The 134,474-nt window shown below is 50.0% G+C and overlaps 4 protein-coding genes across 4 annotated transcripts; 3 read left to right on the forward strand and 1 right to left on the reverse strand.

The window, feature by feature from the left end:
• The first annotated feature begins 3,559 nt into the window (after positions 1-3,559).
• Positions 3,560-17,510, forward strand: POU6F1 (POU class 6 homeobox 1). Its single transcript, XM_065419567.1, has 10 exons — positions 3,560-3,604; positions 4,735-4,930; positions 7,798-7,919; positions 8,610-8,835; positions 10,641-10,888; positions 12,259-12,387; positions 12,972-13,190; positions 13,904-14,042; positions 15,658-15,832; positions 17,165-17,510. The coding sequence occupies exons 1-10, from the start codon at positions 3,560-3,562 to the stop codon at positions 17,508-17,510; spliced, it is 1,845 nt and encodes a 614-aa protein (XP_065275639.1).
• Positions 17,511-25,173: 7,663 nt separating this feature from the next.
• TFCP2 (transcription factor CP2) lies at positions 25,174-64,345 on the forward strand. Its single transcript, XM_065419309.1, has 15 exons — positions 25,174-25,295; positions 45,945-46,096; positions 47,086-47,162; positions 47,974-48,079; positions 48,965-49,071; positions 49,991-50,143; positions 54,231-54,341; positions 55,021-55,109; positions 56,053-56,131; positions 57,299-57,392; positions 57,610-57,700; positions 60,951-61,054; positions 62,167-62,309; positions 63,969-64,020; positions 64,233-64,345. Exons 1-15 carry the CDS (start codon positions 25,174-25,176, stop codon positions 64,268-64,270), a joined length of 1,518 nt encoding a protein of 505 aa, XP_065275381.1. The 3' UTR covers positions 64,271-64,345.
• A 25,061-nt stretch (positions 64,346-89,406) lies between these two features.
• On the forward strand, positions 89,407-96,921 carry CSRNP2 (cysteine and serine rich nuclear protein 2). The gene is made up of 4 exons (XM_065419759.1): positions 89,407-89,557; positions 91,141-91,400; positions 94,477-94,773; positions 96,049-96,921. Exons 1-4 carry the CDS (start codon positions 89,407-89,409, stop codon positions 96,919-96,921), a joined length of 1,581 nt encoding a protein of 526 aa, XP_065275831.1.
• Positions 96,922-100,820: 3,899 nt separating this feature from the next.
• LETMD1 (LETM1 domain containing 1) lies at positions 100,821-113,985 on the reverse strand. The gene is made up of 9 exons (XM_065419359.1): positions 113,846-113,985; positions 112,120-112,271; positions 109,801-109,916; positions 109,245-109,327; positions 107,804-107,990; positions 106,810-106,911; positions 106,228-106,380; positions 104,847-104,943; positions 100,821-102,440 (listed from the first exon to the last, which is right to left on the reverse strand). The coding sequence occupies exons 1-9, from the start codon at positions 113,983-113,985 to the stop codon at positions 102,370-102,372; spliced, it is 1,101 nt and encodes a 366-aa protein (XP_065275431.1). The 3' UTR covers positions 100,821-102,369.
• Between the last annotated feature and the right edge of the window lie 20,489 nt (positions 113,986-134,474).

Consider the following 134,474-nt stretch of genomic DNA (forward strand, 5'->3'; position numbering starts at 1 on the left):
GCAGTAATTTCACACACACTTTAAAGGGATACTACCCAGTTACTACACACTGATTATTGTATCGGTGTCATTTTGGCCTCATTGATGTTAATGGGGCCAGGATTTCATCCTATGTTATTAAAACGTCAGTGCATATCATAATAACATGCACACCCAACATCTGCTCCATGGTCCCAGTGCTAATCTTTAAAGCCACCTGCCGATCAGCTGTTCAGTGGGCTCTACCGATCAGCTCCTCCTTTTCCCCCCAGCACTTCCCGCCCGCCGCCGATCAGCGGTTCAGTGGTGGGCGGGAAGTGCTTGGGAGGAGTGAGGGTAGGAAGAGGCGGAGTGAAGGCAGGGCCCGCTCAGGGAAGGGGTGAGGCCTCGAGGGGAAGAGGTGCGGGAAGAGGCGAGCGAGGGTGACGCTTTGGGGGAATGGGTGGAGTGGGAGCGGGGCCTCAGGGTGGAGCACCCCCAGGAAAAGCTGAAAGTCAGTGTCCGTGCTGTCTTGGACCGTCGTAAAGGGACCTTGATTTTCAGAGAGCACTGAAGGCCCCACTTTTGAAAACAGGCCCTTTTTAGGTCTCTCATGTTGGGCACCCAGGGAAAAAAAACACTAGTCAATTTTGAAAATCTCAGCCAATGAGAATTCTTTGCTTTAGTCATAATTCATAATGGGTAAAGGTTTAGAAAACATGACCTATGAGGAAAGATTGAAAAAATTGGGTCTCTTTAGTCTTGTTTAGAAGAGAAGACTGAGAGGGGATATGATAAGTTTTCGAGTACATAACAGGTTGTTACAAGGAGGAGGGAGAAAAATTGTTCTCTTTAACCTCTGAGGATAGGACAAGAAGCAATGGGCTTAAATTACAGCAAGGGTGGTTTAGGTTGGACATTAGGAAAAACTTCCTAACTGTCAGGGTGGTTAAGCACTGGAATAAATTGCCTAGGGAGGTTGTGGGATCTTTGTCATTGGAGATTTTTAAGAACAGGTGAGACAAACACCTGTCAGGGCTGGTCTAGAAAAGATAATATTTAGTCCTGCCTTGAGTGGCTGAAGTTATATTTCCACATTGTTAAACTCTCCCATGTAGGCAAGACCCTAGCAACAAGACGTTCACAAGTAGGGTTGTCAACTGTCTAATCACACAAACCCAAACACCCTTGCCCCGCCCATTCTCTGAGGCCCCGCCCCTGCTCACTCCATCGCCCCCCCTCTGTTGCTTGCTCTCCCCTACCCTCACTCACTTTCACCAGGCTGGGGCAGTGGGTTGGGGTGCAGGAGGGGGTGTGGGCTCTGGGAGGGAGTTTGGGTGCGGGAGGGAGCTTAGGGCTGGGGCAGGGGTTGGGGTGCGGGAGGAGTTGAGGGGTGCATACTCCAGGTGGTGCCTACCTCGGGTGGCTCCCGGAAGCGACTGGCATGTCCGGCGCCTAGGTTCAGGGGTGGCCAGGTGGCTCCGCACGCTGCCCCTGCCTGCAGGCGCTGCCCCTGCCTGCAGCCACCGCCCCTGCAGCTCCCATTGGCCACAGTTCCCGCGGGATGCGGGGGGCAGCGTGCGGAGACCCCCTGGCCATCCCTGCACCTAGGAGCCGGACATGCCGTCTGCTGTTGGGAGCCGCACAAAGCCAGGGCAGGCAGGGAGCCTGCCTTAGCCCTGTTGTGCCGCCAACCGGACTTTTGGTGTATTAAAATCTGCTGGATTGCTTTTAATAGTCACCAGGAGATTGAGGCAGATTCTGGTAGACTCCCGGCCAGTCCGGGAGGGTTGGCATCCCTATTCACAAAGAGTCTTGAGGCAGAAGTCATTTGGGGTCTCTCTGCTGCTTTTCTCCATTGCTGGTAACTCCTAACCCAACTCCTCCGCAGCTGCGTCAACAAGGACACTTTCACGCCTGCATCAAGTAGTTCTGAATGTCAAGCAGCCTGGCCGGCTAAATGCATCCCAGAGCCCTTCCTAATAAAAAATTCATCAGCCTCTTCTAAAGGCAATTACACGTCTGTAAGGCAGCGAGGGGACGGTACGTGAACAAATAAGCTCATGAAGGCCGTTACGAGAGGATCGGTTTCCTCTTTAACAGGTGCACTGAGATCCTTCCAAAACAAATCTTGCCCGCCATGAAATTTAAACCAGCGTCAAGAAAGGATCCTCATAGGAAAGAGCAAATCGACTCTGTTGCCCCTCACATTCCCCTGCCGAGACGCAGGATGGCCGAGGGCAAGTCTTCAAAGATCTGAGCGCCTTGAGGGTCCTGTGCCAGGCGAAGAGGCAGTGTCCTCTTAGGAATTAGCTGCTCTTTAAGGCTGGAATTTTCAGCGGGTTTATGGGAGTTAGGCGCGTAATCCCCATGGACAGCAGGAGAGGAAAATGCCAGCCTAAAGAAATGTGTTAGCATGAGTCTGTTTTTCCAAGGAGAGGGAGAATGGTTTGATCCCGAGGGGCGGGTTTCGCTTTTCTGCTGGTAGATTCTCATCTGGGATGTTTTCTCCTCCCAATCAGTAGACATTCTTGCACTGATCCATTGCTTCGTTTGGGGTGGAGTGGGGATGGGTATTTTTAGTGAAATCTCCAGGTGGCTCCGCACGCTGCCCCTGCCTTCTCTCATTGGCTATTCAGCACTTCCGCTTTACTAAGTGAATCACACAAGTCCCCTCATACACACACACACACACACTCCCCTTGTGAGATATGATCAATATTAGCTCACCCGCCTCCCACACCCAGCATAGAGAAGGGGACACTGACATACCAACCCTTTCCCCAAGGAAGTTAGTGGTAGAACCAGGAGTAGAACCCGGGAGTCCTGGCTCCAAACTATCGGCGCCGACTGCGTGGGTGCTCCGGGACTCAAGCACCCATGGAAAAAAAATAGAAGGTGCTCAGAACCCACCAACCACAGCTGTTGGGTGGGGCCACCGATCAGCTGTTGGGTGGGGCCACCGATCAGCTGTTGGGTGGGGCCACCGATCAGCTGTTGGGTGGGGCCACCGATCAGCTGTTGGGTGGGGCCACCGATCAGCTGTTGGGTGGCTGGTAAGGAAGCGCTCAGGGGAGGGCAGGAGACCTCAAGAGAGGGGGCGGAGCCGGGGTGGAAAGAGGCGTGGCAGGGCCTCAGGGAAAGGGGCGGAGTGGGGGCGGGGCCTTAGGGTGGAGCCCGGGAAAAATGCAGGTCAGCGCCTGTGCTCCCAACCTTCCATTGCCCTGCACTTGTTGCAGTCAGTGACCTGTTGCGAAGCGGAAATGGTTTGGAAGAGGAGCATTTTAACACCCGCTTTGCACTGGTGTGAACAGCTCTACAAGGTGTAAGTGGTATGGAGAAGCCAGGGTGCCTGTGCCTCGCTCCGTCAGCTACCCCACAGTGCGAAGGGAGCCTGGTCTCGGGACTGTTCCCGTGTGGCTTCGGGGTGTGACATGCAAGGGGGCATGTTGCTTCAACTCTTGCAAGTTGTTCCAAGATTTGACCCCGTGGCGGGTGTGACACCGGTTTAGTAGCAGATGCTCTTGTGACCATTGTCTTCTTGCTTGCAGCATGTGGAGAGTGAGTCCACCCCACCCCCCGCAGCACGCAGTGACCAATCATGGACGTGCAACCCCAGGAAGCTTCCCTGACGGTTAACGAGCAAGTATGTTGGTTTCTTTCCACGGATTGGTGGCAGCAGAGCCTGGCGTCGGGCTTGGGAATAGCTTGCCCTTCAGCTCAGGGCCAGAGCCTCAGCGGGTGTACATCAACACTGGCTTCAGTGGTGTGTCACTGATTTACACCCGTTGGGGCTTCGGCCCATTGATTTCAATAGAGCTGTGCTGATTCACACCAATTGAGGGGCTGCCCCGGTGACGTCAGTGGAGCCGGGCCAGCTCCCACCAGCTGGAGAGGTGGCCCAATGACTGATGGAGCTACAGTTGATTTACACCAGTTGAGGATCTGGCCTGGCTGTTTTTGACTAACTGCAATGGTGATGAAACAGTTACAGCTGCGCCTAGTGTGATTAGACAGACACACAGACAGACAGATGTGTATGGGGATGGCTGGATAGATAGATAGATAGATAGATAGAGGGGGTCCATGGGATGGATGGATGGATGGATAGATAGATAGCTAGAGGGGGTGGATGAGGATGGATGGATAGATAGATAGATAGATAGAGGGGGTGGATGAGGATAGATAGATAGATAGAGGGGGTGGATAGGGATAGATAGATAGATAGATATGGGGATGGCTGGATAAACAGACAGATGTGTATGGGGATGGCTGGATAGATAGATTAGATAGAGGGGGCCCATGGGATGGATGGATGGATAGATAGATAGATAGATACGGGTTGGCTGGATAAACAGACAGATGTGTATGCGGATGGCTGGATAGATAGATAGATAGATAGATTACATAGAGGGGGTCCATGGGATGCATAGATAGATAGATAGATAGAGGGGGTGCATGGGATGGATAGATAGAGGGGGTGTATGGGGATGGCTGGATAGATAGATAAATAGATAGATGGATGGATGTGTATGGGTATGGATGGATAGATGGATGTGTATGAGCATGGATGGATAGACAGCTATGTATGGGGATGGATGATGGATGGATGTGTATAGGGATGGATGGATAGATAGATAGATGGATCCAGTCTAGCTCTGCCTTTTGCTGTGGATGGAGAGTGTGAAGCCGAGAGAATCATGCCTTCTTCTTGTTTGTCTCTTTCAGGGTTTGTGCCCGTTGAGATCTTACTTACGCTTTGCTGTCTGCTTCCAGGTCATTGTGATGTCGAGTCACGAGACGATCCGAGTGCTGGAGGTGGGAGTGGACGCCCCACTTCCAGCAGAGGATGATGGGAAAGCTTTGGAAGCAACAGCTGGAGAAGTCGCAAGCAGCTGCCCTGTGGAAACAAGTGAACCAGGAAGAGAAGACGTGCAGCCAAACCTGGAGACCACTTGTGGAGGGACAACTGGTACGAGGCCCTCTACACTGTGCTGTTTCACTGTTCCACCCCACACCCGTTGGTTAGTGCAAATGATTAGGAAAATGCCCAAGACCTAGAAAACCTCCTGAGTCGGCCAAAAATTCCCGTGAAAAATATACTCCCAATTTCAATTGACTTTCTAATCCTAACCCTCCCAGCAGACTCTGGCACGGTCCTTCCATTGAGTTTTCTGCCTGTCAACAAAACGGATGAAACCGATGGCTGTCGGATGTGGCCATGTGCTTCACTAGCCACTGGACTGTGAGCCAGGAGACCTGGGTTCTATCCCAGGACCCTGGACAAGTCATGCCCCGTGCCTCGGTTTCCCCTCCCTTGGTTTAGATTGTAAGCTTTTTAGTAGGTACTATGTTCAGTTCCTAGCAGAACAGGGCTCTGAGCTCAGATGGGCAGGGCCTGTAGGTGCTTCTCTGATCCCAGTAATAGTCAGTGTGGTGAATCTGATACGCGCAAGGGTGGCGGGTGAACCGTTGGTTATGGGAGGCTAGCCCCCGGCCACCCCACCTGAGGACCTGCCTCCTTTCCCCGCTGGAGCCCCTCCTTCTCGCAGCCGTCAGCACCCTGCCCCAAGCAGCAGGCGGTGCGGCGCCTGGGGGCCCCCCCAGCGGTGGGCAGCTCCAGCCCCCGCCAAGTCCCAGCCGCACTAGCTCTGAAGAGGAGCAGCCTGCCTGGGCTGGGGGCAAAGGGGAAGGGCAAGCAGGAGGGGGCTTTGGGGAGGAATATGGGCGGGGCCACGCTGGGCTGTTTGGGGAGGCGCAGCCTATGCGCCGGTCCGCCCAGGGATACGTGGGGTTAATACACACTGGTTGTGAAGAAGAAAACACTTCTGCGTACGATGCGTGCACCTACCCAGGTTGCTGCCTGGCTCTTTGTGGAGACGGGGCTGCATGGAGATCCAAATCCAGTCCGCCCCTTTGACAGTAACAGCAAGGAACGCTCCTCGACGTAATCCATAAGAAGGGTTAGAGGGAGTCTCTTTTTCTCCATGTGCCATGTTCTTTACCACCCGGGCCTTAGAGAGGAGGATGGGCTGCGGCTTGATTTGCGTCCACACTGCAAAATGACAGGAATTGGACCTGAGTCACAGTGGGACCCAAGCAGGGTCTGTGGAGCCGTTGGTGTCCTGAGGGCTTGCCTGCCCCAACTCACACACATTTGTGTGTGCACATAAGGGGAGCTTGGTCTCAGACTTAGCTTAGTATGCAGTGTAGACATACCCTAGTCTCCTTTGCAGCCATGATGCCAAAGCAAACGGCTGAAGCAGTGTAGGGCTGTGGGATTTTTCTTCCCTGCCTGCCCTAGGCTGTTCTGGAGTGTTGATACGTGCTGATAAACAGCTGCTGCGTCCCACCCCAGAGGTGGCTGCCTTTCAATGGTGGGTGAAGTGTTCTTGGGTTTCAGTTTGGTAAGTTATGTTTTTGGGGGGACAGCTGCCAAGATAGTGTTGTTATCCTACGATCGTCAGCTCCTTTGGGCAGAAAATGACTTCGGTCTTAGAGTCCAAGGTGGAGGAGAAGGAAGATGCATGTAATGTAGCTGTGATGTAGCCTCTCTTACCCAGAGGTAGCAATGGGAGGGTGGTGCTCATTAACAATCTGTGCCAAAAATTTTGGTGCCTTTTCTGAACGCTACTGCCATCCAAGATTACAGAATTGCAATGCCTATGTCTGGCCACAAGGTGTCAGCTTGACTCCATGCATGGCTGAGGTGGCCAGACCAGGGGCATTACCAACTGTGAGGCAGGCAGGCCTAGTGGATAGAGCATCGGCGTGGGACACCGAACACCTGAGTTCTAGTCCCAACTTTGCCACTAAGCTCTGTGGGCAAGTGGCTTCTCTGCTTTGTGCCTCAGTGTCCCCCTCTACAAAATGGGGGGTAAGAATCCTGACCTCCTATTTAAAATGAAAACACGAGACTCAGGGGTCACCTGATATGAAATTAACAGGCAGCGGGTTTACGACGAACAGAAAGAAGCACTTCTTCACACCACTCGTAGTCAGCCTGTGAACCTCATTGCTGGGGGATGTGGTGAGTTCCAAAAGTATAAGTGGGTTATAGGACAGGTGCATCGATGGCTATCAGTCAAGGCCTTGTTGAGGGATAGCTCAGTGGTTTGAGCATTGGCTTGCTAAACCCAGGGTTGTGAGTTCAATCCTTGAGGGGGCCATTTAGGGATCTGGGGCAAAAAATTGGTCCTGCTAGTGAAGGCAGGGGACTGGACTTGATGACCTTTCAAGGTCCCTTCCAGTTCTATGATATAGGTATATCTCCATATATTATTATTTTATTTTTAAGGCGGTTGGGGACCCAACTCCATGTTCTAGGTGTCCCTAAACCTCTTGACTGCCAGAAGCTGGGACTGGATGACAGGATGGATCACTCGATACATCACCCTCTTCTGTTCAGTTCCTCTGAAGCACCTGGTAGTGGCCACTGTTGGAAGACAAGATACTGGGCTAGATGGACCCAGTATGGCTGTTCTGATGTTCTGCTTCTTTTGGGGTAGGGGAGAGGCTGCCACATTAGAGCCACGCTCTGTTGCCTGAGCCAAAAAAAAAAATGACAGAAAGCCTCATTATGTACGTAGACGACAATGCGGCCTAGCAGTTAGGGAACGGGACTGCGACTTGAGTCCTGGGTTCAATTCCAGGCCCTGCCACTAATTTGCTAAGTGACCTTGAGCAAGTCATCCCCCCCCCTCCCTGTTCCTCAGTTTCCCCATAAGGGGAAATAATGCAGCTCTGGAGATCTGTAGTTGAAAAGCGCTATATAATTGTGATTATCATTACACTTAAGTAACAGGGTCTCTTGACGTTGTGTTATTTCCTCCTCTCAAGGCGAAGTGAAGTCATTGCCTGGAATGGCTCCCACCAGCGTCTCGTCCGTCACCACCTTCAACCCAGCAACGAGCCAGCTATCCCAAACCCTAGCTCCCTTGGCCGTGCAAGCTGCGCCACAGGTAACTACCCGGCAGTCCCGCAGCTGGGCGTGGGAAGGGAGCAAACGCGGACGGCGAGCAGGAGGAAGAGCGCGGGGTATTTCTCCTGTGTCCGGCATGTGGGAGGGGAGGCTCAAGCGGTGAGGTGGACGCACCTGTGAGGGTGCCACGGACACATGGGATTCACACACGCTCTTCCAACGCTCCCCGTCGTGTATCGGTTGTTAATGGTCCCTGAAACAGCGCTGTGTGTTTTGCACAGAGACTTGCCCAGTGGGAGAGCACCCGGTGGTGGGGTGGGGTTTGAATGAAACAACCCACCTAGGCATGGAGCATAGGTTCTGTGTCCTGATCCATCCCTGGCCACTCCTCCGTATAGCGCCCGCCACAGAGGGCCCCGTGGCGTTGAGCTGCTGCTGGAAATGATTCTGTAGGGTTGCACTAAGGAAAAAAAAAAAAAAAAAAAAGGCCCCCTCTGGTGGTGATTTGACAACCAGCCTCCGGGGGGGCTCCACTCAGCTGGAACCCAGCTGCTAAGACGGGAGCGATCCCACGCCCACGCGTGGCTCAGGCAGGCTCCCCCTGGCTGGGGCAAAGCGTGCCTTGGAAAGACCGTGTGCGCTCGCTAATGCGGCTGGCGCGCTGGTGCTGTCTGCAGTGGCGCTGATTTTTTTTTTCCTTTTCTTTTTTAAATCTTGTTTACTTTTGCAGGTCTTGACTCAGGAAAACTTAGCAACAGTTGTGACAGGAGTAATGGTTCCAGCAGGGGCAGTTACTCAACCTCTTCTTATCCCCATCAGTATTGCAGGTCAAGTGGCTGGTCAGCAGGGGCTGGCCGTGTGGACATTTCCTACAGCAACGGTCGCTGCCCTTCCCGGACTGACGGCTGCTTCTCCTACAGGGGGAATTTTCAAACCACCTATAGCCAACTTGCAAGGTACTGGCCGCTCCTCTGCCTTAGAACATCCCTGAACGGGTCAAATGTCCCGTTGCTTGTGCTGAGTCAAAGTCCACCTGGCCTGGGAACGGGGTAAAGCTGCAAGCACCGGGCCTGAATCTGCTGTTCTTTGGCAGGCAAAAGCTCCCATTGGCTCCAGCTGGCTTTGCATGCATAAGGACTGCAGGCTCATGCAGGGCAAGGAAGGTTACATTGATTTCTCTGTGTCTGGGAAGAAGCAAGGGCCAGTGCTCTGAGCGCAAGGCCAGGATCTGCATTTAAATTCTGAGTCCGCGGCTGGGTTGGTAGGGGAGCCATGCTCGCTCTCTGGGTGAAATCCACCCCGCACAGGGGGCCGGCATGAGGTCTAGGCACCACTTAAGTCCATATGGCTTGTCTACCACGTAAGCTGGAAGGCTTCAGCAGCGCTGAGGCCTCATGCTGCCACAGGGGTGAACAGTGCCCTCTCGGTTCATCTGGTGCAGGAGACTAACGCTGACCTGTCTCCTGGTGGAGCCGTGTTTAGCTAATGCGTCTAATTGCTTTGAAGCCCCAAAGGGCTGGCTCCCTCGCACTGCCTAGTTCTGCGGTTGCCGCTGTGTGTGTTCGCGGCCCGATGGCCAGTTTGGTTCCCTTTACAGAGTTAAGGGTGGATCCAGATGGGACCTTTCAGATTCTGGGGTCGTTTGACAGACCAGGGTTTTTGAACTTTGCCAACTCCCTTCCAAAAAGGGGTGGGGTGGAGGGTGCACCTGCCTCTCAACAAGAAGCTGCTCCTAAATGATGGTCTGGCGGATAAGGCAGCCGACGGGGACTCTGCGGAACTGGGTTCACATCCTGGTTCTCTCGTGGATTTACTCTGCGACCTGGGACTAGGCACGTACCCAACCCTGTGCCTTGGTCCCCCCACCTATAAAATGGGGATAATCGCCCTGTCTTCCCCCACAGTGTGTTACAGATTGTGAGATGCTCCCATACTAGGCTGATGAGGACCATCTGGATGTCTAGACAGGCAGCACAGAGGGAGGGGAGGGCGGCGTGGATCGTGCCTGAGCCATGGGATGGTTTCGTAGGCCTTCTAGTCGTTCGAGATTGTCCCCCCCTTGGGTTGTGACGGCTGCGGATGGCACTCAGGTGCCCTGCACTCCTGCATATCCGTGTAACCCCTGCCTGTGATCACACACAGGCCTTGATACAGGAACTGACGTGTGATAGACCTAGAGCATTGGGCTGGGATTCAGGACTCCGTGGTTCTTTTCCTAACTCCGCCGCTGGCTTTCTGGATGACCTTGGGCGTGTCATGTCACCGCCCCGTCACCCCCCCCCCCCCCCCCCGGCCTCCTTTGTAAAACCCTTCGAGACCGACTGATGCAAAGCGCTAGGGATGTTTCCCAGCGTCTCTCTGCAGCCGCGGGGGCTAGAAACATACGTCCAGTTTCTTAGACGAAAGCTGAGATTCTTCCGTAGTCCCCTGACCCCAAGAGCTGGTGCTCCATGGGGTGAATACCCTAAATCACGAGACGGGTGATAAAGCCAACAGAGTTGGCAACTGGTCTTCTGCCAGACAGCCCATGGGCCCGCCCTGTCCTGGATCCCACGCACCCTTCTCCTTTGTACTAGTGCCAGGCATCCAAAGGACAGAACAGAGGCCAGTGCTGGTGCATGGATAAGAAGGGCTCGGGTGGGGGCTCAGTTTAAAGGCTCTGGATGAGGCTAGGTATTACGATGATAGTTTGTTGCAGGGACGGGCAAAGAGAGTGGCGTGTTATGGCGATTCAGCGTCCATGTCTCTGCTCTGCTTTCAGCAGCTGCGGTCCTGAACACGGCAATGCCAGCCCCAATGCAGCCTGCCCAGCCGCTGCAGGCTCCGCCGACGGTCCAGCCGCGGCCCTCCGTCCAAACGCAGGCCGTGTTCCAGCCGCAGCCCTCGCTCCAGAGCCCGCCGGCCATCCTGCCCCAGCCCGCCGCCCCGCCGCCACCCGTGGCAAAGCCGTTGGAGACGCAGACGCAAATCACAGTCCAGCCTGCGGGATTTGCCTTTAACCCTGGCATAGTAAGGAGCTGGTGTGACGCTCCAAAGAATCTCTGGGAGCTGAGCTGTCTGTCCTGACGTCGGGCAGTCGGTATTGACAGAGCAGCTCACACAGGGGCCTGATTCTGGCCCCTTGTGTCATCATTTATAGCTGCCCAGAACAGGAGGCAGTGTTGCCTAGTGGATATAACACTGGACTGGGAGGGAGGAGAGCTGCGTTCCATTCCTGGCTCTGCCACTGACCAGCTGGAGGACCTTGGGCAAGTCGTTTTGCTGCTCCGTGCCTCAGTTTCCCCATCTGTAAAAATGGGGCTGATGGGAGCGGGGTGGGAGAAAGGACACGGGGACTGGTGGGAGCAGCCGGCGGGTTGGGCTGGCTGCCGTCACTGACACAGCAGAAGCAGGCTGGGTGGCGAGCCGAGATATGCGGAGTCTATCCTTGAAAGATGGTACCTAGAAGAGGAAGGATGGCCTAGTGGTTATGGTGCTAACCTGGAACTTTGCAGGCCTGGGTTCACTTCCTTGCTGCCTCCCAGGCTTCCTGCCTGCAACTGGGCCGCAAATGAAGCTGTGACTGTTAGCGTGTGGAGGCATCCCTGCGCTAGCTTTGATCTAGCTAGCACAGTAATAGTGAAGCTGTGGTGGCATAGCCTAACTGCCCAAGTACAAGCCCGCCGGGAACCCTGGGTACAAATTCAGGTCGCGAGCCGGCCCCAGGCTCTGTCCCGCTGCTCCGGTCCCCCGGGCTAGCTAGCTTAATGCTAGCAGGGCTATGCCTACCTGTGCTACAATGATGTCTTCATTTGTGGTCTCTCTGCACCTCAGCGCCCCATCTGTAAAGTGAAGATAGTAGCACTGCCCTGCCCTGCCTCCCCGGGGTTTGTGAAGAGGAGCACAACAAAGATTGTGAAGTGTCGAGATACTACCGTAATAAGAACATAAGAACGGCCGTACTGGGTCAGACCAAAGGTCCATCCAGCCCAGTATCCTGTCTACCGACAGTGGCCAATGCCAGGTGCCCCAGAGGGAGTGAACCTAACAGGTAGTGATCAAGTGATCTCTCTCCTGCCATCCATCTCCACCCTCTGACAAACAGAGGCTAGGGACACCATTCCTTACCCATCCTGGCTAATAGCCATTAATGGACTTAACCTCCATGAATTTATCCAGTTCTCTTTTAAACCCTGTTCTAGTCCTAGCCTTCACAACCTCCTCAGGCAAGGAGTTCCACAGGTTGACTGTGCACTGTGTGAAGAACTGGGGGCCAGATAGGTACCTAAGGCAGCTAGAGGATTCCTGCCCATAAGAGGGAGCCGGAGGGGGCGTTTCCCCACTGAACGAGACATGGCTGAGTGCATGTGTTTAACCTCCGACTCCTGTTTTCTCTACAGATCAGCGCAGCTTCTCTGGGGGGCCAAACCCAGCTCCTCAGCTCCCTGGCCGCCGCCCCGGTGATCGCGAACACCATTCCCAGCGTCCAAGGGATAACGAGCCAGATCCTGACCAACGCCCAGGGACAGGTACAGGGGACGGGCTCCCATAGACAACAGGAGGATAACCCTCCCTTGCCACTCATAAAGCCTTCCTATGGGAGAGCTGTCACTCAGGATAAAGATAGTCATAGAGTTCAAGGCCAGAAGGGACCGCCAGATCAGCTGGTCTGACCCTCTTGTGTATCACAGGCCATCGGCACCACTCAGCCAGAATTAGATCCACGTGTTGCAGCCCACAGGTGACCCAACTGTGCCCCCAGTGCCCAGGGCCCATGCAGAGGCAGGGAATTGATTAAGTGAGGTATGCCCAGATGATCCTAGTCAGTGACCCGGGCCCCGTGCTGCAGAGGAAGGTGAAATCAAGGTCACCTGGGGGAAATTTCTTCCCGATCCCACATATGGCCATCAGTTAGACCCTGAGCATGTGAGCATGAACCAGCTAGCCGAGCACTTGAGAGAGAATTCTCAGCACCACCCCAGAGCACCGGCTCACCCCATCCAGTGTCCCGTATCCAGCCCCAGGAGGGGGGAACTCCATCCTGCCGGACGGGAGGCGGGGAAGGGTATTGGTGTGCCACGCACCCCAGCTCCCGTTCTTGTCTCCTCTGCAGGTCATTGGGACGCTGCCCTGGGTGGTGAACCCGGCTGGGATCACGACGGCCAATGCCACCCCAGCTGTTTTGCCGGCCCAGAACCTGCAGGTGCAGGCGGTGACCCCGCAGCTGCTGCTGAACGCCCAAGGGCAGGTCATCGCTACGTTAGCCAGCAGCGCCCTCCAGACAGCGGCCATCCGGAAACCCAGCGCCCCAGAGTCCCCAGCAAAGAATGAGGTGAGCGGCGGGTGACGGCTGTCTAACAGGCACCTTCTCAGGGAGCCAAGCAGCTGGTGTCTGTGGCCGCGCACCAGCGTAATGCCATGCGCAGCAGCTCCCCAAGGCCTGGGGAGGTTGGTGACTTGGGCACTGGCCCTTTACGGATCCACTTACTGAGCTTTAAACAACCTGTGGGAGCCTCTGCCAGGACCTAGCACCCTGCTGAATTCTCCGGTGCCCCGTTAGGCTGTTCAGAGACTGAGCCTGACCTCTCCCTTTGGAAGGAGTCAAAGTGGCAGTTCCCTCCAGAGGTCCCCCCAAGGTGGCAGCTCCCGGATCCAATGCCAGAGGTCACCGTCTAGGACACCTTTTAGCCAGGTCAGGCAGCCCTGGCACGTTGGAATTGAACAGATACCTGCTTTGCCTGCAGGTCACTTGTGCTGATTGCCTGTCTACGGGCCAGATTCTGTCCTGCAGCCAAGCTCCATTCAGCCCAGGGGAAGACCAGAGATCCAGTCTGTGCCAGCCGTGACCCTGGCATGAGTTGGAGTAGCACGGGGGCGGCTTTAACATACGCCACCGATGCCTGGGCCTATGCCAACAGGGAATTGCCGTAGCAGAGCAGAAGCCGGGTGGGTGGCCAGGGCTTTACCGCAGCTGAGAGCTTGCCACAACCCTCTCCATCCATCTGGACTACATGCACTGAGCCTTGTTGTTTGCTGTGTTACCAGGTTCAGCCAATCCAGCCTGCCCCTGCTCTGCCCCAGCCAGCCGTGGTCATCGCAAACCCAGCCCCTGCCGCTAAGCCCTCTTCCGCGCCCGTTCCCATCACTTGCTCGGAGACCCCGACAGTGAGCCAGCTGGTTTCCAGTAAGCACCTCTCGAGTCCTGTCCATTTCATGCGGGGGTGGGGGGACAGGCAGCTTGCACTCCCTTTGTAGGAATTGGAGAGTGTGTGATGTGACCCCTGAGGCTTAGCCCTTCTCAGTGATTGTAGGAGAGGAAGCAGGGTCTAGTGGTGAGAGTACAGGACACAGAGCCAGTATGGTGCACAATGGGTTATTGTAGGGTCGCTGGTGAGCTCCGAGCTGCGCGCGCTGGGTTGTTATTGTAGGGTCGCTGGTGAGCTCCGAGCTGCGCGCGCTGGGTTGTTATTGTAGGGTCGCTGGGGAGCTCCGAGCTGCGCACGCTGGGTTGTTATTGTAGGGTCACTGGTGAGCTGTGCACGCTGGGTTGTTATTGTAGGGTCGCTGGTGAGCTCCGAGCTGCGCGCGCTGGGTTGTTATTGTAGGGTCGCTGGTGAGCTCCGAGCTGCCACGCTGGGTTGTTATTGTAGGGTTGCTGGTGAGCTCCGAGCTGCACACGCTAGGTTGTTATTGTAGGGGCGCTGGTGAGCTCCGACCTGCGCACGCTGGGTTGTTATTGTAGGGTCGCTGGTGAGCTCCGAGCTGCCACGCTGGGTTGTTATTGTAGGGTTGCTGGTGAGCTCCAAGCTGCACACGCTAGGTTGTTATTGTAGGGGCGCTGGTGAGCTCCGACCTGCGCACGCTGGGTTGTTATTGTAGGGTCACTGGTGAGCTCCGAGCTGCGCGCGCTGGGTTGTTATTGTAGGGTCGCTGGTGAGCTCCGAGCTGCGCGCGCTGGGTTGTTATTGTAGGGTCGCTGGTGAGCTCCGAGCTGCGCGCGCTAGGTTGTTATTGTAGGGGCGCTGGTGAGCTCCGAGCTGCGCGCGCTGGGTTGTTATTGTAGGGTCACTGGTGAGCTCCGAGCTGCGCGCGCTGGGTTGTTATTGTAGGGTCGCTGGTGAGCTCCGAGCTGCGCACGCTGGGTTGTTATTGTAGGGGCGCTGGCGAGCTGCGCGCGCTGGGTTGTTATTGTAGGGGCGCTGGCACGTGCTGGGTGAAGCTTCCAATTTGTTTATAAAACAAAGGAAAATGGAAGCATTTCTGTGGAAGCATTTTTGGTGGGGAGGAAAAGCCTTTAAACAGCGAAACAGATGTTGCGAAGCAGTGCAATGTTAGCATTGTTATGTCTATAGCGATGCCAGTGCCCTGTGTCAAGCAGATCCCAGCCCCGACGAGCTGCTGCCCGAGACACAAAGCACTCTAGAACAAGCCAAGTCCCATGTTGGACTTGCTTCCCCTAGCATGGCAGTGTGTCCTGTGGATGTGGTGCTGGTCTGGGCCTTGGGAGACCTGGGTTCTCTTTCAGCCTCTGCCACTGGGCAAGTCGCTTCCCCTCTTTCTGCCTCAGTTTCCCCTTCCACTGCTTGTCTATTTAGACTGTAAGCACCCTGGGGCAGAGACTGTCTGTCAACCCAGTGGGGCCCTAACCATAGGGTGAGGCTACCAGAATGCTGCCAGTCATGGACAGTGTCTGCTCCCACTTCGAGATCTCCCTGGAGGTGTGAGGAGATGGACTGTGGCTGGATGTGATGATACAGAGCACACTGCACTTCATAACGGTACTCCCCTCCCTACCCCAGAGCCTCAAACTCCAAATACGGGCATTGAGGAGGATGGAATCAACCTGGAGGAGATTCGGGAGTTTGCCAAGAACTTTAAGATCCGACGTCTGTCTCTGGGCCTGACGCAGACACAGGTGGGTCAAGCTTTGACGGCTACGGAAGGACCAGCTTACAGCCAGTCTGCCATCTGCAGGTAAGCGGCTTGGTTCAGTGCCGGCCCTGTGACGGGGCTCGGGGGTTCAGGGCAGACAGTGGCTAGGGCGCCGCTCGGCTGCGTAACGTTTCCGTGACTCCCTCCCCTGAAAAAGCAAAGAGGAAACTGACTCAGCCAAAAGGAGAGAAAGCGTTTCTGAACCCACTGGCTTCACTGGGAGAATCCCCCGAGCCAGGGCAGCAGCACCCGGCCCTGCCCACCCCAGAAACGGTGTTCATAACGCTCTCCTTTCAGCCAAGCACTAATGCCCCCAACAGAGAGGGGCACTAGGCACAGAGAGGTGGAGTGATTTGTATAGGTCGTCCAAAGCCAGACTTAGAACCCAGGAGTCCTGACTCCCAGTCCCATCCACCTGCTCTAACCACTATACCCCGCTCCTCTCCCAGAGCTGGGAACAGAACCCCGAGAGTCCTGTCTCTCCATCTGCAGTAATCTGTAGACCCCAGGCCCCGCCCAAAGCCATGAATAGAACCCAGCAGCCAGATTCCCACTCCTTTACCAGTCCTGGGAAATTAACTCCGGAGTCACGACTCCCACTCCCCCTCTAATCTTTAAATCACGCCAGGGATGCTGGAACGGGGGAGGGGGGTGCCATGGCCCCCCGTTTTTTCCAGCCATAAGAGCAAGTGACGGGGGGAGAGGGGGCAGAGAGGAGCGAGTGGGGGGCAGAGTCTTGGGAGAAGAGGCGGTGTGGGCGCGGGGCCTCGGGAAGGGGTGGCACAAGGGCAGGGGTTTGGGGAGAAGGGGCGGGGTGAGGCCTCGGGGGAAGGGCGGTGGGAGGGCAGGGTCTCAGGGGAATGGGTGGTGTGAAGGCGGGGGCTCAGGGAGAAGGGGCGGGGCATCAGGGGAAGGGGCGGGGCATCAGGGAAGGGGCGGGGTGGGGTGGGGCCTCGGGGAAGGGGCAGCTAGGGGGTATCAGTGACCCCACCTCTTCTACAAACTGGTAATAGAACCGGAGTCCCCATCCCCACTGCTGTGACCACTCTCCACCCAGAACTGGGAAAAGAACCCAGGAGTCCAGTCTCCCAGCGCCCGGCTTTGGCCCCATTTTGTGGGCAGACCCAAGTTCCTGAGGATCCCCCAGAACCATGCGTCCATGCCTGCGTCCCATTTCAGAGTTCTCTTTTCTTACTTGCCTCCATTGTCGTGTTTGTTACTGTACCATCGGCGCGTGGGTGGCCACGTAACCGGCTTGATCTTATGCCCCTTCCCCCCCCAGAGCTTGGTCGCTGCTGCTTCTGTCTGTGCCGGACCCCTGGTGCAGGGCGGGACCCTCACGCCTTCTCTCCCTCCCCGCTGCCCTGCCTGCAGGTTCGAGAAGCTGGACATCACCCCCAAGAGCGCCCAGAAGCTGAAGCCCGTGCTGGAGAAGTGGCTGAGCGAGGCCGAGCTGCGGAACCAGGAAGGGCAGCAGAACCTGATGGAGTTCGTGGGCGGCGAGCCCTCCAAGAAACGCAAGCGCCGCACCTCCTTCACGCCCCAGGCCATCGAGGCCCTCAACGCCTACTTCGAGAAGAACGCCCTGCCCACCGGCCAGGAGATCACCGAGATCGCCAAGGAGCTCAACTACGACCGCGAGGTCGTCCGGGTCTGGTTCTGCAACCGCCGACAGACGCTCAAAAACACTAGCAAACTCAACGTCTTTCAGATCCCCTAGGGGGGCAGGTGGGAGGAGAGAACCCTGCCCAGCCCAGCCCGGCCACCCCCAGGATCCTGCCGTGAGCACTTTGTGACTAACTGTTCCCTAGGCCTTGCCCCTGCCCACCGCCCCACCAGCCCAGCTTCACTGACTGCAGCCAGGCATTATTTTTCCCCGTCGTTTGCATATATCCGCACCCTTCGTCTTCACAGGATCTGACCGTGTACACGTCGGACGTCGCTCCTTCCTTCTCGTGCTCCTGAGTGTAACATGTAGTGAGTGCCAGAGCTGCCGATGTGAGTGCCCCCAGCCCCCCCTCCGCCCCCGGGGGCAGGGCACAGGGAGTGCTGTGATCCGTGCATTTCTGTGTCAGACAAATATGTCCGCCACACGAGTGACTTTCTTCTTTTCTAGAATTTCCTGTTTCTCCAAGGTAGCGTCGGGGCCTGCCAGGAGGCCGGTAGGGTCCGGGAACAGGCAGATGTGAAGCCTACTTCATTTCAATCCTTGTTTATTTCGTAACCCTGCCTGTCCCTTGTGAGACACAAGTTCTCGGTATCTAACGACATCTAGGAGGACTAGCTCAATTTGTATCCCCTCCCCTATGAGTACAAAGCACTATCCATCAAAAGACTTTAAACGGAAGTTTCTGCGTATGATTTGCTGCTAGGGCTTGGGATCACTGCGTCGTTTAAAGCGCCAGTAGGTAGCTCCCTTACTAACCTCGTTTGCCAGAGGAAAACCGGCCAACTGCGTCCTGGCATCTCCCCTGCCACCCTTGGGAAATGGAAGGTTAAATTGCACTAAATGGGATTGTTTCTATAGGAAGAAATGGGCAGAACCGGCCGGGCCAGGCAGCTTCTTCACCAAAGTGAGGCCTCTGAAGGCGGACAGGGTGTGAGCCCTTTCATTTGCTCCATCCTCTTTCTTTTTTTGCGTTGGCTCCTGTTGAAGTCGAGCGTTACCCTTTCCCCTGCTAGGGCTCGAGCCTGGGGGTCTAAAGGCATGGGCCTCTGTTAGCTGGGAGGCATAAACCACTCTGAGTGGTCTCACCAGGAGAGGGGGACCAAAGAGCCGTGCTGTGGAGCCGGGGCTATACAAGGTATATTTTACCTTCCTCCTGCAGGGTTCTACGCTTGCCTTTTGAGCGTGGTTTTTCTGAAGGGGGTGATCTGGAAAATGAACGGACCGGACTCTTGCTCACTGCTGGAAGGGGGATGGGGAAGTGGCAGCAGCCCTCCGGGCTGTAAGAGGGGAGACCATCAGCTGATTGCCTTGTCGAATTGCCAAGTGAAGGGGGGCCGACTCCAAGCCAGCAGCGCCAGCCCTCCTCCCCGTGGGAAAGCAGCCAGGCAAAGGACTCAGACTCTGTACAATGGAGACGAACCAGGCCCTAGGGCTGTGTGTGGAAGGAACAGCCTTCAGCTTTGAACTACAAAGTCCCTCCTTGTGCGGCTCAACAATCAGGGGACGCTCTCCAGGGGACGTCTATTCCTTCTTTACCGGCAGCCTTTTAGAGCGCGTCGGACGTCGCCTGACCGTGTCGTCCCCCGCCACCGCCTGTGTGGCATCACTGCAAAACGCGCCAGAGCCCAGCTCTCCGGCGGGATACAGGGAGGTGGAATGAGAGCTCTCCCAGGTGCCCTCTTTCTAAGCTGGGTTCAGTGCAAAAGGGGAGGAAGCTGTGTGTATTAAGGTCCTGCGGGGAGGGTGGGGCCAGCCTGTTCCTGTCTGTATATGCACTGTGTGTCTTTAACATAAGAAGGGAATGGGAGGTGTGTTTTGCTGTCTTGTGAAAGCCAAAATATATATAGATATAAATGATTTCACAATAATCCTTAACTGTAAACCCAGGAAAAGGTCCTATTCGGTGCTGCCTCTTCTGCTTATCTTAAAGAGACGGTGCTGGTTGCCTCGGGCCTAAGCATTTAAAACACAAACAAAAACAAGGCCTAAATTTCAGTCCCAAAGTAGATCATCAGAAAGTAGCTTCTGTGGCTAAGTGGAGTGGGAGGTTCTGCTTGCCTGCATAGTAATCAAGAGGTGGCATCAGACCCCGGCACAATTTCATCTGCAGCCAGGGCCCACCTACAGGCTAGGAAAGCGTCAGATAGCCCAGTAGGATGAGAATCGGGTATAGGGGTCAGTGTCCCATAAAGCCCTCTTTATCCTAGGAGATATATGAGGGTTATGGGTCTGACATCCTGATCTCCAGGACACATCCCAGAGGCTAGTCGTTACTCCTAGGGGAATCTCAAGGGAGTCTGTGTCCTAGTTCATTGCCCACCTTCCGAATTGAGCTTTCTGCTCCAGGAGGGTGGCACTGGCGTTTCAGCGTAACTCGCTGCCAGGCAAAATGTTTACACGTCACGTTGATTTGGGGACAGCCGACCTGGGCGGGATGGGGGCCAGTGGAGGGTTTTGCTGAACTGAAAAGCTGCTTTGGTTTTACCGCATTTTTATCGGGCAAAGATCTGCCCGCAGGCTGAATGTCACTAGCCCAGGACCACGAGACTCAGCAGGGAGAGGAGGAACAGGGGAAAGACCAAGCCGATTAATTGGACAGTGGCTGCTGCCTCCACAAGCAGACCTCAGTCCCAGCATCAGCAGGGCGATTCTGCTGTGCAATAGAATTTCTTGGCACCTTCCCCTTCCAATCAGGCTTTTGCTAGGATGTTTGGTTGGTCCCCTGCCCTGAGTTGATGCTGCTGTTCCCAAGATGCTACAAGCAAAGCTAGCTGTTCCGTTGGCTGCCCGGTGTGGTGGTGAGACCAGTGCCACACAGGCGTTGCTGATTCCCCAAACCTCTGCTCTGAACGGCAGAACGAGGTGCTCGAGGGGCGCGTCTGGATCTGTCCAAAGAAGGTTTCTTAGAGGGAGGGTTGTGGTTTTTTGTTTTTTAGGAAGTACCTTTCCGGATCTGCTGTCCCGCCACCTCCGTTTGGAATAGCTAGGGCAGGGTTGGCAGGCAAATTCCTCCCTAATAAAGGGGATCCATCTCCCTCTCTCCCTGCCCAAGAAATGAGTGTTTCAGTGATTTCCAGACATGGCCAGAGTGGGTGGGCAGGACTGAGAGCAAAAGCAGTTTCATACCATCCTTGGAGCAGGAGGTGGTTTATACGCCGCCGCCCCGGGTCAATCAGAACCTGAAACGCTATCGCCAGTCCTGTGTCTCCAGCCTCCAATCTCCAGGGCTCCCCCCACTTAGCCAGTCCTCGTTGGGCAGGCCATTCCCCCTCGCCTCGGTTAACGCCACTGCTCGGTTTCAAGAGAAGCTGTTGGATTTCACAGAGTGCCATGTGAGGTGGTATAAGTTGAACAAGGAGGGAGGGAAGGGCTCCGTGGGGGTGGGGAGCCGGTCTGGCTGTCTTGCTCTGTTAGACTGATGCACTTGATGTAGTTGTGTGAAATAAACAGTATTTTTTCTTTTTCTTTTTTCACTTTCTTTTGTAAAAAATGTGTCGTGTGGCTCCCGGCCGGTTTATTTATTTGCAGTCTCAGGGGAGGAGAAGGGGCATGAGACGGGGGTCCAGGTGAGGGCTGCATGGAGCAACTTCCAGCCATGCTGAACTGCATCTGCTGGGGTGAGGTCATTGGTTCCTACCTGCTCGGCCCAGGGTGTGATGCTCAGCTCACTGCAACTCCTACTGCCTGGGCTAGCAGAAGGCAATTCCCAGTTCAGCCAGCTAGTTGGTCACGAAACCCATGAGCCAGTCTCCATTCTCTCCTCTAACTCTTCAAGGAGTTAGACACACCCTATCCCTGTCTTCAGAGCACAATCTGCCAGCGAAGAGCTTTCTAGACCCCTTCTGCCGAAGCACGGAACTGGGGGTGGGTGGGTCACGGTCTTGTTCTTTTGTGTCTTGATCATAAGAATTGCCAGTGGGCACAGACAGTGAGTGGTTTGTGCTGTACCTATCTCCTCATTCTAGCTTAGCCAGTAGGCTCTGACCTCTCAACATATACACGTACCAGTGCAAGAGAACCCCAGAGATGACAGATGTTTGGGATAAAAATGACAGCAGGAAAAACAGCTGCTTTTGCTGACATGTATTAGGAAGACGCAAAAGCCATAGTACCACAAACTTAAAGAATCCAAGGGAGAGGTTGATTCTGGATTCAGAGCCTGCCATCTAAAGGCAAAATGCCCCTGGATTGCCTACCTGGAGGAGTGCTGGATTATTACTGTTTCTAAAAACAAACAAACAAAAAACACATATATTCATGTAGATTGTGCTGGTGCTGACAGACAGCACGATGCCTACGCACCAATTAAATTCACTGAACAAACAGGCCAGCATTCCTAAATTCCACCTGAGGGGAATTAATTCTCTGATCTTTCTGCCAGGGAAGGTGCAGCTGTGGTCCAGAGATGTACATGCAACATTGGCAGAAACCAGGCAGCAGGATTTTGGAACCTGCTTTTTTTATTTCAGAGTCCACTGATGATTTCCAAGCCCTTCTGACTGCAGGGCCTGGTGGTGGCCACCAGGTGGCATCGATTCCCTAATCATACAGCAGCAAGTTGCATAATGGATATAAAATTAGGGCCCCATAAACACCAGTTAGGAGGGGGTGGGGAAGTTTTTGCACTTGCTCAATGTTCCATAGGCTGGGGGGCCATGGCCCAGCTACTTTTAAGCAGTGGTCCTGTACTAAATCAATATGGTGGAGTGTTGCCTCCAGGAAATATCTGAATTGGTGCCACTGATTGAAAAGTTCAAGATGTTCTACCATTAGGAACACAAAATGACTTCCCCGAAGCAGTTGGGAATAGGGCTCGGGCAGTGTGTAAGTGAAATAATATGTGCTAATCCTCTGCTGGCAGCTGGATGAGAGAGGCGCAAGCCCATTTTTCTGGGAAGAATACGGCCCAAAATAATGGGGAACCAATTCTGCAGGGAGAGAAACTTTTATTGTAAAGGATTGAAAACTAGAGAGACAGGTTGAGAGTGGAGGGAAACTATGATCTGCTAATGTGAGCACATGACTGAATGTAAACGCTTTGGGCCAAGGAGTGTCTTTTTGCTCTGTGTTTGTACTGCGCCTTGCACAGTGGGGTCATAGTCCATGGCTTGGGCTCATAGGTAAGAATAGGTAGGAATTTCCAACGCATATTAATTGTATTTTCTCTAGGAAAATAATATAGATGGCGTTAATCATATGCCCCTCCAGTCGGGGCTGAAAACTGATTACTAATGTAAACAAGCCTGACCCCATTTCCAGCAGACATTGGGCTGAGTTTTCATTGCAGCAGGGCTCTAGTCCACTTCCCATAACAGCAATGCGGGCCGCCATTGGAAATCCACCCTATGAAAACAAGCCCCCCACCCCAGCTTGAATCTGTCAGTGCTGAGGGTTCCTGGGAAAGAAACTGCCACCCAAATTGTAGGGCAGCAGCCAGCCTCCCATAGTGGTGGGAAGGCCGGGCTCCCTGTCTGCATGCCGAGGACTGTGTGGACTGCGGACCTGCGGGATCGGTCGACGCTACGCACATCTCATGCGGTGCCTCATGGTCTCAGACGCCATCCGATGGTCCAGGGACATCTACATCGAGCACATCACCGGCCACCGACAGTACCAGGAGGCGTGAGCCAGAGTGACATCGTTCTCCCACTACGAGAAAGGGACCAAGTGACCTTCTCCGTTGGATCATATGAACTGGAACCATAAACTCCCTGAACATTAAATCTCACCAAATGAGGGTCAATCCATCCTCATCATCATATCCACTCATAATCCACACCCAAACATAGCCACTTTATGAACTTCATACCCTCATATCTCAATGTCTGTACTTTGACCCATCAACCTTTTACCCCCCAATCGGGGATATTGCAGATTATGTATTCCTCATGCCACTTTATCTTAAACCAAACTTTGCACCCTCGATAATCTGTATGTTATTCCCTGATAACCAGAAACTTCAATGCTCAAACTCTGTTCACTATTTTTTTTTAACATCATCTTAATAAAATTTTTAAATCTGGATGAAGTGTGGGAGCACTTTAGCCAAAGCCCCACTTTTCTCATTTGAGTTCTAGATCCACCCGGAAAAGCGCTTCCAGCAGCCAGATCAGCTGGAGAGGACCAGCTAGGGTAGTTATGCACAAAGCCGGAGTTCTCCTCTGTTAGCTTCAAAGACTCAACTTGCTCCAGGGTTATGTTAAGACTTAATTGATTCATCCGCAAAGTTGGTGGGTCCGACTGGAAGGATTTTGTCATATGTTTGTACCAAGTTATTTTAATAAACTTTCTACTGGTTTAGCTTTTCCAGCCCCTTTGATGTGAAAACTCTGCAGCTGTTCAGTACATATTAATTGTAATGCATGAAATAAGCACGTGCAATATTTGCCTTTGCTCCTCACTCCTCTATTATTCTTGGAGTCCCCCAGCTCCACCAATGCCCTTTAAATCCCACCCTTGCATTCTCCCGTCCTGCCAATGCCCCTCAATCCCAACCCACAGCCCCCTGCTGTCCCCACCCTGGGTTTATCGCCCAGGACAATTCTGCCACTGCCCTGCAATCCCAATCCACACACCCCAATATCTCCACCCCTTCCCCCAGGTCTGCCACTGCCTTCAGAGTCCCCCTGCCATTATCCAGTCCCCTAGGTTCCAGGCTGAGTCCACCCCCAACTCATTGCACTAATTAGCCAGGGACAGGAATCGAACCCGTAGCACTCAGAGAAATTGGCCTAAGCCATGTCCCAGAAATGTAGAGGGAGAAGAATCCGGGCCGTACCACGCTGAGCGGCTCCTGCGCTTTAACCCCACTAGTCCCGCCCCGTCCGAAGCGCTCAGCCTATCGCAACGGTGCTGCCGAGGCGACGAGCCCGCCGGTGAGCGGTGATTGACTGGCGCTCGTTTCGCGTCTGGAGGGGTCTGGGCGCTGCTATTGGCCGCGAGTGAGTGAGGGGGCGGGGCTTGTGCCTGGCTGGGCTGGAGCAGGGGGCTGCGGCGCCGCCGCCGCCTCCATATTGCGGGGCCGGGCGAAGAGGTGGCGGGGTCGTGAGTCGCGCTCGGGGCCGGGCAGCCTGAGGGCGGCAGCTGCTGGGAAGGGGGGATTCCCTGGCGGGGGGGGGACTCTGGGTGAGGGGGTAACTGGGGGGTGCTGGCCCCTGGGAGGGGGGGGACTCTGGGTGAGGGGGGGGCTCTGGGGGGTGCTGGCCCCAGGGAGGGGGGACGGACTCTGGGGGGTGCTGGCCCCGGAGACGGGGGGACTCTGGGGGGTGCTGGCCCCGGAGAGGGGGGGACTCTGGGGAGTGCTGTCCCCTGGGAGGGGGTGACTCTGGGTGTTGGGGTTCCTAGAGGTTAGTATCCCCTGGAAGGGGGTGACTCTGGTTCTCAGGGTCCCTGGGGTGTGGGGGAGTAGTGGCCCCTGGAAAGAGAGTGTCTCTGGGTGTTGAGGTCCCAGGGAGATAGTGTCCCTTGGAAGGGGGTGACTACGTGTTGAGCCCATTGGGAGTTGGAAATTGTGGGTCCCTGGTGGGGCAGTATCCCCTGGAGGGAGCTCCCTCGGTATTGGGGTCCCATAGGGGGAGATTGTGGGTGTTGGGTGTGTCTGGGGTGTATCTCCTGGAGGGAGTGACTCAGTAGTGAGTACCCTGCTTCCCACTGATCTCTGGGGTGGGGGTTGTACATTTACCGCGGGGCCTGAGCCCCGAGCCACTGGGTGAGGATGGCGTGGGCTCTGAAGCTGCCGCTGGCGGATGAGGTGATCGAATCGGGGCTGGTGCAAGATTTCGATGCCAGCCTCTCGGGCATTGGCCAGGAACTGGGCGCTGGCGCCTACAGCATGAGGTAGGTGAGATCCTCCTGAACATCTTGTCCTACACCGTGAATTGAGAAGGGTGATGAGAGTGGAATATGGAAGTTGTGATTGGACCACCGCGGGCTGGGAGACTGCAGAGTCCAAGAGTACTTGGATATTGCATTGAGCTCAGCAGAACAGACAGCACAGTGTATCACAGGCGTTGCATTTAATGGCAGATAACTTTCTGGTGGGCTGATTGAAGCCATCACTAGGTTGGAGCAGATCAAGGGGCCATATAGTGCAGTATCCGGTCTTCAGTAGTGATCTGTACCAAGTAACGGGGGGACACCTTCCCCCCTGTTTGCTCTGCATGCTGCATTTGTGAATGTGAAAGACGAAGTGAAACCAGTGGCAGGGAGATTTGGACAGCAGTATAAAACCCGAAGATAAGGTAGAATTTAGAAATAAGACGAAAGTGTGTCACTCCCTGCATGAAGTTGGCCTGAGGAGTTAGCGGTTGCTGGGAGCCAGAGTTAAAATTCAGCCGCAGAACTCAACAGTCAAGATGGATAATTTTATGAGTTTTGTAAATCCTAAAATGGGAGTAATGGGGACTCTGTGCTTGAGGGCATCATCTAAACTCAGGGTCAGGAAGGATTTGCAACACCTGCCCTTCCTCCCCTCACGTTCAGCGTTGCACAGCTGGTTAGCTTTGGGGCAGTTGATTTAGTTGGGGATTGGTCCTGCTTTGAACAGGGGGTTGGACTAGATGACCTCCTGAGGTCCCTTCCAACCCTGATATTCTATGATTCAGTTCACCTGCCTCTAAAAATATCAGGTATTGGCCATGGTGGGAGGCAAGTTCCCGGGTGGCATGGACTGTTCCTATAAAGGGGATATAGCGAATCCATTCCTCTGGAATCTGGCCTCCTGCTGTCAGGTTATGGATAAATCATCCAGACTTAGGCTATGTCTATACATATAGTGCTGCTGTACTGTACCAATACGTCTGGGGAACACGCTATAGACCGACTGGAGAGAGCTCTTCCGTCGGTATAAACAAACCACCTCAGCCAGCGGCATAAACTGTGTTGGTGGAAGAAGCTCTCCCACCAACATAGCACTGTGCACACGAATGCTTATGTCAATGTAATTTATGTCGCTCCGGGGGATGGAATATTCACACCCCTGAGCAACATATGTTTTGCTGTAATGTAGATATAGTCTAAATCCTGTGCCTCCCACCTGTTGCTGATTAGGAGAGCCTGTTCCATGCTTCTTTGTTCTATACTCCCTCAACTAATCAGGCCAAGAGTGTCTCTTCCTTAATCTTGCCCTGAATAATCACCCCCAAGGGCTGGAAGAAGCACCTTCAGCTTTCTGTGATGTGAGCGCAGGCGTTAGTATCTTAATACTTTAATTCAAGAAGGATGTTGATGAAGTGGAGACAGTTCAGAGAAGAGCCACGAAAACGATTAAAGGATTAGAAAACCTGCCTTAGGGTTGGTCTACGCAGGAAAATTACATCCGCATGGCTACGTCTCTTGAGGTGTGAAAAATCCACACCCCTGAGGGATGTTCTAAACCCTCAGTGTAGACAGGGCTAAGTTGAAAGAAAAATTCTTCTGTTGACCTAGCTGCCACCTCTTGGAACCTTTCCCATTGGTGTAGGTAGTGGCTACACTGAAGCGTACAGCTGTGCCGCGGCAGCTTTTCAAGTGTAGATGAGCCCTTATAGTGACAGACTTAAAGAGCTCATTCTGTTTCGCTTAACAAGGAGAAGGTTAAAGCGTGACTTGATTACAGCCTATAAATGGGGAACAAATATTTAATAATGGGCTCTTCAGTCTAGCAAAGAAGAGTCTAATACAGTCCAGTGGCTGGAAGCTGAAGTTGGCCAAGTTCAGACTGGAAATAAGGTGTAAAATTTTGACAGTGAAGCTAATTAATCACTGGAACCATTTGCCAAGGGTTGTGGTGGAATTCTCCATCACTGAGCATTTTTAAAGCAAGATTGGATGTTTTTCTAAAACATCTGGTCCAGGAATTATTTAGGGGACATTCTGTGCCCTGGGTTATGCAGGAGGTCTGACTAATCGCAGTGTTCCTTTCTGGCCTTGGAATCTACGCATCTGCGAAATTCTGGCTCTCTTCCTTTCTGTGACCTTGGGGGAAGTCGCTTTCCCTACGTTGCAGTGGGGGCTGGGACGGAGTTTAAGGATCATTTGTTTAATATTAAAGTGCCTAATTAATACTTGTATTAAGATAGTGATCAACAGCCCTGCTCAGGATCAAGACCTCATTGTGTTAGACACTGTACTGACATGTCCTTGCTTAGAAAAGTTTGTGTTAACCCACTGCTGATTGTCTCATTGGTCCCTCTCTGTACCTGATCTGCAGGGGATAAGAGACTGTCACAGCCCCAGCTAAGCTATAGCAGCTCATGCTTTCAGCTCTGGACGTCCTCCGTTCAATCCCTGGTGTGGTGGTCATCACCCTTGCAATCAAAGATGACGTATGACATGCAGTGTCAGGGGAGAGGGATAAATCAGATAGAATTTTATAGACACATGTAGGTTGGCAGCCCAGTGTTTCCCCTCCCCTGCCCAATAATTCAAGTATATAAAGTATCACCTATTTCCCTCTGTCTCTATAACCATTATTAACTGGCTGACTTGGGCCTGGTCCACACTAACCCCCCACTTCGGACTAAGGTACGCAAATTCAGCTACGTTAATAACGTAGCTGAATTCGAAGTACCTTAGTCCGAACTTACCGTGGGTCCAGATGCGGCAGGCAGGCTCCCCCGTCGATGCCGCGTACTCCTCTCGCTGAGCTGGAGTACCGGCGTCGACGGCGAGCACTTCCGGGATCGATTTATCGCGGCTAGACAAGACGCGATAAATTGATCCCAGAAGATCGATCGCTTACATCCGGACCAGCGGGTAAATATAGACGTACCCTTGATGTGGCCTTGAGAGGTGATCTGAAGATGAGGAGGGTGGTGGCTTCACTTGTTGGGAAGGCATAATACTTAATAAAGTGCTTTGAGATCTACAGATGAAAAGTGCTGTATCAGAGCTAGTATCATGTCATGGCTAAGGGGTGGTATGGAAGAAGGTGCAAAAGAGGCTGGCATTTTGTTTTAGCCAAGTGGAGGAGGTGGGCAGGGAGACAGTACAGTAAGGCAGTGGTAGGGAGGCGCAGAACCGTGAAGGGCCTTGATGATGAGCTTGGTGATGGAACAGGGGGAGCCATTGGAGAGGTTTAGTTAAGGGAGTGATGTCAGTGTGATGGGCAAAGAGGCGTTCTAAAAATCTTAGGGTTGGTCTGCATGAGAAAGTTGCACTGGTTTAATTTAAGGTGTGATTTTTATTTGTATTTTAAATTGGTGCAGAAGTGTGTGTGGACACTCCTGTTTCGATTGAAACCAGGCTTATTTCGGTCAATCCTAATCAATTGAAGCTGAATCAGAACAAAGCTGGTTTGAAATAGAATGGAGGGGAGGGGTCCAAGATGTCTCTTGATTACAGACATGAGTGACTGGGAGGATGATGGAGTTGCCAGCAGTGATGGGGAGACAGCTTGGCAGGAAAGTTCAGGAGTTTGTCCACCTTAAACTTAACATCTAGGATGGGATGTTGGAGAGACAGGCCAAGGGGTGGAGTAGGGTGGCGGGAGATGGGTCAAGACTGGAGAGCTAGACTCGAGTCACCTGTGGAAAGATGGTGATCAAAACTGTCGGTGGAAGCAATCGCCCAGGGGGCAGGCATAATGGGAGATGAGTGGGCCAAGGATGAAGTCCTGTGGAAACACTGCCCATAAAGTGACAAAGATGAGGGGGACCATTTGACTGTGACTCTGAAGGCCTAATCAGAGAGATGGGAGGAGAAGACAAGACAAGATTTAAAGGACGTGTGTGATCAGTGGTGTCATAAGCAGCCTGGAACCGAAGGAGGCTGAGAGTGGAGCAGGAGCAGGAAACTTCATGAGAGCAATTCTGGAGAGGTGAAGATGGAGGAAGCCAGACTGGCAGGACACCCAGGATAGGGTTTGAGAGGAGGAATGTGAGGTGGAGTGAGATGGGGCAATAATTGGCAGTGTTTCAAGGACATATTTGTATTTTGGGGAGAACTGGCCAGAAGAGAGCAAAAGGTTGCGAGGAAGGGAGGTGGGGGAAGCAAACTTTTTTTTTTTTCCTCCAGGAAGAGCTTCTCCCAGGATAGGTTGACATGAAACTTCACCACCAGTAAGTTGTTGCAATCATAATGCCAGCATTTGGGTAGAGGTGCACTGTGAAAAGTTCAAGCAGGGGACGCATAAGGTGGAGTTTGAAATGTGCTAAAAGTTAAATGACATTTCCTGGAGGAGGACGTGTGCAAATGTCAAGGTGTTAACACTTTCAATGCAACAGGCTCATGGTAATCTCAAGCTATGTCTACACTGCAGTTTATGTCGGCATAATTTATATTGCTCAGGGGTGTGAATAAGCCACACACACACACACACACCCCAAGCGACATAAATTACACTAACATAAGCACTGGTGTTGCCAGCACCATGTTGGCGGGAGAAACTCCCGTAACTGCTGCCGCTCACGGAGGTGGTTTTATTATGCTGACAGGAGAGCTCTTGCCCGTCAGCATAGAGCATCTTCACCAGACATGCAGCTGCAGCACTTTGTGTGTTGACATACCCGTAATCCGGTGGTTCTCAACCCGTGGCCAGTGGGCTGCTTGCGGCCCAGTCAGCACACAGCTGCAGCCCATGTGACATCCTCAGGTCCATACTGGTAGTATGTATATTGTGTGGATGTAGCCCACATACACACACACCTGTATATACAGCCCACAATGGTAAATAGGTGGAGAACCACTGCCTTAGTCCATTGTCAATAGGAAGTGAAGAGCTCCTTGCTTCCTGTTACTTCATCTCCTTTAGGGGACAGACGGTGTTAAATAGCAGCTGGAGTTGTTCAGGCCTGGTCTTTTATTTAACCAGTTGATGGGGATAACTAGAGCCTTCTCCCGGTTGCCTCTAAGTGTATGACTGAGACTACTATCAAGGCTGTGCAACACCAACTTATTCTTGTAGCGTGTCTTACGTGCAAACGGTACCCGCTCTGACTCGCACATCTGGGACAGTGTCCTGTTTATCATGTATAACTCTTAAAACCAACTCCTTTAACTATCTTACTGATAACACCTTCAAATAGTAAAATTAGATTGTAAGTTCTTTGGCACAGGGACTGTCTTTGTTCTGTTTGTACAGCGCCTTGTGTAATGGGGTTCTTATCCATGGCTGCAGCTCCTAGGTACTACCACAATGCCCCCCCCAAAAAACTTACAAAGAAGTAACATTAGTTGGTATGTGTGGCTTTTTATTTTATTTATTTATTTACATTAATTTGTATTCCCATAGTGCCTACAGACCCCAATCCAGGCTCAGGACCCCGTTGAGATATCGGCTAGATAGATACATAACTGAAAGATGCTTCCTGACCCAAAGAGCTTACAAGCAAAGTCATGATGCAACATCAAGGGGATTACAACAGACAGACATGGAACGCAAAGCAAACAGATGATTTGTGATTGACGTAATAAGCAGCAGTTACAGCACACCCGCTTTCCTAGCTATTATCAAGTGTTTCAGAGCTACATGGCCTGTCCTTTTTCTGAGAGGAAATGCAAGCAGTGAAAATAGACAGGTTAGTTTTGCCGTAGCTCTTTGCCATAAGTTTGGGCTTCAGAGTTCCTAACACTTCTCTTATTTTTGCAAAAATGCTAGGTCTGAGCTACCTACTATTGTTTAGTATTCAGAGTGACTGAGAGGGAGAGAAATGGAGAGGTGTTAGCAAACAGCAAGGAGATGTTTCCAGCTAAAACTTGAAGTGAGGCCGAGAGATGCAGGAAACCTGTTCTAAGTGGCAGGAATGTTCTGGCACCAACAGTGGGCAAGGAAGGCCGAGCCTAGATAGCTGGTGGAGGTGCACGAGATGAGGGGGGCAAGAGGCCTGACTTCATTGCCCTGCATCGTGTCACCATTTGCACCAGTGCAAAGTGCTGCTGATCTGACCTGGTAATGTCTTACACGTCAGTGGTGGAAATGATGGTACAAGGTGTGGGGCAGTGGAGAATTGGGCCTGAGGTCTGTGAAGTCAGCTAAGTGCACAGAGGATTTTAAGAATGACACAGGCTTTAAGCTGGCTCCTGGAATGAACAGCCAGCCAGGAGAGGGGTTTGAGAATTGGGAGTGACTGGCTTATACATCCTGCATGTCAGAGGTATGTCAGCATATCTTGCCCATATTGAATCCCCCTTCAGATAGTGGACTTCATAGGATGATTCCCACCCTAATAATAAATGGAGATATACCTATCTCCTAGAACTGGAAGAGACCCTGAAAGGTCATCGAGTCCAGTCCCCCGCCTTCACTAGCAGGACCAAGTACTGATTTTGCCCCAGATCCCTAAGTGGCCCCCTCAAGGATTGAACTGACAACCCTGGGTTTAGCAGGCCAATGCTCAAACCACTGAGCTATCCCTCCTCCCATCTATGAAGGAACATAAATGGCTATTGTGAATTGTAGACAAATTAGAGATGTCCACAAGAACATAGAATTCCAGGGTTACAGGATCAGGTCTGACAATGTCCAGATGAGACACAGCATGGTCCAGTGGATAGACTGCTGGCCTGGGAGCTGGGTTCTGGTTTTGCCTCCACTACTAACTTGCAGTGCGACCTTGGAAAAGTCACTTCCCTTCTCTGGGCCCCTTTTTCTCCTCCCGCCTCCTGTCTGTTTTATCTATTTAAATTGTAAAAATCTTGAGGCAGAGATTCTCCCCCACTATGGGTTTGTGCTGTTCCCAGGGTAATGGGGCTCTTTGCCTTGGTTGTGGTCTCTAGGTGCCACCTCCTACTATTAATACTTCTTCCTTTATAATCCCCAGTCATCCTCCTCTTTCTGTTCAGTTCAGATACGTGCCTTTGGTTTATGTGCTTTGTCATCGTGCTGCTCGGTATATGGAGTCACATCCAACTTTGGATGTAGTTTCCCAACAGACAGTTCTGAACCTAATTTGTCAGCCATAGTGAAGCGAGGCTGGACATGAGGCTCCGGAACCAAATTCCGTGACTAGATTTCAGCTCTTGTAGTCTGGCAGTTAAGGCAGGCCCCCTCCCTTGCAATAGCAGGTGTTTTTGTTTTGTTTTTTTTCTTCAAACCAGAAACACAGAGAAATGAATATATTCAAGTGAAACCCTGTCGGCTGCTTTTCAGAGCTTGCATTCCATAAAGGCGGCGTCGGTTAGCTTGCAAAGAAATAGGGGGTGGGGTGGGATTTTAAATCTTTAATTTGTAAAATGACCTTGGTGAAATGGCTTGTCTTCTCCTGGCTCTGTAAACCCAGCTGTGCACTTGATAAAAGCAGGGTGATAGTGCTGATTACCGGGAGTCTGAGAGGAGTTTTCCCCAGGAACTAGCTACCCAGAACACCTGGCTCTTCCATATCCTCCTAGCAATACACACCAACCAGAGGCAGAGCTCTGCTCCTGAAATATTACCTGCAACTCCAGGGTAAAGAGCATCTGAGCTAAACACCCCCAGTAATGTCGTCTGACACCAAGTTAAGTTTTCATACCACTTAACAGTAATTCACTTAAGCAAACTCAACTCCTTTCTCCTCTGTCGAAAGCATTCCATGCCTTAGGTCTGAACTCTGTTGGCCTCCTGAAACCTAACTCTCTTTCCCTGACATTTGTTGACCTAAGCTGATCATAAATAGTGCCTGTCCTACTGTAGGTAAATGCCTTCCTGACATCTGACATTTTCTCCTGTGTCATGGCCGTTCTACACACCAGTCATGGGGAGGAAAGACATCTATAGCCACTTTGTTTCCTCCTGTGTGTTTGTTTTTCCCCTCCACCACTCCTTGTGGTTTTCAGTTGCTCTTTAATCTCACTATGGAAGAGGCACAGTGCTACCTTGGGAATGTGCATTGGTAGGTGGGCATGGAGATGATCCTCACCCTTGGAGATGGACGTTCACGGCTTTACCTTGTGTACGTTCTGCAGTATAGGATCAGAGGATGCATTTCTAGGTATACTTAATTCTGCCTTGAAGCAAAGGGATGGGAGGACTAGATGACCGCCTGAGGTCGTCCCTTTCAGCTGAACATTTCTATGATTTTGCTAGAGGATGCAATGGTTGGTGTTACTGGTAGCTTTATATAACATAGCAGTTCTAAGAGATCAGAGACAGCTTTGAAATATTTCATTAGTAACTGACCATACATTTCCCTTGGAAGAATTCGTGGAACTCTGTGTTGTTTGTTTGACTGTCAACTGTACAAGAGTGTCTCAGTTGTGAATCACTAGTTGTCTAGGGGAATTCTGGGAAGCCGTTAATGGGAAGTATAAATGTGCTAATGGGGAATATAACTGAATGTTAGAGCTTCTCAGTTTTAACAAAACTTACAACTCATCATCTTCCTGAACTGAGCAGATGAATGGTGACATGAAAGGTCATAGCATGAGAAGATGGGACTTAGCAGTGTGCTGTGTCTTGAAGAAGGTTGGAGATAACACATGAGGTCACAACCTCTTGCTATCTCTTGGTAAGTCATTAAGAATTTCCACTGGAGATGCTAGTTGTGAGTCCAAGCATTTTTGAGGAACCGTTGAGCTCTTTAAACTCTGGCTGTCTTAATGATACCATTCCTATAAATATTTAAACTTTTTATTACACCATACAACATGTAAAGCTGACCCTATTACCCGGGTCGCATAGCACAGAAACATAATGGCCTTTAAATGATTAGAACTCCCAGCCTAGGAGCTCTTAACATAATCCATGACTGCTGTGACTGAGAGGTGGAGGAAACTGCTTTCTTTGGATGCTGTTTGTGATCTTTCTAGTGCGGATAACTCCATGCAGTTAACCATATCAGTATGATCACTGGACCAGAATGCCTATCTGTATGTTCAGTTAGTAATCAAAGGCTCAGAATGAGCTGTGCTTCTGTAACCTATACAGAGCTCTTATCTTTGGTAGTAGTATATTGCTTGTTTTACACTTGGTTAACAAGTGTATAACTGTAGGAATTCTGTGCTTGATTAGACTAATTCTACAAATATGGCAGTACAATGGTCCAGAACCGACTCTGTGTATCACCTATTGGAATGTGTAATATTTCTAACAGAAATCCAGATTCCAGGTTAAGTAGGGTCCCAAATAGCTGGGGTCCTAACAGCTTTGTCAGCTGTTAAATCGGATCCGTAGCTATTATAGACTGGCTAAATATTTGGTGCTGTGAAAAGCAGTCTGTGATGTAACAGCAAACTGCTTTACTGACTCTTCACCTGATGTTAATTCCAAGTTGTTATATAGAACTCCAGATGTGTTTGCCACCTGTTCTAATGCAGTGATGACTGGCTATTTCATTATGGAGTGGTAAGGCTGGTGTTCTCAAGATAGGACGGTTGCATCCAGGGGAATTCTAGCTCAGGGAATCTTTCTGCAGGAAAAATAGCCATCACTGTGTGCTAATGGGATGCCTAGTCTATAGCAAAGTTTCGTTCTTCATCTGTCCGCTCTGCAGAGAAACATCAAGCCAAGTCGTTTCACGGGATTATGTAACATGCCCAATTGCATAAATTCACTCGCACGTTCCTTGATGCAGCAATGTTGTGTTTCCAGCACCCAGGCAACTGTGTAGGTCATCTCCCTTGTATGTCTAGCTGGTTGTTTGGGGACAGATGACTGCTGCAGCAATATATCTGACAGTTGATGAGGTGGCATAAGTTTCTCATATACACTAGGTGTGGGAGATCCCCTAAAATCCAAGAATTTTCTGTAATGTCTTGTGCATGTTCCTGGCTCTATTTTTCCCTGGTGCCGCTCCCCCATCCCCTCAGCTTGCTCGGGATACCAAGCACGTTCCATTGTACTTCTACTTTGTTTCAATGTGAGGGTTAGTATGTATGGTCTACTGGTGTTTTCGGTTCTCCCCGATGCACTTACTAGGAGTGTGAGTCCATGAACCAATAGGCACTTGCTCAAGTTAGTTCCACCGCTCATTGGCATCGTTAAATATTATTTGCTTCACTAAAATTGTCATCTTTTGGGGTTAAATGAGCTGCAAGCTTCTGGGGTCTCATGCTGTAGGGCTGACTCTTGGCACCAAGGGATGGGTTTGTAGCTGTTGGGCTGTAGTAGAAATACATAATCTATATATGGGGCCCTACCAAATTCATGGCCATGAAAAACGTGTAACGGAAATCTGGTCTTTTGTGTGCTTATACCCTGTACTACGCACATTTCACGGGGGAGACCAGCATTTCTCAAATTGGGGGCCCTGACCCAAAAGAGAGTTGCAGGGAGGTCGCAAGGTTATTTTAAGGGGGTTGCGGTATTGCCACCCTTTCTTCTGCGCTGCCTTGAGAGCTGGGCAGCCGGAGAGTGGCGGCTGTTGGTCGGGTCCCCAGCTCAGAAGGCAGCGCCTGCCATCAGAAGTGCAGAGTGAGGGTGGCAGTCCCACAGCCCCCCCTACAATAACCTTGCGACGTACCCCGCCCCAACTCCTTTTTGGGTCAGGACCTCTACAATTACAACACCATGAAATTTCAGATTTAAATAGCTAAAATAATGAAATTAACGATTTTAAAAATCCTACGACCGTGAAATTGATCAAAATGGACTGTGAATTTGGTAGGGCCCTAACTATATACATTGCTACATGGCCCCTGTCACTCCAGTATGTGAACATCTAGTGGAAGGCAGGGATGGTGATGCATGTGGAACGGATGATAGAAATCAGGGCATTTAAAAGAAATAAAGATAAGATGCCAGTGCTTATAGGGGTGGCTGGGCTGCAGCCAGCAACTGCCCAACTTGCCTTCTACCTGGGTTTTTCTCTTTAAAAGCAGCCACTTCCTGTTATGATAACGATGGAATCAGATGGAGACTGGTTACTTTTGCAGCGTTTTGCGGGGAGGGGAGCCCATGAATATTTCATCTCCTGAAATGAAAGGGTTAAAACTTTGCTCGGGGGGCCAAATGGTAAATGTTTGACTAGTCCAGTTCTCCCTCAGCAAACTTTTAATGTTCAGCAAAAAAACATGTTGACCTTTAAGGGTCTGACTTAACCTTCCTTCCCTGCCTTTCTTCCCCACACCCCCTACGTTCCCCTAAAGTAGTTGAAAAGTAAAGTAGTTGAAAAGGGTGTTCAGCAAAACTTAATGTGCTTTTAAACTGTTTTAAAATGAACTCCCCGTGTGGTGGAAAATTTCTCAGCCTCTCCAAACCAAGGTCGGCAGTGATGTTAAAATCTCCGCTTTGGGGCTGAGACACCGATCTGTGTGTGTCAGGCATGATGGAAATGTATGCCACAATGTTCCTTCACTCCTTCTCCAGGCTCCATTTTTGTCAACAGGGCACAGGGTGAAACTCAAGTCTCCTATCTTACAATCTGCCAGATGACCACACCTGAGATAGGATGGTTCAAAACAATCAGAGCTTATCTCCTGAAGGCAATACCGTGGTCCCCAAAGTCTCCTGATCCACTAATAATAAGTAACACTGACTGTTAAGTTGGATTGGTGACATTATTTTAAAAAAAGTAACTTAATTCTCAGGCCCAGATCCTCGGAGGGATTTAGGTGCCTAACTCCAATTGAAATCAGTAGGAGTTAGGTGCCTAAAATACCCTTGAGGATCTGGGCTTCAGACTCTTTGAAAAGTACAATGTTCCAGAGGGGTAGCCGTGTTAGTCTGTATCAGCAAAAACAACGAGGAGTCCTTGTGGCACCTTAGAGACTAACAAATTTATTTGGACATAAGCTTTCATGGGCTAAACCCCACTTCATCAGATGCATGGAGTGAAAAATTCAATAGGCAGCACATGAAAAGATGGGAGTCGCCTTACCAAGTGGGGGGGTCATTGCTAACGAGGCCAATTCAATCATGGTGGATGTGGCCCATTCCCAACAGTTGACAAGAAGGTGTTACAATGTTACATATGACTGGAAGGAACCTCCTGGGTCAGTGAGTTGAGTCCCCTGCTTATTGCAGGCAATGCCATCATATAATCCCAATAATAAATCTACCAAGCCCCGACTTAAAACAGGCTAGCTTGGTGGCCTCCACACCTCCTATGTTCTGTTAAGTACAATGACTTCCCTCTAAGGCTGTAGATATTTCTAAGAGCTGACGTGCTCATTGCTGTATAAGGGTAGGTCTACACTTACCTCCGGGTCCGGCGGTAAGCAATCGATCTTCTGGGATCGATGTATCGCGTCTTGTCTAGACGCAATAAATCGATCCCGGAAGTGCTCACCGTCGACGCCGGTACTCCAGCTCGGCGAGAGGAGTACGCGGCATTGACGGGGGAGCCTGCCTGCCGCGTCTGGACCCGCGGTAAGTTCGAACTAAGGTACTTCGAATTCAGCTACATTATTAACGTAGCTGAAGTTGCGTACCTTAGTTCGAAGTGGGGGGTTAGTGTGGACCAGGCCTAAGAAACAAATCAAGTAGAGCTCTGTGTAAGCTCGAAAGCTTGTCTCTCTCACCCACAGACGTTGGTCCAACAAAAGATATTACCTCACCCACCTTGTCTCTCTAATATCCTGGGACTGAGGCTGCTACAGCAACATGAGAACCAAATAGACAGTCTGCCCCAAGGAGGTTGCAAGCTGAGACGCAGAGATAAGAGGAGATGTACTGGGAGACCGAAAGGAGGTTTAACTATGGCTGTGTGCGTAGATTTTTGTCACTTGTCTCAAATGTAATGTTATAGTGGAGAAGGCACTTTGGCTTGCATAGGTTCGTGGCTTGTCAAATATGTCAGTAACTTAAATCATTCGAGCTGTCTCCCTGCCAGTGCAGGATTGTTCCCTATGGTACAAATCCTGGCGTTCTTGAACTGTAGACTGGACAAAAGTTACAGTAGTGTCCGATGATAGATTCACATAGTGCACTGGAGACAAGATAGAGGACGCTGAGCTAGACAGATGCAAATGGCTGGGCTTTGCCTTGGCTTTATTTTGATTTCACTACCTTTGTGTCATTCAGCTGCAATCTCTTCATGTGGGGTTTGTCTGTGCCCACCATAATCCTCCTCCAGCCAGGGTAGGCTGTCTGTGCTAAGAGGTGGTGTGTGTGTTTCATGTTTGTGGTCAACAGCATGCTGGGCAAACTGGAAAGAAGCATTACATAGTAAAAACTGTTCCATCCCCCTAAGGCTTAAGGAAAGCGTGCGAGCCATTGCAAGGTTTCAATATTTGCATGGAAGCAAAGTTTTGGAAACTCTTAAATACAATTTAATTCAAAGGAAGAGGTGCATCTGACTGGGGCTTCTACAGATGAGAAGCTGTGTGGCATTGGCGTGGGTCTGAGACAACCTTGGTTTTCATCTTGGCTCTCATGTTGACTGTGTGACCCTGAGCAAGTCACTGCCCTTCTTTCTGCCTCAGTTTTCCCCCAGTCCCACCCCAACCTCTGTCTTGTCTATTTAGATTGTAAATTCTCTGGGGCAGGGACTGTCTTACAGCAGAACTAAAATTCATTTGCAAATTTAACACCTTTAATTTGGGCTGGAATAGGGACTGGGAGTGGCTGTCTCATTACACAAGCAGCTTTGCCTCTCCTGGAATTGACGCCTCCTCATCTATTATTGGGAGTGGACTACATCCACCCTGATTGAATTGGCCCTGTCAACACTGGTTCTCCACTTGTGAGGTAACTCCCTTCTCTTCATGTGTCATTTATATAATGCAGGCCTGCACAACTCGTAAAGCGGCGAGGGCCATATTACTCCAAAGAAAACAGCTGAGGGCCGAAACCCCCTGAGCGCTGCCAACCCCCCCCAGTGCCACCCAGCCCCCCCTGAAACACAACACCCCCCCCAGCGCCGCCCGCCCCACGGAAACAACCCCCCCAGCGCCTCCAAAACACACACACACACACACCCCCAGCGCCACCTGCCCCGCGGAAACAAACCCTCCTTCCCCAGCGCCGCCCCACCGAAACAGCAGCATTGAACCTCGGTAATTTGTTACAGCGGGCCCCTAAGGTAGTATAATTAAGGTAAAAGAAAAAATGTCTTTTTGCTAGAAGTAAAATAAGATCTCCCCCACCCCGGCTTTGTAATCAATTGCCCTGCTGAATGAATGAGGTGTGAATGAGGAAGGCGTGCAAGGCAGGCACCTCCAGACAGCTACAACCCTTGGAGAGGGCAGGGTGGGCTCTAGGATTTTTGCCGCCCCAAGCAAAAAAAATTTTGGCCACCCCCCCTTTTTTTTTTGTGCCCCTCTGCCCCCGGCCCCGCCCCAACTCCACCCCTTCCGAACCCCTTCCCCAAATCCCCAGCCCTGCCTCCTCCCCTGGCGTGCCGCATTTCCCCCCCCCATTGCTTCCTGCGGGCCCCCCGCGACCTCCCACCCTAGCTCACCTCCGCTCCGCATGCTCCCCCGGGCGTGCTGCCACTCCGCTTCTCCCCCCTCCCTCTCAGGCGAGGGAGGGCGGAGAAGCGGAGCAGCGGTGAGCTAGGGTGGGGGGGCGCAGGAAGTAACGGGGGGGTAGAGGAACCGCTCCACCACCGCCGCCTCCCCCGAATGCCCGCCGCTCGGCTTCTCCTCCCTCCCAGCCTTGCTGCGCGAAATAGCGGTTTCATACACGGCAAGCCTGGGAGGGAGGGGGGAGAAGCGGCGGCGGCGCGCTCAGTGGAGCAGGCGGAGCGGAGACGAGCTGGGGCGGTGGGGGCACTTTTTCCCCATGCTCCGGAGTCGGCGCCTATGATGGCCAGCGCCCGAATGCCACCCCAAGAAATGTGCTTCCCCAAGAAATGTGCTTCCCCAAGCACCTGCTTGTTTTGCTGGTGCCTGGAGCCGGCCCTGGGAGGGGGGATGGGAGCCAGACCAGATCAGTAGAACAGGTCAGCCACCGATTCGCCGCTCGCCTCCTCAGCCCCCGCCACTGCCCGCTCGCTCGCCTCCTCAGCCCCCCATCCCCCCCGGCTCGCCTACTTACCCCCCACCACTGCCCGCCTCCTCAGCCCCCCTCCCCCGCCACCAGCTCACCTGCCCCCCCCCCCGCCACTGCCCTCCCGCTAGCCTCCTCAGCCCCCCACCCCCCTCCCGGCTCGCCTACTCACTCCCCGCCACTGCCCGCCCGCTCTCCTACTCAGTTCCCCTCCCTCACCCGCCGCTTGCCTACTCACCCCCCCACGGGCCGCACAGTGAGCCCACGCGGGCTGCATGCGGCCCCCGGGCCGCATGTTGTGCAGGCCTGATATAATGCCTGCATCTGTAACTTTCACTCCATGCATCTGAAGAAGTGAGGTTTTTTACCCACAAAAGTTTATGCCCAAATAAATCTGTTAGTCTTTAAGGTGCCACCGTGCTACTTGTTGTTTTTTGTGTCTTATTATGTGTTTATACAATGCCTAGTACAATGGGGGCCTTGACCTTGGTTGGGTAGCTAGGCATTTCTGTAATATGTAATAAGGGCAATCCATCCAAGATTTTTACACTGGAAAAACTCTCACCCCCAAGTTTGTTGTCTGTGTGAATGTGACATATATTTTAATACCTGAAATACTTTGCTTAACCAGGAAATGGACTGTATGTGTGTTTGCTCTGAACTGTCTAGACTGTTTTTCCCCCCCTATGTTTGTAATGGTATCGGTGACCTTAGTCTGACTAAGGCCTCACATTCCATCCAATCTTCCCCTTGGCGCAAAGTAGTTTCTGGTTACTTTGCTAATCTAGCAAGTTGAAATTCCCTTGTCTCATCCAGTGCTAGGTGTGAGGGGTTTGTCTGTTTATGCAACACTACCGCCCTGTCTTGTGAGAAAAGCTCTGCTTTTTTCATTGTTTGGTAAGGCTTGACTTCGTCTGACCCATAGAACATTCTTTCTTAAGCCCTGCCTATGCAAGGAAATTTTCTGGAAGAGCTATTGTGGAATGCGTGACTCTTTTTTTTTTTTTTTTTTGCGCGCCAGAATAAAGTATTCCCCACTTGGTACTATTCCAGAACAGTTTATTCTGCAACAGCTATGCTAGTTGACTAGTCCATATAGACCAGGCTTTGAGCAGCTGCTGCCTTGATTGCAGTATCTCCTCTGTAAGGTGCTATTCCTGGAGATACCAGTGTATTGCATGGTGGGCAGCTGGTGTTTGGTGGAGGGTTTGAGTGGCAGAACTGGACTGAAGGGGGAAGCGTCTTTTCATTAAAAAAAAAAAAAAAAAGTTCCACTATTCTAGCTGCACTTCAGCGCTCTCCACCTCGAAGGCATCATGATTTGTGTGTGCGCGTGTCAGTAACAGCCACGTGTTTTGTAAAGAATTGTCAGGCTTCTCCAACCGAGCGCTGTATCAAATTCTGAACGCTGGTCTCCAGAGCGTCCCTCCTGTCGGTGCTATTGACAGCTGATGAAGTCTGAGAGACTTTTAGAGACGTCCGCTGGGATTTTCTAGAAGTGCTTAAAGCCTGGTTTACACACCAGTTTTTTGTAGTGGTAGAACTCTTTCCATTAAGGGTGTATTTCCCCTTCCCCTCTCCTCCCCCCCCCCCAACTGATAATTCTACCAGTGCAACCCGTAGTGTGAATGCAGTTTTACCAATATAACTTATTCCCATATGGGAAAGGGAATAAGCTATACCAGTTTACCAGCACTTTGATAGCAGGATAACTCCATCTCTGCTAGGGGCACATACGCTGCTGCAGTTAAAGTGATACATACACCTTAGGGCAGTGGTTTTCAAACTTTTTTTCTGGTGACCCAGTTGAAGAAAATAGTTGATGCCTGCGACCCAACGGAGCTGGGGATGAAGGGTTTAGGGGGTGGGAGGAGCTCAGGGCTGGGGCAGAGGGTTGGGGTGAGGGCTGCAGGTTGGGGCCAGGAATGAGGGGTTCAAGGTGTGGGAGGGGACTCTGGGTTGGGCCAGGGGGTTGGGGTGTGGGAGGGGGGCAGGGCTCTAGGCTGGGGATGCAGGCTCTGGGGTGGGGCTGGGGATGAGGGGTTTGGGGTGCAGGAGGCAGCTCTGGGTTTGGGGGGGGCTCAGGGCTGGGGCAGGGGGTTGGGGTGCAGGCTTACCTCGGGCGGCTCCCAGTCAATGACACAGCAGGGGTCCTGGCACCGTGGACAGCAGCAGGTCCATCTCCTAGGCAGAGGTTCACAAATGGTGCTGCACTGCTCTCGCCGCAGGCACTGCTTTTCTCTCTCCCCCCCCTTCCCCCCCCCCCCAGCTCCCATTGGCCATGTGGAGCCAGTGTTTGGGGCGGGGGCAATGCGCGGAGCCCCGTGCCTCCCCCTCCCCCCCAGGATCCGGACCTGCTGCTGGCCACTTCCAGGGCGCAGCGCGGTGTCAGAACAGGTAAGGACTAGCCTGCGTTAGCCGGGCAGCACTGCCGACGGGACTTTCAATGGCCCAGTCGGCGGTGCTGACCAGAGCCGCTGCGACCCAGTGCCTTCCATTCCATCCCTGGCTTATTGTAAATCTGACAGGTCAGTGTGTACCCAGATCATGGTATGTTGTGGGACTGTTGGAAAAGGTCACTAGAGCATGTTGCTTTAGACCCTCCAATGACCCATCCCCTCGCAGTGGCATCTGAGGCAAACCACATTTGTAAACAGCCAATGACAACCGAGGTGTAGAAATAGATGATCTAATAATGATTTACTCGTAATTTCTACTAATAGGAGTTTAAATCTTCTCTACCAGAGTTAAGGGTGCCGAGAAATGTCACAGCTAATGGAAGGTGCTGCAGGCTTGTTTTTGTTCTTTTTTAAGGTCAAAAGGAACTGTTGTGTTGGTCTAGTCTGGCCACCTGTGTAACACAAACCACCATAGGCCTTCTCTGTAAATTAATTCCTGCTTCAGGTTCAATAGCTGTGCTTGAACCAAAGCATCTCTCTCAGAAAAAACATCAATTCTTGATTTTTGAAATTTCTTGTGATGGAGAATCCACCACAACCCTTGGTAATTTGTTCCAAAGTTTGATTATCGTCACTGTGAAAAATCTGCCCGTTATCTGTCCAGAAGGGATATCTGGTTGGGTTGCCATCATCGATTCCAAAGAAGCTACTCCATCTCCATGGCAGCTCGGTGGGAGAATTTTCTCTTCTGGTGACTCCTAGACATGCTTGCTTACCTGGATGTAGGAGTTCAAATGCCTAGAGTCCTGCAAATCTGCAGACATCTTCTTTATATCTGTGCAGGACTCTACAAAATGCCCAAAGCTCCCAAAAGCATGATGGTACCATTCACTCACATGGCTGGTTAGTTGGCAAAGATGGGTTGGTGATTTGTTGTGCAGCATTTACCTAGCTCCTAGAACTGGAAGGGACCCTGAAAGGTTATCAAGTCCAGCCCCCTACCTTCACTAGCAGGACCAAGTACTGATTTTGCCCTAGATCCCTAAGTGGCCCCCTCAAGGATTGAACTCACAACCCTGGGTTTAGCAGGCCAATGCTCAAACCATTGAGCTATCCCTCCCCCCATTGTTTAGTGCTCCCAGTAGATGTAGATTGGGGCCTTGTGCTAGGCGCTGCACAAACCCAGACGAAGGCGTGGTCCCTGCTCCAAGGAGCACATTCTAGGGGTTGTATTCATGTTACCATAGCTCTTGTTGGCTGTTCCGTTGTTTGAACATAGCAGTAATGGGTCTGAATTTGAAAGGGATTGACTTTACTCGGGTCTCCCAATGAGGGACAGGTTAGGTGTCAGCAGCCCAAGGGGCAGAGAGGGATCAGAAGCCGGGCCCTGAGGGAAAGGCAAGGTGAATCATCCCTGCCTCTCCCATCCCTCCCACCCCTGTCAGATGGAGACAGCTATCAGTATGCACAGAGCTGAACATAGAAGCAAGAATTTATCTAACTTTTTGAGCTAATGGAAGGGCAAAGTTGATGCTGGAGCTATGACGTAGGTCGCTTCCTTGAAGGTTAATGGTTTGCTATAGGACGTGCCTTTTGCATGCATGTTATATGTTTTAAAATAAAAAATCAGGATGGATAAAAAAAATCAGTTATTTAAAAAAAAATCTTTTTAAAGTTTAAATACACTTTTTTTCTTTTTAAAAGTAAACCTATTTAAAATTGAAATTGGCAAGCTGTATTCAAGCCTTAAATGTACTACAGTCTATTAATTATTCAAATTATATTCAAGCAGTACGTGTTTGGTGCTGAAGGTTTGAAGTTTCACTGACCTGGTGGCAGTTTGAGTGCTAAACCAGCTGTAGGCAGCAGTGGCCTCTTCTGCAGGTACAGAGAGAGTATTTTCTTCCCTTCAGATTATTCAGCTAGTTCAGTTCAATGACTAGTTTATTTTTGGTTGAGAAGCCAACTGGGAGTTGAAAAAACAGGGAAACTTGTTTTCCTCTTCCAATCTATGAATAGAAACAAGATGTGAAAGGATGAGATCTACTAGTTCTAAGATCTTAAAAGACATAGTGATTGGAAACAATTCAGTTCACTAACTACAGATAGTACTTATTTTGTTTAATAAATCAGTTTGTTTTAAATGCAAAACATATTTTGATAAAACGTTTTCTTGCCTATCCAGCACATTTAAAGTAGTCTTATTTAATTAATAAAAACAAGTTTAGAGTTCAGTTAAAAATGCTCCAAAACAAAATTTTAATTTCCATTTAAATGCAGCTAGACACTAATCATCTGGTAAATTAGAAATGCACCATTCACAGTTTTCTAATGCAATAAAAATGTAAAAACTTCAAAATTTAAATTAAAGGTATGTTACGCTACACAGGTGCTTAATAAATGTGTATAGATTGTGTTATTTTTCTGGCTAGCAAAAAGTACCAAATATAGTGTGAAGGCTATATTTAGTTGCAAATCAATACAGTGTAATGGTTACCAACCAATGAGAATCAGTTTGTCTTTAGGAAAGTTATTAAAAAGTACAAATGCAAAACAAGATTAAAATGGGTTTAAATCAAGGTTTCCTGGTTGCTGATTTTGAATCATGATTGGAATCTGTGATTTAAATCAGCCCAACCTGATATACACGTGTGTATATATATGTACATAGTTCTTGTTTTAAACGGGTCAGCACAAAGTGACCTTTCAAGGAGCAGCATGCTGAGGCATTACCAGTGATTGCTTCCTCAAAGCTCATGCAAGCTCAGTGTTACCAAATTAGCTGCACCGTGGCTTATAAAACAAACCAGTCACTAGAAGCTGGTGCGATCGGAGACCCAGTTTGGGCTGTGGATAGCTGCTTGGGGGTGGATGTTGCGGTTTTGGAGGTGGTTACCTATGGCTCCAGAGGGTCAAGGGGGGTGATTGATCATTTTGCAGTATGACATTAATGTCTTTGTTCACTTACCCATCTTCCCAACTTGGAGATTATGCACTGCAATGTTGCTTGTGTGCCATGGGGTATAAAGGTAGTAAAATAGGCCTGCTGTTAAAGAGGATGTCTCTGCGTTTAAGCCACAAACTGATGATGTTTGAAGCAGGGAATGATCGTATTTAGAAGTGCAGGGAGGATGATAAAAAAATCTTGCAAGAATCAGTCTTTGGGTGCTGTTCGGAATTGCTTGCTTTAGGCCCTTTTTGTGCAGCCTGAAGATGGGTGTTAGATGGGGGGGGGGGAGAGGCATGAGGAGTGAAATATTAAAATGACATCTCTGTGCAGTCGGAGCCGAAACCAACCTGATTGACAAATCTCTGTTGCAGTGATGTTCTAGCCCTGCCCATATTCAAACAGGAAGAATCAAGTTTGCCTCCCGACAACGAAAACAAGATCCTGCCTTTTCAATACGTTCTGTGTGCAGCCACATCCCCTGCAGTGAAACTCCATGACGAAACACTCACCTATCTCAATCAAGGTGAGGCTTTTCTGTGCTGCTGGAGGGCAGCTACATGGGTCACATATATTTATTTGAATGTTTACCCTTCAAATGTAAATCATCTTTGTACTAAACCCCAAGCTGCTTCGAGGCTCCCAGCCTTTTCACCTCACTTCGCTCTACCCCAGCAGGTGTGGGATTAGCTGGTTTCCCCAAGGTTCCACCAGAACCAAAAGTCCTAAGGAAAATTGAGCCATCTAAACCCCACAGCCTGATTGGCAGAGAACCTACTGCTAACCTTTGCAGTTCTTAGACCAAGGCTAGCATAGGACCGGTTAGTGTCTATAGCAACAGGTACACTACATCTTACAGGCATTATAGACAATCTTCGTAGCCTAAAGCAGATTGTGCTACAAATGCGTCTCCTGATCCTACTTCCTACCTCAGGAGCATACCCCTTTCTCCTTACTAGGACTTTGCTCACCTGGCTGCCAGCACATGTTCTTGTGACTGGCTGTAAGAGGAAGTAAGTTAGAGCAAGCATATTATTGGGCATACACTAGGAAATTCTTTAGCGCGTGTATTCTCTTGGAGGAGTGAGTGAGATTCTGTGGCCTGCAATGTGCAGGTGGTCAGACCAGGTGATCATGATGGTCCCTTCTGACCTTACAGTCTGAGTCTATAAATTCCAGTCACCTCCATAGGTGGGATTTTGGAAAGATCAGGATAGCTGCCGGTAACCCAATTAAGCCAACATGTAATGGGTTTCTTCTCATATTCTTAGTTTGCAAGTAGATGAGCTTTGTTAGTTGGGCAATTCCTAAAAAGCTCCATCTTGGTTCACAAGGAAGGACAGGAGCTAACATCTCAACAGGTCCCTCTCCCTTGGCCAGTGTTCATCCACTCCCTGATCAGCATATCACTTACACTTCTCGCCACTTCTGTCGCTCTTGTATTAGATGGCAAATTAAATGCCAAAGAAGAGCAAAACCCATGTGCAGCTAACAGTCGTTAGGCCTCTTTCCTAGGTCAGTCGTATGAGATCCGGATGCTGGATAACAGGAAAATCGGGGAGCTGCCTGAGATAAATGGGAAACTGGTAAAAGTAAGTGAGCGAGAATGCGAATGTCCTTTTTATACAGCCATCCTCACACAGGGCGCCCTGCCAGCACAGCAGAACATCCGGCAGTCTGCACGGAAAGGTCCTCTGGGCATAGGGATTAATAGGTGCTTTCAGGCACTCAATGCCACCAACCTGCACAAGGTGCTCCCCAGCAGGTGTGCGCTTAGCTGGTCTCCCCAGGGCTCCACCAGAACCAAAAGCCCTACGGAAAATCGAGCCAGCTAGACTCCACTCCCCCCTTGGCAGAGAATCTGCTGTTAATGCTTGAGGATCTCAGGCCCAGGCTAAGATACAACAGTCTAGTGCCAAGAAAAGAAAATGTGGCGGTTACACACCCCTCCTGAGGGGTATAGAGGTGAAGGACAACTTTGCATTGTACAACAGTACCCCCTTTTCCCCACAGCTAATGCTTCACCTCATTCCATCTTTGGATGGATCTTTGGACCATTCCCCACAAACACCCTGATAGGGAAGAGCTGGGATAAGAGGAAATGCTGACTTGGCGGCTTGTCACTCACTCCACAGGGCCTAGTTTAACTCTTTGTTTTGCCCCTTCAGTTTCTGTGGATGGCTCTAGGTCTCCCATAGTCTCCCTCCCTGCTCTTTCACTGAGCTGGTGACGCAGGGAAACCCCCACTGCCTGAGGGATGTTGAGCTGCTTAGTGGTGGTTGCAGGACCGGACACACGGTGCTTTGAGCTGGGGGTTGGACTAGATGCTTTGAGCAGGGGGTTGGACTAGATGACCTCCTGAGGTCCCTTCCAACCCTGATATTCTATGATTGTTCCCTCTAGAGTATATTTCGAGTGGTGTTTCATGACCGGCGGCTGCAATATACAGAGCATCAGCAGCTTGAGGGCTGGAGGTGGAACAGGCCTGGGGACAGGATATTGGATATAGGTGAGTGTCTGCAGTAGCCTGGATAGGGCATGGAGAACAGATTTGCATGTAGTTTGTCTTAACTGATGCAATTCCCACTGATCCAAACAGCTTCTGTGCTCTCAGGTAACCCAAGAATTATTTTTATAGGCAAGAAGAGGGAATAATAATGCTTTGCTGCTCATAAAATAGAGGGTAAATGATTGCGTTTAGTACTGACTCATGACTTTAGCTGGCAGTTCTGTTTTGAATACGACCTCCCCGCCCTTAGCCCTTCCGGAAAAAAAGCGACTAACTCATCATTGTAGATATTAAAGGGTGTAAAAACATTCAGTATCCCTTGTTCCATGTCCCCTGGGCAACAGAACTCTTCACACTACTGTAAGACACATCTTCACCTAGCTGTGGCCTCCATATTGCTCTCTGTCTCCCTTGCCAGCACTACGTGGCAGTCTAGGAGGCTGGAAGTGGGGAAGCTTGCACAGCATCTGCCTGAACTATGTGGAGCTCTGGCCAACCTCCTCGGTCCCTTGATTTCTTGCACACTGAACTGCCTCAAGAAATTCACTCCGCTCTGGTTCCTGCAGGGCAAGTGAAATAGAGACGATGCCTCTGTCTCTGTACCTGTGCTCATATATCCAGAGGGTCAGGGACACGTATAAAATATATGGAGATATACCTATCTCATAACACTTCAGGGTCCCTTCCAGTTCTATCGAGTCCAGCCCCCTGCCTTCACTAGCAGGACCAAGTACTGATTTTTGCCCCAGATCCCTAAGTGGTGGCCCCCTCAAGGATTGAACTCACAACCCTGGGTTTAGCAGGCCAATGCTCAAACCACTGAGCTATCCCTCCCCCACTTTCTGCCTCGTGCTTGCCCTCCAAGTGTGTCTTCTGCTTCCACAGATATCCCGATGTCTGTGGGTATAATTGACCCCAGGGCAAATCCAACACAACTAAATACAGTGGAGTTTCTCTGGGATCCTTCAAAGAGGACTTCAGTGTTCATCCAGGTAAGACCGGAGTTGCCGGGAACATCCAGCTCCTGCTGCTCCTTTGCAGCAACCCAGGGAAAGGGGAGAAGCTGTCCTAGGAAAAGGGGCTCTTTCCTGGGTCAATACTCAGGGTACCCGGATCGGCGGGTAGTGATCGATCTATCGGTCGGGTGGCATTGTCTGCCGGGTGGCATTGTCTTGTTACCGTATGAAATAGGAAGTGCCTCTGACTAGCTATAAAACAGTGAAATGACCCATGCATTTGGGCCAACTTGTCAAGGGTATTTAGGCACCTAGTGGGACTTTTGAAAGCACGTAAGCTAGCTAGTTGCCCAATTCCTATTGAAATTGATAGGACTCGAGTGCCTAACTTGCTTAGGCAGCAAAGAGTCCTGTGGCACCTTATAGACTAACAGACGTATACGTCTGTTAGTCTATAAGGTGCCACAGGACTCTTAGTCTGGATCTGTAAAAGCAGCAAACACGGCTACCCCTTTGATACTTAACTTGCTTAGCCACTTTGAAAATTCCACTGGGTGCCTAAATATCTTTGAAAATCTGGTCCTTTGGGCCTAGAAGGAATAAACTGGAAAAAGTGTGGGTGGGGTTTGCAAACTGCTTTGTTTTAATGACCTTGGGGCGTCATTTGTAACAATAGTAGGTTGGAAATCTTGTAGGCAGAAAGTGAATTACACCCCCCACACACACATACTTCTGCTGGTGTCTCTTTAATTCCTTAATGTTCATGCTATCCGATGCATTTCCATCTCAGCCCGGCAGTGCACGCATCTCACTGGGATGGTGCCCAGGAGCATGTGTCCAGCTGAGTGTGAGACTTCAGGGGCAACATTTTGCCTTGAATGTTAACCGGGCATGTTCATGTTCCGCAAAGTTAGAGCTCTACTAATGATGCCCCTCCTTGGGTGACTCTTTTCAGGTGCACTGTATCAGCACGGAGTTCACCATGAGGAAACATGGCGGCGAAAAGGGAGTGCCCTTCCGAGTCCAGATCGACACCTTTAAAGAGAACGAGAATGGGGAGTACACTGAGCACTTGCATTCTGCCAGCTGCCAGATTAAAGTCTTCAAGGTACCATGTGCGCTGTGGGCACATCCTGCTAAAGAACTAGAACCAGACACAAACGCCCCCCATGTGAAACAGTTGGGGTCTGCTCCCCAATTGACTCTGCTGCCTCAATGAACTGCAGGGACAGGGCCTTGCCTTTGTATGCCACAGAAGTAGCTCCTTGCCTGTCATGACTGGCACTCTATAAATACACCTCTACCCTGATATGCGGTAAAGCAGTGCTCTGGGGGGGGCTGCGCACTCCAGCGGATCAAAGCAAGTTCGATATAACGCGGTAAGATTTTTTGGCTCCTGAGGACAGCGTTCTAAGGGGGTAGAGGTGTACCTTTTATATAGGCAGCAAAACTCATAGGCTGGGAGTAACGTAATGTCATCCAGGTGGATTTTGCCTGTGCTCTCCTAGGGCTCCATATCTTGGCCTTGGGCAGTTTTCTCTCTTTTAGCTTCTAGTTATTGTGGGATAGGTGCTTTTAAAATAAAAGTCATAAATCTAGTCCCTCTCTAGCCCCTGGGTTAGTGCAGGCATGAGTGAAATGTGTGAATGTAATACGAGTTAAGGGTCGGATCAGAGGCTTAATGTCAACATAAGCCCTGGGTGTGACGATCTGATCTGTCCTTAGCTTTTGTGGGTGGTGGTAAGAGGAGTAGGTAAAACATCAGAGCCTAGGGATAGCCCTAGAGGAAAGGCTGCTTGCCAGCAGAACTGCTTGGGTCTGGAATAGATGGCCTATGGCACCCCCAGGATGTTTGGGACAAGTGACACCGTCTTAGCGAATCTTCACTCCCCCATAATAATGTAAAACCCCAGACAACTTCCCTGGCTCCTCTCCAGCTCCAAAGGGAAGCCCAGCACAGAGAGCTGTCAGAATAGCTTGGTCTAGTGGCTAGGGTGTTGCACCAAAGACAGGAGAACAGAGGTTCTGAGCCCAACCCTGCCACTAACTTGCTGTGTGCTTTTAAGTAAGTCACTTCTCCTCTCTGTGCTTGTTTCTCCTCCTACCTCTTGTCTGTTTAGATTGTGAGCTCTTCAGGGCAGGGCCTGTTTCTTAGGCTACGTGTACACTACAGCCTGTGTTTGCAAAACGTATGTCTCTCAGCGGTGTGAATATTCCAACCTCCTGAGCAACATACGTTACACCAACATAAGCTTTTGTTGCACAGCGCTATGTCAGCGAGAGACACTCATAAGCATATAGCTTATGCCACTCACGGAGGTGGGTTTTTTTTAATGCTGACCGGACAGCTCCCTCCCAGCGGCATAGCACGTCTTCACCACACGCATGCACTATACGTATAGACGTGGCCTATGCTTTGGTACAACGCCCAGCACAATGGGACCTTGATCTCTGTTGGGTCTTCTGGGTGCTACTTTAGTACAAATAAATAAAGTAAATGTAACCCCTAGCATCCTGAGCTGTGATATGACAGCCTATAGGCCAGCTCGCTCTCAAGAGCAGGATTGCAAAGCTGTTGACTCTGAACTTCTGCATAGCTTCTGTTTCTAACACCGGGAAACATGGTAACAGATGCAAAAAATACCAAATTCCCTTTGAAACCAGAGGAAGAACCACTCAGCTATTCAGAAGTAAAGTCCTGCTTACCAGGCTTCAAGCCGGTACATGTTAGGACAGAGGCATAAACCCTTTGCAGAAGGGTTGGCTGGTAGGTAGGTTTGGGGACATCTCCATCTAGAGTCACAATGATTCATGATCTTCATGCACTTGATGCACGCACTCTTACTGCCTGTGTGAAAAGGCTTCTAGCTGTTTATCCTACAAGCAATCTTTATATGCTCTGTTTGGGTTGCTGGTGGAAGTAGCTGCTCCCATTTTGAAGTGTAAATAACCCTTCCCTCTCAAGAGCTGATGGGTGACTGAGATCACAGGAAACTCTTTTGAACTCCACCAGTGGTTGAGAGCTTGGCAGGGATTCCTGACTACATGGAATCAGGTTGATCTGCTCACTAGATACAGCCACTGCACCTGTCGCACAAGCACTGTTGGGGCTGCAGATAACATCAGTGCCTGGGGTAAATTGGTGTGCGATCCTTTCACTGCAGGAGATTCTCAGGACATTCTTACCCACAGGGGTAATATCAATTGTAGGACAGTGGGAGTAGAAGATGAGTGTGGCTGTGTTTTGAAAGTGGCTTGTGAGGGCTTTTATCAGGTCTTTCCCCGTGTGGAGTTTGGGTCGTCTTCCCAAACCTTTGCAGAGACGCCTGACGCAGACCCAGACTGAAATATGGGGCAGAGCAGGGACGCAGGTTCTGTTTCAAAGCAGCTGATATCCTCTTTAAAGGGCCTCGTTGCTCTCGTCGCTGTTTCTAAGCCAGGGAGGGGAAGCTACTCTGCAGGCTTAACACTTGGGCAGGAAAGAAACTCCAGCTCTGCATTTCAGATCCGCAGTTTTGAGGGAAAGCATGGCACTCCATTGATGCTATGCCTGCGTTAAGGAATCTGGTACCATTGTAATTACATCGTCCGGCCAGGTCTACACTACAGACTTATATCAGTATAACTATGTCGCTCAGGGGTAGCAACATACTTCTACCAACATAACCCCCGGTCTAGAGAGCGTTATGTTGACGGGACATAGCTACCGCCTCTCGTGGAGGTGGATTAACTCTGCCGACAGGAGAAGCTCTCCTGCTGGCTTAGGAGCATCTTCACTTAAGTGCTTTTAAGCGTAGACCTGCCCTTTGTGTAGACCTGCAGCAGGGTTTACACCTGTGCAGCTTACTCTTGCAGTCTACATTAGGGGTTTGCCTCAGTGCAACTATATTGGTGTCGTTGGGCCAGAACAAATTTCTCTAATGCAGAAACGGCCTGAGAGCCATAGTCCTGGGAAGCCCATTAAAGAACCTCCAAAGTGTCTTCAGAATCCTGAACGGGAATTCCAGCCTTCATTTGCACACAGCTTGAGCTATGTTGTCTAACAACTTACACTGAGCTGTGAAAGGGTGTGTGGGGGTTTGCGTGCATGCTGCTAACCTGTTTACGCAGATGAAAATCTAGCAAGGAATTTCACAAAGTGCGGGAGGTGCAATAAAACGAGTTATTTGAAGGATTAAAGCAAACATGGAAAAAGAGATGAACTGAAACACTCTGTGAAATGTTGCAGGGAAGAGCTTTGTAGCCAAAAGAACTTGGTGACCCTTTCAGTTCACTGCTGATACTGTGCTTATACCAGCACCCCTACGAAATACTGGAGTGTTTGGAAAAAGTACTCTGGCTGTTAGCATGAAGAACCCAATTCTCCAGCTCCCTTCCCTGATCATTGTCAGCTAGTCTATGCCAAGAAGCCAGCACAGAATTATTCTCTATAATAATTGCAAGTCTAGCTTTAAATCTCTCCAGAGGTGAGGTAGAAGGGAATTGGGGAATCTTACTAGTCTCCTAAAGCAATAGGTGAAGCCCTAAATCGTAATCCTTAGCTCTTTAGTGCTTTTCATCAGGTCTTAGCACACTTTACAAAGGAGGTCAGTTCCATTATCCCATTTTATAGATGGGGGAAACTGAGGTATAGGGCGGTGAAGTGACTTGCCCAATGTCACCCAGCAGGCCAGTGGCAGAGCTCGGAATAAAATCTAGGTGGTCTGATTCACCATCCAGGGCTCTTTCCCTTATGCTGCAACAGACTTAAACCAGAACAGATCTGCAGCCACACCCACCCATGTCTTTGCCCTGTTAGAGCTCATTGGCATGGCATAGCATCCTGGTCTGTGCCTAATTCCTTTCTGAAAGATTTTTTTCACTTTCTAGTTCAGATGTTTTGAAATCTGTCCTGGGGGAGGGCAGATCGGGTTAGTAGGGAGAACAGCTAGTAATATGAAGATCTGTCACAGAGAGCGCATTATTCTCTGCCCATACCTGCCGGGCTACCTTCCCCTAAGGCAGCAGTTTGGAATCTGTCCCCCAACTCAATAACTTGAAAGGTTCCCCAGCTCTCTGTCAGCTTTTCTATTCTGTTCTAGTCTCCGTCTGTCTCTTTGTGCAGCCAGTGTGAATCTAGCTCTCTTCCTGCATTTGGCTAACTCCCTTCCAAGATGCCAGGCATTTGTGATCTAACAAAAATGTTGGACTTCCAGCCCAAAGGAGCAGATCGAAAACAGAAGACGGACAGAGAGAAAATGGAGAAGCGAACTCCTCATGAGAAGGAGAAATACCAGCCTTCCTATGAGACCACAATACTCACGGAGGTAAGACATCTTGGAGGTGCATTTGGCTACTGGAATCTGTGTCTTAGCAAATCAGCTTGGTTGGGGGTGACAATGTCATTCCACCTCCTCCACCGCCAGGCCTAATTGAAGGGTCATTAAACTGTTAAGCTAGGTGGTGGGTGTGATAAATAGCTAGATAGGGTGAGAATTGTTAGCCTATCAATGAGAGGCAGCTATCTCATTCTTTGGACCGCCGTGCTAAACTGACTCTCTATCCCTTGGGAAGTAGAACAGTTTGAGTATTTGATCTGGTTAGAGTAAATTCTGGGGTACTCCTCAATTTCTAAATTCAGTAACAGGCTGCTTGATGTGTGTGCACGCTCTGCAGCTGGCACAGTGGGAGGCTATTAAGCAAACACACACAATGCCCAGGAGATGTGACTCCAATCCAAGAGCTCACTGTTTTGAATATTCTAGTTTGAAGACGGCCCAGTGTTTCACAGGGTCTGTACTACCCCTGTAAATTGTAATGGAGCAGTAAACCAGCTCTTTAGCAGTTTTCTGCAAAAGCAGGTTTACTCTGTAGTCTACATTAAACGGAGCAGGTAACAATTTTGCCCTAGTTCATAGAAGCCAGCTTAAAGCTAAATCTAGAGAAACCAGTTTGTAAAAGGTGAAAACAATCCTGGGGATCTCACTATTGGGTTTTCATTTTTAGTGTTCTCCGTGGCCAGAGATCACTTACGTCAACAATGCACCATCTCCTGGCTTTAACAGCTCCCACAGCAGCTTTTCCATTGGTGAGGGGTAAGTGTGGGCAGTGAGAACTGCTTGAATCATAGAATCGAATATCGGGGTTGGAAGGGACCTCAGCAGGAGCGCCGCCAGCTTTTCTGCCACCCTAGGCGGCGGAAGGTCCCGCCCTGAAATGCCACCCCCCCCCCCCCCAGGCAGCGGAAGGTCCCACTGTCAAAATACTGCCGCAGTCGCCGCCCCCCCAAATTGTAGCACCCTAGGCGACCGCCTAAGTCGCCTAATGGGTTGCGCTGGCCCTGGACCTCAGGAGGTCATCTAGTCCAATCCCCTGCTCAAAGCAGGACCAATCCCCTGACAGATTTTTGCCCTAAATGGCCCCCTCAAGGATTGAACTGACAACCCTGGGTTTAGCAGGCCAATGCTCAAACCACTGAGCTATCCCTCCCCCCTTGGCTGGCTGTCATCCTCTTCTGACTTCCCTGAGGGATGGAAACATTTGAATTGTCTGGTGACCTTACCCTAAATGATTTCCTAGCATTTTAGAACCAGCAGCTGGAGCATCCTATTTAAAAAGCGCTAATGGCAGCAAATTGGCAGCTCCTGGAGATCTAGACAGTTGCTCATTCTGATCACTAACATGTACAGCAAACTTTGCCCCTGAAATGAGAACTGAATGTGCATTTGTGTAGCTGTTCTGTCTGTGTTCAGCCATCAGCCTTCCCCTGGCATATCAATTCACTCATAGTGCCGTTCGTTGTTCTGCGGGGTATTTCATTTCCCTGGCAATGATATTGACATGGTCACGTTGCTACTTGCAACCAGTCATGCCTACAGGTTTCTGAGCCCACTTTCTAGAACACACTGTGTGCCGGTCATTGCGTATCATGATTCGCAATAGAATATGTGACACCTTTTGTCAGTGTATTATAGAGGCATCAGACTGGGAGGTGGGGAAGAGCAGATTCCAACCACGTTTTTTTTTCTTAAAATCTAGAAATGGCTCTCCAAACCACCAGCCCGAGCCACCTCCTCCGATCACAGATGTAAGTCCCACCTCAAATCTTATGCTTGTGGTAAGGATGGTGTTTATCCTATTTTCTAAATTTACTGTTGGAAGTTTGTGGGTTTCTAGGTGTCTATGTTCAGGAGCTTGCTGGTATGCTGCAGTATGGGGTCTCTGGGCTTGTCTACACATGAGAGTTAATCCGGAATAAGGTAGGGTATGACTTTAAAGCGGTTTAACTATTCCTGGTTAACGCCATCTGTGGACACTCTCTTATTCCAAATTAATTTAATTCACTTTCAGATAATTTGGAATAAAACACTCTGATTCCAGAATAAGAGCATCCACATGTGATGTGAATCAGGAATAGCTATTCCAGAATGATTCCCCATGTAGACAAGACCTCTGTCTCTGGGCTGGACAGGCTTCCCTTGAGAATAAATTTCACAGACCATTTTAATGCCAGAAGGGGCCATTATCATCCAGTCTCACCTCTATTACACAGGCCAAAGAAGCTCACTAACCCCTGGTCTACACTTAGGGGGAGAGGGGGGAATATCAATCTAAGTTACGCAACGTCAGCTATGTGAATAACGTAGCTGAAGTCGACGTACTTAGATCGACTTACTGTGGTGTCTTCACCGCGGTGAATCGACTGCTGCGGCTCCCCCATTGACTCTGCCTGTGCCCCTCGCGGCCCTGGAGTACAGAAGTCGACGGGAGAGTGCTCGGGGGTCGATTTATCGCGTCTAGACTAGACACGATAAATCGATCCCCGCTGGATCGATCGCTGCCCGCCGATCCGGCGGGTAGTGAAGACATACCCTAAGTAACTTCTAAGTTAAGCCCATAACTTCCTCTCTCTCCAAGTAGGAGCCATTGAGGAAGATCTAGAGTGAAAACTCTCAGTGGTTGAGCAGCTGGCATTCTGTGACCTCTGCTCTAAGTGTGCTGACCAGCATTATCTCACTGTTGTGCTTCTGCCTTCTCTTCCCCCCCCCCCCCCCCCCATCTGTATTTCACCTGCTGTCTCTAGTGTTATACTGAAATTGTAAGCTCTCTGGGATAAGGACCATCTTCATTCTATGTTTGTACAGGGCCTTGATCCATGCCTTGGGGTCCTAGGCGTTGCCATATTACAGTAGTAATCTAGCTGACCTGTGCTAATGTTTTAATGCAAGTGGCTTGTGTGTTACCTAGTCTAAGGAAAAGTAACCATTTTATTCCCGTGCCGCAGAACCTCCTGCCCACGACGACGCCTCAGGAAGCCCAGCAATGGCTGCATCGAAACCGCTTCTCCACGTTCTCCCGGCTCTTCACGAACTTCTCAGGTTGGTGATGAAAGCCCATCTCTGCTCGCTCCTCGCCTCAATAGGCTCCTGCTGCATTCCCTCCTGAGGAGGTATCGATCGCTGGAAGTATTGTAGTCTGTGCAAACTCTGCTGTGATGCGTTGTATGAAACTTACCTCCATCTTCTTTAAATGAACCATTCCTGCTCTCTTTTCCCCACTGGTGATCTATTGGCTCCTTGTTGTTTTAAATTCCAGGTGCAGACTTACTGAAGCTAACCAGGGAAGATGTTATCCAGATCTGTGGCCCTGCAGATGGCATCAGGCTCTTCAATGCGTTAAAGGGACGGTGTGTATACTTGTAAAAGCTGAGAATGAGTGTTGATTTTTATGCCCCACAGAGCAATGGCCATGGGATCTCTGCTTCTCTATCACTCTTGTAGTTCTGGGCCTTATCTACCCTAGAAAAGGTTGCCAGTATAATTATAGTTTTAGTGGAAGCCAATGATGGTGGAAATGCAGTTTCTCCCAGCAAATGGACTCTTTTACCAATATAACTGCATCTGCATTAGGGCTCTTGCCAGCATAGCTATGTTGGTCACAAATCCCACCTCATCTCACCCCTGACTGATGTACTAATCCAGCAAAACTTCAGTGTAGACTGGGCCTCTGGCTCATCAGTGCATTGCTGCCGTAATGCCTAGTGCCTCCGTAAACCCGAGACAAAGGAGGACTTCTGCGGCATGACAGAAAAATGTTGTGACAGGTTAGAAATGTCAGGGCTAACCTTATTCCAAAAACTGCAGGAAAAAAGCCAGGGATTCCATGGATTTGTTGAAAAGCCTAGCACAGTTTAAAAGCAAAATCCTTCTTCTGGATCTGACCTTATATCACAGACTCACAGATCGTGCCCACTCTTGGCCCCCTGCGGTCCGTGGGGGGTGCCCCTTTAAGTGAGACAGCCCTTCTCGGGAGTCCACTCTCTCTCGGGGTTAGGCCCCTCCACCTCCTGGAGCCGCACCTCTCTGAGCCTTAGCACACCTGTTTCTCGCCGTGGGCCCCCTCAGGGAGTCCACTCGCTCTGGACCCCTGGGGCCTCCACCCCACAAAGGGGTTGATGCAACCTTGTTCTCTAGACCGGAGCGACTCTCAGCCAGCATAAAACAGGAGGCGTTATTGAGCGTTGAACACAGCACAGGAAACTCTCGGCCTCAGGCCTGGCCTCCCTCAGCACAGCACATCCAAGTCTCCCCTGCCTCCAGGTGGGCTCTGCCTGCCCCCTATCCCTAGCCCAGAGCCCCTGCTTCCCAGCTGGGCATCTGATATCACTGGCCCCAAGCCCCGCCTCTGTCCATTGTCTTCTCTCTAGGTAAACAGGGTCGCCTGGGCCTCCTCTCCTCTCTTCTGTCCTCTGGCTGGAACCGCTGGTTAGATCACCAGGGTCCTCTCATCGGGGTCCTCTCTTTACAGCCCATTGTCCTCCCACTGGCCAGAACCGTCTGCGACTCCTGAGCTGGGCCTCCGGGTCACCAGGTCATCAGGTCACCAGTCGCTGAGGTATCCGTCCTCCAGGCCATTGGCTGGGGTCCCAAGTTCCCTTTCCGGTCCTCTGTAACAACAAACTCCCTCTCCTCTCACCTCGTTAAACCAGTAACACCCAGGGAAACTAAGTCCCACTCCCTCGGCATGCAAACCATTGGAAAAACAAGGAAAAAACAAGAAAATCCCCCACTAGAGTGATAATCCAGTTCAGAAAAAGCGAAGACCATACAGCTCGAAAGCCAAATTTAAGTTGCTGCTGATGCTTTGGAGCTAGAAGGTCCAGAATTCAGATCTAGGCACTTGTGAATTTCTTGTGGCAGAAGGAGGAAGCGTGCAAGAAAATTGGTACGTCATCTGGATGAGTGGGAAGGAAAGGATTAGGAAGGATAACAGTGTTCCAGAGGAATTCGATGAGTTCTTTGCATCAGTTTGGGGATATCATTGAGCTGTCTGCCATGGATAGAACAAAAATAGAAGGGGTCCAGAGACACAGTGAAAATGATTAGAAGGGTCACTTGCAGGTGAGGAAAGGTTGGGTTTTGTTAAGAGAAGACGACAAGGGGACGCAAGGTGGGTAAAACATATGGGGTAAAGAAGCTAACCTGGATGCTTCTGTTTATCCCTCCTTGTAACACAAAAACTTGAGGGCATTCAGTGACATTGTAAAGCAACAAATGCATAATCGCTAAAGGAAAATAGTTACACATTTTGGAAAATTAACTCCTGGAAAACTCTGCCTCAAAATACCATCGAGGGCAAGAGCGTAGCAGGGCTCAGAAGAGGATTAGATGCTTCTAAGGGCATATCTACACTACTATGCCGCTGTAGCACGTCTGGTGGAGATGCACTAGGCCGACAGAAGAGCGTGCTCCTGTTGGCATAACTACTCCACCTCCACGAAAGGCGGAAGCTATATCGGCAGGACAGCCTCTCCCGCCGACATAGTGCTGGTGTGGACAGCGCTTAGGTCGATGTAATGTGTGTGGCTTGGGGGTGTCTTTTTTCATAGCCCTGAGCGACGTAAGTTACATCAACTTATGTGGTAGTGTAAACCAGCCCTAAGAAACACTTTGTCATATTTTTAGGGCCTAAGCCCAACCAATAAGGGTCCAGATTTTCAAGAGCTCTGCATATTGGGTGCTGAGCAATTCTGAGAATCCAGATCTTTGTTGAGGTGCGTGAATAAGAGCTGAGCTCTCTTGAAAATCTGGACCGGATCATTAGTGCTGGACAGTCGCAAAATCTGGCCTCAGGTGATGGGGGTAGAAAGAAACGTCTCTTGTGGGCAAGTTCCTCCATTAGGGAGCTTTCCTTGCATCTCCATGTGAAGCCTCTGGGACTAGCTTGCAGTTCCAATCACCCTTTGCCCGAGATGGAGGATCAGCTAGTGGAGAAACTGTTGCAGGAATTGCAACCAGGCAGAGAAGCACAGAGCCACAGGTGGTGTACTAATATCAGAGTGTGTTTTGGGAGAGCATGGATTTCTGATAAGGGACGGCAAGAGTCGGTGCTCGTGTGAGCATTCCAGGGAGTTAATGTACCAAGTCGGATGACTGGTGAGATAGCACTGAAACGTTGTCGCAGCTTTGCATGGGGGTGGGGGAGCAGACATTAGTCACCTCCTAGCTGACTCAATTCAGAAATTGCTGTGACAAGCTTCATCTGTTTCCTATTCCAGTGTTATCCACTGCTCTTGCCGCAGCCTAGGGTCTCCCTGCTTTAAACCCCAGCCCATCCACTCCCAGCTGCTATTAATCCCACTTAAGAGGGCTGAATGGGACACTTGGCAGCCAGTCCTCACGGCCCTTAATTGGCCAGGAGTCTGAATGCTGCCTGATTCCTCCTCCCCCCCCCTTCCCCCTTTTTTTGTGTTGTCTCCATGAAACAAAACTTGCTGTGATCTCCCTCTTGTTTCTGCCTGAAGACAGGCCTGTGTGTCTGGTCTTCTGCATCAAGGAGCCTGAAAAGTGGAGCGTGGGACCTGAGCATCAGGGAAACTGGAAACATGCTCACGGTAAACTCAGTGGTATTCACCTGTTACGCCCTCCCTCCCGCAGGATGGTACGGCCAAGGCTGACCATCTACGTGTGCCAGGAGCCTCAGCCGCTGAGGGACCAGCAGAAGCATGAGGATGGGGAGCCGGCAAACAGTACTTTCTTTGGTAAGAGTTTCCAGAAGGGGTGACGTGCTTTCTCCCCTCACGTGCTGCAGTTATGGCTTAGTGCTGTGGGATCTCTACAAAAGCAGCAAGTAGGATATCAGTCATCTCAGAGGAGAAGCAACATGGTGCAGTGGATAGAGAACTGGACAGGGACTCCGATGATCTGAGTTCTAATCCTGGCTCTTCCACTTTGGGCAAGTCACTTCCCTGCTGACACGGTTTCTGTCTATTTTAAGCTCTTTAGGGCTTGATGTTCTCTCAATATGTGTACAGTGCCCAGTAAAATGGGACTTCAATCTCAGCTGGTGCCTCTAGTCTTTACCATAATGCACGTAATCTCACATAGAGGCATACAGGAATTTTATGCAAGCTTGCCTCCATTTTCGGCTGCCCTTGCTTATGCTAGCCCCTATCATTCTTGCTTTTTTGCTGCCAGAAGGTGGAAGGCTTCCCTGGAAGATAACCTAGCATCAGCATGAAGGCAGGATGGCTGTTGGCTCCCACACACAGATTTGGGGGAAGGTTGAGTGGGGTTGGAAGGAGGGCTCTGTGTTGACCTGCCATCATTCCAGCCTGCTGGTTTTCTCCTCCCCAATCAAAACTGTGGCTGCGGCATCTCATGGTTGGCACGGTGCCTGCACTGGGCTGATAAATTATAGCTCGTGTGAGAATCCAGCATGGCCTAGACGCACTGACTGACCTACTTTTCTGGAGCGGCTTGATGCCAGCACATCCACTTTCGGCATTCTGGGAGGAAGCCGCAAAGCCAGTGGGCTCTGTCCTTCCGTCTTGTTACAGCTCCGTAACCCGCATGCTTCCCCGTGTCCCCTCCAAGGCGATGGCATTGGTATTCCAAGGGGGCTCGTCAGTCGCACTTCGATTTCTTTTGGCCGAGTGGAAATAGCCGGGAATGGTGCGGAGTCACGTTTGGCCACCATTACTGAGATGGGAGGGTCATCCCGTTCTGGTTATACAGCACCTAGCAGTGGGGCCGTGATCCACGACTGGGGTGCCTAAGCACTACCATAATATTTACAGTATTCAGGCAGCTCAGACACGCTCACAATAGATGCTTGGGAAGCTAATTGTAACTGCTCTTGTCCCTGTTGCAGTATATCACGCTATCTATCTGGAAGAGCTGACAGCAGTGGAACTGACAGAAAAAATAGCCCAGCTCTTCAGTATCTCCTCTCGACAGATCAGCCATATCTACAAACAAGGCCCTACAGGGATACACGTACTGATCAGCGATGAGGTAAGTGCCTCTTGGCACTTAGCCTGGAGGGATCTTCGAGTCACGGTGGCTCAGCTACTTTCAGTCTGTTGCCAACCTGGTCTGGTTCTATGATCTCTGACATGGGGAAACGTGCTAAGGATTGCAAATGGACAGGAGTGGTTTGAATATTGGCCCTTTCCAGGTAAACAGCTTAGGGGCCCTACGTACCTGTCTGCAGAGCCCAACGGGCTAGATTTTACAATTGCATTTGTGCTCTCACCTGTAATACTTCTTGCGTTCCTCAGTTTCAAAGCATTAATCCTGAACCCCACCCCCATTTATCCCCATTTTACAGATGCCAAAACTGTGCCCAAGGCCACAGAATTGGTGTCAGGGCCCAAATAAGGCCCTGGAGGGAATCCAGGCTCCCAGGTCTGTGCTTAGGCCATGGCACTTAAGATCTGATCCACCCAATGTTGCCTGTTTTAAAGGGAAAGCTGGAATTACTCATTTCGAGTGGGTTTCCCAGATCGCTTTGTGTGCAGGGGGCCTGAGTCTTCGTGTGAAGTTGGGCACCTTTACATTGCTAGAGAGCTGGGAAGGAGCCTTGATGTAAATGAGAACCAGGCCCACAGTGAAGTATCCACCTAATACCCGGCCCATCCTGTCTATGGGCAAAGTCCTGGATGATCTTCTAGGTCTCTAACGCCTGTGGGATCCATATAACCCTCACTGTCCAGTGCAACTGAATCGCTAGGAGGGGCGGTTAGCTGCAGCATGTGTGTGGCCAGCGTCAAGTCCGCTTTAGAAGAAGGGAAGTGAGAAGTCCAGCCTCCCAGCTGGGCTTGCCGCCTGCTCAGCCCACTCATCTAGTACTGGCACAAACCGGTGGGGTAGGTGCTGCGACTCCTGCCATAAAGGTTGCAGAGAGGTCTCTAGAAAGGCGAACAAAGCTTTTACTAATAGCCTCTAGGCTGGCTACTGGGACTTGACTTCAAGGATGTGGCGCAGGAAACCGAACTTCTGCCTTGAATCTAAAAATAAATGCAAACGCCCTGAGCAAACGCTGCCCATCCAGCATGTAACAATGTTGCCACTAACACTTAATTATAACCAGACTGTCACAGGGTGGCCAGCCCCTTAAGGGGAGATGAGCCTCAGTCCATCTGCGACCAGCTTGTCTCACCTCCTCACCAAGTCCCACTGTGGGACTTGGTGAGGCACTGCTGGTCCCTGGGGAGGGAAGGGAGCTCTAGTGGGAGTGCTGGCTGCAGTTCCTTAGGCTTCTGCGTAGGCTTTTTCCACAGCTGGGGAGGCAAGTTAAGATGGGGGCCTATCTTTTTTTTCTTAAGGGGCCAGTCACCCTGATATGTGTATGCGTTCTCGTTCGTTCTCTCTCATATTTGAGGAATTGGGAAGGGGCTTCAATATCTGTTCTCTTGTTTCATTGGCTGGTTCGGTTCTGCTGTATTTCAGATACCCACACACCCCCGGCTCTGGGTGTGAGGGAGGAATAATTATTCCAGGTGGTGCATTCTATACACCCCAAAGCACTGTAGTGGCTGAATCGCTTCCAGCTCTTTCAAGGGGCCGGGCCTAACCCCACCATTGAATGACTAATACATATATGAAATTGAGCCTCGGTCCTAAACGTAAACACTCCCTAATGGATTCAACTGATCTCATGCCTTCTTTCAGATGATACAGAACTTCCAAGACGAATCGTGTTTTGTTCTGGACACAATGAAAGGTAACCGAATGCATTCAATGTGCCTTTATAAAACAGTGGGTGCTCCCCTCTCCTCTTCGTTTTCCTTTCTCCCCTTTCCCCCCCCCCCCCCCCACCACCACTTGTTTGGCAGTCTTGAGAACTCTTCTCTAGAAAGAGGCATGTTGAATTGAAATTGAAAGCTGCTTTCCTTGTGGCTGGAGATGTCTGACGCTGCTCTGCTTTCTTTGCAGCTGAAACCAATGATAGCTACCACATCATCTTAAAATAAGAGGGAACTGGACTAGGAGAGAGCCCGTAGCCACCTCTCATCACACACAAAGACCCATCGCCTATTGCACAAGGATGCCAGCAGAGATCAGAAATTCATGGGAGGCTTCTGTAAAGATCCCGATCTTTGTTGTTACTGCGCGGTACCTTCTGGCAGGTGACCCACCCCCCCACCCCACCCCCCCGTAGCTCTTCTGGCATGCAGCCTGCTGCTGATGATAGCGCACTGCTTAACCTCTGGAGTTTAAAATGGAAGTAGTTGCAGATGTGAGGCTAAACTTGCCAGGTTGTGTTGTCCTTCGCTATTGATAGAAACTTGCCTTTGTGTCTTGGGACCTGCGTATGGGTTTAATGATAAGTGTGTTACATTTTGAGAGGTGTTGGCTCCTGTGATCGTGCTGGAGACTTGCAAGTGAACATCTATTCTAATAACTCGACCCAGCAACCTCTCTGGCCTACACAGCAACCTCTCAAACACCCCGCCCCCCAAAATAAACCTTCCAGCTTCACTGATGGAACTGTGGGGGGAAGCATTATCTTTTTAAGCTTCTCTTTGACATTGTCGGACAGCTGCATTGTGAAGGCGTTATTCTCATTCTCCCAATCCTTGTTGGTTTCGTTCCTGCGTGTGCGTGTGAGAAAGAGATTGATTGTAGTTCTGTCCTCCATGTCCGTGTCAAGACCGTCGGGAACTAACTCCATTCTCATGGATTTATAAGGTCACTATGTATATGGACAAACATGGCTTTACTCTCAAAGCTCACATGACTTTGAAGAAAAAAAAAGAAATTTGATGATGAATTAGCTAACTGATGATATGGTCTGTTTCCTGTATGATTTTTTTTTATTAAAAAGGAACTAAAATTCTTGATCTTTGAGGTGGAGGGGAAGTGATAAACTTCTGCTGTACCTTCATTGTAAACTTGGGTGACACTTTATTGGCATGTTGACTTTTATGTCTCATTGGCCTGAAACTCACTTTTGGAGCTGGAACAGTATGGGACCAGCACTGAAAAATGACATAGCAAGAGCCTGCAGGCTGTGCTTAAAGCTACTGAAAACGCCATGGCGACAAAAGGGCCTACATACAGATTTCCAGGACAGCAGCCGTTGGGTCTCTTGGGTGTTTAAAAAAAAAAAAAAAAAAAAATCATCTGCTTTCTAAAACAGATGCCTGAGCACATGTCCCCTTTTTGTGAGAGCACCTATTACAGCTTGAAAGAAGATGTTCTAAATAAAAAGCATCTTATAATAAAGTGAGGCCTGGATTTATATTTGCCCAGAATGTCAGATTCTTGGGTAAACAGATGGTTTTTATAAACATACATGAAATATTTTTACAAGAAACATAATACAAAGCAGATGTGTTCAAATGATTAGGTTGTGACATTAACCAACACAAGGCAGGAAATGCCAGGTTCTGAGTTGGACCAGGAAAGGCCTAGCTGGGGCGGGGAGTAATGCTGCGTATGCGACAGTCTGACAATCATATCTCCATAGTTCTAAACAGCTGGTAAGATAAGGACTGCTCCTCTTATAACCCTAAGAAGACCTGTATGAACTCCCCTCTGCCTCCAATTCATTGGAAAGCCCTAAAGATGGCAACCATTATGTATCTGTTCCAATCCCCCCTTCCCTCTGACGATGATGGCTTCTATAGATGCTATTTAGTGATGCGTCTGAGAGCCTTTCACCTCTAGACTGGATTGGAAATAATGAAACAACTCAGCGATGGCGCAAGAGTTGTTGGCCATTTGATGGCTGCTTGGTAGCCCCTGTGTGAAAGGTGCTGGAAGTCCTTGTCCCCCCTTCCCCCCCACATTTCCTAGCAAAGACCTGTCAATGCCATATCATTGGCATTGTTGGCGAAGAACTGAGTGAGCCATAGAGACTGAGCCAGAAATAGCCCCTCCGGGTTGATGGTGAGTAACGTTTTGCAGGACAATGTGCGAACATGCTGTGCTGCTTGCTGTTTTGTACCTGTTCTGGGGATAAATAGAGGACTTCGGGACAGCCTCTTCTATCCAGTTTTGTCACCCAGGGCTGAATTCACTTCAATGCCAAAGCAGTTGTTTTTTCCTGGGTTTTGCTTAAAAGGACTCTCTGAAATCTCCTTTGTATCACGGCCTGATTTGTGGGCAGCATCCTGCATTGTTCCTCTACCTGGCTTTTTGATGGCTTGTGTCATAACAGTTGTCACGTTTGAATCTTGAACTTAGATCTAAACACTCTGAAATTGCTGTGGCTCTTTGTTCTGTCATGGATCTTTGCCTAATAAACGTGGAGGCCTCGGCCGCTTAAATTGATGGGGCTAAAGATGCCAAGAAAAGCTTAGAAAAAGCTGGAGCGATTTCACCTGCTTTCCCTGCTGAAGAACGGTGTGCGCTACTGATGAATTGACAGGACTATGAACTCTGCATACAGAGGTGCTATTCTTTTGGCAGCTGGCCTTTTGTATCTATTGTACTAAATCAGTGATAGATTGGGAAGATACCTGTATTTTAATCTGGGGGGCCGGGTTCTCAGTATGCAAGAGGCGTAATAGAAAATGTACAATAGTGACAGACGTTGAATATTTTGTATCCATGTTTCTGGGTGCGTACAGATTCTTAATGAATCCATTGTTTGAAAACATAAACTTGTGCGTCTGTGTTGTTGATCTACAACAGCTTGTTAAACAGTCCCTCAGAGAAGGGTTAGAGGCAGAACAGCCAGAGGTTCACCTCTCCTCCCCCTGGAACTTAATGGCCAGTACTGGAAATAAAAGATAAAATAAAGGGGAAATAGAAATCCTCTTGATCAACTGCTTCTTTGCCTAAACAGCTTCACTAAAGAAATCACTTGACTTCCTTATTAGCTAATTTAATGAAGATGAAAACTCTCCATTTGAATTGATACCCAAATTTGGATTTTTAGAGCAAAAAAAATTTGGTGGGTTCCATTCCCATCATCAGCTGATCGAGGTAAGTGACAAAGTTATTGAATATGTGGAAAAAGCTGGTGCCAGGCTGTGTAGAGAATTCCTTCATTGAAACTGGGCTCTTGCTTGCCTTCTGGGTCCTGTCTAATTTGACACTGTCCATCCAATGCACTTCATGTTATATTGTGAAAAGTTTTCATACAGCACCTCTCAGATTCCTACTGGATGGAAAACAGTGCTGCATGTTGTCTTTCTGCCTGCCCTTTTAAGAGCAAGAATTAGTAGTCCTAGTGTACTTAACAAGCAGAGCTAGAAACAGGATCCCCCGCGACAGAATACAGTAGATGTTAAGTGAATGACCAGTAATTGAAACTTGCCCCATATAAAGCTGTATAGTGGATTGAAAAGAAACTGAATTTAATGTGAGAATTGGAATCTGCTGGAAAGCTTTCTGTACTCATAAAAAGAACAGGAGTACTTGTGGCACCTTAGAGACTAACAAATTTATTTGAGCATAAGCTTTGGTGGGCTACAGCCCACTTCATCGGATGCATTAGTCTCTACGGTGCCACAAGTACTCCTGTTCTTTTTGCGGATACAGACTAACACGGCTGCTACTCTGAAACCTGTACTCAAAAACTGATTCTTTCTTGATTTTTAACTAGTCTGGGGCTTAGATTCTCCAACTGCTTTTTGACTCAGTTGCCCTTTGACCCCCTACATCAGGCTGCAGCTGCTCACTATTTCTAAAATAAGGTGCTTTTGCTTATTCCGGCTGGTTCTGGCCTTTCTAATCTCTTGTCTAGACTCCTCTGTAATTCCACTTCTGGCCACCTTATTTCTTCCATCTGGAGCTGTTTACACCCAGAGCTCAGCAGTTGGGCTTCTTCACTGCAGAGGTTACATTTATCCCATTACTACCCTTACTAACAATTCAACCTGAAGTTCTGTTGATAACATATGGTGGTGGCTTATCTTAGTGTAATGCCGATCTGGGGATTTGTTAATGGGGGTCCTCTTATCGTCTTTCTAAGTTGATTTTTGCTGGTCTTGTTAGAACTCTTCAATAGGTGGGCTGATTCCATCATCACTGTGGAGTTTACACTTAAAAGATTTGTGGAGTTACCGTTTGAATGTTAACTTTCTCTTCCTTAGATCTAGCTAATCCAGCTGTTGCTTCTCAATTCTTGTTTCTTTTTGTAACTGGTTCATGATCGCCTTGGGGTTTAAACTGTAAAGATTGTGTTTAATGATCTGTAAGGCTTGGCGATCGCTGTACATGGGAGAATGAGAGAATCGTTTCCGTCCTGGAGACCTCAACGATTGAAAATGCACAGAGGCTCCAAGGACCCTTCTGCTAAATGCATCTTTATTGCACACACTCCATCCAGTGGTGATCCAGGATATTACATTACTTAACATTTGTACTCTTTGTAATTGAAGGGTAAGTAAATATTAAAGTGAAGCTAACCTTTGCCCTAAAGTGAATTCATTTTGCAATACTGGAGCCTACCCCAGCCTTGTTCCTTTCAGCTGTCTGTGCTGTGTTGTACAGAAGATAGGTACTCGGGGACACAAAGCAGATAGGGGATTTTGGGGGTGGAGGGGCAGTGTATGTTTGGTGGGTTGGTTTTTGCCCGGATTCCTCGGTTGTTGCCTGCACTCTTGATACCTTAAATTTGTGGAAGAGCAAAAGCTTCACCTTATTCCTCCCTATGCCCTGTTGCTGTCACACTATGTGATGTTAAAGCTGCACTTCTGTGTGTTATGAATGTGACAGTTTACTTTTTAAAAAGCTTGTGTCTTGCTTTTGCTTTAATCAAACAAACAAACAAAAACCCAAAAGCTCCTAGTTGTGGAGCAGCTAGAGCAAAGCCTGACTGTATTCCTCTAAAGGCTCTACTATCAGAAGGCAAAAAGCAGTGGTGGCTCTTTTACAAAATGCATCTCTCCACCCACTCCCCTGCATCCCTGCTTGGTTTTTAACCTGCACTTAACCTGTATTCCTCCCATGCTTCTTCCCAGGGCCTGATTTTCCTTTGCAGCTGCGAGAGCTTCTGTCTCCCAGCCTTATCCACGCTGCTTTGGGGGTTAGGCCTCCGACTACAACTCCCAGCAAGCCCCTCCTTCCGGACTCCTTTTCCCAGCGGCCAGTGCGCAGGCCGGGCTGTCGGAACTCTATTTCCCAAGCTGCCCCGCGCCCGGGCGGGGGAGAAGTCACGTGCTCCGGGCTATATAAGGGGAGGCGCTGCGCCGGCAGCCCCATTGTTATCGCGGAGCGGAGCCGGGGCGGGTGTGTCCGGTTAGAGCCCGAGAGCGCCGAGCCGCCTCCGCCCCGCTCCGCCCGGCCGGACCCTCCCCCCCGCTCCCCCTGGCGCGGAACCGCCCGGGAGCCCGGGCCTCGCCCTGCAGCCCCGGCCCGCTCGGCGGGGAGGAGGGAGCGGCGGGGAGGGACCCGCAGCCGGTGAGTGACGCGGGGGCAGTAGCCCCTTCCCGGGGGGGGGGGGGCGACTGGGGGACCCCGACCCCTAGTGGGGGCGGGTGGAGCATGGGGGCTACTTCACGTCTCCTGGGGGGGCAAATATGGGGGGGCTCTTCCCCTCACGTCCCCCCGGGGGGGGGCTCTTCCCCTCACGTCCCCTGGGGGGGGCTCTTCCCCTCACGTCTCCTGGGGGGGCAAATATGGGGGGGCTCTTCCCCTCACGTCTCCTGGGGGGGCTCTTCCCCTCACGTCTCCTGGGGGGGGCAAATATGGGGGGCTCTTCCCCTCACGTCTCCTGGGGGGGGCAAATATGGGGGCGGCTCTTCCCCTCACGTCTCCTGGGGGGGGCTCTTCCCCTCACGTCTCCTGGGGGGATTGGGGCACTTCCCACATGTAGGGGGGCATATGTGGCTGGAAGGGTATTGGGGGCGGGGGGCAGATATGGCATCTGCTCCCCCTTGGGTGGGGCGGTCAAATGGTGTTGGAGGATAGGTGGGGTGACCCTGCTCCCTTGGGTGTTGGTGCGGAGGCTGCATAATGGGGGGGGCAGGTGGACCATCCCCTTCACCCCTGAATGTTAATGGGGGGCTGTCGTATGGGAATGTGGGGCTGTGGAGGATGTATCTGGAGGGGCAGGTGAGGCAGCACCTCCCCCTTGGATGGGGTGTTGTGCTGAGGGTTGTAGTGTGGGGCTTTGGGGGGGCGGGGGAATTTGGGTTACGTTCCTTGAGTTGGAGCTGGGAGGGATGAGCTGTAGGGGTCATTATGGATCCTTCCCTGGCCCAGGGTCACCGGAGACATTGTGGTTTTTTGGGGGGAGGAGGCAGGATGGATGGAAGATTGTGACTTTTCCCCCTCAGGGCAGGAGGTTGGGGGTATTAAAGCATCCCAGTGGTGCATGCTGGGAACGAGCTCTTGGTGATGTGACTGGACCCATTCTCTTGTAGGAGGTGCTCGAAAGCATGTTTCCTCACAGGCATCCAGGCCAAGGGGTCAGTGTGGCATGGCATGCTCCCCTCCCCCACCCCCATTTATAGCCGGAGCTAAGGTCACAGCGGGGATAGAGCTGGCCCTGCTGGAGTCTTGCAGAACCATAGTAACCTCCATGTGCCCCCCTCTTTCCTTCTCACTGACATGATCAGGGGCGAGCTGCCCCCTCAGCTTCGCGCTACTCTTTCCACCTTGGTCTGAGTGAAATCTTTCCCTTTTAAACCAGGCGAGGAAAACATCAGGAAAGCCCAGCAGAGCTAGTGCAGTTTCTGACTCTGTGACCTTACGCCTGTCCTGTTTGAAGCTTGGCCAGGAAGGTGGTCATGGATGAGTATGGATTTCCCTATCGTTATCCAGCAGCAACCCTAATATCAAAGTCTTTGGAACATGACCTTGATGCCCATCAAGTCACCATGGGTGACTTGGGGTTGATCAAGCCTTAAAGGCCTGATTCTGATATTAAACGGGCCTCTATGAGCATCGGCATGTATTGGGGTTGCACCTTTTGCAGATGAGCTTAGCTGTGCAGAGGAGGCTCTGTAAGAGTTTTAAAAGGTACGTCTAGCCATAGCATTTGTGAAAGATAATATCTTAGGGTGCATCTACACGAGGAAAATTCAGGCTATATTTACCTCTGGTGGTAGCAACCATATAAGCTGTAGTGTAGATGGGGCACAGGTATTTCTACTGCTGTCATTTTGATACAGTGGTGAATATAAATAAATCTGTGCCTTGAGTGTGCTATAACTTTCACCATTGCTACCACTGGTGGAGAATGGAGGGTCTGTAGCTTCCATGATCCTGGTGTGACTATTCTTCCAGAACCTGTTGTTGTTTTAATGAACAGACTGAGACTTGATCTCTGGCATGTCAGCCCTACTAGAGTTAGAGCACGGTGTGTGAAATAAAATAGCCACAAATCTGAATGGCTCACAAAGGATGATAGCTGAACCCAGTGGGAAATCCTGACTGGTTTGTAAACCGCTTGGGCAAGGACTCTTGACATTTACCAGGAAGCTGTCACGTCGTGCATTGTCTTAGGGATTGTCCCATCAGTGGCTAGTCTCTTATTTGGTGTGTAATTAACCTATTTTCTGTGGCTTGTTGACATAGGTTTTTGATGACACTGCCCTAGTCAACTATATAGAAGCCATTTGAGGTCTTGACTGGGTTCTCTGCGCTCTCACTACACTTCAGAGGTGAAATTCTTGGATCTGCATCCAGTCAGATGGTGATGGGAACCTTAATGGTTATTCACATTCTTGTAGCCAGCCTCTAGTTCAGGGGTCAGCAACCGTTCAGAAGTGATGTGCCGAGTCTTCATTTATTCACTCTAATTTAAGGTTTCGCGTGCCAGTCATACAGTCATACCCCCTGATACTAGTCATACATTTTAACGTTTTTAGAAGGTCTCTTTCTATAGGTCAATAATATATAACTCAACTATTGTATGTAAAGTAAATAAGGTTTTTTAAATGTTTAAGAAGCTTCATTTAAAATTAAATTAAAATGCAGAGCCCCCCCGGACTGGTGGCCAGGACCCCCGGGCAGTGTGAGTGCCACTGAAAATCAGCTCGCGTGCCGCTTTTGGCATGCGTGCCATAGGTTGCCTACCACTGCTCTAGTTTGATACTCAACTTCTGGAACCTGCGCAGAGCTTCCTCCCACCCCCGTTCAAATGGTTACCATACACCCTCTTAAATAGAAGTTGATGATTGAGGGAACTGCTTCTGAAGTACAATCAAACCCAATGCAAATCCCTTTACCGTGTATATCAAATACATTACACAGGCTTCTTATTAGAATGCATGCCCTTGTAAAAGAGGTGGGGTGCTTTACTTGCCTTTAGGAGGAATGGTGGACATTGGGTTAGATTCTTTGTGCTTGCGATTTCTTCTCTGGCATTACAATCATTTCATGGTGTTTGTTGTGTTCAGTATTGTGCCTTGGAGTGCTGTATAATCTAGACTCACTAGTATGCTGGAGAGGTGTAGACCACACACGTTTGTCTGGCATTCACCGAAGCAAGCCACTTTACATTTATTCTGAAACAGTTCAGAGTATCAACTACTCTGCATGCTGGCACAGGTATAGAATTGTTCATTTTATATCTAATGCAGCTACCGACACCTGGCCAGTGAGAGCAGCTGTCGTAAGGGCTGCTCTAGTGTATGTGTTGCTTTGTGGCTTTCGCTGGTGTTCGTGGAGGTCTCTAGATGTGGAGTAGTAGCTGTTCACGGCTCTCTCCCAGACCCTCAGCATGTTTCACTGCTCTCTCTCTGACATCACGTTACATCAGTGGGGTGTGTTGCTCTGCAGTGATGGTGCCGTGTCATTCTGGGCAATGTTATTCCTGCTGCATAATTGGTAACTAGTGAGATCATAGTCTGAGATCTTGGGTGAGCTTAGCCCACAGCAGAGGGGTGTGAACCCCTTTCTCTGGAGGCTTCAACTTGGAGGAATGTGAGCCTCCCTTACCCATTTGTTTAAACAAAAAAACAAAAACAAAAAATCTCCCTTAAAATAGCTGCTGGGAGCAGCCTCGCTTCTCTCAAGTAAACGTGACAGCGCAGGCTAGTTCCTGTTCTTATTGACTATTCCTCATGTCTTAAAGCTGCCTTGACAGAAGAAAATTGGAGTTTAACATTTCACAGCATAAAATGGGGCCTTTCTGAATTTCTGGACTGATCTGATTGAGCATAATCCATTCTTAAAGGTGCCCTGTGCCACCTAGAGCAGGAGTGTCGAGTTCATTCTGTGGATAGGGATGAATCCCACATCTAATTATGGTCTGTAGACCAGATGAAACGTTGAGGCCTGTGTGTTGTCCTTGAGCCACAGTGGGGCTGCCACTGATGTCAGTGGCAGTGTGCACAGTAATGGAACTAAAAGTTTAGTTGTCATTTATTGTTCAGTCCCTTATTGTCAGAGAGAGCATCATCCTGTGGGAGAATATGCTCCCCTTAGGATCCTTGCAATTTCTCTTTTCTTCCTCTTCCTTTCTCTTCTTCCCATCCTCTTCAGGAAACTCATAATTTCGTCCCCCTTCCCCATCCATCTGCTAAAATGATCAGCAATGAAATAAAGTGCTGTCAGCACTGGCCTCGAAAGTTAACACTCCTGTGAGACCACTGCAGGGCAGGGAGTTCACACTTCTCTGAATCATTATTTCTTCTTCGAGTATGATTGGTCCCTCTATGTATTCCAAACATAGATGCTCATGCGCACCATGCACCGGAGTCAGATGGTTTTCTTAGCAGAGTCCATTGACCCCCACCAGTGTCTCATGCTCACAGACGAGGATATAATAGGACGTGCCGGTCCACTCCTTTCCAGTTCCCTCTTACCACCATATGGCCGGAGTCTTAGCTTGCTAAGAGAGTGATCTGCTTTCTGTTTCCTATATATAGTTGTGCATAGCTGTTTTAGTGTTTTATATTTCTTCTTAGATAGTTAGTGTAATTTTTCCCCCCGTTTGGGGAAATGGGCTTTAAGAACTGTGCCTCTTGCCCGTGCTCATTTTCTGTGATCGACAAGCACCAGAGTTGCCGCTACTGCTGTGGCGTGGCCTATATCACGGCCCGGTGTGCTGTTTGTAAGTCCTTCGCACCCTGAATATGGGAGGCTCAAGAGCTTAGCCTCTGGAAGTTAATGGAAGAACCCATGCACCCCAGGGTGCACCCAGATCCGGGACCCGCAGAACCACCGGTACAGAGACCATCACCAGCGGTGAGCGCCCTTCCGAGCACCTCCCAAGCTCTAGATCCATCGGTACCAAAGGTGATGGACAAGCCCTGCCATGAGGGTGAAAAGCATGGACCCAGACCTAAGAACAGCGTTTCCTCCCTGAACCGTGCCAGGTCAGATGAGAGGTCGCATGTGGATCCAGCGCCCAAGCTGCACCACATTGAGAGCAAGGCAAAATGCAAGTGAGATCTGGTGGTACTGACGACTGCCTCAGTACCTCAGCAGGCACCCTCCCCAGCACTCGCACTGTCCGTCATGCCAGTGCCTCTAGGCTCATTGGATCAAGCAGCACCACTGTTGCCGACTGGGCCCTCGGCTGTGTCCAGGGGGACTCCATGCACTCTTCGGCAGTTGGAGCCTCTGTTCTTGATGGACGAGCCGCTCCTCCCATACCTACATTCTCCGCTCCTCTCCGGACCCCCGCTTGCCCTGGTACTTCCCTCTCTGGCGGATGAACCTTGCTGCTGCTGCTATTGGAGAAGCATGTCCTGTTGCTGTATCACAGCCCTCTGGTACCAACAGTCCCTCCCATTGCTGGAACCGTCTTCAGAATCTGAGGGTCTCTCAGAGCCGGAGCCCTCGTTTTTTCCCAGGTCCTGTCCGGACTTGCAGCCCAGACTGCCATAACCTTCCTGCTTACGACCCCGCTGCAGAGGCCTAGTACCGTTACCAGCTAGATCCACCAATGCCCAGGGACACTTCTTTTTGGCCCTTTTTCACTCTCCGCACCGTCAGTTTACAAGACGGAGGAAGATATGGAACCGGTTCCACTGGTGCTTCTTCATCACTGGACGAGGCTCTTATTTCTCCCTGTTTGATGACCACTGCCAGAACCAGGACTTGCACGGTGGTGGTGGAAGAAGATTCTGTTGGAGGTGATCCAGGTCATGCAGCATCCGCTCCTGGACATCCTCCAACCCCAGGGGCTCTCTCAGGCAGCTCTCGCCATCAATGAGGCCATTCTGCAACAAATGAGGACAGCGTGGTGCACTTCTGCCTCCTATGCCCCCACACCGAAGAGAACAGAGAGAAGAGAATAGAGAGGCAGTATTTTGTTCCTGCTAAAGGGGCAGACTTTCTTTTTACCCACCCATTCCCCAGCTCTCTTGTGGTCCATGCAGCAGCGAAACAGGCACCCCAGCACCCTCAAAAATCTACTTCCCCAGATAGAGCGGCAAAGAGGATGGACCTGCTAGGCAGGAAAGTCTGCTCCTTCAGCAGGACTGCAGTTCCGCATGGCCAATTTATCAAGCTCTGCTAGCCAAATATGACTTTAACAGCTGTAACAGGCTAGCAGAGGTCAGGGACAAGCTGCTACCAGAGCAACAGCAGCAATTCCAGGCGCTGGTGGATGAGGAGTGACTGGTGGCCAAGGTGGGCCTCCAGGCTGCTGTGACCACAACGGACACATCCTCTTGCTCTCTGGTGACCGTGATGCCCAGGGACTCGTAGCTCCAATTGTCCGGATCCCCCAGGGAGGTCCAAAACTTGATTGAGGACCTCCCCTTTGATGAGCACCAATTATTCAATGATAAGACAGATGAATTCCCCCATTCTCTGAAGGACTCTTGAACCATGCTTAGGTCCCTTGGCATTTACACCCAGGCCCTGAGACACAAGCAGCAACGGCAACCATTCTGTCCCCGACCACATGCCCTCTAGCCAACACACTACCAACACCAGCAGGAGGTGCCACATAGACTGCTCCGCTCACAATGCCCTCGCTTCCCTGCCTCCGCCACAATCACCTGCTTGACCCAACCCAGCAGCAGTTGAAACAGCAGTTTTGACATGCATGTTCTCCTGCGGCACCCCATATTGTCATTGGGGGGCCATCTTCCCCTATTCGCCCACAATTGGGGCATGCTCACATGGACAGTTGGGTACTGGAGATCATCCATCATGGATACTCCATAGAATTCCTATCATTTCCCCCTCATCACTCCCCACCCAGGGCTTCCCCTGGGAACCCATCCTTTCAACGCATCCTCCAAGAAGAAGCAGACACTCTGCTTCTCACTGTACTTCCTCCACCTGAAGAAGGGTGGAGGGTGGCACCCCATTCTAGATCTTTAGGTGCTCAACACCTTTATCAGGAAATCCAGATTCCATATGGTGGTGCTGAAATTGATTATCCCAATGTCTGGGGCCTGGTTTGTGGTTCTCGACGTGAAAGATGCCTACTTCCATGTCAGCATTCACCTGACCCACCGGAAATTTCTCTGCTTCTGCGTGGGCAACCACCATTACCAATCCTGAGTCCTCCCCTTCGGCATAGAGACGGCTCCGTGAGTCATCGCCAAAGTTTTTGCCGTGGTAGCAGCACAAATGCGCCGCGTTGGCTATTTGGTGTATCCCTACCTCAAAGACTAGCTCCCTTGTCGTGCTATCCTGACAAGAACTCGCCTCTGCCATCCTCGCCCGTCGCACTCTCCGGGTATTTGCATTAATGAGAAGTTAGACGATCGACTTTATCGGCATGCGGCTCTACTCCATCGCAGCACGAGTCTTCCTTCTGGAGGACCTCTTTGCAACGCTACAGCGATGATTGTGGGCCTCTGCCACAACCCACTCACCATGGTCTGCCGTTCTCTCCCTCCTTGGACATATGGCAGCCTGTACCTCCATGACACCACACACACATCTATGCATGCGTGGCCTCCAGCTGTGGCTCCTCTTCATCTACAGATCCCAGAAGGACCATTTGGAGGCTGGGGTGGTTGTCCCCCACACGGTTCTGGCCTCCCTTACCTGGTGGACTTATGGCTCTACCATAAGTTCTTCCCAAAGGTGGTGTCAGAATTCCACCTCAATCAGTGCATCCACCTCCCTGTCTTCTGTCCCAAACTACACAGCTCCCTGCACACCCTCAACGTCCGCTGTGCATTGGCATTCTACCTCCGTAGGACCCGTGCTTTTCGTGCATCAATGAATCTGTAGCCATTGCTGACCGGTCCAAGGGCCAGGCTCTCTCTTCCCAACAAATCTCCAAATAGGTCTCTAGGTGCATCCGTGAATGCCACATGCTATTCAACATACTGCCGCCTGATAGAGTTACAGCACGCTCTGTGCGAGCACAAGTAGCCACTTCGCCCTGCTTAGCAGACATCTCTTGGCCAGACATCTGTTGTGCAGCAACATGGTGCTCCGTACACATCTCCACATACCACAATGCCACTACCCAAGGGGCTGCTGTGGATGCTGCAGTGGGCCACGCCGTAGTACAGACTGCACTTCCTCTCGCATCCTCGCACCCACCTTCACACTGATTGCTACACACCCTCGTTTGGAATGCATATGGGGACCCTCACTCAAAGAAGAGGAGGTTACTTACCTGTAACTGGAGGTTCTGTGAGATGTGTGGTCTCTATTTGTATTCCAATACTCCCCCTCCATCCCCTCTGCTGCGAACTCGACTACTCAGCAGTAAGAGAGTCCACTGGCGAGGCATCGACCTGCATGGCTAATTCTACACTCTTCAAGCATAAGGGGATGCACAACGTGTGTGCGGGTCAACGGGGCATTGCTAAGAAAACCTTCTGGCACATGGTGTGCATGTGCACCCGCGTTTGGAATAAGAGGAACCATACATCTCGAAGAACCTCCAGTTACAGGTAAGTAACCTCCACTTTTCAGTTGCCTGCAGACTCGGAAAGGCAATGAAAGACTGGGTACACTTGAATCTTGTTTCAAAGGTTTCCTTCATAGACATGGGCTAGAAACTGCCTTTTTTTAGTTTAAAGCTAAAGATTCTGACTACCTCATGCAGTCGACGTAACTGCAGCAGGTGGACTGGGTGTTCGACACTCGTGGCCTAGAGCAGTGGTCTCCAAACTTTTTTGATCGCGCACCCCTATCAGTAAAAAAAATTGAGCACGCACCCCCAATATATGTATATTTAGTTATGTATAAATTATATACATGTACTACTATACTAATATATTATATACATTATAAAACATACACACAAAATATAAATTAAAAAAGGATGAGAAATATGAAATAAACAATATTTTTTAAATTTATTTTATTTATTAACGGTACAAAACTCCTTTTTGCTCTCTCAAAAAATATTATTATGAATTTTTAGTGAGAGCAATGTGATTGAATATGCTTCATTATTTCTGAAAATCTTGGTTTAACACTTTGGGATACAGCGATTCGAAGGTCTGGGTTAGGGTTAGGGTGCGGGAGGGCGCTCAGGGTGGGGGTGTGGGGTCTGGGAGGGAGTTAGGGTCTGGGAGGGCGCTCGGGGTGGGGGTGTGGGGTCTGGGAGGGAGTTAGGGTCTGGGAGGGCGCTCGGGGTGGGGGTGTAGGGTGCGGGAGGGCGCTCAGGGTGGGGGGTCTGGGAGGGCGCTCGGGGTGGGGGTGTGGGGTCTGGGAGGGAGTTAGGGTGCGGGAGGGCGCTCGGGGTGGGGGTGCGGGAGGAGGCTCAGGGCTGGGGCAGGCAGAAGGTTCAAAGCACTTACCTGGGGCAGCTCCTGTTTGGTGAAGGGGATGTGCAGGTGGCTCTGTGCAGCACCGCTCCCATGGCCACGATTCTGGGAGCTGCCCCCCTCCCCCCCGTCAGGCAGGGCCACCCGGAACGCAGGGGCTTTAGGGGCTGTAGGGCCCTGGGCTAAGGGGGCCCCGGGGCCCTGGCCTGCAGCTCTAAAGCCCCTTTCGGAATGCTGCCCTGCGAGCACAGGCCAGAGGACTCAGGAGGAGCAGGGGCAGCCGCGCGGCCAGCGGCCGGAGAGAAGCGGCGCTTTCCCCTTCAAAGCGCCGCTTCTCTCCAGCCGGCTTTGAAGGGGAAAGCGCCGCTTCTTTCTGGCCGCTGGCTGCGCGGCTGCCCCTGCTCCTCCACAGGCCGGAGGACTCAGGGCCGCAGTCCAAAAGGGGCTTAGAGCGGCAGGCTAGGGGATCCGGGGCGCCCAGAGCCCTGCAGCCCCTAAAGCCCCTATGTTCCGGGTGGCCCTGCCTGCGGGGGGGGGGGGGGGCAGCTTCTCTGCTTTCTCCCTTCCTGTAGCTGCCCCCTTTTTTTTTCTCCCCCTCCTGCAGCGCTCCTGCTGCCACGCCCCCCCAGTGGATCGTCTTGCGCAACCCCCCTTTGGAGACCACTGGCCTAGAGCAAAGTTCTATTCTAGGAGTCATGTGAGAACAGAATTGACTTTTGCCTTTTATCCTTTACAAGCTGCTTATTTAAAGACAAAAAATTAAAAAGAGCCAACGTTGCCATGTTGGTGTGATCAGCTCTTGTGTTCCCACAGCTGCTCTATGTGTAAACATGACCAGGCCAGCCACTGCATTCTGCAGCGTGAAAACTTGCCCTAAGCAAAAAGGGTTTAAAAAATTATGCTACTGTCTATAGACCGAGAGAGAGATGCTGATACTGTATAAGCTTTCTAGGCAGTTGGGCGCGGGGCAACCCCCAGAATCTGAAGCTTAAACGGTCCCTCACCTGAATCTCTACAGCAGTAGTTCTCAAACTTTTGTACTGGTGACCCCTTTCACATAGCAAATCTGAGTGCGACCCCCCCCCTTAGAAATTAAACACACTTTATCTATTTAACACGATTATAAGTGCTGGATGCAAAGCTGGGCTTGGGGTGGAGGCTGACAGCTCGTGACCCCCCCATGTAATAACCTCATGACCCCCTGAGGGGTCCCGACCCCCAGTTTGAGAACCCCTGCTCTATGAGCTGAGGGAAGGGAAGAAATATTAAACTTTTTTCTGAATTAGGAAGTGGTACTGTAGTGACTAGCCAGATGCCAATGAGTAGCAGACTTGAGGGATCTGGCTAAGGCTATTCCTACAGCCAGTGGGTGGGGGAAAGGACCAAATCAAAGATAGGAAATCTGACGAGGAAATAGTGATCAGAGGTAACCAAAAGACTTGGGGTTGTAAAGAGTTTCCCTTGAGTCACCCCAGGGGCTCGAAGTTTTGAAGCCTTCATTTCCACTACATGTGGTGTCAATGAGATTACCCCGTGGAAGTCTTGACTCAGGCAAAATGAGCGTCAGTGTCTGCTTTATAATGAAAGTTTAGAGTCTTACAGCTTGCCTACACAGGGAAATTCACCAGAATAGCTATTGCAGAATAAGCTATTGCTCCCCATGTGGGGACACTTTTATTCCAAAACAGAAAACTTTTTATTCTGGAGTAATCACTGTGCTTCCAAAGATCAGGCATTGTCCTGAAATAGAATCGTTTTTATTCTGGTACAGTGTGTCCACAAGGGGAGATATTCCAGAGTAGCTTATTCTGCAGTAGCTGTTCTGGTCAGTTTTCCCTGTGGAGACAGACACTTAAGCAAGTAGGAAACCAGTCCGTAAGTGTGTCTCAAGTAGATTAGAAGCCCTCAGCCCATCATCTGGCTGTGCCATTGTTATGATTCTGGGTGTCGGCTATACCCAGGTCCCTACAGAACTACTCCATTTTGGTTATAGGACGAATAGTTTCTCCTGTGAACATGGGAGATGAAGGAAGCAGGGAGGACTATGGACATGAAGCTGCTTTTCCTCGTTGAAGGAGAAAAGCGCTCTTGAGTTCATTCTGGTATTTGGTCCCAGCAAATGGCCTTAAGGAACAATAGTGATGCCTTTTTATGTGGATAGTGTTGCATCTAAAATAATTCACTCACCTGCTTTCCTGGGGATTTTTCTGGCATGTTGACCAGAGATCAGTGAGAATGGATGGATTGGGACTTGCTGTCATATATTCCTCTCCAAACATTGCTTGGTGGGAGTGCGTTCAGTATTTTCTGTACTGCTTTTGCCAACAGGAAGTCCTTGTGAATGATCTAAGCATTCTTTGGCAGCTTTCCGCCTCCAATGGTGATGCGTTAACGGAAAGATTTCTAATTGTGACTGAAAGCTGGAACCTGGTGGTGGGTGCTAAATTTATAATGGGTTACAAACAAGTAACTAGGCTGTCCAGCTACAATGTGTTACTGGTAGGGCCTCATGGATCTTCTGCTTGTTAATCAGCCCAGTTCTAACTGGCTTTGAACTGGTAGCCATCCGCTTTCTTGAAGACCTGAGACAAAGGAGATGCCATGAGAAGTTCTGTGCAGCATTTGGGCATGATAGCCTCAAACTTCTTCCTGGTATGGACCACATCTTAATGCAGAGGTTACCTTGGAGACATCCCCGTCATGATCACGTGGACCTTCCTCTCCCCTTCTGTTCATGCTAGATACCCTGAGGCAACCACAGCAATTGCTGATATCGAAGACTTAATGTTTTCAGCTTCTTTGTATGCCATTTAATAAATGGAAACAAGAAGAGTTGATATGGTGCTACCAGCCATGGAGCACAGTATGGAAACCTTTGTCCTTGGCTGGCTTTTTCTAGTGGAGTTCCCTTGCCTGTTGCCACCTTCGGTGATTAGAATTCTTCTCTCGTGTTGAATTCACCGCCCAAAAAGTAGGCCACGCTCAAAAATCTTGGTGTGCTGGCACTAAGCTTTCCTCCTCCTACCTCTCTGTGCATACCTGCCTATCCTCACCTCCACCCCAAAGCTTATGGACCCCATGGCCCTTTAATCTGTCCACCACAGCTGTTCTGCTCACCATCTTGTCCTGAGCGTCCACCTTTAACTACGTCAAGGGCGTTGTCTTTGGGCTCCCAAAGTCTCTGCTCTCCAGAGTTCAGCATCTACCTTCTCTCCAGTGCAAAACGGGACCATTCTCACCCCCTCTTCAGATCTTGCCTTCCACTGGCGCTCTTTATTTTCGCCCTCTGTGAAAACTCTGCATGGATTTGCTCCAGTTGACCTTGTAGCCTTGGTCTTCCTGTGCTTCCCGTCTGCTCTGCTCTGTGCCTTCACGCAAGCTCACTGCTCTTGGCGTAAGGGCCGTCACCATTGCTGCTTTAACTGTATCCAACTCTTAAAGCTGTTTTGTCTTGAAAGACATTGCCTAAGACGACATTTTATATTTTAAAAGCAGTCACTTTTGGGGTATGAATCGTCCCTTCCTGCTAATGCTGCAAGTAGCACTTGTCCTGCTCTGATAACATACCAAAATCCTAATCCCACTGAATAGCCCTAGTGAATGTGGCACAAGAGGGTCTCCTAATAGAAAGATGCTATGGAGAAATTTCTTAAATGTTTCCCTGGTGCAAGGCTTTTGGCATACGGTACTTGCCAGCCCTGCCTGTGTGCCCATTCCCTGTAGAGAGATTAGCAGATGCATGTTTCTTGGGCTCAAAGGCTCCAGAGGTCTCCGTGCAACCTGCCACTGTGTGTCTCAAATGTTTTTTACAAGTGCATTTTCTGTAAATTCAAGTAATTTGATACAGCAAATGAATGAAACTGGCCTTTTCCTCTACCCTGCAGCAGGATGTGCGTGCTGTGCAGGGACAGCTGTCCTCCCCTGCGTACCGGGGAAAGGAATTGAGCTGATGGAGAACAAGCTCCTCTGGGTAGGGTGATTGGCTAGTGTTCCAGGATTAGCTGGAATTCTCTCATCCTCCCTGGCACCCTCCTCAAATTCATCTTTGCTCCCCCCTCCAAAGAAATTACACCCCACCCTCCCACCTCCCCACACACAAAAAGAATCTACTTTTTGTTCTGCTGGCCCCTTTGTAAGGAGTCTTTCACTGTTCAGCGCCTGCTGCTCTCTTCTGCCTTTCCCATCAGCACTTTGTTCCCAGCACCACGGGGCTATTCAGAAAATACTTGAAATTCCTTCCTGTAATGAGAAGCAGGTGATCTATCCCACCATTCAACCGTGGATCTCCTTTTTCGGGGACAGCCTTAGAGCCCCCTTCTGTTGCTGTCGGGGTCTGGTGCTGCAGAAGGGTCCAGGGCATGTCACATGGTTTGCTATATTATTAGTTCCTTTTAAAATTTTATTTTAAGGCCCTGTAAGGCGAGTCTTGGAGAAGGAGCTGTAGGTTAATCCTCTCCACTGTGCATGGGCTTCTAAGTAAGCCAGCAGGACTGCAAACAATGGCATACCAGGGAGTAGCAGACAGGATGCTGTTGTTAACCTCTTATCCTACTGAGTTTCTCCACCGAGGGGTTGAGAACCCGAGTGACTGACTTCTGCCAGGCTGTATGCCGGAGGAGGCAAGCTCCACCTACACTAATGTATTGCTGAGGGAGGCTAATTCAGAGGTGCACTGGAATCCGGAGATTCAGTGGAGTTCATTGTTAATTAAATTCTTGGCAGTTTGTGTGTGTTTCTCCCCTAAGGAGAAATCGGGTCACTTAATACTCAGCCGAGGTAACATGCTAGCGTCAGACCTGAATAGGGCCATGTGCTTCCAAAAAAGACTCGACCTCTTTTAGCACTTGTTACCAGAAGCTTCTTTTCTTTCTTTTCGTCCCTGCCACCCTGTGAAATATTTTTCAATGTCCCTCGCCTGCTGTGGGTGATGAGTGGAAAAGGAGATATGCCATTGGGCCCGGAGTATAGTTTCTGCTAGTTAATTGTGGGGAAGGGCGCTTGATATGCTGCTGCTGTTTCATCCCATGATGATGATATCCGGGCATGAAGTTTGAGAACGAACTTGGCAGTTCTTACAGGCCCTTTGTAAGGCCTCAATCCAAGGTGTCAAATCTGAAGAGCTTCAACTTCCCCAGTATGGTTCTGGATGCCCATTCCATACAAATGCATGATGTCCAAAGGGGCAGAAGGCTATTTGTCAACACCTCTGCTGGAAACCGTAAAAGAGGATGGGTCAGTTTCCCCGTATGCAGTAGCATCTTGTTTCTGAACCCTCTTCTGCAACTTCGGGTGGGAATATGATTGCCAGAGCCCCATTAGCCAGAGATTTCTTCTGGAAACACCTCAGTATCACAGTGAGGTGGGAGATGGACTTTACTGTAGAGGGGAGCTTGTTTCTTGCGGGGGGGGGGGGGGTATGTGTACACACACATACACATCGCTGTAAAACCCGCCTTCAAACACCACGTTATGGTTTTGACTTGACTTCCTCTGCCCTTTGCCGATTTGGCTCTTTGCTCCAACCGTCTTTGTCGTCCCCCGCATCAGTCTCTCCACCTCTCTCTTACCATCTTCTCCTCGCCCTGTTCCCCTCATTCCCTTTCCTTTCAATGTCCCCTCTTCATTCACTTTCCTTTCCTTGCCATTTAGCGCCCCCCCACCCCACTCCCCCCCAAAAATTGTGGCACTAACATGCTGTTTGGTGCCATCCCATTGTTCAGTCTGCATTTACCGTATTGGATCGCACCCAAGGTCTATCTAGCTCAGTGTTCTGTCTGCCAGCAGTGACCAGTGCCATAATTTTCAGAGGAAGGCATAAATACTGCCAGATGTGGGATAATCTGCCCCCCTCCCCCCCACATACACACTCTTTCTCTCTCACTCACACCCTCGTACCCCATCTGACATCTCATCCTGATCTCTAATAGAGATTGGCTCAAGCCCTGAAACATGAGACTTAATATCCCTTCCAACATTTTTGTTGTCATTAAGTAAGGGAACACTGGATATTCTTGTTATCCATATACATTGTATCTCAATAGGCAAGATGGCAGGAGTAAGATTTTGGGAGGGACTTGACTGAGACGGAGGTGGCTTGAAGGGGACCAAGATGTGTTGGTGAGAAGATGACGACAGGGGTATTGAGGCAGGCGCCGTTGGCATTGCGAAGGGAGGTGGGAATGTGAAAGAAGATCAGGTCAGATGTAGGCAGGAGCTTTGAGATGCAGAGCCTTGGAGGCAAAGGCAAACCCTGTGAATGGGATGTGCAGTGCAAAGGGGAGCAGGTGGAGCCTCTCCAAGGGAAGAGGTGATATTCTGGTCACACAAGTGAGCAGGATGCCTTTGGCAGCAGCAGCAGTTTGGAGGGATTCAGTAGTCCATTGAAAGCATCTGGACCTCAGTCCAGTTAAATCCTTGCAAACCCTTGTGTAGACACTGATTTGTGGTTGAAGAGGGGCTTATTTCAGTTTAACTTAAACCGGTTCCTAATCAATTTAAGCTAAAATGAAACTAACTTGGTTTAACTCAAAGTAAGAGCATCCCAGTAGCCTTTGGCACTGGGTTAACTAAGTCAGTTTAACATTCCACCTCTTCCACTGGTGTAACTCTGCTTATAGGCAAACCTGAGGAGGCTACTGCGCAGCCTCCCGGGAGTAATTCGATACTTGCAAAGCGCTCGTTGACGTCATCGCTTCTCCTTTTCTGCTGTGTCAGCTGTACGAGAATCACAGGTTTTTACTCCGCTTGTTTTTGGGGCAGGGGGAGCAGTCTCATTTCCTCTTGATTTTTGAAGAGGTTGGAGGCCCCCAGAACCCTGGAGCGAATCCGTGCACTTTTCCCAACAGTGAAGAGTCCGAAGCTGGAGGCGAAGGGGTGGGGCTGCTCCCCGTTTTGTTTGAAGGAATCGAGCATGGAATCGTTTGATTCCCCCAGGAAGCTCCGTCCTGCAGTCAGGAGCCTCTCGCCTCTCCTGATACACGCAGTCGGCTGACATGTTTTTCAAAACCCATTTGTTCAACTTGTTGTCATGGCAACAGTTGCTAGCTTATTGAAGGGAATAGACAAGTGCAGAGGAGACTGAGGGGAGGGGGAAGGCTGGGTGGGTGGGTGTTGGGCTCAGGATCCCAACCACCAGGGATGCGGCCTGGAACCCAGCCCTGCTCCAGAATAAATGAGTTTAAAAACTATCCTGAACACATGCAATGGTCTGGGCGTAGGATCGCTCTTCTTGGCTTGTTCTGATAGAGTTGTGTTATGGTTTGAATGGCACTTTCTATAAACTCCAACCTGACCCGGAGGAGGAGATCTCAGCATTTGGCTGGGCTTCTCTCGTTCTCCTGCCCTTCAGACCACTTCCCCATCAGACCGCACCTCTGATGACAAAGGTGTGTATGTCTGGGTCTCTCTCTTGGCCCTGGCAGAGATGCCTTATTAAAAAGCGTAAAGACTCTCTCTTCCATCTAGCAGGGCGCTCCGAGGAGACTGTCCGCTGCCCCAGGTATCCCCGGGGTATTCTGTATCCATCTGCCTCAGAAGAAGGGCACAGATCAAAGTCATTCTGGTCCAAATCATCTGTATCTTGGTGACCCATGCCTCTAAACATCAGGCACAAGAGAAATGGTGCCTGTTTCACACCGCTCTGCTGTTTCTTGACTTAGCAAGTGAACATTGCTTTATAATGAATGTGTCTCTCTGCTTGAAGTGGGGATGGGGAGAGAACTACCCGCTTTGATTCAGTCTCTTCTCCCCACTGAGTTTCTGAAGTGCCCAGTTTGTTAGGAGGCTGGGTGTGTGGCCTTTCCAAGCTTCGCGTAGACGGGGCCTGTGCTCCTTTCAAGTCCTATGATTTAGATTGGAATTAGTTTAGGCAGCACTCTATTACAGGCAGGGCTAGTTAGTGGTTTGTTCCTAGAACAGTCCCCAGCTCTGCGTTTAGTGTGGAAATCCGCTAGGAAGACCGCGCTGAAGCCAAGAACAACGCAGCTGGTTCTACTTTTTCCTCTGCGTTCAACTCAGTCCTAGTGTTATTAGCAAATACCCTATAAACCTGTGACCTGTTACACTTGTCTTCTCACTGGATCCTAAAATGAGAACTTGATATAATCCATGGCTGCTTTTGTGTATAGGAGCCCCCGGCTTCTTGTGATACCACTTCTAAACGAAGGCCTTGTCTACGTGAGAGAATTGAATGCCTTTTACCTTAAAGGGGGTGATTATAAACCAGTTTAGTTAAACTGGCACAAATGGCTGTGTGGACTCCTGTATTTTGATTTCAGCCAGGCTTATTTTCATTTAGCTGAAGTGGATTAGGAATTGGCTTAAACTAAAGCAATATGAGTCACTCATTCTTAAACTGAAATAAGAGTGTCTATGCAGGGATTTATACCAGTTTAAAGAGCTTTGAAAACTGATCTAAGCTTACCTATAGGTGTGACTTTCTTACCCTTACACCCTGAGAAGAGTCCCTTAGATTCCAGTAAGTTATTACATATTTCATGATGTGATGCTGGGAATTGTGTTCTTGGGTATAGTAGAATCTCGATGGATTGTTTTGAACACCAATCTTTTATACAACCAGTTATATGAACCGTTTTTCCCAACGGGGGGAAAAATCACACAATGAAAGGGATGTCCATGAAGAACAAGTCGACATCCCTTCACATCCCAGTGCCTTGGAAATGGCTTTGCAATGGTTTGCAGGACAATGCAGTGCACAGACGGCAGCTTGTGCACTAAACCTACTGTAATTTTGACATGTCCAATTCCATGAACTCAGTCCCCAATTGTTTAGTAAACTAGGGGTCCTGTTGTATTTGTGGAAGCTACCGGCATCTGCTCTTATCTATGAGCTTGAGATTCAGCTAAACATGTGCCATATGAACAGAACGGCCACACTGGGTCAGACCAAAGGTCCATCTAGCCCAGTATCCTATTTTCCGCCAGTGCCAGGTGCCCCAGAGGGAATGAACGGAACAGGGAATCAAGTGATTCATCCCCTGTTGCCCATTCCCAGCTTATGGCAAACAGAGGCTAAGGACACCATCCCTGTTCATCCTGGCTAATAGCCATTGATGGACCTATCCTCCATGAACTTACCTAGTTCTATGCCTTTGCCATATGCCTTTCTACTGTGGGACTCATGTAAAGCTCCATTTTTGTGTTAGCTTCACGCTTACAATCTGCCCCTAGGCCTTGTTTTAAGAGTGAGATTCTCCCATAGTTGCAGAGCAGAATAGACCGAGATGGTTAGATAAGAATAGGAAGATTACCTGGGCAGGGTTTGCTGATCCTGTGACCTCTTCTATGGAATCCTTTTAAGTCTTTATAGCTTGTATTCCCCCATATGTGGTAAACATTATTCACAGTCTAGCATATTAGTAGCTGTTATGTAAAAGCTAGGTGACAGGTCCCTCCTCTCTGTGACAGTCAATGCAGAAACTGAGTAATCCTAAAGCTGATAGGAACATAAGAATCATATGGACCACATTGGATCAGACCAATGGTCCATCTAGCCCAATATCCTGTCTTCCGACAGTGGTCAATGCCAGGTGCTCCAGAGGGAATGAACAGAACTGATAATCATCAAGTGATCCAGTGATGGGTGGGTTAGTGCTGCAATATGTGGAAGTCTCAATAGAAGTCTCTTCTGAACCATTCTTGATATGGTTCCTCTGTGCTAATTTGGCCACCATCACCCCAGTGGCTTAGGTCCAGCTGATTCTAAGTATGAAACCTGTTTGATTTAGGCTTCCTGTCCAACTTCCTTTCGTGGTTTGTGACCATGCATTTTTCCTCACCATATGCTACACACAAGGCAGGAACAGACTTTTCTCCCAGTCAGCTGAGTGTATCGGACCACGTGTCTGACGTAACATGTTGAGGAATAGGAAACCCAGCTGGCATCTAAAAGCGTAAATAACTTCAACTCCATGCAGGACTTCTATCTTGGCAAGTCTATAGCAAAGGAGGCATTCAACCCCCCCATGGTTCTGTCATGACACCTCTGTATGAGCTTTAGTCTAGTCCTCCCTCTCAGGCCAAGAACAAGTGGTGTGTCGATGGTACCTGTGGGCAGCAGAGTTTTTGCTGGAGTCCTGGCACAGGGTTCTCTTTAGCCTTTTCTATTGCCTCATGTGTTGGCTTATTTAATGCATAAACGTCACTGTAGCACTAAGGGTTTGCCACTCTGCTGCTTTTCAAGCAGTGTGATGTTACTGGTGCTTATAACAAGTTTTGGGGGGGTCTTGATGCCCTAACTTGGAAGAGCCACTGCTAGGAACTCAGCCCAGTAGCCCCTTTCCAAGAAGGCATTTGGCAGCCATTGCAGCAGTGGAGATGGGGGTCCTGTAGATGCATCGATGTAAGCTCAGGGGCTGTAGCAATACAGACTAGAAAAGCTTGGCTTGGTGCTGGTGGATTGCTGACTTTCTCTCCCCCATGCTCCCTGTTTATCCCCAGGTACCCACCGAGCCTCCACAATAGCCCTGGGGCTGGTGTCGGAGTTCTTGCAGCTGACGTCTCCTTTTTTATGCTCTTTGGCTCTCCATGCGAGCCAGAGACAAATGGATGCAATCGCCAGCGGCAGCCTCAAGAGGAAGTTTGAAGATGTGGATGTGGGCTCGCCTGTCTCCAACTCGGACGATGAGATCTCCAACAGCGACAGCGCCGACAGCTGCGATAGCCTCAACCCCCCAAGCACCATGGGCTTCATACGTGAGTGGCTGAGCCGGTGGATGGGGGGGGGGGGGTTTGTTTGCAGAGCCGCTCTGTGGTGTTTCGTTTGTCTGACCTCGCTGGTGGACCCAGCATCTGGCTCGTTTCACATCACACAGTTTGGTCTCGCTAGCATGAGACAAGTGCAAATCACGCCCAGGGGAATGCTGGTGTCCATGCTTTGTGGGCTGAAAACATAGTCAAATGGGTTCCCTCTGGACAGATTTGGTCTTTGCCCTTCCATCGTCTCACACTTGGTTCAGTTAGATGACCTTGCCTGACATTGGACTGCAAATGAGGGGTGGGTGGCAGGCATGGATTGCATGACAAACGGTCTCCAACCCAAGAGCACAGTTGAGGTGCCTTTTTTTTATTTCCCTGTGCAAACGAACTCTTTCCTGAGAATCTCTAGGGATGCTTTAACATTCAGCATGGAAGCTGAGAAAGTCCGATTCCCTCCTACGCTGCCCAAGCTCCCGCCCGTCCCCCAACAGTGGATTAATTCAGGCATGTATGATACAGCCACCTGACCCTAAAAGATGATCCCTGCTCAGTGCTCCAGAGGAAAGTGATGATGCTAGGAGTATTGTCAATGGTCAGGAAGGATCAGAGGAATTAGAAATTTGTAATTCCCCTCTAGCCCCAAATTTACCATCCCTTTCAAGAAACCACTATCAACTTAGCTTATTTTAAATCCACTAACTTTTAAAAAATATATATTTTGGATTAGAAAATCGCTTGCCCTGTATTATTATTACTATTAAAAAGATTTGATTTTTAAAGAAAAATTTGGAAGGGATTTTTCTATTCCCCTTTTGGAAAGATCTCCTGGAGGGGGCCCAAAAGCCAAGCCTTCAAACCTGTTCGGGCTCGGCTCTCCTGCCTTCTCCCTTCTCTCTGCACATCTGCTGCCTCTTCAGTTTCAACCTTGCTGCTCCTGTTCCCAATGGTAAACCCCTTGTGGTGTCAGAGAAGGGGGACAGGCTGTCAAAAAAAAAAAAAAAAAAACGGTGGTTCTGACTATGGACGAAGTAAATAAACTGATAAAGATGAGCAAGAGTGAATGAGTGTTTCCAGTGAAAGGAATTTTAGGGCTTACTTGCCAGAAATCTTCAGCTGGAAATGTGATTTCTCCCCTTCACACGGTTCCTCTAACCCTATCAGACATTTACAGCCAGAGAGAGCGTCCGTATCCCTGGGACTGGCCTCCCTTCCCCCACTCCCCAAATAGGGTCCTCTGAATGTAATTCTTGCAAAGCCCTAGGGGAGGGGAAGGCATTTCCACTCATGAATTCCTCCTCAGTGAGGTCCAGGGTATGGGCTGCTCTGGAAGTTGGCTGCCAGTCCTGATTGAGGCAAACATCCTGCTTGTCCCTCTTCCTCCCATCCTTGTACCTCAGATCAGCTGATCGGCCTTTTCAGGTGCCTGTGCATCAGCAACAGCAACTCAGAGCAAACCCACCAGGGTCCATGCTTCTGCTGTGTGGTGGAAGAGCTGGGGGGGCGGTCGTGGCATGAGTAGGGTCCATCCAGAATCCCGTTTTCTCGCCCTGTGTCTAATGCTCCCTTCTCTCTGCTCTCAGCCACGTCCATCCTGAAGAGGCAGAAGCAGCCACGCAGGAAGAATGTGCGTTTTGACCAGGTGACCGTGTACTATTTTGCCCGGCGCCAGGGCTTCACCAGTGTGCCCAGCCAAGGGGGCAGCTCCCTGGGCATGGCCCAGCGCCACAACTCCGTCCGCAGGTACACGCTGTGCGAGTTCGCCCAGGAGCAGGAGGTGAATCATCGGGAGATCCTCCGGGAGCACCTCAAAGAGGAGAAACTCCACGCCAAGAAAATGAAGGTATCCCTGACAAAGAGGGGGGAGCGGGTAAAGGCACATAAGAGCTCAGTGACTGCTGTGGGAATCCCCAGTCCAGGATCCTCTGTCTGGCCAATAGCAGCTGCTTCGAAGGATGGGGCATGAAACCCAGCAGCTGGGCAGGCATGTGATAAGCAGCCCCCAGAGGAAGTGTCTTCCTAACCCGCCCCCCACCCCGGTAGCAGGAGGGTTTGACTTAATCCTGAAGCAGGAGGGCAGAGATCTTTTTAATATTTACTCTTCTAACTCTGGATATTCCTGTCACTGTAAATACGCAGTCCTTTTTTCAATCCTGTTTGAGCTCTTGGTGTGAATGGAAAGGCGTTCCACCGGCTGCGTGTGGTGTGAACAGGATTTCTTTTGACCTCATTTTAAAGTGTGCTATCTTCCGCCGTCGCTGAATGCCTCTTGTCCTTGCGTTCCAAGAGCGGGCGGACAGAGGCGCCTGGTTGCCTTTCTCCAGACCAGGCATGACCCTGCGTTCCTCGGTCGCTATTGGCATGGAGAAGGCAGATCAGACATGGCTATTCGCCCCTTCTTGGAATGCAACTGTCCTGCATGGGATGGGGGGTGGATCTGTGACCGCGAGTTCTGGAGGGATTGGGACCCAGGCTGGGAAGAGCCAGATGTGGGGATGGGGATGAACGACTGAGCTTCCTAGGGAGCAGCCAGAGGTAATTTTTTGTCTCAAGTCATTTACTTTTCTCGGTTGTGGGTGTTGACCAGAGTGAACAAATCTGTGATGGGCGTGGCCTGGCAGAATCTTGCCAGTGGTGCGGCTGCAGCCTGGTACGCTAAGAGACAAGATCCTGGCTGGAGCTAAACCTCCTCTCTCAGCCAGGGGCGGCGCAAGCGCGTGCCTGGGGCGGCAAGCCGCGGGGGGTGGCGTGCCGGTCGCCGTGAGGGCGGCAGTCAGGCTGCCTTCGGCGGCATGCCTGCAGGAGGTCCGCCGGTCCTGTGGCTTTGGCGGCGGGTACGCCGAAGGCGCGGGACTGGCGGATCACCCGCAGAAACACCGCCGAATCCGCGTGACCAGCGAACCGCCCGCAGGCGTGCTGCCGATGGCCGCCTGGCTGCCGTGCTTGGGGCGGCAAAAAACATAGAGCTGCCCCTGCTCTCAGCCTGGCACTAGGTTTTCTGCAGACTTGCCCAATTTCCATCCAGTTTCTAGAACTGAGGCACAAAGCAGACTCAATCAGTGGGGCATGCTATCCCCAATGGGTGAGTACCTGGCCTGTGCCCGGGGGCGGGGGGGGGTTCCCTAGAGACTGGACTTCCCTTACTGAACGGACATATCTGTCTGCAAAGCTAGTCCTTCAAATCAGCCTCTTGCTGCCATGGCAACCTGCTTGGCAAACAGACACCCATCCATCCAGCCTTTAAAGTGCACACCTCAAACTAGGGCTTTCCCCCTGCTGGGGCGGGTGGCTGCAGGGTGGGTTATGTGGGGCAGACAAACGGGTGCAGAGAGACGGGGAAGATGATGAGCTGGGGTCTGCGAAGCACCTGCAGCCAACGCAGTCGTGAGCAGGAAGCCAGTGGACTTGAACCAGACCCCTCTCCCTTGCCCCAGTGCAGCTCCTGTCCCAGGAGAAAGGACGGGGGGCCTGGGGGCCTGGCGTGAGCCATCAGTACTTCCCCACTGGCAAGCAGGGCTATAGAATTGCCATCTGTTGCGGGGAACCTCCTGGATTGCAGAGAATGAAGGTGGAGTCGCTCTGACCTCCATGGCTCCTGAAATGAGCGGTATTAAGCTGGAGTTATTGCATCATGTCTCTCTCAGGAATTTTCCTTCTGCCTCTGCAAACCTGTGGCTTGTCTGACGAAAGCAGCAGCCTCTAGAGTATTGTCACGTATTCCAGCAGCAGCGTCTCCATCGTGCCTGCGTTAGGAACCCTGAGTCTCTGCATTTAAAATAGAAATGGGGAGGAAAAAAGCCCTGGCCGTGTAAACACACTGTACTGTCTGTTTCCAAGGGTTTGGGGAGCAGAGGGAACGAAAGAGAAGCCACTACTCAGCTCTGTGTTCCTGTCAGCCCGATCAGGGAGCAGCCTTCATTTCTGTAATGGAAGAGGATTGGGGGCAAAGGGTTCAGGTTTTGTTCAGCTGCTCTGGGGGGCAGGCCTGGTGTGTGGGTGGAGGGATGGGGCCCCTGTCAGCCCAGGAGCCATATCTGTAAGTCGGTTGCACTGCTGAAGCCACACGCATTGATACTCCTTGAGGATCCTGGGTGCCGAGGCTTGGCACCTTAGCTGCTTTTCAACCACAGCAAGCTGGGAGACGCTTGACTGGCCTGTTCTCAAACGGACGTTGCCATGTATGCTGCATCCGGCCCGTGGGGGTGCTGCTGCTGCTCCACTCTACTCCTCTCCTGAGGGGCCAGATATTTTAAGACACGGCGGCCTCCTTTTATCTCCCCATTTGCAGAGGGTGGGGAAGGGCAGCCGTCTCCTCTGACCTGAGCACACATTCCTTCCCCAGCACATCTCCGGTGGGTCAGCGCAGAGGATTCCCTGCAGGCTATCGCAAGCTGAAGGGTTGAAAGCTGGCCTGGCCTAGCAAGGGGCTGAGGAGGGGAAAACCTGGGGTCTGGTGGAGAATCCACTTGGGCGGCAGCTTGTTTGTTTGTGCTGACTGATCACTCCGATCCCCCTGTGACGCTGACGTCATGTGGAGGGCTGAGTCCGCTGCCTTGTGCTCCAGTTGTGTTGGACAGCTGAGTGAAATGACATTTTGGCTGCAATGACCTTGGGCGAAGGGGGTGCAGGCCCAGTGGTACGTGAGGCCTCTGCGTGGGTGGGTGGGAACGAGGCAGTAGGTGACTGAGTCGGATGATGCCGTGCAGGGGAAAATTGGGAGGAAAGATCTTTCTCAGCATCTGCTGCTGCCGTTGAAGGTCCCTAAGTGCGTGGTACCAACTGAGTCTCCCCTTTCCCGGCAGATCGCTTCTCCAGGAGCTAATGCTAGCGGGTGTCTCACCAGGCGTGTGCTGGGGCAGAGCGCCAGGCCTCGTGCCCAGGGCCCAAGCCAAGGACTAACTCTGCCCGTGTCTCCCCAGCTGACCAAGAACGGCACAGTGGAGTCGGAGGAGGCGGACGGCCTGACCCTGGAGGACGTGTCAGACGACGACATTGATGTGGAGAACGTGGAAGTGGACGACTATTTCTTTCTGCAGCCCCTGCCCACCAAGCGGCGCCGAGCCCTGCTCCGGGCCTCCGGGGTTCACCGCATCGATGCTGAGGAGAAGCAGGAACTGCGCGCCATCCGCCTGTCGCGAGAGGAATGCGGCTGCGACTGCCGCCTGTACTGCGATCCCGAAGCCTGCGCTTGCAGCCAAGCTGGAATTAAATGCCAGGTCAGTTGGGGCGCTCTAGGTCTCTGGCTTATCCCCAGGGCTGAGCTTGCAGGGCAGGATGGGAGCTACCCTTCAGAGAAGACCTGCATCTGCCTGGTTCCAGGGGCTGCTGTGCAGGACAGCGCCCAAATTGAAGGCGGTAACAGCCCCTTCTTGCAAATCGGAGGCATCCCAGGCTGTGGGGGAGCTCTTAGGTCTGCAGCGTTGGCCTTTGCTGAGCCTCTCCCTGCCCTGGAAAGGGCTCTGGGGACCTTAGAGGAATAACACGGCAAATCCCTACTCTGGTCAGGTGGAAAGAAACGTCCCCGTTAGCTGGGGTGTCGTCCCTTCCCTTCCTTTCCCTTCCCTGCCGCCCCCGCCCATGGAGATGAACCCCCTGTTCAGTCTGACCGAGATGGTGGCTGCAAAGAGCCAGGAATCCGATCCTGATGGTGTTTGTCGGGTTGAGATCTGGGCTTGGGACCAGAGACTGCCTAGGTGTGTGGCAGGACCTATGGACTGCACTGGCTCCCCCTGCTGGCTGACTCATGGAGCACACCGATGGCATCTCCTGGATAGAGGGGGAACCAAAGCAGCGGGGGTGGGGTGGGCAGTTTGGGATTTAAGGGTCAGAAATGGGGACAGGGAATAAGAGGGGAGGGACCTCCCGGTCCCCCCCATCCCCGCCAAACACCTGGGGTATTGCATCAAAGCAGGGATCCCCTGAATATACCCCTGGATTCTCACGAGTAAAGGGCCAGACCTGCTGTTAGGGTGGCCCAGCCCCTCCTGCTTGCTGGCCATTTGAATCCCTGGTTGTTCCCATGATGGTGAGACACCCGGGGGTGGGGGGTTCCTGGCTAGCCACACTGTCCTTGGCTGGGTGCAGGGGGAGCAGTGCATCTGCTGGCCATTGTCCACTGATCCCTCCCCTGTCTGAGCCACAGCAATGTGTTCCCCCCTTCCCCCCCCCCCCGTCACCTGCCAGTCCCACTTAGCCACGTGCTCAGGTGGGAAGAGGCAGGCAGATGCTGCAGGGTCACCTCGCACTCCCCAGGTTTGGCTGGGGATGTGGAGCTCCGGGAAGGACCAGGCATTAGCCTCAGGGGTTCTGGCAGGGTTAACGGGGGGCGGGGGCTGCACTTGTGGGCTAGTTAATGGTTTGTTGTAGTGCGGTGGCAGACACAACCCTGTGCATGTTTCCTTTCGCTGAGGTCTGAGCCCGGAGAGGTGCTCATGCCAGGCCATGTCCCCTGTTGTTAGCTACCGTCTCACTGCCCTTCCCTTTACTCCCAGGTGGATCGCATGTCCTTCCCATGTGGCTGCTCCAGGGACGGCTGCGGGAACATGGCCGGGCGAATAGAATTTAATCCCATCCGGGTACGGACTCACTATCTCCACACCATCATGAAGCTGGAGCTGGAGAACAAGCGGCAGGTGAGCCGGCCCCAGGCCCTGGAGGAGGAGTCTCTCCACGGCTCTGGCAACGACTGGCTGGGAACGCAGCCCTCGGAGACGCAAGACTTCCAGGAGTTCATGGCGGAGAACGAGACAGCTGTCATGCACCTGCAGACGGCGGAGGAGCTGGAGAGGCTGAAGGCTGAGGAAGACTCCAGTGGCGCCAACATAGAGAGCTTAGGAGTGTGCATCCTTGAGGAGCCTCTGGCCGTGCCTGAGGGGCTGTGCCCAGGCCTACCCACGCCTATCCTCATTCAAGCCCAGCTCCCTCCGGGCTCGTCTGTCCTGTGCTTCGCAGACAGCACCGAGCAGGCAGCCTCGGCTGTGGGCGACCAGTCCTACTTGAACAATGGGCCGGTGGTGTACTACCAGGTGGACCAAAGGTCCATGCTGGGGGTGAAGGGCGAGAGTGGCACGGAGGAGTCGGAGATGCCCTCTCCTTACACGAATGAGAAGGATCTGAGCGTCTTCTCCGTCCCCGTGGCCTCGCTGGTGCCGTGCAGCAGAGCCATGGCCCCGAGCAAGACGGAGACGGGGAAAGTAGCCACCTTGTCTCTGGAGCCCTCCCCGCCCCACGAGAGCTGCAGGGCAGCCGCAGCTCCCCCGTTCCGTACAAACGCTCCGTCGTCTGGACCGGAGCAGGCCCCGGAGAGAGCGTGTGAGCTGCCTTCCCCGGAGGAGCGCTCCCTGGGGCCCGCCCTGGCCGTGTGACCCAGCCCCGGATGTCTATTTATTGACAGATATTTTATCGAGTGGCAGTGGCCGCTGAGGATTATTTAATTGGTATCGGGGGTGGGAGCCGGGCTGCTTTGTACATATGATTTAAAAGAAAACCAATGCAACCAAGCGCTTGTGGCAGTCTCTTGAGGCTCCCTCTTCAGAGAGGGTGGGGCATCACGTCTAACCCTGGAGGTGCTGCTCCACGTGCCCGATGAGGAAGGAGGCTCAGCTGAGCTCCCTCCCATTTGTGGAAGTGGGTGTCTCCCCCCTGCCCCCACAGGGACCATCCTATGTGAATCTGTGTCTGTCTCCTATAAGCAATAGTGCGAAACTGCCTCCTGTTCCTCCCCTTCGAGCACTGGACTTGGCCTGTGGGGCAGCAGGGACGCCTTTCCGTGGTTGCGTGCCCCCCCGTGATCTCGAACGTGTTTGTGTGGCAGAGTCTCCATCCTGCTTCTCCTCCCAGGTGAAACTGACAACATTCCTACCGGGCCGTCTGCTTCAGCACTTGCCCTTGGAACCTCCTGTCTGAACCCCACCCCAGCAGCGGAACAGCCTGGGCTCTCCGCGCTCCCCCCTGGTAACTGCCACCCTTCCCCTGCCCCGAAGAGATGGCTTTCTGTGGATCAATCATTCTCCATGACGGGTTACGTTTCCTCTTTCGGCATGCAACCATTTTATAAACCAGCACCCAGCTTAGAGTCTCCTGCTCATCAGTAGCTTTGTCCTGGCCCCCCTTTACTGCCTCCCAGCACTGCATCACCTGCCCGTTACGGGCTTGATGGAATCCGTTCATTTTTTTTAAGCCTTTCTTTTTTTTAAATGTGCTGAATGTTTACTGGGCCATTCTGTGACCCATTGCCTGTAACTGACACTACAGTCCCTGTGCTGGGCTGTGGCAAACCCTTCTGGGAGCTCCCTCTTTGGACCTGGGCTACTCCAATGGACTTGATCTTCTCTGTGGAAGTCTGAACGTTGGATGGTAAAGACTGGTAACCTGGCGGAGATGTGGGGGAGGGGGAGATGCCACCTGACTGGTTCCTAATCATGTCAATGTTTTCTGTTTTAATTGCACAGGAAGTGGAGTGGGGAGGGGGAGGACCAAGAACATGATCCACGCGCTCACCTAAAAAAAACTTCCTGCCACCCAGTCACTTAATAGCAACCCTCTGTCCTGGCTCAGTCTAAACTGGAGGGTGAGAGGTTTGCATGCAATGGAATTGCAGCCTTGGGTGACTGGGTGGGCAGCAGCTATTTCAGTCCTTGGAAGAAATTGGCCCTTTCCCTACTAGGGCTGTCTGTGAATTCAGCAGAGATTGCAAAGGTGCAATATGTTGGTGGCAGAGAAGGTGCTGTGCTCTGGGCTTGCATCCCAGCCTGGTGCAGGGAGGCACGTAATCATCATTCTAATAAGCCACAGCATTTCCCCCAGACTCAGGGGGAAAGACTCAATCTTCTCAAAACTGCCACAATTTCTGTCCGAACAGCCCATCAACCCTGCCTTCCAGGCAGGTAGCGAAAGCACTTTTCTCCCTAACCTCACAGGCATCTTTCCTTCTGTGATAAAAAGCTGGTACAGACCCCTTCCCGAGTCCCCTCATTCTCCTGGCCCAAGGAGATCACATCCAGGACTCAGTTGTATTTCTCTGCACTGTACTTTCTAAAGGGCCAGGCCCCAGCACGACTGCAGCACTAAACTTCTGCGGAGAGCAGAAATACCTTTTCCTGTCTCTTTCAGACGCATGGAGCCTGCTAGGCTGCCACAACAATCTCGTCCATTTCACTCTCTTCCATTACAGATTTCTTAAGAGTTTCCCCTCCCATAGTAAGTAGCTACAGCACTTGATGGTGGGTTGACTACATGTTAACACCTTGCTGGATCTCTAGGGTGAACAGGGTTCGTGAGCCCAGTGGGTTTTGGTGACTGGTATTTAAGATCCACTGGCTGCCTGACTTCTTCCTGGCACAGTGAGTAGTTAGAAGTGAAGGTTGTGTTCAGCAAACTACCTTTTCCTCTATGGTTTAGACTGTGAACCTCCTCTGGCCTCAGTGTCCATGTATCCTTAAACATCAACCACGCAGCCCCATCGCCTGCCTGCTGGGGCTATGACCACAACCCCATCACCATGACTGTGAGAAATGGACAAGAACAGCTCACACTGGTTTGTTACCCGGGGGGGGGGCACAAATGAAATCACTAAATTCTCTATTTCCAAATTCCACACACTGAGCTATAAAGTTGGGTGCCGTAGAATAGATGGAGCTGTCTGGCCCACCCCCAAGGCAGCTGTCCTTTCAAAAGTGGGTCCCTAAACAGGCTGCTGGATCTTGCACTTGGTGCTGCCACAGCTGGGCATCTCCTGTAGGCAGCCCAAACGCCCTCCCCCTGTTTTTGTTGCCTTAATTCCACAACCAGTCCCCTTCCTCTGGGACAGCAAGACACAAAGGCTTTAAAAGTCATTCGTGCGGTAGGACAGCAACGGAGCTTCTTATGCTACCGAGTGCTTTAAGCTTCATCCCTTGGCCGAACTGTAACCAGCAGAACGTGCGCTTGAGACTGGAATTAATGGTTCACACGTTTCCTAGCAGATCCCTTTGAAGCATTTAGCAGGGAGAATTCTCCCCCCACCCCCAACATTCCAAGATGGTGCTGCCAGTGAGTAGGAAGAGGGTAGTTGAACCCACGGGTAAAGACAAAAGCTCTCGCCCCTCCTCCCCCTAAATCCCCCATGGAATAATCGTCACCTGCACCAGTAGGACAACTCCCTTCACTTCGCACAGTTAGCTGACCTGGCTGTGTGTGTGGATCAGGTGTTGAGTAACTGTGGATTGGCCATTTGCCAGACTGACTCCTCCATGTATCTGTAAGGGCTCTGGGCATGTGGTCTGCTCCTATGAGAAACAGGGCAGCTCTCCTCTGCGAGGGAAAGAAAGTGAGTGGTTCTGCCTGGTGACATTTAATAGGTAAAATCTTTGATCCTAAAGTTCCCTTCTTGATTTGTATCCAAGCCCTTCGCTGCTATAGAAGCACCTGGATCTAGGCTGGGGCCGTCTGGTGATGTGGAAATACACAGGATGACCAGAGGCTGGACTGCTTTAAATGAAATTACAGAAGAATCCTAGGGCAGCAGTTAGGATGGGGGCTCTCACACTAAGCAAAGAACTAATGGGATTGAATCTATTTTTACAAAGGTAACATGAACATGCATGTTGGCCTTTTCCCTCCCCCCTTCCCCACACACACTTTGTGACACTAATGCTGGTACCGCACGGTCTCCTCCTAAACCTCTTTTGTTAGCCATGTAGTAAACCCAACAGCCCATCTCACTTCTGGGGCTATTGAGCTGTTGCCTGTTCCCGTTCAGAGACATTTTGGTTCTAGCCCCTGCTCCTCTTCCTATTTAAATAGTGACTTCGCTACTTCTGACTTTGCCGGTCTCCTTTCACACACTCTATACAGGTGGAATTTTCAATGTAAATCCAAAGCTTGTCAGGTCCTCTGCATTTTTTTTTTTTTTGACCTTTTAGGTTCTTTTCATTGTGATAATGCTGTATTTAAAGAGAATATTTAAGTGTAAAAATAAATAAATGCTCAAACTTGCATCCTGGGCCTTGTGTTCTCATCTCAAAGGGGATAAAAGCATATGGTTTAAGCTAGTTGGGGTGAGGCTGCCACTGGGTAGGGACTCCTGCTGAGGCCTGTCTGACCCTAATTCAAGCAGATTAGAGACGTGAAGTAACCATTGCACACCTCTAGGAATCGCCGTGTGGTCTCTGTCTATGCTGAAGACCTGCTAATATTTCCAGCTAGACAAACAAAGGCTGTTTACTCAGACTGCAGCTTAATATCCTCTGGTGTATTAATGGGACATAGTCTATGAATAGTGGGGCTTTAACAGCTCGCTTGATCCTATGGGTCATCCTCGACATGTCATCATGCTGCTTTAAAATCTGAGCGCAGGGCTCCAGTCCCACCTATCTTAATCAGAGTTACAGGTGCTGGGAGACTAATTGGACACCTCACACAGACTCTAATTGTAAAAATGCACCAGAGACCTTTCCTTAGCTGTTGTCTTTAATGGAATATTTATGTAAGGGTACCACAGATTTAAGACAGACATTTCATGCATTTTTACTGCCATATATAACTTAAGACACTAGTTATAAGTAACTTTTTTAAAAATCCCTTAAACTCAACTTGCCGCCTCTGCCACGAGACATTCAGCTGCACAGTGGTGGAGCTCCAGTTGGCCAAACTTCTGGCTCCCAAATCCTCCCACTGAGCAGAAAGTTCAAGTCTAAAAGCTGATTAGGCAGAACTTTAAATCACTTCATTGACCAAATGAAGTTGAGCCCATTCTTAACAGGCAAGTGCTGTTTAGCATTTATTTCTATGGCAGTAGGCTCTAGGCCCGCATTTTCAGAGTGGGGCATCTACACAAAGTGGCCTGAGCCTCAGAGGGGCTCAGCGCCCACAGCTCCTGCAGCTTCCCCTGAAATCAGTAGAGGCTCGGAAACTGAAAATCAGGCTAACTGACTGAGTGGCCAAGTTTGAAAGTGCTGACTGTTCCGATCTGGCCTGCATCTTTCCAGCAGTCAGCTAGAGCAGAGAAGAACAGTCACAGTTTAAGCATTAACAGGGGGCTGCTGTGAACTAAAAAGACAACTGAACAAACACAGGGATCCTCAACATTAAGGCATATCACTGGCCAAAGGGGCAAGGTCACTTATAAAGCCCCTGGCAACTAGGGTGCTCCACCCACAGCCCCTCCTAGTAAAATTCACCTTATTCCTAAAACAACATAGTAAATAAAGTCATAACAACTTAACAGGAAAAACAACAAAGAGCACTGCTCCGGCCTGGTGTCTCTTCACAGGTCCTGGAGCAACAAGGAACCTAGCTAGGTAATGCCCACTGCTCTAAGTTACCAGTGGGAGCCTCCCAGGGGAAGCTTACAAATCCAGGGAAGAGTAGCACTCTCCCCTGGACAGGATTACATTTAAAGTGCCACCGTTTGAGGCTATAATAGCGCAGGCGGGCTCCTGGCTGTGTCCCATTACGGTCTCTCTTGGAAAATGACAGGGAAGAGCATGGGAGTCTGTGTGGCTCAGAATTGCAGGGTCGTTCCCACCCCCAGCAAGGGCCAGTCTTACACATTCAAAAACCATAGAATCTACCACCCAGTGACTCGGAGCCACAGCAGGTTCTTGCTCTCGGGGATTTGATGGTGTGGCTAAGGTAAATATGCTTGCAGCACTCCGCTGAGGAAGGGTTTTACTCTTCGATGCTGACCTGTTTAGAGCTAGATCAGCAGGCAAAGAGCAAGGCGTTTCTCGCTAAAGTCCAGCCCTCGTCCTGCAATGCGAGCAAAAAAAACTACCCTGCTGCAACCACCAGCACTAGAAAGAGGTTGACTGTTGACGTCGGTGCCTGTGCTGTCACTCCTTGGCCCCGAGGTAGTTGGTGGACAGTAAGACCATGCTATGTGCCAGGAGCGAGACCTCCGAATCTGAAAACACAGAGTCACGTTTGTCGGACCCCTCCAGAGCCAGCTCTCGGGAGGCCCCAGCTTGAGCGTGCAGGCACCCCCTGTCCCTAGCAGAAGGCATTTCCAGAGGTGAGAGGAAACGGTAGCAGGTGCCAGCTAAAGTACCCAGCCATTTTATCCTTGGTTTACCGCTAGGGCTCACTGGATGGCTGACAGACTGGCAGTGGTGGGACGCAGCAGCATAGGCTCACATTTCACCCAGGCCCCTGTGCCAGTTGCTCTGTCCCTCTCTAGCCACAGCACCATCCAGAAGGTCTGAATACAAGTTTTCCTGACATCCGGCTCTGGGCTGTACACCTGTTGTGTAATGAACCCTACTACACCAATGAACAATGCAGGGGCTGGAAGGTCAGCCTCCTGTTTCACTAGCACTGTCTGGGCTGGGACAAATCTCTAGTTGGCTCTTGCATCAAATCCTCTTAAGAGGCAGGGGTAACACCTACACAGTGCAGTGATCACCAACCTGCAGCCAGGACATTCCTCCCCACCCACCCACAGGAAACAGTCTGCCCCCATCCCACACATTTAGAACAGTGCTTGAGGCTAGCTGGGAAGAAAGCAGCAGCATGTTTGACAAAAGCAAGAGTTGCCTACACCTGCACTGGCCTGTCTAAAGGGAAACGCTAGCCCCAGGAGAGAACTGCAGCCTCCACCATGGCATCTGGGCCACAGATTTATGCCAGGGACTCCACAGGTTTGCCCTGTAAATCTGCAGCAGGACCAGCTGCCCGCGCTCATGTTATGCTTTTCTGTGCCATTCTTTGAGTGGCCATCCTGCCAGATGCCAGACAGCTTGGCCAAGCCCCTTTGGACACGGTAGCTCAGTTTCGCCCTGAAGAGAAGCTCAGTGTCACCATGATACAGAGTCCTAAACCCTTTGCCTCGTTCCTCGAGGCTTTAAAATTCCAGCTCTGCTCCCCAGAAACCTGACAGGTTGTGAGGGAGGAGCTGGCAGCAGGTAACTGGGATTGGCAAACTCCACCTGCAGGATACCGATGGGGCCAGCAAGAATCAAATGATTCCGGAAGAAAAGCTGTTCATTTGTTCTCACGGATTTCATGGGTTGAGATACTCTCCTGCCTCATCAGAGGAAGGGAGAGGATCTCTGGCCAGCAGTCATGTGTCAAAATTTAGTATTTTAACTAAAGCCACCAGTGACATTTGGGACAGGCATGGGGGAGGGGAAATATCAATCTCGCTCTTGGAAGCCAGGGCAGAGGCCAGCTCCTCTCCAGCTAGTTGTGAGAAGAGAAAGCGAGAGGTTAGAAGTTGTACCAAATGGGCTGAGCCTAACCCATTAACGGTGGGGGATGCAGTTCCCCCAGGGAGACAGCCTCAGAACATACTCCATTTAGACTGCCGGGTTTTTAGGTTCGAGACTGCAGTGCTTTCGGCCACGTGCTCCATCGCCGCTCAGCCTCCCTAGCACACATCACGGCCAAATACCCCCAGAAGCTGCAGCTAATGCACTGGCCTGGCCCAGCTGAAGCTGTTCGAATGTTTGTGTCTCTTCATATACCAAGGGCTGGTCCACACTAACCCCCCAGTTCGAACTAAGATACGCAACTTCAGCTACGTGAATAACGTAGCTGAAGTCAAAGTACCTTAGTTCGAACTTAAAGGTACTTACCAAAGGTCCACATGCGGCAGGCAGGCTCCCCCGTCGACTCTGCCTACTCCTCTCGCGGAGCAGGAGTACCGGCATCGACGGCGAGCACTTCCGGGATCGATTTATCGCATCTAGACAAGACGCGATAAATCGATCCCAGAAGATCGATTGCTTACCGCCAAACCCGGAGGTAAGTATAGACGTACCCTGAGAAACTCTTCTTTGAACGTCTGTTCCTCTTCCCCATGTACCTGCACTCAATGCTGCCAGGATTGCAATACTACGATCTGCCTCTGACGGTCCTGCAGCGTGAACTCTCTCCAGCCCAAGGATTTCACTGGGGTCCCAAGACCATAACCTTACGGAAGGACCCCGTGCTCAAGACCCAACAGACCAGCCAGAACTCGGTCCAAGGTCTCACCTAAAAGTAACTGGCTCAGAACTCCGCTTATCCACCTCCAAATGCAGAAGGGCCGGAATGTGAACCTGTGGCTGCAGGGAACCTAGGAATTCAGACCTGAGGTTTGGACCCATTATGCCCACCCCACCCTATTGTGAGCACCTGTAGGGCTGCCGTTCAGAAAGCCCCGAATCTCCATTTGTTTTGAAATGTATCAGCCTGTGTGACATGGAACTGCAGCTTTGCTTTTCACGCTCTCGGGTGCATTGCCTGAGGTCAGCCCTACGGGATCTGCACCGCACACAAGATGAAGAACCAGCCCAAGGAAGGCCAGCTGGGTGAGCTCTACCAGTCTTACCTTTCAGCTCACAGGAGAGCTGCACCCATTGCTTCAGCCATTTTTGGCATTCGGATGGGCTGAGGTGGGTGGAGTTCAGGCCACGGATATAACAAGCCTAACGACCACAGGAGAGAAACGCAAGTGTCACGGCAGGCGCGTGCAGACAGGTGAGCTTTCATTTCAGTGGGTATCACTGAATGCAAGTGGCCAGAATCTGGACTGAGACTCCCACGAAGTGCAGCCCAGGAAAGAGGGGACAAAAGTGGCTTTAAACCATGGGCTGCCCTGGTCCCCCGTGTAAGTTAGAGCAGCCCCATTGCTGCTCCACAGCCTAGAATCACCAGAGTACTCCATCTGCTTCCCTTCTACCCCCAGCATGCCCCTACACTGGAGAGTGAGGGGCAGGAATAGCACAAGGCCACGTAATCCAGCTCTGCTCTGGCCCTCCACTAGAAGGATTCCCCCAGTGCCTGCTTTATACTCCCTCTGTTCTGCTGGAAGTGAAGCTCAAACATTTACACTAAGGCAATCTCTTGTGCAAGGAGGCCTGCAACTCTAGACCCCTTTGAAGTGTATTCAGAGCACTAGTCAATTTCAGAGGCAATACACTGGTGTTACTCCCATGTCCCTTGTACACTAAATCTCTTCTGAAGCCTGACTCCCTGCTCGGAAGTGTATTCACAACGCATATGGTTTATTTCTGATGGGAAGAAATAGGCTTAATTCTCTGGGTCAGTTACTTTTGGGGGGCATTTGGATAAATCCAGCTTTAAATGGACCAAAACACCATGTAGTTTCTCTAGTGCAGTTGCTTCACACACGAGATGGCATGGGAGATGCTTCCCCTTCAAGGGAAACATGTATAAGCCCGCCCCTTACCTCCAGTCCCTGCCCATTCCCTCTGCTGAGGAAGGCTTATCTGTGGGGCCCAGGCATGGCATAACTAGCCTCCCCCATACATACACTTCAAGCAGGGAAACCCACTGACTGATTCGTGCATTTCTTCTTGGCTCGTTGCGCATCTCTAGAGCTGAGCGATTTAAACTCAGTGACCCACTTTCCTCTTCTCCCCAGCACTAGCTAAGCAGCAGAACAAACAACAGGGCCTGATCCTGCAATCCTTGCTTGACTTCAACGGGCATTTTGTCTGAGTGCAGGATCAAGCCCCAAATTATCGGCAGAATAGTATTTCTTTGACGTAGACAGAACAGGAGAAACAGTGACCAGTTCATAACACAGCAAATCATATTCCACCTCAGAGACGCTGTCACACAAGGCTTTTCGCTAACGAGCGAGAGGGGAAAAAAACCAACAGTATCTAGTTCTCCCTAGCAGGATTCTGGGAGTCTCAGATTTTTTTAAGCTAGCCGGCACAAGGTGAAAGGGGACTCAATCTTACCATTTTCACTTCTTCTTCAGCTAGTTCGCTCACTCCCAGCTTCAGCATGGCTCGGTCCAGATGCTGTAGCTCCAACATATGGCTCTGCAGCCGGTATCTCAGGAAGATGATTGGCAAGTGAGGAGTCAGGAACAGGACCCGGCTCAAGGCTTTCTGTGGCAGGGAGTGAAAAGCAGGGCAAGGAAAATCTGTGACATCTCAAGGAAACTTGCTAAGATTCAAGGAGGGTGGACCAGCCTGCTGCCTCACCAAGGAGGCAATATGAGATAGTGGGCAGAGCTCAGAGAACTCTGGGATCTAATCCAGGCTGAGCTATTGGCGATGATCGTCCCTGACAGGTTCAGACTTGGAGATGAGGTTAGCCTTGGCTAAGAGCATCTCCCTTGACCAAGCCTTTCAGCCTCACAGCAGTGCTGAGAAGGCCTTCAGCAAGCAGTGGGCAGAGGGCGTTGTGAAACAGCAGCCGGCTGCTTCGTGACAATTCAGAGTTCAACAAGCTGCCTCCATCCTCAGCAGTACGTACAATCCCAGCTATCTCCTCAACCACCAGCACAGACAGCCTCTGCGGGAAGAGGCACTTACCACTTGCCAAATGCGCAGCCTTTGCAGGCCCAGGGGATGCCCTGCAAACAAGCTTCTCACGGCCAGGAGTTTCGCCACCTCTGGATGGAAACCGTTCTGCACCTTGGAGAGCCAAAGATTTTTTTGCTCATGATACTTCCCATAGACAGATGATTCGTCTGACCCCAGCTACTGACGACTCAACAGGACCCCTGGAAATCCATCTGTGCCTAAAGGGTAAGTCGCTGACCTTGTTCTCTCAGCATTTCTAAGGGTGGCATTGGCATGCCGTGTGCTGCCATATTACTCTCAGCCTACGGCAAAGCAGAAATGCCTCTCGGCTTGGATGGTCTCCACTGAATTGCTTTGGACCAGCTACTTTGGGTGACCACACCTGGGGGTTTCTCTCCAAGCCAATGCAACCTGGGCATTTTCTGCTTGTCGTAAGAGGGTTTCACTTCTTCCACCTCCCAAACTGGGTTCCTACCTACCTATTAGCACAAGGGCAGCCTTTCTGCCTCTTACGGACCTGCGGATTCATCTCTGTAACTGCCTCGGGCGGAACAGATCTAGACGGTTTCCTTTTTGTGGGGTTAGAGCAATGAAAATTCAGGGGGATTTGTCTGCCCATGGACAGCAAAGGAAGCCAAGGAAGCTCGGAGGGCAAGAAATGAGGGGCCAGTCCTTCTTGAAAAGGACTTGAGACTTAGGAGCCACAAACATAGGCTCAATCCCCATCAGAGTCAGAATCCTAGACCCGCTGGATGGGACTCTTATGCTAGCAGACAAACTCAATGTTTCAGACGTAAAAATCCCTCCAAAACTACGGGCCAAATCCTCCCCTGACCCCAGTGGGGTTACACAGAGTGTGGTTCAAGGCACAATTTGATCCCATGTGCCAACCAGGTTAACTCAGCAGCCAGCAAGGCTATAAGCGAATGATGAGACGCAGCTGACCCTACGGTGTTCCAGAGGAGCCGTCCCCATGAGGGCAAAGAGGCCCTGTGTTACTTACCTTGGTGCAGAGCTCTTGCATCTGGTCTCGGAGCTGCTGATCAGCTACAAAACGAGTCACCTGCTCTAAGCCGTCAATGATTTCTGGGTACACCTCTCTCCGCATACCATGATAAATGTTCAGAAACTCAAACTGCTGCTTTGGGGTCCAGAAGTGGCGTATCAACAGTTGCCTTGGGAACAAGTACCTTGGAAAAAAAAGGTCACCCAGAGGTGACTCACTGAGCTTCACAAGCAGGGACACTGCAGATACACAAAATCCAACACTCAGCAGTCACAGGCCAGGCTGGTGGCCTAGCAATTGTGCCTTGCCCTGTCAAGCCGGAGACACGCTGTGAGTGTTCTGGGACCTGCCCCATGGTTACTGCTCTGCCTCTGATGTGGCAAATCGGGGCTTGATTCCCAGTTCCTTCTGTCCAGATCTGGGAGCTCCATAAAATACCAGATAAATAATCTGTCAGTCATTTGGCTGTATCTTTTAACCCACAGAGCACAACATAGTCTAGCCAGGACTGTGCAAGGAGCTGGGAGGGTTAGATAGCAGGAGGGGCATTCCAGGTGCTTAGGGGTGGAGGGTAGCATCCGGGAAGGGAACTGGATCACTTATCTGGCTGGGGTAGTTAGGAAAGAAGTCAGATGGTATGGACACGTGTGAGGAGGCCACTTTTACAGTCTAGTGTCCACTGGATTGTTTACTGAAGACATACTCAGATGCTACAGTGATGAGCACCATGTAAATGCCAATAAATATAAAGTCTGCACTGTTCTTAGGGTTAGAAAGAAGGAACTAATGGGGAGGTACCTAGAATGCAGCAGAAATCTCCCCAGACAAAATCAATGCTGTTTGGTTTGTTCATCTGGATTTCTTTTTTGCTACAAGGGGGCCCAGAACATGCACTAATGTAGTGAGAGCAGAATGCTCCAAGAGATCCAAGGCACTGGATTTTTACAGAGGTTAGTACAGAAATGGGAACGTTTCATCTATACAGAAGGGGGAAATCAGTTCAGATAGAAAACATTCAGATTCCATCTAGCTCATGACGTCTAGGTGATGAGTTGTCTGCAGACAAACAAGTAGTTAATGATTCTTCCCACTTGTGCTTACTCAATTTAGACAACTGAAAAACTACATCAGGAAAAAAAAATCCGGCTCAGAAACATCATTTTTCATGAATATGAGTATAGCTTTAACTGCTGCAAAAAATAGTCTCCAGAGGAACAAAGACAGCTGTTCTGTAGCAAACCCTCTCATCAGACAGCCAGGAATAGTACAAGTGTCAGCTGAGAGACAAGAGAAGAAAGGAGCCCAAAGAGAGAGATCAGCTCCACTGACTAATCGCTTCAGTTACCATCTGAGCCTCTGCATGGTGACTATTCAGGGCAAGGACTTGGCAACAGGATGTTCAACTATGTTTTAAAGGCTCGGTAAAGGACATACTTACATCAGCAAAAAGACCAAGTAGTTGGCAAAAGGTGGAAGGGAGAGAAGCCCAATAGGAATGGCCTTGATCAGGTCCCTGCGAAACTGACCAAAAATTAGAACAACACAGTTATGACTTGATAGCAAGTTACAGCAATGCAGTTGAAAACTGATTGATAGACTGTCTCAGATCGGCCAGCAGCATTCTAACCCTGCTCTCAATAAGAAATGCTCTGTAAGTGGCAGGAACTTTATAGGCCAGAGCAAACTGCCAGGTTGCCTTGGGTTAGATACCCAACTTCGTAAAGCCACCATGCTATGGGGGGGGAGGTGTTTAAAGTGTGTATCTTGACCCTCCCTTCACAGAAAGAATAGAGATTCTACCCAGTCACAACAGCAGATCCACCCTCTAAAAGCAGGGCATTCTCTCTGTCATGGAACCACAAGAGGTGTAAGTCACTAAACAAGGTTGCCAGTTGCGTGGGACAGTGTAGTAAAATGCTTGATTGTTTCTGAGAAATTCAGTGTAACTTACAGATACCAGAGTAAGAAACAGGAACCTGAAAGGTGGCTCTCACCTGTCTTAGTCTTTCCATCTCCCTGTATGGAAGCTGATGAAAATCGATCTTTTTAAGGGACATGTTTAACTTTATTCTTCTTATTTCTTTTGCTTCCGAAAACAATGTCCGACATCCTGTACAGAATACAGATGTTACCTTCAGGCCTGGAGCTGTGCTTTGCCCCAGAGATCCCTTGACAATGTCCTTCGCAATCCCTTACATCCGTATTTAGTTTGGCTACTGAGCAGCAGAGTGCAATACAACACAACTTGATGCGTTGTATATTGTCTCATATAGGCTGTGCTCCACACAGAGTTATTCAGAGAATAGAAGAGTCAGACTGAAACAAGAATAGAGGCTGGAAAATGTACAATCTAACCCAAGCCATCAAAACGTCAGCAGCTCTTCCAACTGTTGCAGCCATCTGCAGAATGCGAGAGCAGTTTACCTGACTGATCCAAAACCTTTAGTAGCACAGACTGCGGACTGGAGTAGCCCATCAGGCTGTATTACAGGACTTTTTGGAGGGGTGTGTGTGTGTGGAGGGAGAGCAGTTATACACAATTACCTGCTTCCTCAGTACACAACATTTAGACTTCAAATCAAAACAGGAAATGCCAGAGCAGATCAAACCAATGGTCTATCCAATCTGGTCTCCTGTTCCTGAGTCGGCTGGGGGCCGATGTTTCAGAGGAAGGTATAAAACCCACAGAATGGACACTTCTGCATTAAAGATTTATGCATTCAAGAACTTTCTTCCTCTGTTCTAATACATGAGGGCTAATATCCCTTACGGGCAAATTTTTTCAAAAATGACTAAGAATCTATGTCCCTTCGTCCCTTTGAAAAGCCCACCCTGTACACTCATCCTAGAACAGTAGGCATTCATTATCCATCCAAAGGGGGGAGGGATAGCTCAGTGGTTCGACCATTGGCCTGCTAAACCCAGGGTTGTGAGCTCAGTCCTTGAGGAGGCCACTTAGGGATCTGGGGCAAAAAAATCAGTACTTGGTCCTGCTAGTGAAGGCAGGGGGCTAGACTCGATGACCTTTCAGGGTCCCTTCCAGTTCTATGAGATAGGTATATCTCCATATATTATATAAAGGTTGAATTCTTTTTCGGAATCCTACTAAGTTGTGGCCTTAGTCTATTATGGCAATGACTTATATGAGTGAATTATGCATTTTGCAATGGCATTAAAAGTATTACTTTTAAATCTGTTGCTTTTCAGGTACAGAGGCTGACCCCTTGGTCTTGTATGGAGAATAAATAAGCCTACCAAAGTTATCTTATATCTGTCTATTATGTCAGCTTTTATCTGTCTGCTCTCTAAGTAATCTGAACCTTTTTACTCTTCCCCATATGGAATTGTCACTTTTGTTATCCATCACTGAACCCTTCTATTTCTGCTTTATCCTTTTAGTGATGGGGTGACTACAACTGGATCTTTTTTCAAGGGGGGGTGCCTCCTTATCACCTCTGACTTGGATATACAAGAGGTCTTTAAATCTCACAGTTAATATCTAGTCCCAGTAAGCTGATCCAGCCTTTACAAACAACATCTCATAGATAAGCCTAGAAGGAGACTATTGTGATCATCTTGTATAACACAAGCCATAGGATTTCCTTGAATTAACTCCTGTTTAAACTAGAGCACGTCTTTCACCAGCAATTTTTAAATCAAGATTGGAGGTTTTGCTGAATCTACCGCAACCCTCTGTAAATTGTTCCAATGGTTAATTACCCTCACTGTTAAAAAGTGTGCCTTATTACCCGTCTGAATTTGTCTAGCTTCAACTTCCGGTCACTGGCTCTACATTGGATATTATTGCTACAAGGTTAAGAACAAATAGCAGTTTTCAAAGCAACATTGGCTGGCAGTTCAGACACAAAATTTAGGTTTTGTGAGAAAAGATTTTACAGAGCTTAATAGAAAAGTTTTCATGGTTTTAAGAAGTTTTTCAAATTTTTTTAAACATTTGTCTGCACAGTGTTAATTACCCAAACAGCCTGAACCAAGCTAGTCTATTTTCATTGTTCAAGCTGAATGAAATGAAATGCAAAAAAACCCAAGACCCAGCATAATTAATAAGTAAATGCTATGTTAAGGCTGAGACTTTGTCGATTGCTTAAGAGACTTGAAAAATTGGCTTTGAAAATCCCACCCTAAAAATTCTTTCATGTGCAAAAATCTGAGGATTATTCATAACACACAGAAAAAATAAGTGATTTTTAGTCTTACAGTGTCCCTTTAGCCAACAAAAAATAGGCTAAAATTATTGAGCCTGCCTTTTCTATAATCAGTAAAAGAAACCAGTTCTCCCACTCAAAACCTACCTTTCATAAAAGTTGAATACAATACATAGAAGCGGGGAAATGTCCTTTCCAAAAAGCTCTCGTATTTTCCATTGGCATATTTGAATTGTGATATGACAGCAGCAAGGAGGGCTTTGGGGTTTGTCTTTGTAGAGAGGCAGCATGCTGGGTGCCTGCAACAAAGAGCAACTTGCAGAAAAATCTTATAGGAACCAAGTGATCTTTCCATACCCTGCACCGTGAGGCTGTAAAGAGGAAAGTACATGTAACTCCAGCCAACCAGCAAGGCCCTATGGGGATGTAGGGCTTGAGCTGAAGTGATTTGATTTGAGGCAAAGCCTGAGTAGCTGGGGGGGGGAACCCACCACTCACAATGAGGAAGATGAGACTAAACTCTACAGGGCTTTCATTTTTGAAGTGTGCCAGTAACAAAGATTCTGCAGGCCAAATTCCATTCTCAGATGAACATATGCACCAGCACTGCCTTCAGATTCTCTCTTGTTAAATGTGTGCACCTGAGGGCAGCATTTAGCCCAATAATCACATCTTCGTTAACAATTCTGTTACTGATGCCAGAGCCAGAATGGAGTCCAACTCTTTTTTGTAGCGGTCTCGGCCTCTGCAGGGCCAATAGAAATAATCAGATTCTTCCGATTTCCACTAGTGTGAGTGAGTGAGAGAAGAGTCCGATCCATTGTGTCTGAGATGGAAACTAAATAGTCTCCTAAGGAGATCATGTTACAAAAGGGTCCCATGAAGCTCCCAAATGTGTTGGCTGAGGTGCCCATCTCCACAAAGCAGCCCTGAGCTAGCTAATGAGCATCCAGCAGCAGGGAGAGGCATCCAAGCAAGAGGCAAAGTCACTTCCAGAACCACCTGGAAAAAAACCTGACATGCAAAGATTCAGACAATATCAGCTGCCAAACCCTCCCCTACCACCACAAGCCAACCTCAGGGTAAACGGGCACAGCTGGTGTGAAAAGGCAGGAGCACAGCTGAACGGGCAACAAGGATCTGCTACAACAGGTATAGCTGAGCTGACCATGGGGGGCTGTCAGCACAGAGGAGGAAGGAGCCAGTGGGCACAGCTGGCATGGGGGGGCTGGGCAACAGGAAGAATGGTCAATAGGCACAGTTGGCTCTAGGAGGTATGTGGGGAAAAAGAGGGGGAAGGAACTAACTGGCCTGGCTGGCAGGGGGCACAGAGGGGGAAGGGACCAATGGGCATGGGTGGCACGGGGGGCTGGGTGCAGAGGGGGAAGGGACCATTGGGCCCGGCTGGCAGGGGGCGCAGAGGGGGAAGGGACCAATGGGCATGGGTGGCACGGGTGGCTGGGTGCAGAGGGGGAAGGGACCATTGGGCCCGGCTGGCAGGGGGTGCAGAGGGGGAAGGGACCAATGGGCATGGGTGGCACGGGGGGCTGGGTGCAGAGGGGGAAGGGACCATTGGGCCCGGCTGGCAGGGGGCACAGAGGGGGAAGGGACCAATGGGCCCGGCTGGCACCAGGAAGCATGGGGGCACGGCTGAGCTGTCACCATGGAGACCGGCAGGAGGAGGGGGAAAGGCCAACGGATGCAGCTAGAAGGGGGGGGGGAGGGGCCAACGGCCACATCTCCTGTCACCGGGGGGAGGGGCCAACGGACACGGCTCCTGTCACGGGTGGGGGGGCGCGTGAGGAGGGACTAACGGCATCGGGAGGTTGCGGCCCGCACCTCCCCCTGACACCCGGTAGCCGCACGCACGCACCTCAGCGCCCTCCAGGCGGGGACCGGCTCGGGGACGCGCAGGACCCGGCGCAGGCAGTTGGCGGGGACGGTTACGGGCCCTACGCCCAGGAGCCCCCCAGGCAGACCGCCCCGGCAACAGCCCAGCCTGGACAGCGCCATCTTGGTAACGGCGCTAAGGTCATCACTAAGGGACAAAGGGCAAAGGTTATCGCGCGGCTGGACTGGCGGCGGCGGCGGGGGGGGGGGAGCGGGGCGATGGGCAGGCCCGAGAGTTGATTGGCAGGAACCTCCGACAAGGCGGGGCCTCCCCAACGACTCACACGTGACTATAGGCGGACGTGCTTCCGTGCAGGTGGAACACGTGACTATAGGCGGAAGTGAGAGTTGGGAGGGTAACTAGGGTCTAGGTCTGTCCCTGGGCAGGGAGCGGAGGCTGAGGCCTGGGGGTGAGTCCACCCCACCCCCCACAGAGAGGGCGGGAGTAGGAGGAAAGGTGAGGCAGGCCCCTCCTCAGGTATGAAGCAGCAGCTGGGGCTGAGCCACCCCCCCTGCCTCCCTCCCTCCCTCCCTCCCAGGAAGGTGAGCCAGGCCCTTCCCCAGCTGTGGAGTGGGGGTGAGGCAGGATGTGGTCCCAGCAGGGGGAGGGGTAAACCAGACCGGGGGGGGGGGGAATATAGCCACGGAAGGCCTCGCTCCCCCCCCCCCCCCCCCGTCCCCACATCCTACGCAGGAGGAGAAAGGGTGAGAGCAAGGCAGGCCCCTCCCTTGGCATGGGGATGGGTGAGGTATCCCCTCCCAAGACAGGAGAAACATGAGCCGACCCCCTATCCAGCATATGTGGGACCTGCTGCAGCAAATATTACCCCCGCTGAGTGAAGTGCCAATCGCTTTTATTCACGTGACCCTGGGGTGCACTTGGGAAGAACCAGTCCCTGCCAAAGGGGCAGTGATAGCCTCCTGCCTGCGCATGGATCAGGATGTTCTGAACTCTCCTGTACCCTGGTTGCCACCCTGCATAACCAGCCATGCAATTTTGCCGATGCCCGACTGTGAGCACCTCAGGGCAGGGGCTGTCTCTTGAATGTTCTGGAAGATGCCCTGCACATACTTCAAGCCCTGCGTAAACCCATTCCTATGTCTGCGGACACCCAAGGCTTCTGTCCTCTTTGGACTTTGCCAGCACTTGTACAGCCAGCCACGCCAAGAGATATAACTCATGATTTATGTCTGTGCAGCCTGAGGCCACTAGGGGGGTTAATCCTAGGAGGAACATGATGTCTTTTAGTGGCATCTTTACACTCCATTCCCTGCCTTCAAAAGATATGTTCTGTCACATTCACATAGGGTGACCAGACATCCCGATATTAGGGGCTTTGTCTTATATATGCAACTATACCTGCCCCATCAAAAAAAAAGTGTACCAAAATCTCCAGGAATTTCTGAGACATGCAAGAACTTTCCACTGTCTAACAATTTCCAACTCACCTGTCAAACTCTCTCTTCTCTGTTTCTCCATGAGTCCCTCTTCCTGTCCAATTGTGCCTGTCCCTCCCTCCCTCTTTCTCACACCCTTCCACCTTCCCTCGTTTCTGCCGGGACTCCTCAGTTACCTCAGCTCTCTTTAGATGTGATTTTCTTGTTCCCTAAAGTGCCAATAAAGGGAATGGCTAAATGAAGTGGTACAAGTGCCTCGCCTGTAGTTGATGCTATGCAAATAATAACTGTATATCTTACCCACCAAACTTATAAATGTCTTGATGGACAGCTCCTGCTTTTCTCAGATGGGGTAGATTGTGCTGTTCTTGTACAATATCGTTTGGCCTCTTGGCACTGTTTTCAGGAACAAAGTCGGAAGCGGCATCATTGGAAGCATTTGGCTTTAATTCTTTTTGCATCATTGTTCTGGGATAGTCTTCTTAATATCAGTTAATTAGCACTTCAGTAGCATTTTCTTTTATTTTCAGTGAGCTTTACATTCACTAAGCAATTCACAGACTTCTGGCAAAGTTAGAGCGTGTTCTCCCCATTTTACAAGGCTGAGAGGGGAAATATCTTGTCTGTGGCCAGGGCTGGCTTTAGGCTGATTCGCCCGATTCACCGGAATTGGGCCCCGCGCCTTAGGTGCCTTTTTAATTTTTTTTACTCACCCCGGTGGCGGTCCGCTCCAGGGTCTTCGGCGGCCCAGCTCCCCTGGCCAGAGCGCCGGCCGGAGCACGGCAAGCCCCGCAGCCCCGCTCCCCCGGCCGGAGCGCTGGCCGGAGCGCGGCAAGCCCGCGGCCCCGCTCTCCCCGAAGTGCCGCCAAAGACTGGGAGCGCCGCCCGGTGAGAACAAGCCCCAGGAATTGGGCCCCGCACTTGCTAAAGCCGGCCCTGTCTGTGGTCACAGAAGAGAATCAATATCAGAGCCAGGTCTCACAGTTTCAGAGTAACTGCACCTGCATGGTCCACTCCAGGAACTCCCAATCAGGTCTCCAGCCATCACCTGTCTCTTGTCCCATTCCTTACTGACCCTGGGGGTTTTAAGGCTGTATTGTGCTCTGCCTTACACTGTGATATCCCCGGCATGTCAGGCTGCCTAGAGACCAGCACCTATGCTTTGCTTTCTCTCTGAGTGTCATCACACAACCCTTTCCAAGCAAGCACATTCATTCTTAAGGTAAAACCATTATAGAGAAAATATAAAAAAAACAATAAAAGTTCCTATATGCTAAAAGCTTACCAGAGGTCACCCATCAGTCTTCTGGAGATCATAGTCCTTCCAACCCTTCCCCAGGGTTGCCCCAACTCTTGGACAGAAGGTCCTGTCTGTTTGCTGGATCAGAAAGAAGGCCCTGAGTCAGTTCAAGCCAATCTTTTTACAGAAAAAGCCCTTTATTTGTCTCCTAGTCTCTGGAAAACCCAGCTTGAGCCAATGTATGAGAGCTGATCCCTCTCTAGAGTTGTTTAGTCTCAGTGATTTACCTTAATCACCTCCCAGTGTTTTTAGCTCCTGGAAGAGCTAAGGTTACTCGCCCCCATGAAGTAGAACATAATCAGACATCAACCATTCATAAATTGAATACGATGTGGTACATTCATCGATGGCTAAATTCAGTCTTTATGAAACTTTCAGATCAGCATTGATCAATGATACTTTGTATCGTATTTACCCAGCTGATGCCCTATCAGTGCTGCACGTACCGCGACACGGCAATGCCAGTTCTGGTTCTAATCTGTCGGAAAAATGGCCCTGTCAGAGCAGAGTCCAGCATGTCTCATGCATTTAATTGCCAGAGCGCTGCATAAAGTTCTACCAAATGGCTTTTTGATTTAGCTCCCCATATTGATAACATTTGTTATCAATGCAATGCCAATATCTGTCACAAGGTTCCTGGCTCCCTTTCCTATGCTCAAGCCACTAAACAATGATACCTGAAAGGCTTTACTGAAACTGAAGGATGTTGGTTTAGTTTCTGTAATTTACAGCGGTTGTCACCTGTCACGGACAGTGGGGGGACACAAGGCCCTGCACCCCCGGCTTCCTGCGATTCACCATGACTCTCAGCCAGCCAGTAAAGCAGAAGGTTTATTTAGATGACAGGAACACAGTCCAAGACAGGTCTTGCAGGCACAGACAACAGGATCCCCCCCAATTAGGTGCATCTTGGGTCCCAGGGCACCACAGCCCCTTGGGGGGTCAGAGCCCCGTCTGCCTCCCAGCCATTCCACCAGCCAGCTCTGAAACTCTCCCCAGCGTCCCCTCCCACAGCCTTTGTTCAGTTTCCCGGGCAAAGGTGTCACCTGGCCTCTAACCCCTTCCTGGGTTCTCATGTTACATGCTCAGGTATCCTCCCTCAAGGCCAGTCTCTCATCTCCCAATGCAGACCATCCTAGCCACACTCCCCTGCCTTCCCAGCCAACACTCCCCACTCAGCATTCAAAGACCACAGTAAGAACAGTCCCAGTTCGTCACATCACCCTCTTCTCTCCAAAAATTATTCATGGAAGACCGTTGGGTGCGATAGGAACATGCCCAACTATTGAGTAGGGGAAGTAAGAAAGGGAATGATCAATATTGCGTGACATTATCTGATTAAAATATGACCATGTAGATCATTGTTGCTGCCACTGTTATATAATTGCAACAAAACTTGTCCAAAGTATGTCAAGTACGGTGTCTATGGAAAGGTTATGATTTGCTGAATATGATTATGCTATTTGTATGCATGTATCATTTTTGTATCTGAAGTTATGAATATTAACTATGTACCTGTATTTCAAATGTTTGCTCCTGTGGAAACAGCAAGGTGTTTAGCCAGCACATTGTGAAGGAGCTATTCAAGTTGGATGGCCCATCAAAGAACACTTAACTCACAATGGACCACAGAAGATGCCTATCCACACATAATGGACTTAACTGTAGTATGGGATGGCTTCTCCTATGTGAAATCATGCATGGACAAGTGACTTGCCCATGTGACTCCAAACACCATCTTGTTACCTGTGATTTCCCACAAACTAGAACAATGAGTTTCCCCTTCACTTGGCAGAAGCTATAAAAGGCCCTGGAGACATCTCCACTTTGCCTCTTTCCTGCTCAAACCTCTGGACTATGGACTTATACTAATGGGAACATTCTAACCAAGGGACTGAGGACCTTCCAAGGATTTGGAAGCAACCAGAGACTTAACAAGCCAGCAGTTTATTCCATCACTGCTACAAGCCTGATCCAAGAACTTTGCAATTATTGTATGTATTCGATTCCTTTAGCCAATTTTAACTCTCACCTTTCTTTCTTTCTTTCTTTCTTTTTATTTTTCTACATAAACCTTTAGATTTTAGATACTAAAGGATTGGCAACAGCATGATTTGTGGGCAATATCTGATTTATATATTGACCTGGGTATGTGGCTGGTCCTTTGGGATCAGAAGAACCCTTTTGTTTGATGAAATTGGTTTTAAATAACCACTCATCATTAAGTCTAGTGTTTTTGGTGGTGATACAAGCACTGGAATGCCTAAGGAGACTGCTTCTTGTTAGCCAGTGTGGTGAAACAGTTTAATTTTGTTGCTGGTTTGGTATATCTTATGGGATAATAACCACCAGTTTTGGGGTGTGCTTGCCCTATTTCTCAGCAGTTTGTCCTGAATTGGTATTCTCAGTTGTAACCCATGGAGGCACGGTGATCCCATCCTTTCAGAAGGCCCGGTGGCTGCTTCATAGCCATCATGAGCCAAATACATTTATGTATTCTACCATCTATGGGGAAAGGCTGAGGTGGCACAATACTCACCTTCCATGGCCTGTTGGGTGATAAGTCTGTCAAATGGGTATATGGCAGCTCACGTTCTGCCCGATCAGCTTTTGCTTATCAGAAGAAATGCACAGAAGCCTTTGTAGGCTTTACTGATAGTTTACAGGTCATCGATTGATAAATTCAGTCTTTATGAAACTTTCAGATCAGCATTGATCAATGATACTTTGTATCATATTTACCCAGCTGATGCCCTATCAGTGCTGCACGTACCGCAACGCAGCAATGCCAGTTCTGGTTCTAATCTGTCAGAAAAATGACCCGGTCAGAGCAGAGTCCAGCATGTCTCATGCATTTAATTGCCAGAGCGCTGCATAAAGTTCTACCAAATGGCTTTTTGATTTAGCTCCCCATATTGATAACATTTGTTCAGGTGAGTGGATAAGCCGCAGCCACTTGAACTTGGGAAAATCAAGGTTTCTGATACCCAATTAATGACCCATTAATAACCCACCCTGTCAGTTATTTTCAGAACGATAAGAGAAAAGCAGGGTTAATTGTGTTTGGAAAACAACATTCCAATTGGTTTCTTAAGCTTCTTTCAAACAGCTCTGCCCAATGCCAGCCAATTCCCGGGCACATCTGAAGTACCCTTATCTTATCGGAGGGGAGACACTTGTATAAAGACAACCGCAGACTGGGCTCCGCTACTGTGTCCCAACAGCTGCGGAGTAAGTGGCAAACACCGCTTCTGCACAATGACTAAGAAATATATTCTGGACCAGAGTTCTCCGGTCAGGGAGCTGGGTAAGTAATCTGAACGGAGGGGAAGAGATAGGAACTCCATTCCTAATTAGTGGTTTCCTTAATTCAGAGGGTGAGTCAAGCTTCCTTGCTACGTTTCACACCTATAGAGGTGTTTATTTGCTCAAAGCAACGGAGCATTGTTCAAATCATAAAATATTCTTGTCGCCCTTTCTAGGCGCTGACAAAGCAGCCATTGTCTCATGGGCAGCACCCTCATGTTTATCTTTGCAAGGCTACTGGCAGCTAGGTTCGATTATCAAAACACAAAGAGTTTTGGAAGCAACATAAATATATTCCTGCTCCAGGGCATAAATTATTGGGGGGTCAGGAAAAAAATTTCCCTGGGGGTACGCTACCCCATAACCGCCACTGCAGGGCTTCTAGTACCTTTCTCTGAAGCAGCTGGTGTTAGCCACTGTTGGAGACAGGATGCTAAACTAAATGACCTGGGGCCTGATTCAGCATGAGTGTCCAGTGGAGGGCAACGAAAATGATTGGGGGGCTGGGGCACATGACTTATGAGGAGAGGCTGAGGGAAATGGGCTTGTTTAGTCTGCAGAAGAGAAGAGTGAGGGGGGATTTGATAGCTGCTTTCAACTACCTGAAGGGGGGTTCCAAAAAGGATGGAGCTCGGCTGTTCTCAGTGGTGGCAGATGACAGAACAAGGAGCAGTGGTCTCAAGTCACAGTGGGGGAGGTCTAGGTTGGATATTAGGAAACACTATTTCACTAGAACAACAAGGAGTCTGGTGGCACCTTAAAGACTAACGGATTTATTTGGGCATAAGCTTTCATGGGTAAAAAAAACCACTTCTTCAGATGTATAGCCATGCATCTGAAGAAGTGGGGGGGGGTTTACCCACAAGCTCCACACATTCGCTGCCCGGATATCTGTGCTGAATTCAGTGGTTTTGTTTCCCTGATAACATCATGTGTAATTATTTTGCTAAATTTGTTAGTCTCTAAGGTGCCACAAGTACTCCTGTTATTTTGCTCCCGTGTGTTTTAAACAAAAGGAAAGCAGCATTGCAAAACTTGTCCGCTTGGGAAAAGTTGAAGCTTCAGACAAATATAATGATCTTTCTTCTCTCCAAACCCCTACGGACATTAACTAAAAGCCAGTGATTAGTCTTGCTTGTTTGTCTACAAAGCTCTCTCCTATTCCAGTAGTACAAGCAAGCATGTGCTATGTGCACTGTGGCATACAGTTTAATTTGTCAAGGGTGACATTTCTTAGGGTGACTGGCAAGTTTTTCTCTTCTTCATCTGCCCTTAACACATAGCTTGATCTCTCTGTCTTGCATTCCCTGATGTGTCAGGGTGAAACAGCAGGTCTGTTCGGGTGGATTATAATAAAATTGCGGGGTGGGGAAACAGAGATAGGGGAACATGCAGTGTGTATGGACTTTTGAAATTGCCACAATGATGCACCAGCCACATCCCAATTCTATTCTGACTGTATCACAAACTTAGGTGACAAAGGTGACAACATTTCTTTCTTTATTTTTGCATTATAGTTTTCAGAAAATAATTATTTCAAATATTTGATCTCTAGGTTTCCCTTGCCACAAGTCACTGTGGAGCTGTGTGGGAACCAGAATTTGCCTCCCACATAAAAGTTTTCATTTCTGAATTAAAATGTCCTTCTGTATTGTAACGAGTCAGACATGGGAAATTTTCCATCGGAGGGACATTTAAAAAAAAAATCCATTTGTGAAGAACTGAAATGGAACTTGTTGAAAATTTCTGGTCCCGTCTCCCCAGGCTCTGTGGCAGTCCACTAGGTGAGCTGCCGAGGATCCACAGAGGGGCAGGAAACCTGCTGGTTTCCATCAAAATTGATACATTATTGCAGCATTTTTGGACAGGAAAATGTTCTGATGGAAATTTTCCAACCATCTCTACAGAACAGAGCACTCAAGCTGAACAGTATATTTAATAAGGGGGGAAATCACTTATACTTTATGGAGTTAAGTAACAAACCAGTGAAGGATAAAACAGACTTTGACATCATGGAACAGATTTTTAATATGTTTTATAAGAACTAGAGTATTCTCCATTAGCCAATCTATATAAAATCCTTGTAGACGATTTTGTAAAAAGCAAAGTCAAGGATACTGCCATAAGCATATATTATAATAGGTAGGAGTAGAACCTGGGAGTCTTGACTTCCAAAGTTCCTGCTCTAACCATTGGACTCCATATTTGTTATTTGGAGAGGCAGTGAGATCCAGTGAATGGGGTACTGGATTGCAAGCCAGGAGCTCTGGGTTCTATTCCCACCTTTGCCACTGACTTGTTGCGTGGCCTTGGGAAAGGCATTACCTCTTTCTGTGCCTTAGTTTCCCCCTTCCATCCTCCTCTCTTTAAGTGTGAGCTCTTCTCAGGGATTGTCTGCCTGGCACGCTGGGGGCCCCCATCTCGGTTGGAGCCTCTTGAGGCTACAGCTAATATCAATATAACCACTTTTCAGTATTTCTCAAGACACTACTGGAACTTAAATAATAATGACATTCTTTTCAGTTCCACACAGGGTAGTAGTTGGCAATAATGTCAGTCCTATAAAAAAAAATCTGCACAGAAGCCCCATTGCTCTGGAAGCAGCTAGGTCCTAAAGATCATGCACCAAGTTGTCTTGATCAAATTGTCTCTGTCTGACCCCTGAGTTCTTGCATGAAGAAGAAGGATTCTGTTTATCTAGGTACTTACATAGGTCCCATCATTATAGTATCTGAGTGTCTCCCAAATATGTAAATGAACATTAGGCAACTAGAGACCTCTGAAGATCTGGGCCTTTATTCTCACAGCTCCCTGGGAGGTAGGGAAGTATTAGCCCATTTTACAGATGGGGAAAGTGGGGCATGGAGAAATTAAACCCAATTTTTTTTCAAAAGTGGCCACTGATTTTAGGTCCACAACTTGACATACTAAGGCAAAGATCCTCGAAAGTATTTAGGCGCCTAACTTGCATTGATTTCAACCTTTGAGGAGGGGGAGGGCCTGTGTGCTTGTGTACCCTCTGCTATCACCATGCTCTCGGATGAACTCTCACAGAAAAAAAAGATAAATGATAAAAGACAAAAACACCACATCGCCCATGGGTGAACACTTCAGAAAGCGATCACCCTATATTTTGACCCATCAGTCCTCATCCTCAAAGGAAACCTGCCCAACACTTTCAAAGACGAGCCTAGGAACTTAATTTCATAACTTTGTTAGATAATAAAAATCATGACCTTAATAAAGACACTGGATTTATGGCTTATTACAACAACCTGTAACCTACTAACACCCCTTTTTGTCCTAACAGGGGTGTTAATGGGCCGCTTCAGCTTGAATGGTCCCTTAGAATACATGCTGCTAACTGCTTATGCTAAACAATCTGTTTGATCTTTTATGTAGCACAAAAGCTTGTCTCTCTCGCTAGCAGACTCCAAGGAGAGACTGCTGAGCTGGAATTGATATGCAAACTAGACACAATCAACTCAGGATTAAATAAAGACTGGGAATGGCTGAGCCATTACAAACATTGAATCTATCTCCCCTTGTAAGTATTTTCACACTTGCTTCTTATCAAACTGTCTGTACTGAGCTATCTTGATTATCACTTCAAAAGTTTTTTTTCTCTTACTTAATTGGCCTCTCAGAGTTGGTAAGACAACTCCCACCTGTTCATGCTCTCTGTATGTGTGTGTGTATATATATCTCCTCAATATATATGCATCCGAAGAAGTGGGTTGTAGCCCACGAAAGCTTATGCTCTAATAAATTTGTTAGTCTCTAAGGTGCCACAAGTACTCCTGTTCTTTCCACCAGCAGAAGTTGGTCCCATAAAAGATATGGGACTCACCCACCTTGTCTCTCTACTATAGAAGTCAGCAGTGACAGTGAGCGTGCTGTTCCTTTGAAAGTCAGGCCAAGGCACTTCACGTGGGGCTCCCCAAAGACAGGCAGCAGTTACCCCACGTCCATCCTCCTACCCCTTACGGGTAAATGCTGCTCTGTTGGTTACTTCAGATTTTCTGTTCACAGGGAGGCTTGGGTAATATTTTTTCTGAAAGGGGGCAGAGCTTTAAGGGAATGTCCTGCCGCCATGTGGTCTGATTAGGCTGTGAACTTCCCAGGGCAGAGGTCTGTCTTCCTCTGTGATTGGGATGTGGCCAAAAAGGGGTTATAGTCACCTCCTCCCTAGAGAACTCCCCCTCCCATCAATCTCCGTTGATCACTAGGGCCAAGCAACACTGTTGGGCTGGGTCTCAGGCAACCTGGGTTCTAGTTTCTGAACCGCCACTGCCCTGCTGGGCATTCTTGGACAAGTCAGGGCTCTCTGCCTCCGTTTCCCCAGTGCGGCACTGCACCAGAAGGCCCTGCATCCCCAAGGTGGAGCTGTACTAGAAGGCCTTTTGGTCCCAGTACGGAGCTTCACCGGGAGAGGTCCCTGTCCCCACTACGGACCGTGTGTCTCCAGTGCAGAATTGTACCGAGAGGCCCTGTGTCCCCACGGTGGAGCTGCACCGGGAGGCTCAGTGTCCCCATGGTGGAGCTGCACCCTGAGGCCCTGCGTTCCAATCCCCACCACTCCGCAGCAGCTATGCTATACACAGGCAAGCGCGCCCCCTCCCGTCGCAGTTTGATTGGCTGCCCCGGGAGACCGGCATCAGCGGTATCCCCTGTGCGTCAGCACGCAACGTAGGGCTCAGCCGCCGCGGGCCCAAAGGGGCGGGGAGCAGGGGCGTGGCCCGGCGGTCAGGGGGCGGGGCCGAGGCCCGGGCCGGGTTGACGGCAGTGCGGCCTGGAGCTGAGGGACATGGAGCCGAGGAGGCCCCAGGGGAGGCCAGCGGGGCCGGGCGGCGGCGGCTCGGGAGCGGGGCGGTGAGCGCCGGGCCCGGCTAATCTTGGGAGGCGGGGCTAGGAATGGGGGGGCGGGGCGTGTGGGATGGTACCGGGCTGGGGGGCTGGCACGGGGGCGCAGAGGCGTGTGAGATGGGGGGAGGGGCTGGCACGGGTGGCGGGAGCTGGTACCGGGGTGGGGGGGGCAGAGGCGTGTGAGATGGGGGAGGGGCTGGCACGGGTGGCGGGAGCTGGTACCGGGGTGGGGGGCAGAGGCGTGGGGGAGGGGCTGGCACGGGTGGCGGGAGCTGGTACCGGGGTGGGGGGGGCAGAGGCGTGTGAAATGGGGGGAGGGGCTGGCACGGGTGGCGAGAGCTGGTACCGGGGTGGGGGGCAGAGGCGTGTGAGATGGGGGGAGGGGCTGGCACGGGTGGCGAGAGCTGGTACCGGGGTGGGGGGCAGAGGCGTGTGAGATGGGGGGAGGGTCTGGCACGGGTGGCGGGAGCTGGTATCGGGGTGGGGGGGGCAGAGGCGTGTGAGATGGGGGGAGGGGCTGGCACGGGTGGCGGGAGCTGGTACCGGGGTGGGGGGGGCAGAGGCGTGTGAAATGGGGGGAGGGGCTGGCACGGGTGGTGAGAGCTGGTACCGGGAGAGCTGGTACCGGGGGGGGGCAGAGGCGTGTGAGATGGGGGGAGGGGCTGGCACGGGTGGCGGGAGCTGGTACCAGGGTGGGAGGGCAGAGGTGTGTGAGGCGGGGGAGAGAGTAGCCAGAGGGGGTGGGGTAGGACCCGAGAGTGGGGGAGGGGAGCTGGCACTGGGGGGGAAGGGGGAGGGGTATTGGTACCAAGAGAGCAGAGGATTCTAGTGGGGAGAGAAGCTGGTAATGGGGGAGGGCCATGGTCCGTGGGGGGGGAGGGGGGATGAGGTATTAACTGGCACTGCAGGGGTGTCTAGGGTGATGCATGCCCTGGAAGAGGGAGGTCGGTGGGGCTGGGAGAGCAGAGGTCACTGGGTAGGGGGGTTTGGTGCAGATCCCTGGGATGGGGAAGCAGGTAGCACGCTGGTGTTGCAGGGAATCATAGAATATCAGGATTGGAAGGGACCTCTGGAGGTCATCTAGTCCAACCCCCTGCTCAAAGCAGGACCAATCCCCAGACAGATTTTTACCCCAGTTCCCTAAATGGCCCCCTCAAGGATTGAACTCACAACCCTGGGTTTAGCAGGCCAATGCTCAAACCACTGAGCTATCCCTCCCCCCCCAAAGGATGGTGTATACTCCCGAGGGAGTGAAGAGGTGACACCCTGGGGGCTGCAGGGCCCCGTGGAGGAATGGTGGGTGGGTTAAGGGGGCTGCATACCCCTGTGGGGTTTGGTTAATGTATACACATGGGCCATTGGGGCAGGAGGCTTTCACTGCTGTTGCAGCAGCCATGTGGGGGGGAGGAGGAAGGTGACTTGTGACTCAAGTCTGTACAGCAGGATATATTATATTCATCTCATTCTTATGCTCTCTTCCTGGGACAGTGCCCTTTTGTGGTTTGCTGCATACAGCACGCCAGACACTAACCTTGCCTAACGGGCACGATGACTGTGCATGCATGCCCTGGCATTTCCCTATGTGCTCTGTGACCTTGTGGTGTCCCAGAGCCTGTGGAGTTGTTTGGGCATTAGTGTCACCAGCTTGTGGGTGTCTCAGTGGCTTATTGGAGTTTGAGTCTCAGCAGGATCTTGCAGCCTGCTTTTTTGTTGTTGAGTGAGCTTACACTCTAAATAGAGTTAATTCTTATGTTGTATGGTGATAAGCTCTGGACAAAGTCCTTAGGGCCAGGCAGATGATATACAGAGAAATGTGTACAACACAATATCCGTGACCATGCCCTGCCCTTCTCCCCAAGCTGCTGTTTTGCTATGAACTTTTAATTTGGATCGTAATTTGATGTAAGATAAATAATTTTGCATCTCTTGCTTGGTCTAATCTTCTTTCTCCCCATCCTCTTTACTTCACTCCAAGTGACTCTTATTGTTATTGCAATTTGAAAAATGTTTCTCTGCAGTCTGGACCTTGACTATACCTTGACCAAGAAATTTGGACCTTGACAAAAAATAATTGACTACCCCTGATGTAATGCTTTGTTTGAAATGTGGCGACATCACGTATCTCTGTGCCTGTCTTAACCATGAAACATGGACTATTATTTGTCTTAGTGTTATCACAAAGCCACATCACGTGTCCTGGAGTCCAAACTCCAGTGCTCGCTATGTGTGATACCAAGTGGGATGAAAAGTTACATTAGTATTCTGTTGCTGTACTTTTTGGCGAACACAATACAACATAATGCCAGGCTCAGCCCAGGGAAGGTCATTGTAACCCTTCAAAAGTTAATATCCACATCTGGAACTCCTGGGCATTACCTTCAAGAGCAAATACCTCTTTAGTGAAGGCTCGGGTATAAGCAGAACTTTTGGGTGGAGCATTCCCATAGTGAAACCAACACAGGACTCCCACTAAGATCCAGATGCTTCTTGAAAGGATACTAAGATCAGAGGGGTTTAAACTCTCCCTAAGTCCTTTTGGAACACATCTGGAGCAGGAGACATGCTCCCATTTCCTGATCTCCTTTCTCAACAGATCAGCATCTATGTTTTTCCTCCAAAGCAGCCTGCAATCCTAAAATGAGTGACTCTACTGATAGGATGAGTTCTGGGTTATAACGACATTTGAATCTGTGTGAAGAGGCAGATGTTTAAAGCAGAAGAGATGCATGCGTCATATCTTCAAATACATCAAATGTTGGCCAGGTCTTTGTGGCTCCCTTAGTGAGGAATACTGAAACCATTGTTGAAAAGAGGGTTTCATCACTTAATTCAGTGAAGGCATTTGCAGTGGGAGGGGCTTTCATCAGAACTAAAAGGAACGGCTAGATCATAAAATTATACTTCATTACCCACTGTTCTTTTGAGACATGCTAGAGACCTGAGTGCAGAAAGGGTTTGGGATTATTGTGTCTGTGACGGGTGGATGGCCATTCCCCCTCTTTGCCCTGCTGAGCCTGGTTGAAGGGAGGCGATCTGCTCTGTTGGTGCTGAAATATCTAAAAAGGGATAATAATGGAAAGTGGTTTTCATTCTCCTATAACTAAAATAGACTGGTGATACAAAAGTACGCAAGATAGTTAAGTCCCAGGCAGAGTGTGAAGAGCTACAAAAGGATCTCTCAAAACTGGGTGACTGGGCGACAAAATGGCAGATGAAATTCAGTGTTGATAAATCCAAATTAATGCACATTGGAAAACATAATCCCAACTGTACATATAAAATGATGGGGTCTAAACTAGCCGTTACCACTCAAGAAAGAGATTGTGGAGTCATTGTGGATAGTTCTCTGAAAACATCCACTCAATGTGCAGCGGCAGTCAAAAAAATGAACAGATTGTTGAGAATCATTAAGAAAGGGATAGATAATAAGACAGAAAATATCATATTGCCTCTATATAAATCCATCGAACACCCATTTGAATACTGCATGCAAATGTGGTCACCCCATCTCAAAAAAGATATATTAGAATGGGAAAAGGTTCAGAAAAGGCCAAAACAAAAATTATTAGGAGTATGGAACAGCTTCCGTATGAGGAGAGATTAATAAGACTGGGACTTTTCAGCGTGGAAAAGAGACGACTAAGGTGGCTATATGATTGAGGTCTATAAAATCATTACTGGTATGAAGAAAGTAAATAAGGAAGTGTTATTTACTCCACATAACATAAGAACTAGGGGTCACCAAATAAAATCAATAGGCAGCAGGTTTAAAACAAACAAAAGGAAGTATTTCTTCACACAACGCACAGTCAGTCTGTGGAACTCTTTGCCAGAGAATGTTGTGAAAGCCAAGACTTTAACAGGGTTCAAAAAAGAACCAGATAAATTCATGGAGGATTGGTCCACCAATGGCTCTTAGCCAGGATGGGCAGGGATGGTGTCCCTAGCCTCGGATTGCCAGAAGCTGGGAATGGGAAACGGGGATGGATCACTTAATGATTTCCTGTTCTGTTCATTCCCTCTGGGGCACCTGGCATTGGCCACTGTCGGAAGACAGGATACTGGGGAAGATGGACCTTTTGGTCTGACCCAGTATGGCTGTTCTTATGACTGGTAACAGTTAGCTGGAAGATGAACTGTGTCTGTGTGGTCTTGTTATATCATAATTAAGGCTGCGAGTCTGTCACGGATTCCGTGACTTTCCAGGACCTCGGTGACTTCTGCAGTGGCCAATGCGGCTGGTCCGGGGGCCGCTCGGACAGCTCCTGCACCGGCCACTGCTGGGGCAGCCTTGGGCTGCCGTGCCCCCTCTCCCCCCAGCAGCAGCATCTTAATAGTATTATTTGTATTGTATTTGTCGTGAACTGGGACCCCATTGTGTTACATGCTCTACAAACACAGAACAGTCTCATAGGGGCAGCTGCAAACTCTACTCTCCTGCTGAGTGCTAAAACCTAGAAGATTCTGATTTCACATAGCGAGAAACAGGTTGTTGTTTTTCCTCGCTTTTGGGACTCTGTTTTGTCACCGCCATTTTCCTCCCATTATTTTTTTTAAAATAGTCTATATCTTTCTTTCCGCAATAAAAGCACAGTTTGATTAGAACAATGACTAGCAAAATCTGGAACGACAATACAATAGTCCCAGCGTAGGGGCTGGGTTGCCCCTTTGCGTGGGGCCCATTGGTAACTTACAGTTGTGGTGTTAATAGAAGAGCTCAGAGACACTTGCTATCATGTCTTCTGCTCTGAATTGGAAATGGTAGATGATATTGGCAGTATTTTAAGAAGTGATGTAATGGCCAGGGATGGGGTTAATTTAACCCTCTCAAGGGCAATTTAAGTCACTTGTTCAGGAGAAGCTGATTTTACCCATAGTCAGCTGTCTTGCTGAATCATCTTTTCCACTCCACCCCCCCCCCCCCCCCCTATCTCTGGTCATCAGAATGTCTTTGTGTGTTGAAACTGCCCAGATAACTAGGAATGCTATAAAGAGGCTGCTTTGGGAGGGCAAAAGCTTTCACAGAGAGGAAAGAGAGAGTTCTGTAGTCTGGACATTGACTCTCACACTTGGTCAAGAAGAACTGACTAGTGAAAACTTCTAGTGATGTGTCTCTAATATCCTGGGACCGACACTGCTACAAGGTGGGTGAAGTAATATCTATTATTGGACCAACTTCTGTTGGTGAGAGAGACAAGCTTACACAGAGCTCTTCTTCAGGTGATAACTGGCACAGAAAGGTGTAGGTGTTGGGAAGCCCCAGGAGGGCTGGGTGGGTCACACTGTGGGGGGCTAGCTTTATAATGAAGGGTGAATGGCTAACTGTATATACCAAAGCAATTCGACTGTAAACTTTTGGGGCTGGGGACCATCTTTTGGGTCCTGTGTTTGGACAGGGCCTAGTACTGTGGAGTCCATAATTGGGGCTCTTAGCTGCTACCACAGTACAAATAATGAGCCATAAAGAAGTGTAGCTGTTTTTCCCATGTCTGTGTGTAATGACTCAGAAAGGTGCTGGGATACCACTGTGGGTGAGCACTGTATAAATGCCCAGATATATAGGATGACCAGCTAGCAAGTTTAAAATCAGGACAGAGGATGGGGGGAGGGGTGTGTGTGTGTGTAATAGGCACCTACATAAGAAAAAGCCCCGAATATCAGGGCTTTCCCTATAATATCAGGACATCTGGTCACCCTACAGATATGGATAAAATAACCATATGGCCCTGCTCAGAGTTCTGAGGAGGGATCCACCATTCTGGCTGAAGCCTGCTTAAAAACCAGTAACTGCTCCAGCATGGAGAGATCACATGGCCAGTAGGGAAGATCAAAGCCCAGCACCAACTGTAAGAGCCTCTGTAACCCTACCTGCTTTTGGTATGTTACTAGACTAGGTTCCCCATTGTCTAGTATACATCCCCATCTTATGATAATGACTGGCAAGCAATCATCAGTTGTTCATGCTTTCCAGTTTACTGCTGCTGGGAAGCAGAATTGCAGAACCCTAGAAATGCCAGTAAAATGAAAGGACTCGCTGGACTGAAGTGTGTAACTTCGTAAGTAGTGGTTCAGGATTTGTGCAGAAGAATGGTCTGTTGTTTGCTGCAAGAGGTATTGAATGTCTAAACAAAAGAGGTACTGTATTTGCCTTGTGGACTAGAGCTGCTTCAGAGGGTGTGGCGAATAATAATCCAGAGTCCAACACACCTCCCAATTACCTGTTGGAATTTTTAAAGTTCAAGGAGGTGTGCACACAGAAACTGTTGCTCTTCATATTCTAGAGCAGGGGTAGGCAACCTATGGCACGTGTGAGCTGATTTTCAGTGGCACACACACTGCCCAAGTCCTGGTCACTGGTCCAGGGGGCTCTGCATTTTAATTTAATTTTAAATGAAGCTTCTTAAACATTTTAAAAACCTTATTTACTTTACATACAACAATAGTTTAGTTATATATTATAGACTTATAGAAAGAGACCTCCTACAAACGTTAAAATGTATTACTGGCACGCGAAACCTTAAATTAGAGTGAATAAATGAAGACTCGGCACACCACTTCTGAGAGGTTGCCGACCCCTGTTCTAGAGCAAGGTAGTTGGGATAAAAAATGATCCGAAGCAGAAATGCCTGATTGAGCTGTGTAATGTAGTAATCGGCCTCAAAAATGGATTCCTCCTTTTGAGGGGAGCGACAGGGTCTAAATCTTTCCTTGCCAGCTCTTTAGCCCTTGTCCATCTGACACCGCCTTCCCTGTTGTATTGGCATTCACAGGCCTGACTATCCTTTTGATTTAATTTCAGGGAGTTGTGTGTGATCAGTATGTGGATATGTTGCATTACTGGGAATGTCGTACACAAAATAAAACCCACAAATTATTGCAGTGACTACGCTGACCCAAGAGGGCAAACACATGGCTTTCTGCAGAGACCCACAGGACAGCTCTAAGCATTTGGCTGGAGGGGCTTATCCAATCAAACTCATAGATTTTAAAGCCAGAAGAGACCATCAGATCTTTTATTCTGACCTGTATCACAGACAATAGAACTTCATCTAGTTATCTTTATATTGAGCCCTGGTATTTACTAAAATGTGCCTTTCAGAAACACATCCTATCTTGACATCAACAGACGGAGAATTGACCACTTCCCTCAGAAGTTTATTTTAAGGTGTTTCCTTCATGCCCTGCCTATTGTGGTTTGTTAGTACAGAAGAATAGAAGTGGTTGAGCATCAGGTGTTGAATAGCATGTTGTAAGAGGTCAGTGAACGATGCTTTCAAGCTTTCATACTTAAGCGTTTGCTGTCTGGACAAAGGAGGACAGGCATAGTAAATGAATGTGTCATGAGAGTTTAAACTAGGCCAGGGTTTGTAGCTTGTCAGCAGAGATAGGAGCGAAATGGTTTATCTCACACTCAAAGAGAAATGTGCTTTGCAAGGAGATATTTAGGTCAGTCTCTTCCTGTAACGAATTTTTGCCATGTGATCATCTTCCCTTTTGCCTTTATTACCCTCTCTGAGGTTGGTGTTAAGAGAACTTGCTGCAGAAATAAGTAACTTATTTCCTTCTGGGGAACTTGTTTTGAGGGAAACATGATGTATTGAATAATCTGTTCTATTAGGTTTTAGAATTAAGATTTCATCAGAACGGCTTCTAAAAATAAATCTGTAAAGCTTTAAAATCCAAAGGGAGGATGTGTGAGGATTGTGTTCTGTAAATAGGCTTCGCAGAGCAATGGATAACGTTTTCAAAAGTTCCCACGTCTCATTGAAAGCAAGACTTAGGCTTTTAAGTGCCTAAATTACTTTTGAAAATGGGACTTCAGAAGCACCTAAGTGACTTAGGAGCCTAAGACTTTACTCCTAGTGACTACATCTCCTCCACTGTAAGGTAAACTATGCTGAAAGCTGTCTCTACTGTCCTGTAGAAAATCAGTCAAGATCTCTCTCCAGCTGCTGTGGATGGTTGACCTGAGCTACCTGCGCAACGGCAAGCTTGTACTCTGGTAGATCACATCCATTGTAGTCGGTGACCCACTGTAAGACCAAACAGTCCTGGCCAGTTTGGGATCACTTGCATATCACACAGTCACCTGTTTAGCCACTCTGCCCTGTTCTGGCAAATTACCTTGGTATTTGAGTTTTTCAAACTGTTCTGTAGGATGTGCTTGCATTTGTTGCTGGCTTTCATACACCAACGGAGAGAATGTTTGTGTCGGTGGTGGCTGCTTAAGATTCTAGTATAAAATCATTTGCAGCTCTTGTTTTGAAAGAGCAATAAAGAAGACAAGTCACATGCTCACATAACTAAGATGGGTAAAACTTTGATCTAGCCTCAGGGCCGCGCAGAGGATTCAGGGGCCAGTTCCATAAAAAAAAGTTGCAATACTATAGAATATTATATTCTCATGGGGGCCCCTGCAGGGCCTGGGGCAAATTGCCCCACTTGCCCCCCCCTCTGGGCGGCCTTGTCTAGCCTTGAAGATGGGTGCCCATCTAGGAGGGAACTGCGTATGCAAACTAGCAACTAAGTCTAAGGGTACGTCTACACTTACCGGAGGGTCCGGCGGCAGGCAATCGATGTTCTGGGATCGATTTATCGCGTCTGGTTTAGACGCGATAAATCGATCCCGGAAGTGCTCGCCGTCAACGCCGGTACTCCAGCTCGGCGAGAGGAGTACGCAGCATCGACGGGGGAGCCTCCCTGCCGCGTCTGGACCCGCGGTAAGTTCGGACTAAGGTACTTCGAATTAACGTAGCTGAATTTGCGTACCTTAGTCCGAAGTGGGGGGTTAGTGGGGACCAGGCCTTAGGCAGAACTAATGTGCCCTTGGTCTAAAATATGCTCAAGTCTTGCTGATGCTATATCCGATCATTTGGTCTTGGTGGTGCTGCTGAAATTGCTGCAGACTGTGGTAGTTTCCACATCATTGGATCAAGGTGATTATTTCATCGAACTATTTTAATGACCACACTTGGTCAGAATGTAGCTGCAGCAGCAGAATGCCGCAAAGTGACAGCATTCATATCTGTAAGGAATGTGGGTCTCTGTGGAATTCTGCTGCTTTTAAGACAACAAGAGTATATGGCATGTGTAACCCCCACACCTCCTGGGTGTGGTGTTCTGTCTCATCTAGGAGTGAGAGAGAGAAGAAGAAGTCAGTCAGTCTGCTCTACAGCCTTAGCTAATAGCCAGTTGGCTTTTAGCCCAAGCACTAAGCTCCAGAGGTCCCAGGTTCGATCCCACCCCCTGACGACCGGGGTCTGTCAGCATTACAAGTGGGGGCTCGTCTGCGATGTCAACTGGGAAGTCTCTGAAGCTCGGGACGTGCTTCCTCAGCTAGGGGAAGTCTGTAACCCACACACTTTCTGGATGTGGTGTTCTGTCCCATCTTGTGTGTGTGTGTGTGTGTGTGAGCTAGCTAGCGCTACAACCTTAGCTAACAGGCAGTTGGCGCTTAGCTCATATGGTAGAGGCTCATGCACTAAGCTCCAGAAGTCCCTGGTTTGATCCTGCCCGCCGCCGACCGGGGTCTGTCAACGTTACACATGTATCAAAACAATAGCTTTCAAACTAGGATCACCAATTGTCTGGTCCTCTTGTGCCTGCAGAGTTGGACGAGGTGATGATCCATCAGAGGATTACTTTTTCCCTTGCAGAACAGGTGAAAGCTAAAGCATTGCACCAAAACATTGCAGCCTTTGTACTTGGCAAATGAAATCTGACGTGCTTTTCGAGGCACTGA

This window comes from Emys orbicularis, chromosome 19, assembly GCF_028017835.1.
Source record: "Emys orbicularis isolate rEmyOrb1 chromosome 19, rEmyOrb1.hap1, whole genome shotgun sequence".
NCBI classification, from domain to species: domain Eukaryota; kingdom Metazoa; phylum Chordata; order Testudines; family Emydidae; genus Emys; species Emys orbicularis.

What these genes read in the sequence shown, in the direction of transcription:
- LETMD1 (XM_065419359.1), bottom strand. Translation starts at nt 113,985, where the DNA reads ATGGCGCTGTCCAGGCTGGGCTGTTGCCGGGGCGGTCTGCCTGGGGGG. An exon ending in GGCTGCGCATTTGGCAAGTG is followed by an intron (nt 106,381 to 106,809) that starts GTAAGTGCCTCT and finishes TCCCTGCCACAG; the next exon opens with AAAGCCTTGAGCCGGGTCCT. An exon ending in CTGAAGAAGAAGTGAAAATG is followed by an intron (nt 104,944 to 106,227) that starts GTAAGATTGAGT and finishes TGTGGTCGTTAG; the next exon opens with GCTTGTTATATCCGTGGCCT.
- TFCP2 (XM_065419309.1), top strand. Translation starts at nt 25,174, where the DNA reads ATGGCGTGGGCTCTGAAGCTGCCGCTGGCGGATGAGGTGATCGAATCG. An exon ending in GGACAGGATATTGGATATAG is followed by an intron (nt 48,080 to 48,964) that starts GTGAGTGTCTGC and finishes CTGCTTCCACAG; the next exon opens with ATATCCCGATGTCTGTGGGT. An exon ending in AGCTTTTCCATTGGTGAGGG is followed by an intron (nt 55,110 to 56,052) that starts GTAAGTGTGGGC and finishes CTTAAAATCTAG; the next exon opens with AAATGGCTCTCCAAACCACC.
- POU6F1 (XM_065419567.1), top strand. Translation starts at nt 3,560, where the DNA reads ATGGACGTGCAACCCCAGGAAGCTTCCCTGACGGTTAACGAGCAA. An exon ending in CCCTGACGGTTAACGAGCAA is followed by an intron (nt 3,605 to 4,734) that starts GTATGTTGGTTT and finishes GTCTGCTTCCAG; the next exon opens with GTCATTGTGATGTCGAGTCA. An exon ending in AGTCCCCAGCAAAGAATGAG is followed by an intron (nt 13,191 to 13,903) that starts GTGAGCGGCGGG and finishes CTGTGTTACCAG; the next exon opens with GTTCAGCCAATCCAGCCTGC.
- CSRNP2 (XM_065419759.1), top strand. Translation starts at nt 89,407, where the DNA reads ATGGATGCAATCGCCAGCGGCAGCCTCAAGAGGAAGTTTGAAGATGTG. An exon ending in TCCACGCCAAGAAAATGAAG is followed by an intron (nt 91,401 to 94,476) that starts GTATCCCTGACA and finishes GTGTCTCCCCAG; the next exon opens with CTGACCAAGAACGGCACAGT. An exon ending in AAGCTGGAATTAAATGCCAG is followed by an intron (nt 94,774 to 96,048) that starts GTCAGTTGGGGC and finishes CTTTACTCCCAG; the next exon opens with GTGGATCGCATGTCCTTCCC.